Here is a 132,578-nt window from a genome sequence, read left to right on the forward strand (position 1 = left end):
TGGAGAATTGTCGCTCCAGCACCCCATGTCTGCTATCTGCTTGCTTGTCATTGGCCTTAGAGGTCCGTTTGACCTTGGCCTTGGCTTTTGCAGGTGTATCCAGACTGGATGGCTTGTGTTTTATATTTCCACTGGAGGTGGAAGCCTGTGAAACGGTGTTATCCACCATATTGAAATAAACAATAGGAAATAAACAACAGGTGTTCACCAGGAGATCCCTGGATTTGGCCTGTATTGCAGTAGAAGAAAAGACAGGTTGTCACCAGGAGATCCCTGGATCAGTCCTGTTCTGCAGAAGAAAGGGCAGGTTTTCACCAGGAGATCCCTGGATCGGCCCTTGGTCTGGGTGGTACAGGCCTGCATGAGGGTCTGTGAGGTCCGGCCCACCATTAAGCATGGAGTTACTACGCGATATAAGCCGCGCTACGCTCAGGGGCTGTCCTCCCCATTCAATTTTTCAGGCCCACTGTAATAGAGACAATTTGGCCGAAAAGGTATCAAATTAAAGATAAGTCTATATATGAATATAGGTATATATCTTGTTTAATTTAATTCTGTTTTATTTTAATTGATTTTTTTTGACCCTCGTGTCTCACTTAGTGACGGCTAGGACAGTAAGTGCCGACCACTATGCAGACAGCGGAAAACAGGCAAGGCAAGCAGCCATCCAATCTGTTGGCACTGGATATTTAAAAGGTACTGGTAAGTCACAGTCTGGAATATTACCAGATAAAATGGAGTGAGAGACTCAAGGTATTTTCCCTATGTCCACTAGGCAACCTGAGATGGTGCCTATTAAGCAGCTGAATGAAGATCTAAAGGAATGTAATTAGAACTCCTATTCCCCCCCCCACTTAGGGAGAATCACCAAATAAGTAAGTTACTTCGTGACTGAAAAGGCTGTAATTAGGACAAAGCAGTCAATTTAATGTGTGTGATCGGGCGGAGCCCAAAATGGCGGCCGGGACAATCTGATGAGAGATGAAACAAGCTGAGAGAAAAAATCCTCTCCTGCAAGTAATCTGGTAATCAGCTCTTTTAGTCAAACAGTTCACCTGCTGTTTTTTTTTCCTTTTTTTTGGTAATTTACAGCTGACAATCAACAGTAACAAGGAAGTACTTGAGTAGTGTGAGGATCGAGCCTTCTAGAGGCTCAAAATGGTGCCCGCAGGTTGTTTGAATTGGTAACAAACCTAAGAAGGTGATTTCAGTTTTCAGCTGAAAATTAGTAGTTTAGCTTCGCATTCACAGCGAAGATCTTGGGAGGGGGTGGGGGAGGTGGATTGTAATGAGGAGGCAGCAATCTACGATCAGCTGTCTGCCTCTGAAAACTCACGGAGAAGGGAATTGATTAAGAGAGAAGAAATGGTGCAGCACTGAGCTCAGAGCTGAACCAATCCCCCCCGCCCCAGAAGGAAAAAAAGGATAGAGAAACCACGAATGGCAATAACTACCTTTTTGAATCTAAATTAGGAGCCAAATTCTCATGTGTCTTCAGGGCTGAGACCAAAGGAAAACTGGGGCATGGTCAGACCCTGCAGAGGCGTGGCAACTTTGATTGTTTGGTCTGATAGGTCTAGAAGACTAAATCAACCCTTGCGTGGAGTCTACATTCCTCTACATGCTGGAGAAGCTGTCTGTTTTCCATCCAACTGTAGAAGAACTTTTCTACACAATACAAGTGGTTCTTAACTTAGACCACAACTGAGACCCAAACCTCCGTTGTTAAGCAAGAGAGTTGTTAAATGAATCACACTCAATTTTACTTTTTTATTTTTTAAACCAAGCAAATCATTTGCAAATCATTTGCAGTTGTTAAGCAAATCATTTGCAGTTGTTAAATGTAAAAAGTGCTGAATAATTTTCATCCACCTTCCAACCTTCTCTTCTTAGGGAAGGGTGCTAAGATTGCAACTGCAGAGGGTATTGGAGGAAATAGATTATGTGAAACTTTCAGTTAGGTTTCAAGCCAGGACAGTGTGGAAATGGCAATGATTATATAGGTAGAACTCCCTAGGTAGAACTCTATGACCAAAAATATAATAGCACTTAACAAATGATACTTATTTCCAGTCCTCAAAGTTACAGCCATTGCAATGCAGTCATATGATATTTTGCCCAATCACTGCATTGCTTAGTGACAGAATTCCAATCTCAATTAGGGTCACTAAGCAAGAAATACTTATACTTTTTTTTGGGCCTCTGGAAGAACCAGGATGGTGTTGACATGATTGTAGCAATCCTTGATTTTTCAGGTTTTTCAATACCTTAAATCAGGGGTGTCAAACTGCCAGCTCACGGGCCGGATGTGTCATGTCGAAACTGCGCCCACCCCATTGCCAACAATGGGAAAAAAGTCACAATACGTCGCAACACGTCATGTGACGTTGCAAGTTTGATACCTCTGCCCTAAGTCATATTCAAACACAATTAAGAGTCTCATCATGTTATGTATGTTCATAAGGGAACTGATAACATTCTATGTAAATGATTCATTATACTGTGTGTGTGTGTGTGTGTGTGTGTGTGTGTGTGTGTGTATGTATGTATTTGTATATTATGCTGTGCCTGAGTAAGTGCTGAGATTTTTTTTTGTCTGAGGCATTAAAAAGGTGGCTCTAAGGATCCATGATGATGCCATTCCCAGTTGTCTGACATTTATTTTTTGAAAGAAAAATGTTGCAGAAGTCATGCTTGGAGACATAGAAGTGAAAAGGAGGAACTTGAAGACCAGGACAAGGAATTATTATTGGATCAAATATTTCATGTGGGTTTCAAAATAGAGGAATCTGAATGAGAAGATATTTCGCTAGAATTCAGGAGATTCATTTCTGGTGTTCATTTCATAATTAGAAACAATATTGTATGCTGAACATTGAGTTTAAATTATTTTCTATCCAAACAAAATTTAAATTCTTTTGATCTTTGCTTTATTATCTGTAAACTATTTGCAATATAAAACTTTTTTAATGGAAATGTTTATTTTGAAGTACAAACCTTTATCTTAAATGAACGTTTCATTTACATCTGTTAACTGCCCAATTTATAACTCAGAAAATTATCACCTCACAGCTTGCAACATGCTCATATTTGCAAAACTGTATATTAGCTCAAAATCCACAGGGCCAAGGGAGACCTGATATATCTATTCAAACTATTTTCCAATGCACCAAAGGCTAGACAAGAAACAATGAATGAAAACTAACCAAGGAGAGAGGCAACCTAGAACTAAGGAGAAATTTCCTAATGGTGAGAGTAATTTGATCAATGGAATAATTTGCCTTCAGAAGTTGTGGGTGCTCCATCACTGAAAGTTTTCAGAAAGAGACTGGACAACCAGTTGTCTGAAATGATACAGTGTCTCCTGCACGAGCAGGGGGTTGATCTAGATTCTAGAAGATTTCCAAGGTCCCTTTCAACTATGTTATTATTCTGTCTTCTTTGAAATAATTCCCAGGAATGGTAACTTTATCCAAAATTCCTAAAATATTTTACTTTTTATTTTTGTAAGGTAAAATGAAGGAGCTTATTTTGGTAATGAAACAAACTAAACTCCCATCAAGCTTACACAAGATTTTAGTATGCCCAAGAACAGTGTTTGAAAAATTAAAGTGTGTTATCAAATAAGTAATCCCTACAAAATTATTTATCCCATTGATTAATAAAATTTGCAAGCAAGTTCTAATCAATGAATTCACCCCCTTTTAAATAGCAAATCCCTATGCTATAACTGCTTTCAATTATCCCTTTTTATTTTATGCTTTACATAGTCATGAATATTATGAAGATACAAATTTGACATGTTTATTGTCTCTGTTAAAAGAAAAACAGTCCATACAAGAACAATCAAAACCAATTTATTTCCAGTGTTTTAAGTGGATATACACAGAAGAATGTACAGATCTGGATTTATTAAATCTTCATGCAGAATTATATTCTTGGTAAACCAGTTCTATCCACATATCCAGGATCTACTATCTACACTTCTATGTTACAACATTTATATCAAAGCTGGTGTTTGAGGAAAAGATACACACATAGTGTATTTATACTTAAGTTATTTATTTTACAGAAAGAGTAAAAATTCAAGTCACATAATACTCAAAAACTGTATTAAAATAAGAATATAAAACTCAAAAATCCAACTGGAATGCCTAAATGGAAGCTCTGTATCCATATATGTTAAATTTTGAAAAATGTAATGAAATGTCTTAACAGTAAAATGCAGCAATTTGTTCTTTATGTTTAACATAAATGTCTAAATGTAACAACTATTATGGCACCTTAACAAACCAAAAGACCTTTTTAATTTTTTAAAATTTTTGATGAGGCACTTGTTAACAACTAAACTCAAATAATATTTTTTCTTCCAACTAACAATGTTGTATTTGCATTAATGCATAGTGCATACTAACACTTTGTGTGGGGGCAACAAAGAACAAGAGAGGGGAGGGGAAGGGAGGGGAGAGGAGAGCTACTGAATTGTGGTGGTGACCATTTAATTGTCTCAAAGATACTGGTAGAATCAAGATATATCCTCCTGGCCCAGATAACTTATGAGGGTGAACATCCACAGCCAGGCTGATGTTGCCTTTGTTCATATATTGGTAGCTTTCCCCACTGAAGTGATTTAGAAATCTGAGTACTCTATGGATATTATGAACCAGAGTTCAGAAGAACTATCAGAAGAACTGGTATTATTAGCTCCAGATGATAATAACTCTGCAGGAAATGAGGACTCTGTTTTTGAGGAATCATCTAATTGGCTTACATTCTCCCTTTCAGTCTCTACAATAAAATGCATCAATTTGTTCTTTACATTTAACATAAATGTCTAAATATAACAACTATTATGGCACCTTAACAAATGAACCTTTAAAATTTTTTTTGATGAGGCACTTGTTAATGACTAAAATAAAAAGAATTATTTTTTCTTCCAACTAATAATATTTTAGCTGCATTATGCATAGTGCATACTAACACTGTGGAGGGTGGGGAAAAGCTTACAGAACAACTGAGGAAAAGAGGAAAGAAAATACGCTACTGAATTGTGGCTATTTAACTGTGTCAAAGAGACTAGCAGAATTGAAACATAATCTCCAGGGTCCCAGATAACTTATGAGGGTGAGCATCAACAACCAGGATGATGGACTTTGTTCATATTTTGGTAGCTTTCGCCACTGAAATAGTCTAGAGTACTGAGTACTCCATAGGTTTTATGTACCAGGCCTCAGATGAAGAACTACCAGAAGAACTGGTACTATCGCCTCCTGATGATAACACTGCAGAAAATGAGGATTCTGCTTTTGAGGAATCATCTAATTGGCTTACATTCATTCTTTCAGTTTTATTTATTTTGAGGTTCACTGTGTTACTCCGCAGACCCTCTTGTGCAACCCACTCTGGGTACTGGGATGGGGATTTTGCCTTCAACCGGTTTACTGCTGAAGTGTCTTTCTCCATGCTTGGGCATTTCTCTTGAGTTTTCCATGCATTCAGAACACTCAATTCCATAAAATCTCTCTGTCCTCCTAATGTGTGCCTTCGCCTGATGTTTTTTCTTTTGGAGCTCTCTGCAGAGTTCGGCTTCTGATTGCCAGTTCCAAGCATATCATCAGCAGATGATTTGAGACGTAGTTTTAATCTGTCTGGAATCTTAAGTCTCCATGTAGGTTCCTGTTTGACAGGTTCACTTCTTGATGATGTGGTTAAGCTGCTGTCTGTCTTTCCTTTCTTTATGTCCTCCTCATGTTTTGCATCCCTTGAGCCTTCATTCTCTGTTTTGTACCGGGCTGACTTTTTCCGAGATAGAGTATCACATTCAATAAGTTTGTATGAATTGAAAAGTCTGCGACTATCTAACTTTGGTGTTGAAGTTCCTCCTGAACAACTTACTTCACTTTCTTCAGAGTTCCTCCTAATGTTCTTTGCCATGTCTTGAGTCTTCTCCCTGAACAGCCTATCCACAGAAGAACTTGCTGCAAAATCAGGAAAATCATTTTCGCTGTCTGTTTCCACGGGTCGACCTTCACTGATCAGTTCACTACTTTCATCATCAGCCTCTTCTCCTTTACTCTCTGTCACCGAGTAAAGCACTTCAGGACATAGCCCTGTGGAATCTACACCAGTTAGATATGCCGTGGAGGATGTTGTGGAGTAACCTGAAGTGATGGAGCCAACATCAGCTGTTAAAAATTCACTGTGTTTATTTACAGGGCCTCCTAATCTTTTACAGGAGATTTTTTGCAGAGAAGCTTGTGAAGTGCAGCTGAGGGTAGTGCCTGAGTCCAAAATAGTTTCTTCCAACACAGAAGCAATCTGGAAATTGGACAGTTTATGGTAATCTTTTTGTGTATTTTGCCAAGAGATGAGATTTGGGGATCTTTTATATTTCCGAATATAAGATGTTGAAGGTTCTTCAGAGGACACATTCTCTTTCCTCAGCAACATTTCACCCTCGCTTGTTGCAGAAAGACTGTTAACACAGTCTTCCTTTTCTTTCGGAAATCCTGTTCTCTGCATGTCCCCTGTAGTCTCCTTCTCCAGCTCTGTTTTAGATGTGTCCTCTTTTGCTGAATCATTGCAATGGTGCTCTGCAGGCTCCTTCATAAAAAAAACATTATCCCACTCATCTTCAGAGCTGCTGGGTTGCAGTTTATCTTTTGCTTTTTTCCGCTTGCGACTGGCTGTGGCAAATATAGAGGATTTAAGCAGCTCTCTGCTATATTGATTATTTCCAGATCCCCAAGAACCCTGTATGGAAAGAAACCCATTACAAGTATTAAAAAAAAAAGAAAAAGAAATCATAGTTGTGGTTCATAATATTTTCTTCACAAATCTTCCAAAGCAAATTCATATATATATGAAACTGAGTTATATGTTATTACCTGTCATTGCTGAGTTGTTCTGCACAAATCTGCTCTAGCACCATAGCATATCAATTACATAGGTCATGGTTTCTCAGTTTGTGGCTTAGGACACTGCAGGAAGTCACAGCCATTATAAACACAAGGTTTTATGAACCTGATCAGCCTTGCATAGCCAGAACTAGATTGCTATCAAAATCTTTTCTCTTTACTTTAGTTTACCTGTACTAGTTCAGTTACAGTGATATACAGGCTTTTTTCTTTAAATGCAAACATTCATAATTTGTAAAAGCGCAGTGGCCTAAGGTGAAATGAAATGAATGTAGCACCTTTTTTTTGAAACAGTGCCAAATTAAAAATAATCTTACCAGTATATTCTTAAAATGCAGTTGATTATTTATCAAATACCAATTAACATTAATCAGAATTGCAATTTTGACTGAATGACTTTATTTTAATCAAGATTTGCAATTGTGAATGTCTCAGACCAATTAACATTAATTTTGTTCTATCATTCCTTTTTTTAAAAAAACAAAACTCATTCTGTACTGCTTAAATATTTTATAATATATTCTATATTTTCAATACAGGTTTGGTGCAGACTTGATTTTTAAAAAACTCATAAAATAAGATGCCAAGAACACAAGTATCTGTCTAATGTCTCTTACATTATATGCCACCAATTGTATCCTTTTAAGTGTAAATTCACATAATCTTCCATTCAGAGCATTTTTGGACAACAGGGGATTTGAACTTAACTTCTTTCCCACAATCTATCTTTAAAATTAATTGTTGCATCATGAATCATGCTAATGAAATAAGATTAAGCATATTACGTTTACACATAGCAAGATTAAAGTGAGTGACATAATTCTTATCCTTAATAATCAGGCCAAGAAGTACAGTGGGTTAGTCATTTTAATTCATGTATAAAAATCAGAGCCCAGTTCAAAGCTCGAAGTGGTTTAATACAAGAAAGAGAAGCTCTTTACTGTCTGAATACATTTTTATCAACAGTACATGAGAGATCTAGTATAAATAAGCCAGTGAGCCCTCTTTCAACATTGTAATGTATAGACTCATTTCTGTAAAAATACAGATGAATGATTTACCTTAGATTTTGCAAAGTCACCAGTAGCTGAATCTATTGGGGAGAAAAAAAAAAATCAACACAGCACTTCAGTCAATGTGGCACAAAGTTTTGTTTTTACTCTATACAATGCTGAAGTATGAAAGAAGACAAGCACAACAAAAGGTGAGAGCAAACAGATAACAGAAAAATTAAATAATCAGAACAGTGGATAGTAATTGCTCACAAAGATGCAAGCTGCACCACAAAAAGCCACCGCCATGAAAGGATGCTGTGAGTTGGAGGCAGAATCAGCTCAATGACAGAAATGGCAAAAAAGCCCTTTCTTCTAAATAAAACAGAAATACTAATATTTATTTAATGCTCTAAGCGCACAGCCCTGCAAAACCGCAGCTGGGGGACCTTTTCAGGACTGTACTCTGTACATTTCAGCAAATGAAATGTACATTTAAAACATCTTTAGTGCCTTAGACTACTTTCTGAAACAATTATTAAAATTCTTTTTTGCAGTTGTTTGTATGCTGTCAAATTATATTGGGCTTTATGTATTTAAAAGCCCCAGTTAACATTTCAGCGCTCCTCCGAGCTATACATTTAAGAATTTATCATTATCAAGATTTTTTTCCACAGCCATCAGTTTTGTACTCATCTCAAAAACAGAAGCGTTATTATGAAATGAAAAATGGACACCATAATTTTACTGTTTGGCAAAATAAAACAACAGAGGTTATACAATTAAAAGGGGGGTACGGAGGGGCTAGCAGAGTAACTAAAATACATTCTCCAACTTGCTAGGAGAGTGACCCCGCTGGAGAATTAATGAGCTGAACCCCATGCCATGCCCCTTTTGACACATGGCTAATGACTAAAAAAACCAGTGGACCATACCATGCTATTTCTCCTCAGGGTCTGCTTCAAAAGTAACAAGAAACAGCAGAAATACTTTTAAAAAGTAGCATTGATCTGTTCAAATACTCTTGAAAGGATAAATTTACAGTACAGATCAACTAGTCCTTTTGCATTTACAAGAAACGGGGGTTTCTGCAGACAAGGCAGCTACAATGTGGGCAACAGTCCTCCTTCTTCCTACAGTTCCAGTTGTCCATCAGTGACACCACAGAGTCCACTAGTGACATCACCGTGTGATAGACTCCTCCCACTTCTCCTATTTCAGCATCAGGACAAAGGGACTGTTTCAATAAAATGCTGAAAAAAGTTTTCTATAAACTAAAACACAAACTAGAGACAAGGTAATAACATTTGGGATAAAAACATACTTAGTGAAACAGTATGGTGGCAGTTTGTAGTAGTAGTACTTAGCTGAATAATAAGGTGGCAGTCATAAAAAAGAAAAAACATTTAATAATAAACAAATAATTAGTTGCAATATAGTTTGGAAAAATATACTTTTTAGTTGAGCAAAATGAATTTCAAAATCTTGATTTGCCTTTCTAAGTTGAAAAAAATACTATCATTAGAACAGAAATACTAAATTAGAATTTAAAACTTTCTGCCTTCTCCTCAACTACTTACAAACTAGTAGATACCTTATCCATCTCATGTGAAAAAGTACATGGGTAACCATAATCAATGATACACTTGTGACAATGCCGTTTTCTTGGTCTCAGAATTATATTGGTTGCTGAGAAAGCATTCCAACCTACGTCATGCAACATGCTCAGCTCACTGCTGACCTTTAAATAATACACCCAAGATCATGTAGATAAAGAGAGAAATTGAGTTTATTAGCAAAGAAAGAAAAAGGAGACAATTATAATAAATCATCAGAAGAGAGAATTTTCTAACCTACAAGCTGTTCAGGCAAAAGTTACCTGATACATCTCCAGGATATACTCCAATTCTTCCAATGTTGCTGAGTAAATGATCTATGCTTGGCACTGGCTGAGACTCTACTGTGTTTGCTTCCTGAACTGCTGTCTATAGTTAATAAACAAAGATTTCTTCATCATCCAATCACAGTCAGTAAACATTATTTAGAAAAATTAGTCATCTGAGAACTGAAAAGAATACCAATCTTCCTATATAACATTTTAGAAGAAAGAAAATACACAAGCTGGCATATTAAATGGAGAAAAAACTACCCTGGAAGAGAAATGTGTAACTTCATTTTATATGTTATTTTCATTACTTCATGGATAGTATGTTTTGGTGTGGTGAACAAAGAACACTGTTAGAACACATTGGAGAGAGGTGAAAATCATGTATTCATTTGTATGCTCTAAATTAAAACAGGAGGAGAATCCATTTAGTTAAGGTTAGTACTTACAAAGGGTTGTTCAGCATCTTCTTCTGCGAAAAACCAGTCATGCTACAATTCAAAATAAAAGAAGTGAAAAACTCCCCAGAAATGAAAGAATTAAAATGTGGACATTGAGATCAGAAGTACTTTATGAAAAAAAATCAAAATGGAGGCTGGACTGAACAAGCTCTCTAGCAACATGAAATGAATTCACTTACTTTTTGGATAAGTGTTTCTACAATTCTGTATTGATCTGGCATATGAGTAACCATATTAGTCATGTTATCTTCAGATGTCCTCACAAGTGTTGGACCAAATACTATTGCCAGGTTTCTTGGTTCCATCTAAAGAATAAAGTCAATAACTGTACTTACAGCAAGCACATCATTGTACTTACATAAATGTATATCTCTCTTAAAAAGCAGAAGCATCTAATAGTAGTAGCCAATGTTGCTAAATTAATCCGAGCATCCTCATTAGAAGGAAAATTCAAAGCAAAAGCTGATCAATGTATGAAACAGATTTATGTAGCAGATCAGGATCTTGCTCTTTTTAATCTGCTCCTGAATCTAATAATTCTTCAGTGTTCATAAGTAAGAGTCTAGAAAGAGAAGTCTGGTTGTATCCATTCCTCTCCTCAAACTAAAGTAGTACATGAATCTCTCAACATGTTATGAGGCTTTAATTAAATGCTGAGCAGGTGACTTTCCTATGGACTATAGTACACATTTTTTTCTCCAATAAATCTTAAAACTGTAACTACAGGACAATTTCCTAGCCATATAATGCAGCAGCTATGGGTTCTGTGTACCTAAATACATTATCTGTCCATCCAATATGTGAGAAAAGAAAAGGAACCCCCAAAACCTAATAATGTTTTTCCACAAAAATTGCAGATCAAGGTATACAACTTTAAAAAAAGAAAACAAAAATATTTTTCACCTGTAGGATAAGATGTATTTTTTGTTTGCTTTGTCTCTATGTGAAAACAACCCAGTAAGAAAGAATTCCTTTTTTTCCCAAGGAAAATTGCAGTCCTTTCCTTCTTCATTTGTTTTTTTCGTACATGCTTATATTATTGGTTTTCCTAAATGTTCACTATGCTAAAACAGCCACAGAGCCAATAAGCTGAGAAAGCAAATGCAGACTAAAATATTGACATTCCAAATAATCTGGAGTATACCTTATAGCAAGAAAAAGAATTCTATTACCACAGCTCCTAGAAGCAAGCACTGAATTTAGTTATCAGAAATATAAATTCTTGGTATACTGTAGATAAGCCAGTTACCTTGTTTTCTTCTGAATGTTCTGCTACAATTTTCAGATGTGCACAGAGAAATTTAAGTGTTTCATAATGGTGTTCAGGTAAATCATGGATCTGAAAAGGATGATATCAACATAAAATTTTAAAATAATCCCAAAATATAATTGCATCTGAGTCAATCCCTATCAAAAGCAACATACCAGGCTTTTCAATGTTTTTAGTCGCTCGACAGGATCTTCTTTTCTGTTGGCATCTATGAAAGTTGCATATCTCTCTAAAAATAAAGAAAATAATTTTATTTTAAGACCTGCATTACAACCCCCCTGCAGGAGAAAGAGGACCAACTAAGCATTAAAAATGGACTTGCATCACCAGAGTAACATAATGTTTTGCTTACTCTAACTTTGTTTCAACCAGTGTGGATAGCCTGGATCCTCTGTATAAGAACTTAGTTCGAAAATATGCCTTTACAAAACTACTGATACTGCGGGATTAGAAAAACATGGTATGATTTGCATTTATAAAGAAATGCCATTTCAAATATATACAAAGTGGCTTTTATTTGAAGTTTATATATTCTACTATGTATTTCATCTAGTTGTTGCCAATTTATTTTAATAATCCATGCAAGTGCCTCTGATCTTGTCATAGAGAAGTTATCCCTGGTATGTTTTTTTTTTTTTTGTGCTGAAATAAGTAACTAGAAAAATCCAGTAGCCCAACGACTATACCACATTGGCAGCAAATTCACAGAAATGGGGCCACTAAAAAAAGGCAAAAAAGTAGAATACTAATATATTTTTAATATTTATTTCCCAACTATTATCTTCTGACATAAATTATGACTCACCCAGTTCCCTAGCCACATATCGCAGTCCACCAGGGCTTCAAGACATGTTTGTCTTGTTCATAGAGAAAGAAAATGGATTCACCCTACAGGTTAATATGTGACTGGGAGGACTGTACAGTATTTGAATTGCTGGCTACAACCTGTATATGTGACTACCTGAAGAAATATAATGAAAAATCCAACAACTGATAATTACAATTTGGAACTGTTTATTCTATTTAGCAATAGTTGTTCATAGTCTTAGGCAGAGATAGGTCATTATGTATCAGCTTCAATTTTATAGGCTAAGTAGAATAAAACCTGGGTTTTCTACATATAAGCCAGTAATATATATCTCTGAGCAACTAACCCATCTGCCAAAGAATCCTGATCTATCTAAGCAATACTAAAATTAAGGAGAACATGTTTAACTGAATTCTAACAAAACAGTCTTCTAATTTAACTTATCATAGATAATCACTGATGTGTTTTATTCAATGGTTTTCTTTTTCCTTTCTACTTTGAATCAAAACTTACCATTAGTAAAGAGTGGTTCTGGAAGCTTTCGGAGAAAGGACTTCAATAAACTACTTATGACATTCAGGTCTCGCCATTTCTAAAAATTGAGCAAACAAAACATTATCATTAAAAAGAAATACTATGAGAATTTAGAACAGAGAGGGCAGAACTCACATCATCTTGAAGATCAATGTCGGTCATTCCTTTGTTTAGTTCTTCTTGCATATTTGAGATGGCAACATTATTTCCTGGAACCCTATAAATACCAGTATATTGAAGACCTCTCTCTTCAACTAAATTGCAGCATATTTCAACAATTCTTGGAATACACTGAAAAATCCAAAGAGGAACGAAAGTTTGTGTTTACTATTTATGTCTCTCAAAGAATATTTTTCAAAGAAATTATTAATAAGCATGACTTTATTTTAAAAAAATGAATATACCTTATTGCTCTCTGCTGGGGGACAATCAACTAGTTTGACACCAAATGTGCAAGCAGCAGATGACTTCCTCTCAAATGTTTTTTTCATGATGCTTGGAATGTTTTTTCGCCATATACCTTTATCTTTGGGTGGGCTTGTCTCATCTTTTTCTTCAAGGAAGAACAAAAAAGAAAACAAGTCATTTAAAGCCTTCAGAAAGCTAATGGAATATAACTGGATATAATGACCAAATAAACCAACAAAATAATAGATGAATATAAGATACTTAGTACACTTAAATCTTGAAACAGACTAGAGACTACGGCTTCTCCACAATCAGGCCACAGGTTTACCACAACCTTAGCAACCGATGTCTAGCAATTATATTAACTTTGAACAGAATCAAATTTAGTGGCATCTGCAATCTATATGAACAATACATGAATCAAACAATTTACAGTTTGCATATTGACACAATCAGCAAAATGATATTTGTATGTATAGTTGTGTGTGTGCATGTTTATATGCATGCGCTCATACCTATGTACATATTTGTGTGTGTATACACTCATATACCATAAGAGAAAATATATAAACAAAGAAGAAAAGGGTAAAAGACTAGAGTACAAATGAGTAAACAAGGGATTTACAAATCTCATGTAATTTTCCAGTGTATCATTACTTGATTTTGAATGCCTGAATACATTATTCAGTCACTTGGTTGCGATGGGTGGCTGTAGAAATTGAATAAATAAATGTCATTTTAAAAGCTTGAAAAGTCACTATTAAGCTCTAAGCAAAGTGCAAATATTAAGAACCATGGTTAGCACATTATAAACCATAAAATAAAATTATGAATTGTACAAAATTCTGTCCATGCTACTAAATATATTCTAATTTAGAAGTCTTGTGAAATACAAACTTTACACAGACAGAAACCCACATTTTGAATGTGGTACAAATCCATGTATTGAACTGTAATTCAAGAATGGATTCTTATCTGAATTAAACTGTGTTAAGATTTACTTTTGAGATATAAATTTATTTTGTGGGGAATATATTCCTTATTAACCTCGTATCCATACTTAAATATCTCTTCTGACTTTCAAATAACTATTAAGCTAGTAATTTTTAAAGAAATAATGCAATATTCTTGTGAGACCTAACTCAAATATTTAGCAAAAGAACATGCTATATTTATTACATTTATATAAATAAGAAAACAATTAGATGGAAATAAGCAACCTTGTTTTAAAACAGGCTGCATCAAAAACTGCTACAATGAAAAACAAAATTGTAGTTCTGAGTATAGTAATCAGAGAATGATGGTTTTATTCCTACCGATCCCACTGCCATTTCCACTTTCCTTGACAGAAGATTGCAAATATCTCCAAAGCTTCGTGACTTCATAACAAAACAGAAGATACTCTGTATTTATCAACTTTCTTTCCCAAAATTATATGGAATTATCACAACTACAGAATGAAATGGTTCTATCCTTTTTATATAGGTAACCCTAACCCCTCTGCTTCAGTCTATTTCATCCCACACTCTTTCCCACTCCCTTTTCAATTCTACCCCACATGCATGCATATTCTGAGGGGGGGGGCACATTTCAAATCACTGTTTTCCAGATTGTTTCTGATCTGGAGTTTTCTTATAAACAAGGAATAATCAAAAGTTCCCAGCACAAAAGGAGTTTCATCATCACTTATCATAGCTTAGAATGTTTATTCAATGGACTTCTAAGAATCAATGAAACTCCAAACCCCATGACACATAGTGTCCTCACCATCAGGCCTCCTTCAGTATAATAGGAAAACCTAGAGTAAGTAATAGTATTCTTATATTCAGTATACAATACCTTTAGTAAGGAATTTCTTTTCTGATTCCTCCTTAGGAGAATGTGGACTCTGAGTTCTTTGCTCAGTTTTAGTGCCAAGGAATGTCTGTCTTTTAATTAGGCTCGGTCGGGATGGTTTTGAAAGTGGCTCAGTTTTGCCACTAGAAGCACTGAAAAAAAAATATTTAAAAGCAGGAAATCCATGTAGCTGACTAACTGAGCTCTCAAATGGTACTGTGGTAGCTTACCCCATAATTGTGCTGTATTCTTTAATCTTCCGGCTAATTAGATCCCTGCTTGTGACACCTGTGTCCTGCAAATAAATAGATAACTATTTTGAAATTTCTGCTTTACACAGCTCCACAAATTAAAATTTAACTAGTCATATTCAGGACTGGACAAACTATATAGCATATAATAATGGAGAGTTATCTTATTCTACTGCACCAAAGGGAATCGGAAGTCAATGACTTTTCTTTCTTTTCCCCTTCTTTTCTACACTTTTCCCTTCTCCCCTATTTTTCCTACTATTTCCTTTTGTATTTTTGTATTTTACACTATAAACTAATAAAAAGAAAATTGAAAGATAATTATAATTTAAATAAAGAAAACACATCAAAACGGGGAGGGGAAAAATCAAATATAAAGATGAGATGCGAAAATCTCACCAGTTTTAAAACACACAATACCATACACTGGACTGCATACATATTAGTGAAACATTTCAAGAAAAGATGCAGCATTTTATACATTACACATTGGACAGTATACATGGAAAATCAAGGATGGCCTTTCAGATGTTGCTGGATATAATTGAGGCTATTGGGATTGATAGTTTTGTATCTTTTGAAGACAATAAATGTCTTTCCTGTGTTAGGAGTTGCACATATTAACTACCCAGTGTTGAATTTACTTTAACAATGGAACATCTGCAAATTGCAGGATCCAGTCTGGGTCAGTCACCGGGACCAGAAGAAGTTTTGTCTTCTGAGCCTCTGGATTCAAGCTGGAGCCCCTATCCTTGAGAAAATTCTCTCTAGCTTCCCTTTCGGATTCCAGGAGGAATCTGAAAGCTGGGAAGACAAAACTTCTTCTGGTGCCGGTGAATGACCCAGATTGGATCCTGCAACATTACTCTGGGCCCCATATATTCGCCTTCATTCATCAGCAAACTACTTATATCTGGTCACTAAATTACCTAATTCAATGGCATTATGTAAAACTGTAGCACCTTCTTGATGTTCATATAAATTGAATTGAATTGAATTCTAAACATGCAATTTTTAAAACATTTGTATTTGACTTGAACAATGATGCTCTCCATGCAGTTCAGAATCCAGAATTGCATACAGAGCTCCACAGGCAGAGAAACATCTTATCATCATTAACAAAAATGAAATTAAGAGAACACAAATCTAGCATACTCAACCCTCCTTCCCCTCCTCATAAAAAGAGATTATTGTATGCATAGTGATAACAAAGATCTCTTAGGCACAGCTGAATTTAGTGTAATTTTGCAAATATCCAAGTGCATGTTACGAAAGTAGCTTGATTATGATCGCTATCTAAAATTGTTTCAAGCATGGAACATTCCATATATAGTTCAGGCTATAAGAGATATCTGCACAAAGTGAAGTGTATGTGCTTTATCTGTGCATGGAGGCAGAAGAAACATGTGATTCATGAATTGTAGCACATGTACTATGAGGTAGAAAACAATGAAGTGAGGGACAGAGAGGAAAAAGAAGGCTGTCAGTATGCTGTGGTACAGGAGCAGGGCATCCCTCAGGTGTGTGCAAGGCCCAAGGGAATGGCTACACAAGAAAGATAGGGAGACGCCTCGCAGGTATGCATAATTGAATTCAAATTCAGTGTAAATAAGGGATATCAAGGGGAAGGTGCTGGAGTAAACTAGGTCATAGAACGGTGAGCGGAGTATGGCACAGACGAGAAGGGGAAGGAGGGTTGTGCAAACTACTTTTGGCTCTTCCAGATTTGCTTTGTCTAAATTCTGTCAATCTAAATGAGCTATATTTCATGTTAGCTGAACCTTAATTTACTTGGGATAGTGTGGCCAAAAGTCAAAGGTGTAATGATTCTTTTTTGCTTCATAGACACTCTTACCAATATCACTTTCTCACATTTTACTGGATGTATTATTTCCCTGGTAGGAACATTGAAATCTCATGTAACTTTATAAAAAGCCTGTGAGATTATGGATTTTTAATACCGTTAACTTGTATTTATTGCATGTCAGGGTTACCATGTGAAATTGCGTAATGGGTCTGGAAAAACACAATCTCTGCAAAATACAACAAGAAGGAAGAATAAATTTTTAACAAGAACACAACCTCATCATTTAAGCTGCTATTTTCTCGTATAGCCTTAATCCATGCCAGCATGTCATCTCTATTTTCAGCTTGAAACAGGTATTCGCAGTCTGATGTAGTAAGCCGAAACACATGTTTCTTCTTGGTATCGCTATATGAAATGTCTGTTAAACAAGCATTGATGTTGATGGGCTGTTCCTCCTCAGAAAGCATAGGTGGTTCTTTTTTATCCTTGTATAAGTATAATGAACATCCTCTGAGAATGACATACATCTGTTTCCATGGCCGGATGCTCCCACCAACTCTCTAGAAAATAGGATCCAGAATAATATTTAAGAAAACAAGGAGAGTGTGCATAGTGTTTTATATGTTAAAATTTGTAAACTGCCTAATTTGGTGAGATGGGTGGTGTAGAAAATTGATAAATGGGTAATAATTAAAAATACTGTTACCAAGTAAGGAGCCGTGGTGGCACAGTGGTTAGAATTCAGCATTGCAGGCAAACTCTGCCCACTGCCAGGAGTTCAATTCTGACCAGCTCAAGATTGACTCAGCATTCCATCCTTCTGAGATTGGTAAAAGGAGGTCCCAGATTGTTGAGGGCAATTTACTGACATTTGTAAACTGCTTAGAGAGTACTTTAAAGCAGGGATCCCCAACCCCTAATCTGTGGGCCAGCACCGGGCTGTGGCATGCTAGTAACCGGGCTGCGCAAACAAGCGAAGCCCCATCTGTGGGCACAAGGCCATGTCCCCTCTGGTCTGCAGAAAAACCTTTCTCCATGGAACTGTCCCTGGTGCCCAAAAGGTTGGGGACTGCTGCTTTAAAGCACTCTGAGCAGATATAATCTTTTTAATAGGTTAATTGACATAATGCCAACTGAATATCTTCCTAATCAAATATGACAAATTATCAAGGAATACAAATAAGACAGAACTTGTTTTTGTATCACTGAGAATTTTTACATCCAAACAGAAAAAAAAATCCTAATAATTTATCTGTGTTAGTAGTCCAAAAAATCTCTTACGGTGAAAATATCAGTAAGATAAGCAATGGAACTGCAGAGCATTTGACATGTAAAGAATCATTTAATTGTTTTTAATGTTTATTTTAACTGTTCAAGAACAGGAAGATTGCAACAATTGTACCAGGTCTATGCAAATTAAATGGAAATTTTGAAAAGTTGAGTTTCTGCCAAAAGAAAAACAAACATAATTCTAGTATTTTCATAGGAAATTAAAAACCTGTTCGCATCTAAAAACATTTGAATATATATATAAGAAGACAGGTTTTACAGTTAGCTGTGGTTTGAAAAAACTGTACCTTCCCCTTGTCTGTAACTAGCTGCCGAAAATGAAGATATCCTTCTTTGGAGGTGTTGCCAAAGACATCTGAAGCAGATACTTTTCTGAATCCTGCATTTTCTGAAGATGCTTGGCTTTTTGGAATCTAAAGAAAACAAACAAGCCTCAGCATGCTGTAATAATTCAAAGTCTCCCTCTTCTTTTCCTTCCATCTGTCAGGTGGGAATATAGACAGCTAGCATGGAAAGGGACCTAACATTAGTGGAACAGTACATTCCAGTCAGCCAGCAGCTCAAAGAAGCCCCAATGAACTACAGAAAAGGCTTGTCATACATCTCAGTCAGTAGGCTTCCTTTTAATACACAAGAAAGTGGTAACAATTTTGAAGTTAACTACAGAGAGTGCCATCCTGTCTGCAGCCAGAAAAATACTTTTTCATCAAATGATATCTAATCTTTTTAATTGGCAAAAGTCAGCAACATCTATTCATCAAGTGGATGCTTGGACATTAATAAAAAAAACCCCACCATTATACTTTAAGCGATCTATATTCTCACATGCCTAGGTGCAACTTAATGCTTAGTCGTGCAATACTAATGTTATTTACACATCAGATAAATATTGAAAATAAAGTAACTGACCTTAATTTCCTTTAAGCTCGGTGCATGCTTTATGGCCCTACAGATGTAAGGTAGATATTTTAGTGGACATTCTAAAAGAATTTCCTAAATAAGACATCCAATGATGCACATCTATATTTTTATGAGTATTCTTACCTTTTTCCTTCTTTATAGTCATCAAGTCCTTCATCATAAGATTTGGACCTTTCATTTTTTGCAGGGAATTGATCATCTAGAACACTAGTCCTAATTGATTCTGTAACCAAAGCAAAAGCAAACCCCCCATCTTTTTAAAATAAGCAAGTTTTGTTGAATTTAGCTAAAATAGCTTGAAACACTACACTAACCATGGCCATAAGACAGTTGACGTCGAATAAAAGGAACAAGAGCAGTACAACTCAAAGGAACAGCACTGGTGGTGGCCGTTGCTCGTGAAGGAGGTGGTGAAATAACAGCAGAAGCTGGAATGTGGGTGATGTCCAGGTCAATAGTAGGACTGGTCAGCTCATCTACAAAAAGTATACAACAAATTAATATATTTTAGTAAAAAGGACAAGAATTGGTCCAATATGGGAAAACTAGGAGGGCCTCCAGGAGTATCCAGAATACATGTTGAGATGCTCTGAAGGTACTTTTGGACACACTGTATACGAGAACTGCTTGCAATTATTTGTTATGCGTGGTAAAAGTATTATTTCTTCTTCCTTTAAAGTTTAAGAATCTGTTCATTAACAACTATGTTATTTTAGGCAAAATATAATACAGTTGCATTTACACAATGTTTGGGCAAATATTGAATTGAACACAGACTGAACTGAACCAATACAGTATCATTAGAAAAGCTTTTAATAACAGGGTTATCCATATTTTAAATAAGTTTGTCAAAATAATCAAGCGTTTGAGTAGATCAACACTATCAATTAGAACAATTAGAACAATTAACCAGTGGAATAACCTGCCTCCAGAAGTGGTGAATGCTCCAACACTGGAAGTTTTTAAGAAGAGATTGGACAGCCATTTGTCTGAAATGGTACAGAGTTTCCTGCCTGAGTGGGGGGTTGGACTAGAAGACCTCCAAGGTCCCTTCCAATTTTATTATTATTATTATTATTGGGTGGTATAAATAAGTTTTCAAAATGAATGCAGAAGTAAAATAAAACTATTTGAAAGTTCGCCAAAAACAACCCCTTCAACAAAAGAAGGGAAAGGCTATTATTCTTCCAGAAAATCTAAGAAGCAAAAATTACCCAGTGAACCTTTTAAAATAATCAAATCCACAACATAATCTCTGAAATATCAACATCTGCTATGCTACAGTATATACCAATTATAGCTTCTAGTAACTGCTGATATAATTTATCACAGGCTGTACATATTTAGCGTCTTGTAGTTTTTATTGCCACCAAAGCATCCTTCACATTCTAAAGCCTAAATGTTTTGAAAGCTTGTCAGAGTTGTAGAAATTGCCAAAATCTAAAAAAGTTCCAGAAAAATAATACAAAGCCTATCTTTGAAATAAAGATAGGGTTTCTCACTGTGTTTCCATATATAAGACAGAATTATAAAGAAACCAAAATCGTAAATGTGAGGATTTTGTCTTGTGGTAATTAATATATATAATTCTAGGTGCTGTGAATTTTAATATGGTGTACTTCTGAAAGGCCCATTGAGATATGCAAGCCGTTACAGTGATTTATTTTTTTCTTGTATAAACAAATCAGCTTATATTGCACTGTGGTTTCAAAGCACTTGCTAGCTCTGATTTAAGGAGACAGAGTTTATAACTCCAAGGTTTTCTAGCTCACACATGCATACACCAACATACAGACAAAAATGTCTCACCTTTTCTACCCTAGGTAGATTTAATAATTCTATGATTCCTTGTAAATATGATGTCACAATGTAAATTAAAATATTATTTTCTCATACGGAGCTAAAATTTATTAATGCTGATTTTATTTCTCAAACTTTTTAAAAAGCAGATTCCCAAAATGTATACTTGTAAAAAAGAAAGATTTCTTATAATCTATAAAATAGATTTTTCTTGTTACATCTTCTCAACGTAAGCTTCTAGAAATAATGATAATGAAATGAGGCATATTGTTTTTATGCTTCAAGCTTTATTCATATTCAATATCTTGTCCAAGAAATGCTTTATTTGGAGCAAATCAAGCTGTACTGTATATTGTACTCTTATATTGCACAATTTCTCAGAATAATGGCATTTCTTTTAAAAGAGGTATATAAAATCCTCAAAACCAAAGCTAGTTATATACAACTGAAAGAAAAAAGTTTGATAAAAATTAGTTTTACTGTACTGTCAGGCAAAAAAACATGTCTATAATCCCATCAGCTAATGTGCAAGATCTTGATACAAAACACTGTCCATTTGTTCAAAATATACAAAGCAATCTTCCCGCAATGAGCTTCACATTAGCCAATCTGTAATGCAGCAGAATGTGAAGATATACCTGAGGAAGCCATAATATCCTAACTGAAATAAAAAAACTAGGTATATGTTCCACTGGAAAGTTGTGTTATTTTATGGCCTCTTTTTGACTAACCAATAACTAAGATATCACTCTTTCAGAAGTCTTCATATTTTTACTTATAAAGCTAATCAAATTATGTTGAACAGAACAAATCATCAGCTATCTAATTAAGAAAATATAGATGGCTATGATGTCCACATATTGGGAAAAAAGACATTATTATTGTTTCAAATCTTTATGATTTATAATGAATTTAAAAATCTTAAAAAATTAAAGGTACTGGGAAAAAAAGCCATGCCACATATTAGCCATATTAGACCTCAAAAAGAAAATATTGGGACCATTCTGCACTGGTCTTCCTCTACTGCAGTTTTAGTCTTATTTTTTATGTCTTGGACTAAAATGATTGAAAATCTGAGAATAATAAGCTGGTAGAATGTTTAAAGATACTAGTAGGCACCATGGAGGTTTGAATGCCTTTTTAAAATTACTGCTTAGAAAACTAACTACAGTGAATAAAATAGTATTCATGCAAAAGGATTAAATGGAAAATCCAAATATGAATCAAATTCAGAGAAATAAAAATGGTTTTGCTCACCTATGAACGGAATTGACGCCAAGGAATCATCAGATGGACAGGAACAAGAGGCTTTCCTTTCTTCTATTTTTCTTATATGAACTTCTCGGCGTGCATCATTGGGTAACCAACAAGTGGTCTCAGAGGCAGGTTCTTGACCATTTACAGCTAAAATATAAGACTGATGTCGCAAAAGCTGTGGGGTTTGATGGCCAGAAGACGACTTTTCCCGCAAGATAACTTCTTCTTCATTTGCCAAATCTGTTGCTTGAACTTCAGGCTGTTTTATAGCTTCGATTTCAAAATTTTGAATCTTTTGTCTGACAGAGACATCTAAATTAACCGAGGTAGTTAAGTGCTCATTCATTTGTGGGACAAATTTGGCAGAAGCTATATAGGAATTGGGGGAAAGATTAGACTTGCCCATGTTTAGTTTGTGATCTGATGGACTTTCTGCATGTATCCTGGATTGTTGAATTGGCAAACCATGATAGTGCACATAATTAATTTCTCTTTGGCCTGTGGTAATAGCATTATCCAGACTCTGATTAGAAGGAAATGATGGCTTTGCTGCATAACCTACACAGGTCTTCAAAGAACTATTTCTTGTGCTTCTAGTTATTGAGCGAGGTGATCTCTCCTGAAAAGTGGTTGTAGACTTTGAACCTCCAGTGCTTGGCATATCCTTGGAAGGCTGCATCACTTTTACATCTGTTGAAATTTTGTGGAACTGAGCAAAGGGTCCCAAGACTTGGCTTTTTATTTGTCTGCCACCTGAAGGACAGACACCAGGAGCCACAGAAAAATTTGAATCACGAAGGGACACCTGAAACGCATGTCGCCATGAAGTTTCATAAGTGCCTTGAGGATCATTTTGATCAGTAAGTCCAGTACATTCATATGTAATTTTTTTGGCCTTGCTTGAATCTGCAACAATTTTCTCACTGTGAACACTTTCCACTCCTTCACCCTGTTTACCTAAATAGTTGAAGGAGCGTGCCCTACGACTTCGAGGGCTGATAACTGGTGAAGTTAAAGTATCTTGTGAAGCACTCCTTGGCCACTTTTTGATTAATACAGTATCCTTAACTCTTTCCTGGGATGTACTCCTTCGACGAATAGATACAGACTGTGAGGTCCTATCATGAGAGGTGCTTCTGCAGCGTACCTGTGAGCCAATGTAGTAATCTATTGAATGTGGAGATGCTGCTCTTAAACTATCTAACCTTTCTTGTATGGTTCTGAAACCATATTTGGGAAAGCGTTTGTTTTCAATATATTCTTTATAGGTTTTGTAAGTTTTCCAGTCTATGTTACGATGGGCGCTTGGAGAACTGGTATGATTAACAGAAGGAGAATCTTGACTCTGAGCAGAACTACAACCTGAAGCTCCTTCTGGATGTCCTTCATAGTTTCCAGAATCATTAGCTATTTCTGGGGAATCTGTTGGTCTTGTAAGTGGAGTCTGAGGAAGTACAACGGCAGTGGACATTGAAGAGGAAGGTGAAGTGGTTTGTACTTTTGCTTTCACAGAACTTTGTTCCTTGATATTGTATTTTATATCCCCTGTCTGCTGTGATGGACTAGTATGATTTGTTCTAAGTGATGAAAAGTCTACATCATTCTCAGAAGGCACAACAACAGTTCTTATGGTCTCATTACAAACACAGACAGCTGTGTTAGATTTTGCAATATCTTTTGGAGATGGAGGCACTTGTATTTCCTTTCTGCAGGCCTTTTCAAGTTGTGCTGATATCTGTACAGCTCTACTATTTGATTGCTTTCCCAGTGTTAAATCAGGAGGTGCTTTCTCCATAGGTAATGCCAGGACAGGAGCTGGATATGTTAATCGAGGATAACTTATTGGTGGAGGCTCAGGTATGTAAAGAGCATCACCAGTGTAGGCTTCGTTGCCTTTCTGGTAGGCATCCTGGGAATATGCCTGTGCACAGAAAATTAAATCACTGTTAAGTATTTAGTGGAAAACCATAATCTTATTTCAGGGGCATGAGTACGGTAAAGTTAAATTCCTTGACAGAAATGGACTTCCTATTTAAAAAGAGTGCAATAGGTGCTCTCTACTAAGGGGTCTATTTAGGGAACATGAAATGTCAATATTTTTCTATTATTGTTTTCCATGGATAAAAATACGCATGAAAAGTCTCCAAAAAGAAGCATGTTCTCTCTCTGTCCCCCCCTCTCTCTCAATCCTTCCCTCTCTCTCCCCCCTCCCTCCCTCCCTCCCTCTTTCTCTCTCTGCATGTATTTATGTGTGTATCTGATGTGTATATATATCAAATTGTAGCAAGTGCTACAAGTGATTAAGAAAAAGAGAGATTGTAAATATAAAGTATTTTTCCACCATGACATTTTTAAATTTTGTTTTCCCCCTTGATATTTTTTATATCTACAGGCTAGGCTTCTATAAATATCGACAAGTTAAATTTGTTAGTTTGTTGCCACATAGAAACAGCAAGAAGCCTCTGCATTTGATCTACTGGCTTTTCTAAAAGGCACAATTCCTATATCTAACATGACTAGACAGTGGCAATGTCTTTGTTGCCAGCCAACGCCCATCCTCCCTCTAAATAAACTTACATGTTATTTATATAAATTCCATATTCTTCACAGTAATGCCATTTTTTTAACTCAAAGATGTCATGAATGTACATTATTGGTAAGTATTTTCAAGCACTTCTTAGTGTGAAACACAATCTGTCTTAAGGCAAGATTTCCTTATATACTACATAATTTTCATCTTGCGTTTTAAAAATGTGATTCTTAAAGAAATATTCATTTTAAATTTTGCATTATTTCTTTTATATTACATTATTTGTAAAACTATCAACAATAGCATATTCTCTGCCCAGAAATTGCAAACAGTATTATTTTATACTCTGCAATGACTCTCTGAAATAGTAATAAAAAAATTAAGAATTGACAATGCAGAAATCCTTTCCTGATACTTTTAAAATGAACAAACATAGCTTATGTGTGGTACTGTATTACAGCATTTCCTGCTCAAACCATAACATGCTTCATTCAGAGAAATCAACATGCCCTGCCTTAGCATTAGACAGGCTGTACAAGCCTAAATGCAATCATAAACATTAGATCAAGAGCAAGTGCTAAGGATGAAAAGGTGAGCCGTTTAAAACACATAGCTTGATAAATTTTACTGCGAGCAATAATTAAATGCAAACAAAGTATTATAAGCTTTTTCTAAAAAAAAATAAAATCAAAATTTTAACACAGGCACACATTAAAGTGATAACAGGATGGCTATTACAATTGAGATTCAGCTAACCAGCAGATCTAGCTTGCTTTTAGCAACTTGCAGGCTTTAAAGATCCAGCTTCTTGCAAATTTACGAAGAAACACATGCCTTACAAAAATCAGAGAAATGGCTACAGTACACTCTTACCAGTGCTCTGATATCCTTTGAAAACTGCAGCTGGCACAAAACAGGAAAAGATAGTAAAAGCTGCCTATATATGTAAAGATAGAATTATGTTGTCATATTGATGCCGAATACACTGCAAGCTAAAAATACAGCTATACCGATTTCTCTCGAAGATACCAAGACGGCTAAGGTTACTGGAGCACACACAATAACTTCAGCCTTCTTGTGAGCATGCCAGTCTCAGTTTTTTTATACCTGCTTCCTGCATTTATTCCCTAGCTTTCCAGAAAGAAAAAAAAAAAAACACGTTTGTGCTGCGTTGCTTCAGTGCATCTTTCATGCTGCAAACGGAGCCCTCTGCTTGCGCCACAAGGCATCCCTTTTGCTACAGCAACATAACAGTCTTTCATCTCGTCTGAGCTGCTACCATCCCTGCTTCCAGATGACGAAACAAGGGCTTTATTATGCATTTTATATCTGTGCACCCCTTCCTCTCATAAATCTGAACAGAGCCAGAAGCCGTCAGCTGACTCTACATCTGACATTAGAAAGATGATTTCAGAATAATTTTCTCATTAAAAAAACACTCTCACCATGTGATCATTTTCATTTTGTATATCTTTGCTGTTCCTACCAAATTAGGAACTAGCTGTGTTTCAATCGTAAGGTATATTTGCATGTATTAGTTATACCAGAAAATATACACTCTGCATTTGTATGTTTCTCAGATTAGGAGAAGAAAACAGGAAAGCAGATACACTAGAAAAATGCATCTGGAAAATTAAGCAATGGTGCATTCTAAGGAAACATATATTATTGAGTGACACTCTGAAATATGCTTTCAGTGCCTCACTAGTCTAATGTAGGTGCAAACATTTACTCTTAAACCTGCACCTTGGCAAAATTCTGAAAAGCAGGCAATGAAAAAAAGCTTTTAAAAAGCTGTAAGGCTGATTATAATCATCACTTGCAAGCCATTTCCTGGTTCATTTCCTATTAGCAAAAAAGGGGAAATATTAAACAGCACAAAATGTTTAAAATATATAAGAAGATGACACATTCATCTGGAACTAAATCTTTTGGAAATCAGGACCTTTTGGAGCAGGCAGCCATAAGAAATTTAGATTATTATTATTATTATTGATCATTCATTATAATTTCAAAAGAAAATATTATATACAGAAAAATATATAAATCAAAGTAAATGTTGATATCAAATATGTAAGAACTCCTTGTATAGATACAGCCTTTATATTTATGTTTAGATGATAGAATTTGCAGAAATGACAAAATTGATAGAGGTAAGACAACAAAACTGGAAACCTTTTGCGGATTTTTCACTAAAATTGAAAAATAACTGGTATTTATAGATTTGCTGATTAAAAAGGGTTGAATATGGAAAATATTTGTTAGTAACTGTTGCAGAGAAGTCACTTATGTATATATCTTTCCTTTTTCTTGCACATTCAAACCTGTTTTGTATCTTTTCTCCTTTTTACTTTTACTTCACATAATTTCATGTTTAGCTTTTATTTTTATGTAAATCTCCAATGGTTAAGGCACCAAGAGAGAAGAAGCCAGACGACTGTGAGTTCTAATCCTGCCTTAGAAATGAAAGTGAGCTGGATGACTTGAAATCTGAGTCACAGAGTTGTGGGGAAAAATAGGAGGAGGAATGAGTATGAGATATGTTTGCTGCCTTTAGCTATTTATAACAATAATAAAGGTGTGATAAAAAATTCTAAATACGGTAACAATAATGCTCAAACTGTCTGAATATACAGCCAAGGAGCCAATGGAGCTTGGATTGGACAAATGTGCTATCCTTACCATCAACAGGGAAAAATTAGTGAAAAGTAACAGAATTAAGATGCCCTGTGAAAATAACATCAAAAGTGATGGAGGAGAAAGAGGAGAGGAGGAGAATGGTGAGGAAGAAGAGGGAGGAAGAGGGAAGTAAGGGAGGAAATCAGAGGGAGGATGCGGTTTGGGGGGAAATGAGTGAGCAATACCGAAAGTTGTTTGTATAAATTTATTTTACTCTTTATCTGAAGTATTTTGTATGACTGTAATGAAAAATGGAAAATAAAAACTTAAAAAAAAAAGTACTGATGAAGAAGATCACCACATATATCCTTCAGGCTGTCAACACCAAACACACTGAAGACAAGAAGAAGGTTAATACAGGTAATCCTCCACTTGCCACAGATGTTAAGTGAAACACTACAGTTGTTAAATGTGTAACATGAATTTGGCTTCCCCATTAACTTTGCTTGTCTGACGGTCGCAAAAGGTGATCACATGATCCCAGGACAGTACAAGTGTCAGTTACTGACAGTACCAGTGTCAGTTACCGACAGTACCAGTGTCAGTTACCAAGCATCTGAATTTTGATCACTTGACCAAGGGGATGCTGCAATGGTTGTAAGTGTGAAAAATGGTCATAATCTACTTTTTTCAGCGCTATTATAATGTCAAACAGTCCTTAAATAAACTGTTGTAAGTTGAGGACTACCTGTAATGAATATATCAGAAAAATGAAAAAGCTCTTAAAGTTCAAAATAGGTGGTTAACACCTGGGCATTCAAGTCATTAGATATTCAACTGAAATAGTGGACTAGATTCAAGCTACCAACTGGAAGCCTTGAATAGGAAGACCAGAAATAACAAATCATTCCCTTCATCCACATTGCAACGTTGATATTCCACAGAACATAGGTTAGGGTGAAATGTTGCAAGTATACCAAACAGTTAAAGGAAAAAGGCCATTGGAAGATTATCTGAAGGATAGTGAAAAAGATTCACTGAAGCTAGGACACCATGAAGGCTTACTGAATATCAAAAACCAAATAAAGCCAGAAAAGAGACATGATAGTTCAAAGTATTACATGGCCTGTTCTTAAAAAACCAACAAGCAAAATAAATAACAATCAGATCTGCCAATAGCTAAAAGCAGGGAAGTTAAAAAAAGAGACAGCTAATTCTCACAGAATAAGACCAAGCCTTAAGAAAAAGTGCTTATAAAGCCAGAATTAAGATGGCAGCAACTGACAGAAAAGTCCCTCTCTGCAAAGAAACTGAAGAAACAGTGGATCACATCATTAGCTGCTGCAAGATTACATAGGCTGATTACAAAGTATCAACATAACAAAGTAACAACAATGGTGCATTGGAATAGCTCAGAGGTCCCCAACCTTTTGGACACCAGGGACCAGTTCCGTGGTGGTTTTTCTGTGGACTGGAGGGGGCATGGTTTTGTGTGCTGCCTGCATCCCGCAGATAGGACTTTGCTTGTTTGTGCGGACCAATTGCTGGCATGCCACAGACCGGTACTGGTCCATGGACCGGGGGTTGGGGACCCCTGGAATAGCTACTAAAAATATTGTTTGTTGCAAGCAAGATTTGGTGAGACGATATAGCACATAAAGTAATAGAAAATAAAGAAGCTTGAATTACTGTCACCAGTCTTAGATTGTTAATCTAACTGTAGATTATGCACACACAGAAACATTTGTTGATTAGAAAGACAAAAAAGTCTGGATAGTGGATGTGGCAGTACCTGGAGACAGCAAAACGGAAGAGAAAGAACTGGAGAAAATCACAAAATACAAAGACCTGCAAATAGAAACAGAATGGCTTGGCAAAAAAAAAAAAAACCAACAACAACAGAAAACAAAATAACAATAACAACAACAACAAAGCTATTACCAGTAGTAAAAGATATCTTGGGTGCAATTCCAAAACATCTGGAGCACCACTTGAACACAATCTGCATTGACAAAATAGTCATCAGTCAATTACAAAAATCAGTTTTACTTGGAACAGTTTATATCTTGCAATAATATATTTAATATTATTAAATGAAAATATTTGTCTATTCCAGATCCATGGAGAAGACTCAATAAGTGGGCAAAAATGCCGAATCCAGTCTAAACAACTGACTGTGCAACCAATCATAAAAGAAAGATGTCATGAAACCACAAACTCTATTGGATATGTTATCAAATTTCATCAAGTCAGACTGCTTACCAATCCTAAAGATACAGGTAGTTCTCGACTTACAACAGTTCATTTAGTGACCTTTTGAAGTTATAACAGCACTGAAAAAAGTGACCTATGATGGTTTTTCACATTTATGACTATTGCAGCATCCCCATGGTCACGTGATCAAAATTCAAACGCTTAGCAACTGACTTATATTTTGATGATTGCAGTGTCCTGGGATCAAGTGATCACCTTTTGTGATCTTCTGACAAGCAAAGTCAATGGGAAAGCCAGATTCCCTTAACAACTATGGCAAGAACGGATGTAAACTAGTTCAAAATTCACTTAACAACTGTCTCCCTTAGCAACCAAAATTTTGGGCTCAATTGTCATACCTCAAGAACTACTTGTAATGATTGTTGATGTCTGTTAATCCTAAGACTTTAATATATTGAAAATATAGTGGGTGTAGGATTAAGTTGTGGATTGTTAATGTTATATGCCACCTGGAGTCACTATGTATGAGTTGGGTGAATACATACATTTGTTAAATCAATCAATCATCAATCACTATATTTTGAAGCCCATATTTTGAAGCAAAATATTTTAAATACTTTTTGCAACTTTAATAAGATTTTGTTTTGAGCGAATTTAAAATCGGCACTTTAAATGATAGAAGTAATCATTTTAAACCACATCCTGGGTTTCTGAATGTAACGAAATATATTTTTTGAAAAATTTAACTGGGAATGTTCATGCCTGGACAAACATACATAGATTACCTTAATGCATAAAAAAGGACCATTTTTGCCTTTTTTGAAAGTTAAAGCACATAGGCTTGCAAAGTTTAGATAGATGACAGGTCAAATTGGTTGAGTAAAATCGAACTGTAGAAAATCATAAACTGTAGGCCTGTTTTGCACGGGAAAAATTACTATTCTTGAAATATATTTATCAGTATTCGAATAGACTATGTATAAGTTGAGCTTTTTCTTTTTCTATGCATGTATCTACAGCTATATCTCTATATCTATCTATGTCTATGTCTATATCTTGTTTAGCTCTGTTCTTTTTCTCCCCCTTCTTCGGGCTTGTATTTTAACATTGTGAATAAAATAAAAATTTATTGAAAAAAAAGTTAAAAATACATAGTTCTGCAAAGTTTTCTGATTAGAAGTAATCCATCAGAAAGCAAAAAAAATGAATATTATAACATACCCTATTTTGAGCCTGAGGGAGAAGAAAAGATAGTAAAAGCTTTGGGCTTCTATGTACAAAATTACTTAAGGATAATTCCACCACCCTAATTTTATTTTACTTTGAATTATTTTTGTAAACACTAACGACTCAGGATGTTAGCATGACCCTGACTCTGAAAGCCTACATTATAAAAAGACTTCATCACTGTCTGATGAATTGTTGACATGAGCAAGAAGAACAAATTAAGGGGTACACCGAAAGTACTCATTAAAAACCTTTCTGTAGACTTACCAGACCTGAAGCTCTCTGGCTCATCCTAAGTATTCTAACAAGCAAGATGGTTTTGTTGAATTGGCAACTTTCATATATTGTATTGAGGAAGACAAAAAATCATTTTCAATTTGGCTCCAATGTTTGATAATGAGGAAGGATTTTTATAATTCAGGCTTTCAGTGTCTGGGTCATGATAACACCTTAATCTTTATACTTGTTGCAAAACTTAGAATAACAGATGGCATAACAGTTTCCTATGTACTCTCCTCAAACAGGATGTTTGGTTCATGAGAGCAGAGTCTCCTCTTCTAGGCCAGGGGTGTCAAACTAATGGCCCGGAGGCCAGATGTGTCACGCGTAAGCCACACCTACCACGGTTCCGCAAAGGCAAAACACATTGCAATACGTCACGATACATCATGTGACGTGATTGAGTTTGACACCCAAGTTCTAGGCCTTTCTTATGGAGGCCCATGGATCAATTTTACCTCAAATAAATCAGCCTGCATGCTGCTTGAACAAAGACCCCTGCTTCAGCCCCAAAGCTAGTTAAAACCATGTTATGCCAGAGGACTTCTAGGTGTTAACTATAACAATAGTTAAAATCTGATATTATATTATGTTTTATACACTGCTGTAGATAACTAGATTGGTAGGTTGTTTGTTTACTGGCAAAAGCAAACATAGAGCTAATAGACCAACATCTAAAGACTACCATCACCTTTCTTTTTCCATTGCTGGGTCATGGGACAAAACCAAAAGCAGAGGAAGCAAAGGAAATTCCTAAAATCATTCTGATGAATGGAAGCCAAGCAAATAGAAGTGGTTTTACTATTAGAAGTATATTCATAATTCCAGTTTACATTAAGTTTAGGTAAAATTTTATGTTCAAATTCTGTCAGTAGTTATCTGTCCAAAAAGTGAAAGAATCTATCTGAAACTTTTTGCATATTAAAGAGAATGGCAAACATGTTTTACTTAGATCAAGAGGAAAATAATTTCTTCAATAAGTTTCTATATTTTTCTGAAGATTATCAGATTATTTTCACCTTATAGACGTATTCCTCGATTTACAGCCATTTGTTTAGTGACCGTTTGAAGTTACAACAGCACTGAAAAAGTGACTTACGACTGTTGCAGCATCCCCATGGTCACCTGATCAAAATTTGGATGCTTAGCAACTGACATGTATTTATGATGCTTGCAGTGTCCTGGGGTCATGTGATCCCCTTCTGCAACTTTCTGCCAAGCAAAGTCAATGGGAAAGCCAGATTCATTTAACAACCATTATTAGTAACTTAAAAAATGCAGTGGTTCACTTAACAACTATGGCAAAAAAGGGTGTAAAATGAGACAAAACTCACTTAACAACTATCTTGCTCAGTAATAGAAATTTTGGGCTCAGTTGTGGTCATAAGTCGAGGACTACCTATATACATTTTTCAGTATCCTTTTCAAGCTAATAACATTTATAAAATAGTATAGAAACTTTATTGATTTAGTCATTTGACCATAACGAAGTAGAATACTAATATTAATAAACAAATAGACAGACAGGAAACAATAGGACTTGTTCACAATTAGTCAGAGTCCCAGTAGTTAATCCCAAAATGATTTAAACATTCTGTCCTCTTTGAAATGGCTCTTGATATAAAGAATATGTTTTTTTGCTAGTGATATGCAGGTTCGTGTGCTGCAAAAGGTAAGGCAGTTTCTCCTGAATACTCCTGTATTTTTTAGTTTTTAAATGAAATCTAAATAAGCAGCTCTTTCTGCAAAGTATAATTTACTTAAAAAAAAAAAAGTCAAACTGTCTTCAATGCCTGGTGCTCCACAAATACACAGTTTTTCTTCAAATGGAACTCCCATACCTTATCAGGGAGTCTCATGGTTTGAAACAAGCTCTAGAAAGAGTTCTTTTAAGACACTGAGGCAGTGGTGGGATTCAAATATGTGAATAACTATACAAATATGTATAGATGCTGCTTCTGGAAGTCCATTCTGGGCCTGGGCAACAAAAAATTAACTACCGGTTCTGCTGAACTGGTGTGAACTGGCTGAATCCCACCTCTGCATTGAGGCAAATAAATTTTAAATGTTTTTCCAATTGGGAGACTGATTTGTGTTGAGCCAATCACTACAAAGACTTAAAATATTTAAGTACTGCAATATAATCTTGGGAAGTCACAGTAGCGACTTTGTTTGAAAAATTTCCTGGCCTCTAGATCTAAATGGACTGGGAATTGGATGGAGAATCCATATAGTGAGATGATACATCTGAAAGCAGAATCACTCAATCTCAAGTAGCATGCCATGCAACTGATCCTTGAAATACGGTTTGGGTATTCTATCTGGATCCATAGAAAAGATCTTCAGTCGCTAGTTGAATTATTATTAGATGGATTTGTATAGGGATTTTACCCAAATCTGTGTTTACTACTGGAGTTGGTATAGACTTATCCACCTCCAAGATACATTTCAGAAGAGTAGACTGCATCTGTTCCATAAGAAGACAACATAATTTATATTCATTTCACTAAAATGAACTATAACAAACACAAAAAATATTTTTTTCTGCAGTTCATTTTTACCTATTTTTATAGCATTAAAACTGAGAAAATAAATAAGTGGGTGATAATTTATAAATACAGAAATAGTATTATTCAAAGTTTCATTACTTTTAATATGCTAATTAACTTGAATCCCTTTTGCAGGAATATTATGGAGACTTTGATTTTTAGATTTCAGATCAGAAGTATAACTTACAAGTTGAAGAATGTCCTCATCTTTTGGCATAACACTAAGTTCCAAATCATCATCACTGTGAGGAAAAATAAATACACAACTTTATTATCAGGGAAATAAATTAATATACTTACAATGTGAGAATGAATTTTATTTCTAACTATAAAAATAAGAATATTAATAACTTTAATAGTTACTCTTTTTCAAAAATCCAGCAGAGAATATAACAAAAATCCAGCACAGAATATAAATATTTATTTCTCTTAACACTATTTGCTCTGAGTCACTGGTACTTTTTAAAGTACTAACACTTGCATTCATCTTCAAAGTTACCTACATGCAGATAATTTATTATACAAAAATAAATGATGAAATCAATGTATTTCTGCCACTTAGAAAAATAAATTAAATAAATTAAAATAAAATAAAACAAATCATTTAGGACAGTGATGGCGAACCTTTTAGAGACCAAGTGCCCAAACTGCAACCCAAAACCCACTTATGTATTGTCGGTGCTGGGTGGGTGTGGCCCATTGGGTGGGTGTGACTGCAGTGGTAACGGCAGAGTGGGTGGGACTAAAAAGTTCAATCAATCAATTCCAACTTTGCGAGATCTTTTTTTTCCCACGAGCAGTTGAAATTGATTGATCGATTGAACCTTTTTTTTTGCACACGGCGGTGGAGGCCTAAAGCGAAAAGGTTTTTTTTTTTATTGAAAATTTTTTAAAAGTTTTACAAATCAACCCTCACCCAATCCCTCCCAAACCTACCCCCCTCCCCCCTCCCCAAACTTCCCAGAACTGAATATAGGCTTATTTAAAATTTTAAAAAACCTTTTACAACTTATAAAATAATTAATAATAAGATATACATAACATAAACATTAAAAAAAGAAGTACTTAAAAAAGAAATAAAAAAGAGAGGAAAGAGAGAGAGAAAGAAAAAGAAAAAGAAAGAAAGATAAAGAAATAAAAGAAAAAAAAAGAAAGAAAACAAAAGACGGGAAAAGAAAAGAGAAAACAATCTATACAAACTATAAAAAAGCTAAATGATATTTTTCCATATCCAAATTATATTGTATAAAATTTATCCATTTTTCCCATATAACAAAAAATTTCTCTTGAGATTGCTCCTTTAAGAAAGCCGAAATCTTTGCCATTTCCGCCAAGTAAGAAACTTTATAAAACCACTCTTGTAAAGTAGGCAAAGATTCCTTCTTCCAATATTGTCCTACTAACAGCCTTGCGGCTGTAATCAAATTTAACATCAATATAACTTCCTTAGCATCACAATCAGTAACAATACCTAATAAAAATAATTGTGGGATAAATTTAACCCTCCTTCTAAAGATTCTTTGAATATTCCACCATATCTTAATCCAAAAAGCTTTTATATTTTTACACGACCACCAAATATGGTAATAAGTAGCGTCCAAACAACCACATCTCCAACATTTAGGCTGTAGATCAGGGTACATAATAGATAATTTTTTGTGGATCAAGGTGCCATCTATAAAACATTTTGTAAAAATTCTCTCTTAAATTCTGCGCTTGTGTAAATTTAACATTCCTCACCCAGATAAGTTCCCAGGTATCCAATGGGATTGGTTCACCAATATTTTGTGCCCATTTAATCATACAATCTTTGATTAATTCAGATTCTGAATCCATTTCAACTAAAACCCCATAAACCCGCTTAATATGAGTTGGTCTTTGATCCCTTACTTGTTTAAAAAGATTTTCATCTTCTCTAAGCCAAGCCATATTACGATCCGTCTTCCATCTATCCACTATTTGTCTATATTGAAACCATGAGTAAGTAATGTTTGCATGTACTAAGTCTTCCAAAGATTTTAACTGCCAATTTTGACCATCCCATCTAAGTAGTTGTGTATAGGAAACCGTATCCATCTTAACTCCTCTCTTTATCCCCTCTATCGCATGCCAAGGTATAGCCCATAATGGTATTTTAAAATCGCTTTTATAATATTTCCTCCACACCCTAAGCAAAGAAATCCTTATAATATGAGATTTAAAAACCCGATCCACTTTTTTATTAAAAATTAAATAGGCATGCCATCCAAAAAGTAAATCCCAACCCCCCAAATGGAGTATTTCTACATTTGTTAAATTCGTCCAATCGCTAATCAATGTTAGGACCACAGCATCATAATATAGTTTCAAATTCGGTACCTTGAGTCCACCTCTCTCACGAAAATCTTGCATAATTTTAAGTTTTACCCTTGGTTTTTTCCTTTCTGCCATTCATTTAAATTAAGTTCATTCTTTAAGATAGGTAACATTTGAAACAAAAAAAAGAAATTTTGGTAGGACATTCATTTTAATAACTGCAATTCTACCCATAAAAGATAACTGTAAGTTATCCCAATTCTTTAAATCCTTCTGCACCCCAATCCACAACTTTTCATAATTGTTTTTATACAATTTTACATTAGAAGCAGATAATATGACCCCCAAATATTTTACCTTATCAACAACTTCAAAGTCTGTTAAGTTAACCAAGGTCTGTTTATCACAATTAGTCATATTTTTGGGTAATATTTTAGTCTTATTATTATTAATTTTAAAACCCGAAACACGCCCATATTGATGAATCAATTGTAGTAATTTTACTACCGAATAAGTAGGTTGAGACAAAGTAACAACCAAGTCGTCTGCAAAAGCTCTTAACTTATATTCTTTTTTATTAATCTCTATTCCTTTTATTTCTTGAGACTCCCGAATTTTAATCAACAAAATTTCCAATGTTAAAACAAACAATAACGGAAAAAATGGACATCCCTGTCTTGTACCTTTTTCTATTGTGAAAACCTCTGACAAACCCCCATTAACAATAAGTTGAGCAGTCTGTTTTTGATATATGTTAGATAAAGCTTGTAATATATTTTGTCCAAAATTCATCTCCTTGATTAAAGATAACATAAACTGCCAGTTCAATTGGTCAAAGGCTTTTTCAGCATCCAAAAATATCAGCCCTGCAGAGACTTGGTTGTTTTTATCTAAATATTCTAATAAATTAATAATTTGTCTAACATTATTTTTCGCGAAAAGGTTTTATAAACCTAGCTGAAGGCCTAGGACTGGGGTGATAGCGCACGTACCCACAGAAAGGGCTCTGCGTAACACCTGTGGCACGCGTGCCATAGGTTCACCACCATGAATTTAAGATATCCCCTGTTCATACTGTGCAGTTTCCACACAAGTAGTGCTTGACTTACAACAATTGAACCCAACATTTCTGTTGCTAAGTGAGTTCTGCCCCATTTTATGATCTTTTTTTCTCATCACAGTTGTTAAGTGAATCACCACAGTTGTTAAATTAGTCAAACTGTTGTTAAATGAATCTGGCTATCTCATTAATTTCATTTGTTAGAAAGTCACAAAAAATGATCAAATGACCCTGGGATACTGCAACCGTCATAAATATGAACCAGTTGCCAAGCATCCAAATTTAGGTCACATGATCATGAGGATGCTGCAACAGTTGTGTGAAAACAGTCATAAGTCACTTTTTTCAGTGCTGTTGCCATTTTGAATGGTCACTAAATGGCTGTAAGTCAAGGACTACCTGTATGAAGGCATTAGGTAAAGGCAAAACGTGCGTTTGTTTCTTCTACTAACTCCATGTGGAGTAATACAATTTCCAAGGAAATGTGAATCAGTATTCCTTTTTTTAATCCCTTTTAACAGAAGCTAAGTAGCTGCACCTATATATAAATGTAGAAAAAGGTGCATACAAAATAGCCTTGTGATCCTGGAAGAAAATACAACTCTTTTAATGATTCAAAGAGAGTTTCTTTGCTTGTATTGTCCCATTGCAAAGCCCCTCTTTCAAAGGATTTGATCAACTCCAGAAGCAGTATTATTCCACACATATATAGATCAAACATAAGGAACATAAGAATATAATGTAAAAAAGAACTAGGATTTCAGCTAAAATTGGCAGTTTTGCAGATTAGGCTATCATGATGAACTGCCCAACATAAATTACAAAACAGGATATATACATTGGTTACTGATTTGATTGATGCCACTTTCTTAGTATCAATACAGCCTAAAATTTAACTTTCCAATATCATTTTTAAAGAAAGCCATTAAAATAAAATTTCCTAAATGTTCTTTTTGCAGAAAATTTTCTAGCGATAAACTTGTGCAAATAAATTTCACTGCATTAGCATTTTTAATAGTTTTATGTTGCCAAATCTTTATAGAAATGTTATAATTTGTTGTCTTAATGCTACTAATAATTTATGAATGCTTTAAAAATGTTCACATTAAAATGTGAACTACCAAATGGAAGACAGATCAAGCATAAAGAAATTTAGTTTATTTTTTTAAAGAATCCTATGCAAAATAGTGATTAAACATATAATTTTAGTTTCACACCTGCTGCATTAAATTGATTGATGTAAAAAGAGGTTGAAGAAAAATACAATGACATCTTAGAGGAACAGAATCATACTTGCTTTAATAAAAAATAAAACACACCTCAAGGAGTTACAAATAAACATCTAAATCCTGATAACTGTATTTTCTTTTAATTCATGTTTGATTATTTTATGAAATTCTCAAAATTACATAAGAAATTCAAGATGTACTTACATATTTTTTAAAAATCTTTATATTATTCCAAAAGTAAACAGTATATGTATTTTTGCACTATAAAACTACAAAATGTATTTGGGAGCTTATAAAAGAATACTTAATTGAAGTATTCAATTAATTGAAATATTAACGATTTGAAATACTTGTATATAGACTTTTAATATTAAAAAAAATGGTTTTCACTGAATGTTGATTTTTCCATTACCATAAGATTTGAATTTTGGAATACAAGATGTGCTAAAAAAGAAGTAGGAGCTTGTGGCTTTCTGAGTACTGTCAGACTGCTTTACCTAGATTTTTGGCAATTCTAATAGAGCTGATTGGAATGAGGATCAACAACATCTGGAAGTTAATGGCTCCGGCCCTGTTACCACATCGTGGTTAATTAGGCCAACAGGAAAGGAAATCATGTCATTGGGCTAAAAAAAAAAAAAAAGAATCAACTTACCTAATAAATAAATCCCAGGGGCTAATATTTAGCACAAAATAGTACCACGCTTACAAAGGATTAAATTAATTCCAGCTATCTAACCATGTTTGGGGGACACCAAATCCCATCAACTGCTCTTTTTTGTTTACACAGACCTGCAAGAAATAGAGGTGGAAAGAACAGGCCGAATTCAATCTCCCAAACAGTTTGCCTGGCCGTTCAGAAAGGAATTAATAATGAAGCCTGCCAGTATTTCCAGGGAGAAGAGTCCACTGATGGGTTACCAGGCATTTTCTGAATGAACATGTTCAGCAGCTATTCAAAGTTATGATGGCACTTAATGAGGAGGACTTACACATCCTTATACAGTAACTGCAGCCATCATAGTGTTCCTGTAGCCACATGGCTGCAATTTGAGCACTTGATAATTGGTTCATAATTATGACAGACACAGCATTTCAGAGTAACATGATCATCATCTTCACTGCTGGTCTCCATCAAGCAAAGTCAATGGGGAAGTTAGCAGGGGGTCACAAATCATGTGACTGCAGGATACTGTGCCTGTACAGGATTCATCTAGGGATGGCAATTAGAACTGCCACAATTGCTATTGTAAGTTGGCATGATCAGGTGACATTGCACTTTACAATTATGTTGCTTAGTGACAGAATTCCTGGTCCCAATTGTGGTTGATAAGCAAGGACTACCTATATTCCTGAAGAATGACTTTTGACCCAACTAGTGTGATTGTCCACTAACAAACCAAACATAAGAAAATTGGACTTGGCTAGTGAATGTCTGGATTAAATGATATTATGGAAAAATAACACCTATAAAGTCTGGTGTAAGATGCAGTAAAATTCACTTCAGAATTATTTTCATTCCTGTAAATGTTATCAACAAGAAAAGCCAGACTGAAATGCTTAAACTGCAAGAGGAAAAACTAGATGTTTTTAACCATTCACCTTCATTTGTTAACCATTTGACTCTGAGGTTTAATTATAGTTCATCATATCTTATCATCACAGAATAAAACATATTTCATAAATCAATCAATACTTTTTGAAGATATATTTTATATGAAAATAACAAATATTTTATATGAAAATTCAAATTATATTTAAAAATAAATGATTTACCTGTTCTGAATTAAAGATATTACTTGAGAAAATGTCTTTCCTATGACACTTTCTCTGTTCACTTTTATAATTCTGTCACCTACAGATAAAAAAGGAAACAAAGTCATTCTCTTCTTGATTTAAAGTTGACATAAATGTTTTAATAAAAAAGGGGGAATTAAAAACAATTCTAATTTTCTTCTTTACATCTACTATAACACTTTAAATTAGGAGATGAGTCACATGACTCACTTTCCAGAAAATTGCACATGGATGACTGAGAAACTTTGATAGCATAACTAGGATTATTCTAAAAATACCAGGGATGTTATCATGGATGAAATCTACAAGTGTGGAACTCATTTATTATTCCAGATCTCATGGCATATACACAACATGGATCTCACAATATGGAAATACTGTCTTGCCTTTTTCTAGCAATATATGAAGTGGTTATGGCTTTCAAAACTCATTAACTCTTTTAAAAATCCATAAAAAAATCCAACTAGCCATAAATTATTAAAACTGCCTAAGAAGAATTAGCTAGATATCACTCTTATCCAAGTGTTCTTTTATTATTCAAACATTGATAAAATAATTCTATTCATGACATTCCAGTAAATGTCAATTTAATGAGCTAATGGAAGTGAAGAAATTTCCATCATAGTCAAATAAGCATTAAATTGTTAGTGATGTTACATGCACATGTAAAACATATAAAATGTATTCATGTATATAAAATGTCAGAGTTATCCGTACTCATTTGCCAAACAATGAACTTTGGCATAAAGTTTAAATTTGCCTATTGTTATCTATAAAATTATACACCAGCCAAATTCAGAGATATGATTTACTATATACAGAGATGTGAAAGACACCTGTGGATAGTCCAGCTTCAAAAGCAGGTCCTCCTTCTCTAACTTGTTTAACAAATATGGTATCCACTGGCTCAGGCTTCTTTCTTGATTTCCCTAAAAGATAAGTTGAACATAAATATTGAGACCATGAAATATTTTACAGATAGAAAAACTTGTAAAAAGTCAGCATTTCATTATGGAAAAATTAATAGTTTTATTTGCATTTTGTAGAGATTATTCAAGTTTTGAATTATTAGTTTTATTGTAGTATCTAGTAATAAACTTTTAATCCACTTTTCACAAACTGTGTAATATGTGATAGACACCTAAATAGTGAGTCAGATGATAATTATGAAGATTTTCTGAAACAGCTTAAATAACAGCTTTGTGGATTGGTTTCTTGATGTTCGCTTTTCATTAATATAGACACAAATAAGAATCTTGAACAGCAGGATATTTGCAGCCGATAGACAATTATTACTGTTACTAATAGTAATAATAATGGCAGCAATCTTTTCAACAAGGCACAAAACAATGGAAATACACCTAGCTGAATGGGAAAGCTAGAAGACAGAAATTAACACCTTCCCATTATAATTGGAAGATACAAATTGTATCTTATAGTGTGATGGATGAATTTAGATCCTTCTGGAAAAGACTCTATTTTTCTTTTGAAAAATTATATTTAAGTTTTATTACAACAAATAAATTATTTACTAATTAAGAAAAATTGTTGCTTGTGAACATCAATAAAGCACAAATAAAACAAAGTAAAAATGCAATGTATCTCTGCTGTGAATACCTAGTGAAGCAAAAACAGAATAACTTCTGATAAATGTTTAATGAAATAATAAACTTGTAAACTCATTCATATTTCCACCTATATTTGCTGTCTTCCAATGTAAAAAAAAGCAAAGTTCAGTCTTTCATTGTCCACCACAACATAAAGTGCATTCAATTTTGAGACATGGCTGCAAGTAAATTTCTTTGCTAATTTTACTGCTTTACTGTTTTATGATCACCAAATTAGATAAATAAATGGGCAGGTTTACTCAAAGCTTAATTTTGAAATGTAAATTGAAAAATGCAAGCAAAGATACTACACATGATAAGGTTACTTGTATTAGTTACCATAAATATATGTATGAAGCAGTTAAAATAAAACAACCTAAAGAAAATAGACTTAATAAATGGTGGCTATATATGATTCAATGAGGGCATTTAAGTGAGACTACATTCCCAACATCATTTGTAGTTCTGAATTATTTAGCAATAAAAACTTAATGAATTTCTTTCTTTATATGTCATTAATTATATTAATATATCAACTCATTTAACATTTGTCCTCTACATTTGCATAGAATTTCAATGTTCTTCAGTCTTAACTGAAGATTGTTACAAATTATCCCAACATTCTTTCTGCATCCTTTAGAATATCCTCCAACATCTATAAAGTTGTAAGAACTTTTTGCAAATACTTGGGGATTTATATTGGTTTCCCTAACATTTACCAAAATTAAAGCTTCCTTTTCATACCCTTAAATTCATGAATCTCTCCCAAAGAAGTCCTTTTAGAATACAAACCTTGAGCTAGTTCAATGAAGTCTACTTCAGCCATTGAGCAAGAGAAACTGATGCATGTGCTATGACCAGAAAATTCTGAACCCAATTCTTTAGGAGTTTTTACTTGACCACCATTCCACCCTGTTGCAGTCCAAACCTTCTCGCACCTTACAAGTAGTAGAAGCTTACTTTAAAGGTTCAGAAGAAACAAATAGGCTCTGGCTGACACAGCTGTGGCTAATGATGAAATGTAAGGTCACACGATCCCACCAGCCTGTGAATTATTCTATTAACTCATTTTTGCTTACAGTCTTATTATATTAACACTTTATGCTACAGAAGTTTTGAAAATAAGCAGCATGTAGATTATGGTAATAAACAAACAAGCCTAAAACATGGTTAGTGCTTTTTCCTTCCATATTCTACAACTGATTGAGCTTTTTGATACATTTATTCTTTTTTATCCAAAAGAAAATTCATCAAATACTATTTATACTGCTAAACATGTTCTCCAAATTAAATCAGAAATGGATTTCATATCTAAAGAAGAATGAAACTCATTGTGCATTTTGGTAAAATTATTTGCAAAAATTTTAACTCAAGCTAATTGAAATTATTAATTTTTCAACCTATTTTCACTGTAACAGAGTAAAGGAAGAATAGATCTTTTTCATTTCAATAAACTTTATTTACACTATCTCCATGGTATGAGATGGCAAAAAATGGTGCTCATGAAAATGTAAAAAGACAAATACTTATCTATTTTAAGCAAAATTCGGTTTATAAAATGATTAGCAATGGAGATATATTGCCTGTACATATGTATTACTTTTCTACCTGCTGATTCTAGTATAGGCAAACAGGCAAATCTCAAAAGACTTCTGAAAAAAAATAGGGTTCTCAGAATATTGAATGTTGGGGTGCTCCACACTGAACTGAAAAATGTTTAATAATTTACTGTAATGATTTAAAGGAATAGCTACACTGCATTTTCTAAATAAGTATGAAGTGACTACAGCTGCAGCAAAAATGAGATTTAGTTGCTCACATAGCCTGAAAAGGATTCATTGATGGGCAAAAATAAGGAAATTGAAATTGCAGTTGCCATGGATACCATTACACAAAATCAAAAAGCAAATGGGTAGAAGAAGTAACAGAAAACACAATGATAAATGCACAAAAATATCTTAGAAGGATTATATTCTCTACTTCATTTAACATGCTTTTCAAAAAGGAAAAAAAAGAGTATATTATTTGACTGAAATGAAATTGAATGAATGTATGTGTACAGGTATCCTCAACATATGACCACAATTGAGCCCAGAATTTCTGTTGCTAAGATAGTTGTTAAGTGAGTTTTGCCCCATTTAATGACATTTCTTGCCACAGTTGTTAAGTGAATCATTGCAGTTGTTCAGTTAGCAAATGGTTGTAAAGTTAATCGGGCTTCCCATTGACTTTGCTTGTCAGAAGGTTGCAAAAGGTGATCACATGACCTTGGGACATAGCAAAGGTCATAACTATGAACCAGTTGCCAAACATCTGAATTTTGACCATGTGACTGTGGTGTTGTTGCAACTGTCTAAATCAGTGGTTCTCAACCTGTGGGTCGGGACCCCATTTGGGGTCAAACGACCATTTCGCGGGTCACCAAACAAGGCTGTCCGCCATTTTTCCTCCCTTTTCTTTGGCCACGCCCCTGGTACCCGGTGATGTATAAGTGGTTGGGGGGTCACCACAACATGGGGAACTGTATTATGGGGTCGCGGCATTAGAAAGGTTGAGAACCACTGGTCTAAATAAATGGTTGTATGTCAAGGACTACCTATATATACATATTTTCCACTTAAATAAGGTAAGACTTATCATATATCCATACCTTTATATCATCCTGTTGATTTTAATTATCTAGTAATGTTCTCAATAGTTTCATTTATTTTATATCCTGTCTTTATAATTTTTATAAACAACTCAAGACACTGAGCATATCTAATATTTCCTACTCCAAATTTCTCCAAAAAGACAATCCTATGAGCTTGTTAGGCTGAAAGAATGATTGGCCCTAGGTTACCCAGTTGGCTTCCATGCCTAAGATGGAACTAGAACTCATGATCTCTGAGTTAGTCCATAATAAAGACTGAAAGTACTCTATTTTGATTTTTATAGTTATAATTGATATAAAAAGAGAAAATATATCCATTCTAGAACTAATAAGCATTTCATCATAAAACACATTGAAGTATTCTAATAGCTGAACGTTATCTTTTGTATGCAAAAAGATACAGAAAAGCTTTGACCCATGTTCTCATTACACTAAAATTTCACATCATCTAATACATGAGTTTCAAATTATAGAAAAGGAAACCCCATTTCACACAACTTCTAGTTCAGTTATGGAACATACTACCTCAGGATAAATTACAACCTAGTTAGTTGTAAAAGTTATAAAAAATTGACAAATACTAATTACTTTTCATGATAGTGATACATTACACCCTAGATTCAAAAGAAAAATTAGACACACAATCCAGGAGAAAAGCACTCACATAGGGTAAATGATGTATATCAACAACTTCCTAATTTTAACAGCCTTAAATGTAGGAAGGTAATTTTTCAGAAAAAGAACCACCACACCTGATTCCATTTCAGAAAACTGCACCTTTGGAGTTAACAATCAGATTTTATCAGCAAAAGGGTGGGGCAATTTGGCTTCCACCAAATTGGCTGCTGTTATTAAAGTAAAACAGCTGCAGTGAGTCAGGATTACATATTTTAGCTTTACAACTGAACAAAATGCTAACTTTTCAGAATGGACTTGACAGAATTATATATTATTTTCCTCATTTATTGCTAGCATCTATGTTCAGTCTAAATGGCCCATAAGAAAACAATTACATAAAATTGCTTGTTTTTATGCATGAAACTATTTCTGGATCTAGAACATGTTCATTACACTTAGATAAGCCAATGTCAGAAATGAATCATAACCATTTATGTCTCACTGATTGGTAATCAAGCAATTAATCAACAATGATTGATGGCTGTGAAGCATAATTTGCTAAGTTAGCTCCATCTATTACTTTCAAAGCAATTGCTTCTCAAGTTTTATTCAAGAATTTCATACTTTTACCCAACTATGCCACTAGGTGGCTCCTATGCATATAATTAAAGCACCATCATAGCAGCAATTTCACTTATAAAGAATAATATAAGCCTATCATATCCACTATGACAAGTGGACTTAAATAACATCAGCTACCTTATATCTTAGCTACTATATAAGGATGTAAAAACAGAAGCTTTCTTAATGCTACTTTTATATGGCCATACTGAGCATGAATTCTGAGCTATTTATTCCCTCATAATACAGAATTTTATGGTGCCTTTTCTATGTTTTATAAATTAACTCATTCTTAAAAATATTTTTAATAAAACAATTATTGAGACATACTGTGCATGCATCTATAATTGAGAAATCAGTAAGTTTTATTTTACATTTTTTCTTTATTTTTAATTTATCTGAAAGTGTATGGTTTTAACATATAATTATGTATTTTATAAAGATAATGGGCTAGTCACAAAGAGACAGATTTAAAAACTCAGATGGCATCCACAACCAGAAAATCAAACCCCAGTATTATATTTATTCATTCATTTTATTATTAAAGGAAGTCCTGGAGGGATGTCACTTTTATGAGATGATAATCAACTGGATACAAATCAAATCAAATAAATATATGGTCCAATAAAGTGAACTCCATGCATAGGAGAAGTTGTTCTAAATAAGCAACTTATTCTCTTTCTGAACTACTAGAATAAAGGAGGAATAAAAACATAATAATGAAGGAACCTAAATAATTAAGGTAGTCCTCAACTGATGAGTGGAATGGAGACTGCCAAATATGGTTGTAAGTTTTCACAGTTGTAAAGCAGATCATCACACGACCAACCAGATTTTAAGAATGCTTTTGTTAAGCAACCTTGATGATTGTTAAGTGAACCCATTGTTTGCTATGGGCATTTTTGCCAAAAACCAGAAATAGTCAGTTTTCAGCAAAAATATTGTAATTGCGGTCATATATGTGTGTGGAGGGGGGGGGGGAAGCCATAAAAACTTCAGAACTGGGTCATAAGTACTTTGGGAGTTCTGTCATAACTTTATAAGTTGACTAGAAAGTCAAAGTGACTTTCATGAACCTATACTCGCTGCTAAATGACTAGATTTTTTTTAATGTATCCAATGGCCAATAAAAATTGACTTGATCAATATTCATGTTATCTTAAAACTACCATCCATTTACCTTCATTTTAATTCTATAGTTACTTAAATGGTAACTCCCTCTTCTTTAATTTACTCCATTTTGTCTCTTTCAATCTCTTGAACACATAGGCTTCTATCTTTGTCAGTTGCCAATATTTACTTCATAATTCATAACTGTAAACCTAGTATTTAAATTTCATTTTTTCCACCCGTGCACATGTAAACCTAAGCTGCTATTTATTGCCCTCAAAATGCATAATAACAGGACTCCTTTAAGATAGCACATGCTAATATAGTTTACTATTAATACATCCACCTGGGAAAGACCCAAATACTGAAAATCACAAAAAAGCAATATCCTCCCTATCTTAGTTTCTACTTTCATCTGCTTCACATTTTTCATAGAGATATTGTCAAGGATACAATTTCCTGGCTTCAAATATAATCCACACTAGCTCTAGTAATTAGTTGGGGGGGGGGTAATAAAGAAAGCAGAGTTGAGTTCTTCTCAGCTAAGGCTGTGAGCAAAAGAGAAACTTTTCCTTTTCTCCCAGAAATCTGTTGCAATGTTTTCATGATATCAGGTAACTTGGAAATTGTATTTTTTCCAGCTACCTAAGATCCATGCACAGGGCCTAGCTATTCACCAAGAGAGACAGACAGATGTGAAAAAGATAATGGTCCTTTAAATCACCCTTAAGAGATGTTTGCCCTACATCAGATCTGTTAGTTTGATACACAAATTGGTTTGAATTTTATCTATGTTACTGTGTTCTCTTTAAATGCTTTATTGCGTTTTTGTATGTGCTAAGGAATCCTGTGACTGGGCAGCATACAAATTTAATTAATATTAAGTTAAAAAGTTATTATTTGTCCGTGTGTATCAGTATGTCATCGTTTTTAATTTATGTCATCAGTTAAAACTGGCTTCCTTGTGCTTTTGTTGATTTCTACCGATACGGATTTATTATTACATTTATGATTCTAAGGAGTCAAATAGAAGATCCTGGTAAGACAAAGGGAGATATTTTCTCTAGATATCTTTGATTATTTTGTATCATTTCCTATCCAAGGCATTGCTTTATATGCCTTAAAAAAGAACAAAAATATGAACACATTTCTTTATAAAGTCTATTGATGAGCCTATTGTCACCAAGCCTATTGTCAAATCAACATTGAATAAACTTTTGTATTCTCATTATCGGACATGATATGATATGATAACCGGATCTAGTATAAGTTTGGATGACTTATTTAGAGAAATCCTAATCTGTAATTTTCACATCTGTGCTTAATAAAAATATGTAGTATCCTACTACATCCTATTAAGGTTCAGGCAGTCCATCTGACTTATGGATAACTTATATCTATGAACAGGCTGCCTATTAGTAAAAATGGTGAACAGCATTCTTCCTTAAGCTAATGAACTGCTAAAGCTGTGCAATGTTTTCATGAATTACAGTATATTTATAATATATTAAACACACACACACAGATATATTAATATATGTTGTTGTTGTTGTTGTTAATTGCGAAGTCGTGTCCGACCCATCGCGACCCCATGGACAACGTTCCTCCAGGTCTTCCTGTCCTCTACCATCTTCTGGAATCCATTTAAGTTCATATATTAATATTTATTTATTTATTTATGAGACTTATATACCGCTTTTAAGTGCAAGCACTCTCTAAGCGGTGTACACCAGTAAGCAATGTATGTATATATTTACATTGCCCCCAACAATCTGGGTCCTCATTTTACCTACCTCAGAAGGATGGAAGGCTGAGTCAACCTTGAGCCGGTGAGATTTGAACCGCTGACCTGCTAAACACAGTCAGCTAAAGTGGCCTGCAGTACTGCACTCTAACTGCTGCGCCACCTCGGCTCATATTATGTACGTATAATATTATAAATATATTAAATATATTTTTAATATATAGCCTGTTTTCAGCAGGTCATGAAAACATAGTGTGGCTTCAACAATTCATTGGGTTGAGGAAGGAGAACTTACATAAAAATCTGAGTTAAAGACAGACTTGGGAACAGATCTCATTCTTAACCCAGGGACTGCCTGTATAAATGTTTAACTCTACTTGCATACAATTCCAGCACTCTGATAATAATTTCCAATTTTATAATGATTATAAAATATATTTAATATCTACAACTGAACACGACTAAAACTTGTCAGAGTTAGAGTTAAGGGCCAAAGTTGAAGATCCCTTAAGAAAAACTTACAGAACTGTGGGTATTTTCCAGCCTGCTAAGGGGCGTTGACTTACCTGAATGCCTTTTCTCAGCACGGAGATGGATAATCCACCAATGGGTTGAGACTGTATTCCTGCCCAATCAGATCAGTCAGCCAAAGTTGCCACGCCCGTCCTGGACCATGAGATTCCCAGTCTTGACACGAGCGAAGCCATTGACTGACAGTAAGACGTTTTGGCTCGAAACTAAATATCCCCTCTTATCCCTGTCTAGAAGGGTGGGTGTGGATTATCCATCTCCGTGCTGAGAAAAGGCGTTCAGGTAAGTCAACGCCCCTTCTCCAGCACTGGAGATGTATAATCCACCAATGGGACATACCAAAGCCTATTGTCCCTCGGGTTGGGGAGTAGACTGGTCCTGTGTGTAACTTTGGTCTAGCACCTGCTGGAGAACCCTCCTACCGAAGGAGGCCTCTGCAGAAGAGTATTTGTCGATTTTGTAGTGGCGAATAAATGGAGAGGGCGAAGCCCAAGTGGCCGCCCTGCAAACTTCCTCAATAGAAGCTTGCATGGCCCATGCTGCCGAGGTGGCAGCACTCCTTGTGGAGTGAGCCATGACATTCCTGGGGACTGGCAGGGCCTCCGCCTGGTATGCCCCAGTGATGCATGCCCTAATCCACCTACCGATGGTAGAGGATGAGACCTTCCGGCCCTTAGAGGAGGGGTGGAAGGATATGAAAAGCGCTTCTGAGTGACGGAATTCCGCTGTACGTGAAATGTAATACCTTAGCGCCCTGCGTAGGTCCAATGTATGCCATTGTCGCTCTAGGGCATAAGTTGGGTTTGGGCAAAAGTCTGGTAGGACTATCTCCTGCATTCTGTGAAAAAGGGAGTTGATCTTCGGAATGAAGGAAGGATCTATTCGCAAGACTACCCTGTCCCTGTGAAAATGACACAGGTCCTTCCTCGTTGAGAGAGAAGCTAACTCGGATATACGTCAAGCTGACGTGATAACTACCAAGAATGCTACCTTGTGGGTCAGGTAGCGAATGTCACATGTCTTGAGTGGTTCGAATGGTGCTCTGGTAAGGGCTTGCAGTACTCGTGGTAATTCCCACGATGGATATCTGTGCACGGCTAGTAGTCTAATGTTCGCAGCTCCTTTGAGGAAGGATTGTATTAAGGGATGCTTACCCAAGGATTCACCAGGGCTGGCTGAAAGTATTGTTGAAAGGGCGGCGATATGCCTGCGCAGCGTGTTTGGTGAAAGGCCCCTCTCTAAACCGCTTAGTAGGAATTCTAGGATCTTTGGGATTATGATCTTTTTGAGTGGCAATTCCTGTTTAGAGCACCATGATTGGAAACTTCTCCACGTGGCCTCGTAGATACGGTTCGTGGAAGGGCACCTTGAAGCCTGTATAACTCTAATTACGCCCTGTGAGCAAGATTCCTTGATTAAAATTGACCGCTCAAGTGCCAGACGGCTAGTTGTAGCCATTGTGGCTCTGGGTGGAAGATCGTCCCGTTTGAGGGAGATCTTCTTCGGAGGGATCCGCCATGGACTTGTGCGGGAGAGACTCCTCAGGTCTGCGAACCAAGGCCTCCTTGGCCAATAAGGGGCCACAAGAATTACCTCGACTCGTTCCCACAGAAACTTGCGCACTATCGCCAGAAGGAGAGGTAAGGGTAGAAAAGCATACAGGAGCTCCCTTGGCCATGGGCTCCGTAATGCATCCCTTGGCCATGGGCTCCGTAATGCATCCGGGAGAAGAAGCGAACCAGTTGGGCATTGAAGGGAGATGCAAATAGGTCTACCTATGGAAGACCGAAGCGGTGACAGATCTCCCTGAAGATCCTTGGGTGTAGTTGCCACTCCGAGTGATCTATTGTTGTTCTGCTCAACAGATCTGCCTGGATGTTTGTTTCCCCCGATATGTGGTCGGCCTTTATTGAGGCCAGATTTTGTTCCACCCAGGCTCCCAGTAGGAGAGCCTCGGCCGAAAGAGCACGGGAGTGCGTGCCCCCGACGGTTTATGTGGGCCTTGGCTGTCACGTTGTCCGTTAGGACTAATACGTGACTGCGTGTTAGGCTGCTCTGGAAATGTCTTAACGCTAGTGAATGGCTCAGAGTTCGAGCCAGTTTATGTTGTGCCGGGGGTCCGCTACTGACCAGCGGCCCTGTGTCCACTCGGTCCCCAGGTGAGCTCCCCAGCCGAACAGGCTTGCATCGGTTGTGACTACTATTCTGTCCGGTTCCTGAAAAGTAAGCCTCTGAGAAGGGCCGGAAATAGCCACCACTTGAGGGAGTGCTGTACTCCCAGTGGTAGACTTACCCTTCTTCGGGATGCACTGAGTTTCTGCCTCTGAAACGGGAGCATGAACCACTGTAGTTCCCTTGAGTGCAGTCTTGCCCATGGGACGATTGCTATGGTCGAAATCATCTTCCCTAACAGGTGGGAAAGGCAGACTAGCGTCACTGACTGACCGCAGTTTACCTGCTTTACTGTCTCCCTTATGTTGCTGAGCCGTTCCTGGGATAGGTACACCTTGCACTCCATTGTGTCTATGACAGCTCCCAGATGTAGTATCCTCGTTGTTGGAGTTAAATGGCTCTTGGGAAAATTCACCAAGAAGCCGTGATCCTGCAGCAGCTTTACTACTAATTTTAGATCCGCCTGAGCATGGTGGGCGGACGTTGATTGGATTAGAATATCGTCCATGTAACACTGGACTTTGACAGGAATGGTCCTTAGGTGTGCTGCCAGAACCGCCAGTATCTTGGTGAACACCCTGGGCGCTGATGATAGGCCGAATGGTAGCACTCTGTATTGGAAGTAATGTCCCCTGTAAGCGAACCGTAGAAACCGGCGGTGAGCCAGAGAGATGGGAATGTGTAAGTATGCCTCCGTGAGGTCGATAGATGTCAGAAAATCCCCTTTTCTTATGCTTCCTAGGATGGAGCGCAGTGTTTGCATTTTGAATTTTTGGTACGTTAGATAGAAATTTAGCCTTTTTAGATCCAGAATGGCTCTCCATCCCTCTGATGGTTTCGGAACCACGAAGAGGATAGAATAGAATCCCTGGCCTCTCTGGTCCATAGGCACCAGTTCTACGGCCCATATGCTTAAAAGGTGTTGAACGGCTTCGTTCATGAGTTTTCTCTTTGTTGGGTTCGCGGAACAGGGGCAGGGGCGGAAACGTTTCGGGGGATTGGAGAGGAATTCTAGGGAGAGACTGTGGCGTATGGTGTCTCTGACCCATACGTCCGTGGTGGTTTCTTCCCACTGGGGGGCAAACTGTGCTAGCCTGCCCCCTATGGGAAGGTCTGAGAGGGAGTCATCTGGTGCGGCGAAAGGGGCGGTTGTTCCCCCGAAAGGGCTGTCTTCCTTGCGCCTGCCTATGTCTTGTGTTTTGTCTATCTGTCTGTCTTTCCTGCCTATCCTGCCTAGGTTGGAAAGGTTGGGAAGCCTGGAAATAACTGAACCTGGTTTCAGCACGAAAGGATTGTTTCCTTCCGAAGAAGCCGGGTCTCCTGTCCTGCTTCTTAAGAATGTGTTTGAGGACCTTGCGCTTGTCCTTGTTCTCTGTTAGGTAGGGCGTTAGCGCCTCCCCAAACAACTTTGTCCCTTGGTATGGAGCCGAAGCCAGTTTCCACTTGGATTTGGCATCGGCCTGCCAATTTTTTAGCCAAAGAAAGCGTCTGCTCGTGATGTTTGACGCTATTGCCTTAGCTGAAAATTTGGCCGCTAAGAGTGTCACATCCGATGCATATTCCGTGGCTGCTACCATCTTGCTGAGTTCCTGGTGGGTACGGATGTCCTCCACCGGAACTCGTAATTCCCGGAGCCAACAAAGTGTGGCTCTGGTGAAAAAGGAGGTGGAGGTAGCTGCCCTGGTAGCCCATGCTATCGCTTGGTGTGTTCTTCTATAGGCGGACTCACCCTTTCGGTCCTCGGCCTTAAGAGCCTCTGCAAAATCTCCTGATATGGCTGTGTCCGATATCAGGGGTCCTATGGGTTCGTCCACCGCTGGTACTTTCAGGGCTCCCTCCAGCTCCCTGGCTACATTAAATAGCCTCTTCTCCGTGTTGCTGGGAAAAGGGAGGGAGGCTGGTGCTGACCACTGTTTCCTTATTATGTTTAGGAACAGGGTCGGACATGGTATGCGGTGTTGAGTGGTTACCTTTTTGGCGAACCTTGGATCAGCCACCGTGTCAACTGTGATGGGTTCCACTGCTGTCCCCTGACCAAGATGGGCTGTGGCCTCAGCCTTGCGTAAAATAGTGACAAAAAGAGAAGGGTTAAAAAGGCCATTAAATGAAGGCACCTGAGGTGAGTTGTCCTCCTCTTCGGACATTTGGCTCTCCTGAGACGTACCTGGTTGGTCAAGGTAAGAATCCTCGGAGATCGACAAGTCTGAGAGGGAAGAGGGGTCCTGATGGTCCTCTGTCTCCTCCCAAAGTCTCGATCTATGCCTTTGTGGCTTGGGCTTGGAGGCCTGAGCCCTGGACTCAAATGCGCGGTCTACTGCCTGCGCTATTAAGGTCGCTAGTAGGTCCCCCGTCAGAGCAGTAGGGGTAGTCATTACCTGCGTCCCTGCTGGAGCCGGAGTTAACTTGGTCACCGGAGACTCTTGTGCCCCACCTGGTAAGGAGGATCGGGAAAGCGATGAGAATTCACCTATCCCGCCTCGTGCTGGGGACTGAGATGAATCCCCAGTAGACCAAATGCCCAGTGGGGATGAAGAGATCCCCAGTGGTAGTTCGGGAACCATTCCCCCACTCTGACTCTTTTCAATTCTTGCCCTTTTTTGGGCCCTGCTAAATTCTTTTTCCACGGCTTTCTGATTGCATGTTTGTCTGCCTTCTTGGATGATTTCTTTACAGCCTTGATTTTGGAGGCTGTTGAGGCTTCAGAACCCTCTGACACGGGTACTCCTGAAGCTGAAGGCAAGGCTCCAGTGGAGGTCATGATCGTCTCCTCCATTCACTACTAGCATAGGGTCACGACTGGGGAACCCCAGTAGTAGGAAAATAACTACTCTGAGTATGCACAGGTGCACTACCGGGGACGCCTGATAAAACAACCCAGGTACAGATACTTCAATCTGTCTGACTTAATTTTAGTGCACGGATAATTCAGGCACACTAATGGGGATGCCCGGAATCCGGCTTGATTGTAGTGGGCAGGGACAGGTACATGACTGGGGATGCCCGTAAATCACCACCGATAATCCAGAAACGTACGGGCCACTAATGGGGAGCCCGAAGTCCGGATGGAGCCAGCAAGGAATTAGGTTGGAACAGAAGGAGTTGATTTAAGTCAAAAAACCCCTCTAGTTTTTCAGGCGTGGGGCACCAAGTCTTGGAAAGGGAAGTTATGAGCCTTAGGGTTTCCTCTAGAGTATATGTTATATGAAGGTGTTGAATATTACTTGCTCTAGTATTTATTACGATTTCACTTTAAAGCCGGGCTGAATAGTTTCCTTGCGAGGATTGAGCTTCCTTTGTTCTACTTGCAAAAAAATGGCCACCGCAACCTGGAAACTACTGCGCAGGTGTCAGTAGTCCACCGCGCATGTGCAGAAGCTTCCCTCGCATGCGCAGAAGCCTCTGCTGTTGCCTGCGCCATGTGCAAATAAAACAAAGAATCACGCGTGCGCTGAGCTGCTCCGGTAATGGCGGCTCTTTTAAAACTCCCCGAGGAATGCCCGGCAGTTAAAAATGCGGCGTTTTGCCTTCCAGCTGCCTCGCACCGTATGGGAAGGCTTCCGCAGCTACCTCCTTCCTCGCAAACGCTCCCCCCCCACTAATCCTTTATCTCCGTGAGGCTAAATAGCTTCTGCTATTAAATGGCTGGGCTTAACCTGCCGCTCCACCGATTGGCTTGATCTTTTTTTTTTTTTTTTTAAAGTAAGTGGAGGGTTGAGGGCTGGGTTAGGGAAGGAGTCTAAGGGATTCCCCCTCCCCCCTCTATAGAGAGGAAGACTGTCCCTCTGGTACGTCTGATTCTTAATCTGTAATCTTGAAGAATTTTAAACAAATAATTTAGTCTATTCAATTCCAATTTAATTTAAATTAGCCTAAACCTGCAGCTACTGTAAGATAATCCACCAATGGAAAGGAACTATACCTGCCTAGGAGCCAAAGTTGTATGTCTGAATCCTGGGCGAGATCAGTCAAGACTGGGAATCTCGTGGTCCAGAACGGGCGTGGCAACTTTGGCTGACTGATCTGATTGGGCAGGAATACAGTCTCAACCCATTGGTGGATTATCCATCTCCAGTGCTGGAGAACTACTATTAATTCAGAAAACATAATTTTTAAGGGTATATCTCTTCCATGAGCTGCATAACTTTCCAATTAGCATTTTTACATACAAATTAATATAAAATGTTATGTAAATTATTTTTGAATAAAAAATAGAGGAAAACATAAAGTTTGCCAGTTCTTCAATTCATGATGGTTATGTAGATGTCCTGATTGTTTTTCTTGTCTTTGACTACTGAATTTTACAAGAGGGAAGAGAGAAATACTTGGAAGTCTATTTGGTAGACGGAAATATGTACATTTACAAATTTCACATATAACTTAAGTAACACACTACCAATATTTCATCCATATATTCTAAATATTCACAAAAAAGTAGAAAGTTAAATACAAGTATCAAAGAGAAAACATACCACATCTATTTCCATTCTCTTCATCCTGTAAAAGATGCAGAAAAATCCAAAGTCACTATTTTTTTATTACAGCCTTTTTATAATACAAAAGGCTTTATTCATAATTCATTTCACTCACTTTTAAAGAAATCTGAATAGCAGATTCTGGGGGGTAAACAATAAAGTGTCTTAAGGTAAAACCAAAACCTATTGGTGATCGTCGTAAAACTATCAATTTGAGTCCAGGCCAAGATAAAGTTTCTTCATCTTCTGACAATGACACTGTTTCACACTGCCCTTTTTCATCTTCATGTTTGGATACCTAGGAAGAGACAAGAAAAAACAAACAATTTAATGTCTTTAATTTCATGTAGTACATTATGTTTTTGGAAGCAATTTTACTCAGGGAAGTGGACCTGTGCAAAAGACTCTTATGTTATTCTGTTGTTTTGTTATATATCAAACTTCAATGTTGATTCTATCAGTTCTTCTAATATAATAATTTTATAACATAAATGAAACAGATAAAAGAAAATTATATATCCTTCTCTCTTGTTGTTGTTAATTGCGAAGTCGTGTCCGACCCATCGCGACCCCATGGACAATGTTCCTCCAGGTCTTCCTGTCCTCTACCATCTTCTGGAGTCCATTTAAGTTCACACCTACTGCTTCAGTGACTCCATCCAGCCATCTCATTCTCTGTCGTCCCCTTCTTCTATTGCCCTCAATCTTTCCCAGCATTAGGCCCTTCTCCAGTGAGTCCTTCCTTCTCATTAGGTGGCCAAAGTATTTGAGTTTCAACTTCAGGATCTGGCCTTCTAAAGAGCAGTCGGGGTTGATCTCTTCTAGGACTGACCGGTTTGAACGCCTTGCAGTCCAAGGGACTCGCAGGAGTCTTCTCCAGCACCATAGTTCAAAGGCCTCAATTCTTTGGCGCTCAGCCTTTCTTATGGTCCAACTTTCACAGCCATACATTGCAACTGGGAAAACCATGGCCTGGACTATACGCACTTTTGTTGGCAGGGTGATGTCTCTGCTTTTTAGAATGCTGTCTAGATTTGCCATAGCTTTCCTCCCCAGGAGCAAGCGTCTTTTAATTTCTTGGCTGCAGTCCCCATCTGAGGTGATCTTTGAGCCCAGAAAAATAAAATCTGTCACTACCTCCATTTCTTCCCCATCTATTTGCCAGGAATTGAGAGGGCCGGATGCCATGATTTTGGTTTTCTTAATGTTGAGTTTCAAGCAACTTTTGCACTCTCCTTCTTCACCCGCATCAAGAGGCTCTTTAGTTCCTCTTCACTTTCTGCCATTAGAGTGGTATCATCTGCATATCTTAGGTTGTTGATATTTCTCCCGGCAATCTTAATTCCAACTTTTGTTTCATCTAGCCCTGCCTTTCTCATGATGTGCTCTGCATATAAGTTAAATAGGCAGGGCGACAATATACAGCCTTGCCGGACTCCTTTTCCAATTTTGAATCAATCAGTGGTTCCGTGTCCAGTTCTCAGTGTTGCTTCTTGACCTACATATAGGTTTCTCAAGAGACAAATAAGATGGTCTGGTATTCCCATCTCTTCTCTCTACCTTATCCTAAACCACGTTATACCATAAAACTAAATTCTTACATTAGCTTTTTGTTCATAATAAAGATTTCTCAAGTGTCCTGGTCCAACTCTTAATTTTAAGGTGTTTCACATTCTAGCATGACTTATATTGTCAAGATCTCGCTGTAGTCAATCAAGCAAAGAAAAAACTCCTCAAGTTCTTTTGTTCTCCCCCTACCCACCTTACACTAAGTATCCAATCTCATATTCCTTTGTGTTTTCCAAAACCCATTTGTTCATTTTGCATGTTCCTCTCTTGTATGCCTTTATTCTTAATTGTAAAATCTTAAGCAAAAGTGATGCACTTAGTAACACTCTATGCTTTTTAGATGTAGTCTTGTAATTTGTATAAAATTCCCCACTGTCTTCTACAATTATATCCGTATTAATTGTAGACACTTGTATAACGTATCATTAATGTTTACTAGTATCCACTATTTTAATAGATATTTTCCTGTCATTTGTAAGGTTATAGCCAAGCCTTCTAAGTATCTTTGCTACTCTATTCCTTCATAGCCTCATGTCTTGAATAGTAAGCAAGTTGTCTGATTTGGATCCAACTCATATCTTTTTTCAATTTTTCTGAAGTACAGAAAGTAGTTCCAATGAAGATACCCAAGAGTAACATGGGAACATTTTAGTTTAATTCAACTTGATTATATATTGAACCAATTTATTTAACTTAGAAAGTTATACCCTAGTATTCTGATAATTTAACCAAAGGTTCTCTATAGAAGTATATGCAGTCTTGATTCATTTTTCTAGTTAGTAATAGAGTCAAAGGATTTCCCTCATGGCATACTTCCAAGATTCCCAGGCATTTGGAAGGAAACACCTTGAACTGCAATGGAAACTATGGCAAGGTGTACTGTACTATAATACAAAACTACTGTTCATATCTCACCCTCCCACACAAAGAAGCAAGGATTTTAGTTTGCCTTGTAGAAGGAGAGGTAAAATTTAATTCCAAGTTTAAGGACAAGTTTAATAATCAACAACTTCTTCTTCTTCTTGTGCCATATCCGTTATCAGATGGTGGCGATCATGTTGGCGATCCTGTTTTTATCAGCAGCTGCACGAAAAAGTGCTGCTGAGCTTTGTCCAAACCAGTCCCTTACTCAAGAATCAGTATTATTTCAAGGCTGACTGAGTATCCATTTAAATATATATATAGTCTATTTTAATGTTATCTATGAATCCTTTCTACCCAAGAGAACATATTTCACATTTCATCACATTTCAAAACAGGGCTAATATGGGACAGGCTATCTGCAAATGCAATACGGGAGAAAAAATGTAGTTTTACTGCCCTTATCACCACTAGATAATCTTAACAGTAGCTCTAATCCAGGCTCAACTATATTTGTCCCTTGTTAAATGTCAGGAGCATTCTATACATCTCTTCTCCTAGTTCATCTTCTTCATCTCTTCTGTGAACCACAGAGAGTGACGGAATCCACAAGAAGACAGGTGTGAGTCAATCCAAAGTCTTGTGGTAACCAAGGCTTCAGCCAGGCAGTGCAGCAGACCAGCAGGACACTTTCCAAGCTCTCTCTAAAACCTATCCAGGTCCATCAGTTGTGAATGTACACTGATCTTCAATAGTAGTGCCAGAGAACTTAATGGTAATCAGTGCATGATCTGATCATGACAAACGGGTCACCAAAAGCTCTCCCGCTTTCAGATCCAATGAGAAAGCCAGATCAACTTACAACCTCTGTCCTGTTTTGGGTCCTTAATGACATGGGATACACCCATGGTTGTCATGGTGACTATGAATTCCTGAGCTGCTTCTGATCCCAGTCTTAAAGAGGCTGCCACTTGAAGACCCTTAAGACCTGAAAATGGAGTTCAAGCAACTTAGGCAGGAAGGCTGCTATGCAGTAGGGAACCTGTACATAGCAACAATCCCAATTGATCCTTAGAACCCAACAAAATGAACAGGGTATCAAATCTGGCAACCTGTGAAACAGCATTCTTGGAATGGAATCCTTTTAAAAGATGTTCCAGAGTTGGAGCAATGCAATAGATTACTTTGCAATACTTTGTCATTATGGTGACAAAGTAACATTATCTAGTAATTATGGGCCCCAATCCAAAAAACATTTTTGATTTGAGGTTAATGCATTTACATGGTTACCGTATTCATAGTGGAGGGATAAAAAGAAAGTGGTGTTAGACACTGAGAAACCACTAAGACTTTCCAAGCTAGTTCTCATGAAGAATATTTGGCTTGCATAGAAGAGACTGATCTATAATTGAAGTATGAAATACATATTTACAGTTTTTAAAATCCAGAGGAAATGTCATCTCTAGTAGTTACATGTGACAAATTATATAAAAATAAAATTAAGAGATAAAATACTTCTTTTAAGTATACTTCTTCTTTTAATATATGATACATGTATAAGTATTGTCATGGGTCATCTTATAGATAGATTTGTATAGATTGATCTACAATATCCCTCTAACGGAAATATTAGAACTGGTTGTCAAAATGTGGAATAAATCATTTATTCTTCTAAGTAAGTAATTTCATATTCCAGATACCATGTTTGTCTTCTATTACAGGAAGTGTATTGCCATTTTTCTTTTTCCCTGTATAGGTAGCAATTGGTTCAAAATACTAAAGATTTAATCTAGCATATCTATTTTAGACTGAGGGCAGGGAGATTGTTCTATAGTACAATAGTAAGCACAACTCATTGAAACTGCAAGATAAAACTGCTTCTCTAAAACATGCATAAAAATATTGAAAAATGAACAGTATCAACTAAGTTCCACTATCTAATTTTAACGGCCCCTCATATTCATTTTCATTAAAATGGTTACTCCAAAGTCTGTGATTTTGTGAGTATGGAATTTAAAATGGCCATCAATGGTTCCCTAATGATGTTGATCTTTATACTCCCCAGTTTTACTTGCACAGTCAGTTCAAGATCTTCATCAAACCATAAGAACCATACAACTAAGTTTTGACAATATAATATAAGGGAATCTGTATATAAAGAACTATTTATGAAAATAAAAGAGGTAATAACAACAGTGGCAGGCATTTTGTTGGGTCCAGCAGAGGACTTCTGTCTATGAGTATTTTGGTCAGTTGTCTCGGGTAGAATACAGCCCATTTTTGCACAAATGAGCAAAGCTTGCCCATTACTTGCTATTGGAGCTTGCCTCTCTTCATAGGCTACAGTTGAGGTGAATAAACTGTAAGGTCACCTTGAGTAGCTTTCCCCTCCCTCCCAAGGGAATTTACATCACAACACAAAAGATCACCATGCTCAAATAAGGATGGAATGTCTACTTGGACAGTGATCTTTGCCATTATACGAAAAAGAATACCCTCCCGCTCTTTCTACAATGGAAGCAGCAATGTTTTCAAAAAAAAGGACAGAATGATTAAACACACACACACACACACACACACACACACACACACACACACACACGCACACACAAATCCAAGAGATGTCTAAGTAAAACAGGCCTAATACCTTTTTATGGCTTTGCACTGAGACTTCTTAAGTATAACCAATTGTTAATATTAATTAACTCAAGCTTCATGAGGCAACAATTAGCAAATAAATGATGATTAGAAAATAAATACTTATCATACTGTCTGGAGCTGTAAGTTGGTTATAAAACCAAAACCTTGTACAACATTCCTAGCAGAACATGGACAACGTTCTAGCCAGTAACTTAAGCTACACTTTAATGCAGCCCATCAGCTCTGCTGAATTCAGCTTAGATTGCTTGTCTTCCATCTATTCTCATACTTTTCATGTGGGGTAGGCAAAAATGCAGAGAGTACCAGCCTTCAGCCCTTAACATTCGTCTTTTCAGTGCTTATGCATACATCAACACACAATCTGTTCCTTCCTTAAAGTTCAGTTCTCCATTTTAAAATTCAAAATTATTTCTAAAAATGTATCATTTGCTCTGAAGCAAAAACAAAGTTAACTTTAGTAACATCAGACTTCAGAGTTTTAGAATAAGAACAACTGCTGTTACAGAAATCCAAACTATACTAACTCAACTACTGACCTTCCTTGTATCAGCAGCTTATCTTGTTTATTTTAACTTATCTTATGTTTCTTATTTAATTGTATAAATTATAAATAAGTTATATAATATTTATTTCTTTCCAATGCAATGACAAATTCTTATAATATATATTTGTGGTAATCTGGACATTAAGTAAATGAACTGACATTGGTAACTTTCCCTAAAATATAATAACAATTAGAATTTCAAACTTTGCATGCATTGTAAATTTGCCTCTCCGTAATATCTCTTATTCTTGAACTGAGCTACCTTTTCCAAAAACTGCAATCTATCTTTAGGAAAAGAGTTCTGAATAACCAATTTAATAGTTAAAAATAAATCAGCTAAGGCAGAAAGCACACTAAACACCCAGCTCACAATCAATTACTAAAGATTATGGCATACTGTAAAGAATTGGAGATGACGTGCAGAAAAAGAAAGGGGGAAAAGAGTTTAATTTCCTCCTTTTGCAGCATAATGCTATTTTTCCTGCTTTATAAACTACTAAATATAATGAACAAACCTGACCACTCCAAGAGCAATAGAGATTACATATCAAATTCCAGTTGTGGTTGATCATGCAGTCTAAAATCCTGAACTGGGCCATGACTGCCTATAGCGCAGGCTGCATCTCTCCTCTGACTCAGCTTTTGCCTGTGTAGTACTCAGATCTGCAAGCTATGCAGTGAAGAGATTCAGGAAAGAGGTCTTTCCCTCCCCCCCCCCCCGCCCTGCTGCCAAATCAGCAATATAGCAAACTGCAGAGGGCATTTAAAATGCAAAATGGTAGTGTCATATTCTACACTGACAGAAAAGAGAGAAGGGGGAATCCCTGAATATTTTGATATCAAAAACTCCAGTGTAGCTGAGATCTCTCTATCTTCTTTGCAATTAAATGTATTAGAACTACATATAAATTAAGGCTGCAATTCTATACAAAACATCCTGCTACTAATAGAAAAGAATATCTGTAGTGTAGCTCAGGGTTGAACTGAAGAGTCTTCTCTGAGCTTGGTTATTTGCTTGCAGATGTTTCATTATCTGGTTGTACTGAGGGTGGGGCTTGCTTAGTTTATATACAGTAACTTGGTCTACTTGTGTTGATGGGAATGGTTTTCTCCTTGGCAGTTCCTTGCTTATTATTATTTTCTATTTAATAGTCTGGTATTAATCTCTTCTTATCTGGGTGTTGGTACCTTGAGGATGTGTTTCTGGTTTTTGTTTCATTCTTAGCTTATTTATTGTCTGATTAGGTTGGTGTTCTTGGATGTGCTGTGCTAATCTTCTGCTTGGTTGTTTCTGAGATTTTTTTGATGTATGGCAGTGTTATATTTCAGAGCTTATGTTGGCTGTGCTGAAGTGGACTGAATAATTAGGCACTTTTTGATAAAGTTGTGTGAGTATCTATTTTGTCCGAAGATGTTATACAAGTGATCTATTTCCTTTTTATGGTGTTCTGGGTTGCTGCAATTTGTGCTCATCTGAATAATGGTCTTACACAGCTCCCCTTTGGTAATGGAGCAATTGGATAGTGTAAATTGCTTTTTTGATAGACCTCTGTTTTAACTTGCCATCATTGACAGACTGAGCTTCCTTTACTTGCTCCAGTTCCTGCCAATCTAGCAGTTCAAAAGCATATACATGCAAGTAGATAAATAGTTACCATTTTGGTGGGAAGGTAACAACATTCGATCCACCTCTGGTTTATTGTCATGCTGGTCACATGATCAGAGAATTGTCTTTGGAAAAAAAATATCTTTGATTGAAGAATACAGGTAGTCCTCGACTTACAACCACAAATGAGCCCAAAATTTCTGTTGCCAAGCAAAACAATTATTAAGTGAATTTAGTCCCATTTTATGCCCTTTCTTGCCACAATTGTTAAGTGAATCACTGCAATTGTTAAGTTAGTAACATGGATATTAAGTGAATCTGGCTTCCCCATTGACTTTGCTTATCAGAAGGTCGTAAAAGGTGATCACATGACCCCAGGACACAGCAACTGTCATAAATATGAATCAGTTGTTAAGTGGCTGAATTTTGATCATGTGACCATGGGAATGCTGCAATGGAAAAGGATCATAAGTCACTTTTTTTCAATTGTAACTTTCAACAATCGCTAAATGAACTGTTGTAAGTTGAGGACTATCTGTTTAATGTTTGTAAAAAGATCAGAAAAAAAGCTCAGCATAGAGCCACTTTTGTATAGCCTATACTGGCCTCTACATTTTATAGAGACATACTTTTTGTGATCTCCCAGAATACCCCAAAGTGGGCAGGAGTAAACATCTTTTACATGCATTTGTGGAGTTTTAGGGATAAAACAAGTGCCTAAACTTGGCTGGTACTAAAGGAATTCATTTCAATCATAAATCTCCCAAAACACCTCTAAAAATTGTTTCTGGTTGCATTCATTTTTGGAATATGGCCTTTGATATGCCACATAAAAAGGCAATGGAATTTGTACACTCAAAGAAACTACATTGGAAATAAAACAGTAGCTTTCTGGTTTCAGTGTTAGTTTCTACAAATTCTTGCAATAGGACTGCTTTGCTTTGGCAATTATGTTTCCGCAAGTGAACCATAGGTACTTCTACTTTTATGAAGAGCATTTATTTTGACACTGACAGTTGTCAGCATCAAGCAATATTGAGAGATAATTGTTAGAGAATTTTAATTTCTCTGTTGGTGAAAAAATAAATCAGAAGCTCTCACAGTTGACTGCATTTAGCTGATTCAAAATAACTTCTTTGTATTTATATAAAAATATTTACAATACCATACATTCTTCTTTACAGCAACATAGCTCAATTGAAGACTTCTTACAAAGAGATACAGAGACAAACCTGAGACTGGAAATCCAGCTCCTAACTCAATACCTTTTGCACAGACTCAGTAGCACTTTCTTCACATTGGCTGACTGAGTTACCACATGACTCTTCCTGCTCATGAATATTCCAACAATAATGATATCTATAACAGTCTGTTTTTGCCTGTTTAAATTTAACTTCACTTCCAATATGACAAGAGCTTTCAAAGAGAAGCTTTCCTAAATTACATTCCTATTTAAAGTTCTTTATGCAGTAGTAATACCACAGATAGCTGGAAGCAAATGATAAAGCTGGGCTTGATTTTTGAAAATGATGCAGCAGGATGGTATCACTGAAAAAGTTGCTTATGGTTTAATACTGATTAAATCCTTTTAATTTTGAGAGAAAATAAGAGAAGAATAGATGGAGACACAATACAATCTTGCATTTCAGCAAAAGTGAAGACTAGAAAGGGTGGAATTATTCTTCCATTGTTTTGTACACAAAAAATACACCCCTAAACAGGACAATGGAAATATTAAAATTATTGGAAAGTTTCATTTTTCTCCCATTTTTCCTTTTATTTTTCAACTACTATAAGCAATGCAATCAAGTCAAGAATGTACATGTGACAAATACTGCTGCATACTACCTATAAAACACTGATATCTGTACTCTCAAGAGGAACAGTTTAAGGCTCTTTCATTAATAAGTGTAGTTTTTGCAGTCCTTAAGACTCCCAGGAATGATAGCCATCCTCCTTGAGCAAGATCAAAAAGTCACTGCCTCCTTTAAAATGCCTAGGCTATGTTTGCATTCTCTACCTGAATTGTTATCAACAAAGGTTGACAACAATTTTACTATTTTGGTATTTATCTTTTCAACCCAGAGAAAACAATCTTGAACACATCTGAATATCACAGATCTCATCTGCTACAGGAAAAAAAATTACTAGTGTTTCCAACTTCAGTTAAAAAAAAAAAAGAAGTACAGGTACTGGTGAAACAGGTTATCCCCTCTTAATGAAAGTCAAGAGTTCAGCAGAGAAAGCCATGGATTTGGATATAGGTTTAATAATACCAAGAGAAGAACCATTTTTTAAATAATAGCAGGGTACATAAAGGCAAAACCATATCCAAAAGGGTCTCTTAAGCAGTCCTCACTTAATTACCACAATTGGGCTTTGAATTTTGGTCATAGGTTGTTGCTATCATATGACTGGACTGGATTTTATGATTGTTTTTACAACAATCATAAAATGAGTTACATAGTCATTAAGCAAATCATGTAGTTGTTAAGCAAATCCATCCTCTGCTCCCCCCCCATGGGTAAAAAAATGCTGGAAACCAGAAAATAAATTTGTAAATCATGATTATATGATCATGGGACATTAAAAGTGGTTGTAAATGTGAGCTGGTTGCCAAACACCCGAAATGCAATTAAGTCATAACTTCAAGGATGGGTTGTAAGTAACGTTTTTGAGTCTGTTGTAATTTTGTACAATTGTAAAACAACCAATTGTTAAGCAAGGATTTCCTGAGAAATTTTAGAAGACAAGGAGACTGCTAATAAAAAACTAATGAGCATTTTAGTCTAAGACTCTGGAAGAAAACTCAAAATGCAAATTTCTCATTTTCTGTGCAATTAGTTTTTCCCCCAAACAAACTGTTCTCCAGAATAATATGCCACTGTATTTATCTGTGGGACAAATGTTGTGCCAAAATTCCCAAAGCTATTTTTAGAGCTATATTATACTTGTATCTATATAATAATTTAGGATATATTGCCAGACTTGCCCCTCCTCTGACTAAGGACATTTAGAATAGATATAACATCCAGTAATGTTCTATCACATTGATAGCGGTTCAGAGAAGAGTAGAAATATCACTGAGTTATTCTCCAATAAGCAGCATTTTGCACTAAGATTACTTAAAACAGATGCTTGCTTCAGCTATATTTCCCATTTCCTATTTAATATAATTATAACACATGAGATGAATAAGCTGAATATATTATACACATAATTTCAGAGAGTACACTTGAACCACAAGTGGGCACTAAACTAACAAGAACTGCGTACAATTAGAATGGGTGGTGGTGGTTAAGAAAATAAGGTATGCTCAAGAATTGCAGCACTGGTGTAGTCCAGCACATCTACTAATTACCAAGCTACCATCAACAAACTAGAACCATTCAAAGATCAGTTCCAACTTCAATATATTTTGGCAAAGTTAAATCTATACAATGCAGTATATATAGTTGAAGACTAAAAGTATCAAAAGAAAATTCCTTCTAAAAATTTTCTACACATATTTAAGCATCTATAAGTTGGATTACTGACTGGCTGCAATCAAGAGGCAAAAGCAAATAATAATAATAAAAAAACCAAACAATTCAGGGATAGTGGGACCTCTATCTTTTCTGCTGAAAAATCTCTTTTCCAGAATCTTCTTTCTTTTGAAGATCATTTGGCAACAGTCAATATATGAATTATAATTATGGCAATATAACAATATGTTGAGAAGATTATTTTACTATCCCACAAAATTGTTTTGCCCTCACTGCTTTTGAATTTCACAGTTGCTGTTGTGATGAGCAATGTTATTTTCTGGATATTAAGAAGACTTGCATAATAAGTCTAAAGCGTTAGGATACTGAATCTGGATTTTTGTGTGAGCAAAAATGAAGAACTGAAGCAACTGAAGAGGGAAAATAAAATTTTCTGACACAAAAATTAGCCTTCTAGCAATCTCAAAGGTACTTTTTCAAAAGGCAACTGTTTACTCCTTGAGAAAGGAAAAGATGTTTCTTCTCACCCAAGAAGCTTTCTTGGATTCTTCTTTCTTGAATGAGAAGCGAAACATTTTCTTCTTCTACTTCCTCAAAGGAAAAAAGTCCAGTTGCCTTTTGAAAAAGCACTTTTGAGACAACTATGACTGAATGATTGAGAATCTCCACAGACATTCAGCCTTCTAGCAGTTAACCACAGAGAAGAGGAATGGGACAACTTGCTACAGCCAACTCACCATGGCCAACTTGCTGCGGGACAATTCACCACAGCCAACTTGCCATGGGACAACTCACTTCAGAACAATTTAAGAATTCTATTTAATTATTTAAAATAAATAAAAAAATATTTTATTTTTGGCCGTTCACATTTCATTCTGTTCCTCCTTTTGCATCCTTTCTTTAATGATTCTATTCCACCATTTCTTTGTTATTCGTGTAACTTTTGTCCCGCAACAAGTTGTCCTGTGGCAAGTTGGCTATGGCAAGTTGTCCCACAGCAAGTTAGCCATGGTGAATTGCCATAGACCTTTCAAGATGCCCATGGTAACTTTTCCCATTTTATAATATTATGAACAGCCTTTTGTGACCCAAGAGCCACACTTGACTGCTGACAATAGAGCCACAATTCCAAAATTTCATGGACTCAAGATAAACACCTTTGATTTAATTTAAATACAGTGAATATGATCATTTCATTGTATTTAATAATTTGCCCCTTCTGCCTCATAGTAAAATTACAGTTTGGCAATAACTTTTGTAAGATTTCTATAGTTAAACCTAAAGCTTACTGATTGTAATGCAGCTCTTGGTCTTAGGTTGCACACCCATTTTATAATCACATTATCTTTTCTCATATGATTTAATAATACTGTTTATTAAAACAAACAAATAAGGTACTTCTATGCCACAGCTAGCTTTCCTAAGAAATTAAAGAGTCAAAGACTAAATCATACCTATTGAAAATATTATTTCATTACCACTTATGTTTAAAACAGGAACTCATTAAAACAGCAGGCAACACCCCTCAAAATCCATTTTCATTACTTATTAGAAAAAGATTATCATTTTTACATTTGGCTTCAAAATGTGCACAGAATTATATTATCTTTACAAGATCTTTATCAAACTACTGCAAAAACGACCAAGGAGTAAACATTATCAGATTGTAACTATACACTCAGTCAAAAAACCTAGAATGCTTTTGTTGATTAATCACATTTCCAAATGTTAATATAAATATGTCCTCCCAAAATAAATGTGTATGTTCTAAAAATGTTGCACTGATGTACATTTACTTAGGAATAAGTCCCACTGAACTCAGGAGGACTTGATTCTGAGTAAACATTGTAGAGACTTGGGTTGAAAGTTTTAAATTTGCCAAGATCCACTTAAAATATGCAGTCCAGGAAATATAATCAGCTCCACAGGGGCACATCACTCTTTCAGCAAATCCAAGTGAGGAATGTACAGTGCAAAGTTAGTTTAGAAGTAGAGCCAGGACTCGTTTGATTGCAGGAGAACTCAGTGCAGAAAGAAACTATTTGAGTTATTGCACAATCATACCTTTAAACTAGAAGTATATTCTAACTAGTAATGGAAATACTTGTTTACCAAAAGCATCTTTCCTGTATGGTAATGATTCTAGTCTATATCCTATTTGCTGTATTCAATACAGCACATAGAGAACCTACCATATAACTTGCAAATGAAGTAGACATAAATGCAATAACTATTTCAAGAATCACCCAGCCAGCACAGGCGATTTGTAATTGAACTAGATTCCAAAGTGACATCTAATTTATTGCTCAGCAACCAGGCAAAAGAAATTAAAAACAAGACCTCTATTTTTAAGAAGTTAAAATAATGAAAGTGTGCAAGTTTCAAATCTTACACAGAACTGCAAGAATTCAGTAATAAGTATGCAAGATTTTACTATGGGCAAATTATTACCTAGCCTTCCTCCAGAAATGAATTAGAATTCACATAATATCAACCTTACTTGAACTGTGAAAAGTTCCTATTTTTTATACTGACTGCATTGGAGAAATACAACGGAAAAGGCTAAGTACAGAATATATCCAGGAGTTCTCAAATTAGGAAGTGGGGGAAGGAATCATGGTATATACCCCAAAGCTACAATTATCATCAGAATTCTCTTCTATTTGCCTGGACAAGAAAGAACTAAGTAAGGATGTTTTATAGTTGTTGAGACCAATTAGCAACTATTGATCCAAAATATAACAGAGGCTTGTCAAAAATAGATAAATCTAAGTTTTATAAGTTATACAAAAGCAAGCATACTTTTTCTTCTCCTTAAAAATGGCTTTAATTTATTTGCTATGAAAAGGAAATAAATATAAAATTTTATTTTATGAAATTATGAACGTTTATTGCATCTTTATTCTGACATATAAATTAAAATGTATCAAAAGTGGCATATTAATTTTTTGCTCAACTCTAAACCTAACACAATCATGATGAGTACTATCATTACAATTTATTTCTCATTTTAGGGGATCATGGCAGAACTCACAATACATATGTCAATAGATACTGGAAATCTGATTCCAAGAAAATCTCATTTGAAAGAAAGGTACAAAATAAAGAGGTCAAAAAGATTGATTTGTAAAAAGAAGAGCAAAAACTTGTACAAATATTTGTATAGTCTTTCACGTATGACCATTTATTCAGTGATTGTTCAAAGTTATAACTGGTGATTATAATCAGGTTTTTTTTTTTATAGAACGCCCAGAATGGAGTTCTGGCATCTTTTTTGGATGGAATCTTGTAGGGTAGGCAAGGCGGGTTGTATGACGTGTGTGAGTTCCGGCACCTTTTTTTTTTTTTAAACAAAAAAAGCACTGATTATAACCAATCCTTCTGTCCAATTCCAGCTGTCCCAGCACCCTGACAGTCAAGATCTGGGTATGGGCAATCAATTAACATGATTGGTTGTAGCACCCTGTGATCTGTCATTGCCATTTACAGCTTTCCAGAAAGTTAATAGGGAAGCTTGCAGAAAGGTCACAGGTCACTGGGGTGTCTCCCTCGCCTTCACACATTCCCCTGCCTTCTCTGCATTTGTGCTGGCCAATCACCCACATTCATGCATCCTCCTTGACTTTCACCACACCTCCCTCACACCCTTACTACTCTCTCAGACAAATACCTCTTGTGCACATCCTCACAACCTCCCTGATCCTCACACACTCTCCCACCTGGTAGCAGCCACTTACATGACTGCTGGTCTGGGATTTGCAGTTTCCTGCTGGCTTCCCCACTTACTTTGGTTGTCACCTAACAACCATGGCATTCAATTAAAGACTGCAATTGGGACTACAGAATTGCTGTCACTAAGCAATGTGGTTGTGCATTATGATTACATCTCTTAGTGATAGAAATTCCACCCCCAACTGCTGTCTTAAGTCAAGGACTACTTTTAAGGTTATGCTTTCATCAGAAAGCAAAACCAAATGGAAAGATTTCAGTAACGTGTAATATAGTATCTCTGCATAACTAAAGAAACTGGAGGTCTATAATGAGGCTCCTCAAAGACTACAAATCTGGGATTGTGGGGTTTCTAACCACATTTTGAAGTATAAACCATTATCCACAAGCTGTGACTCTCAATTCCCTGCCCCCTTCACTTTCTGGTAAAACATCCAACTATTTGACCACACGTTCTCATTAGCAGCTGCTGCTATGGGTGGCTTATAGTATATTTATAAAATGAACACAGTAAAAAGTGTTTGACTGCATACAACAATAGGGTTGAAAGGAATCTCAGTGATGTCTCATAGATGAGAAGCTAGTTTCTGTTTAAAGTGAAGGATCAGTGAAGCAGACTGGTCCTCCTGGCATCTATGCTGAACTTATTCCCTTATTGTTTTAATCCATTCTCTTCTCCTCTCTTCTGGGGGAAAAAAAGGCTGGACCCTCTTCTCTGTGTTCTCTGTCCTTCACATATTTGAAGACTGAGCTCAATATAACTGAAAACATTAACTATGAGCTCAATATAACTGAAAACTTTAACTATACCTTCTAGCCGCAGGCTTCCAAATCTCTTGACCTCATGGCAGCCATTTTCTTCCTGATCAATTTTAGAATATTATATTATTTCTTGTCAAATTTCATCTTTTTACTGTAAATATTTTCCTCTCTTCTCTGAAGTATTAGCCCACTACCTACCCATCTCCAGTGTTGTGTCATATACTAAATAATAATAATAATAATAATAATAATAATAATAATAATAATAAAAGCAATGGATAGGCAGACTAGAAAAATAATGACAATGAATCATACCCTTCATCCACGCAGTGACATTGATAGACTTTATCTACCAAGGCAAATAGGTGGGCGTGGAATGCTACAAGTACATCAGATGGTTGAAGAAGAAAAAATGGCTTTGGAAGAATATCTGAAGAACAATGATGAAGATGCACTGAAATTAGTATATCAGGAAGGCTTACTAACTACTGGAGAGACCAAACTGGCCTACAAGAAAGACCAAATGAAGAACAGAATAGAGGCATGGGAAGACAAAGCACTACATGGCCAATACATGAAAAAAATAGCTGGGAAAGCAGATAATAATAAAACCTGGCAATGGCTAAGAGCAGGAAAATTGAAGAAAGAGACCGAGGGACTAATTCTGGCTGCACAAGACCAAGCCTTAAGGACAAATGCATACAAAGTCAAAATTGAGAAGACAGCAACAGACAGTAAGTGCCGCCTATGCAAAGAAGCTGAAGAAACAGTGGACCACTTGGTAAGCTGTTGCAAGAAGATTGCACAAACTGATTACAAGCAGCGGCATGACAAAGTAGCAACAATGGTGCATTGGAAGATCTGCAAAAAATATCATTTGCCTGTAAGCAAAAACTGGTGGGATCATAAAATAGAGAAAGTCATAGAAAATGATAAAATTAAACTGCTCTGGAACTTCAGAATTCAAACAGACAAGCACCTGCAACATAACACCCCAGACTTAACAATTGTAGATAAGAAAGCCAAAAAATCTGGATAATGGACGTGGCAGTGCCTGGAGATAGCAGAATAGAAGAGAAAGAACTGGAGAAGATAACAAAATACAAAGACCTACAAATAGAAATAGAAAGACTGTGGCAAAAGCAAGCAAGGGTAGTACCAATAGTGATAGGCTCCTTGGGTGCAATCCCAAAACAACTGGAGCAACACTTGAACACCATTGGCATTGACAAATTTGCTATTAGTCAATTGCAAAAGGCGGCCTTACTAGGAACTGCTTCCATCCTGCGACGATATCTGTAATACCATCAAACATCCACATCTGCTATCCCAGGTCCTGGGTAAGGACTCGATAGGTAGACAAAATGCCAAATCCAGTCTGAACATCTGGCTGACTGTGCGATGATCCGTAATAATAATAATAATATCCCTCATCCGAGTAAATGGATGGCCACTTGGTCATGACCAAGATGATAACAAGTAAAAGAAGAGCCAGTTTGGTATAATGGTTAAATTAGCAATCCAGAAACTGGGACACCATGAGTATAAAAGCCAGTCGGGTGACTTTGGGCCCATCAGTCTCTCTCAGCCGAATCTATCTCACAGGGTTGTTGTGGTTGGGGGATAGAGGAGAAAGGAGTATTAAATGTGTTTACCACCTTGAATTATTTATAAAAATAATAGACAGGATAAAAATCTAATAAATAAATAAATAAAAAATTGAGAGCACCAAAACAGAGTCTTGCGGCACCCCATACAAAACTTTCCCCTAAACTGAAGCCATTAACAATCACTCTTTATGCACCATCACTCAGCCAGTTTTGAGTCTGTTAAATATCGTACAGACTAGCTGATATCCTTATTATTTTTATTAAGGAGACTAACCTGAGAGACTTTGCCGACATCCAGATCTATTATGTCTAATGTACTCTTCTGATCTATTTAAGTTACTAACATTATCAAAGGAGATTGACATTAGTCTGAGTAGACCAATCCATATAACTGAATTCTAGAAGCAATTTTGCTGTAAATTAACAAATATTACTAAAGGAATGAAGAATGAGATAAAAGTAACACGAAGGTGAGATATGCAGCTACGATGAAATGATAACCAGTGGTAAACCATAGACCATCTGCTGAAGAACAATTTAAAACATACTAAATTATCTAGGCCTTCCAAAGAATATATTCCATTCTGATTTTAAAAACTATAGAACTGAGGGAAAGATTCATTAAACTGAGAAATCCATCCTTCTTCCCAATACTTCTAAACATTCCAACAGGTCATTACATAGCAAATAAGTATCCAAAGTAATGTTTGGTGAATCTGATAGAGTTTAAAATAGTGAGCTGCTAGTTTTATGATCTAACAGATTAAAGTTCACTTCTTAAATAATTTAGCTTAATCAACCTGGAGCTGATGACAGTGATTCATCTCATTACTCTTATGTTAGAGGTGAAAGGGCCCCTTGCTGCTTGACACAGTCTGGGTGAGGTCCTGATAAACTGGGTGTGCCAACATTAACAAAAGAACCAGCATAGTCATTCATCCATAGAAATATGTAAGAATCTGAATAGATTATGGCATAGAATTTACAGGTATAACATCACCGACTTTTCCCAAAATGCTGACATACTTTGCAATATTGAAGATATGGTATTACTGAGGGTAAAGGTAAATTGTGTTTTGCTTGGATATGCAAAATCGTTGCGTTCTTCAAGAGAAATTATGGTCTCTGGGCAATATAGAGGGTAAAAATGTAAGCATTTATTTTTATACTCTAGTTTTGTTTGATCTAATTTAACTAGTATTGAGATGGCTTCCAAATGCAATATTTGATATTTTAAAAGCAACCCCATTTAGAGCTAGTACTTTACTTATTACAAGTAAAAATGGGCGTTGTTGCCATTTAACTAGACTATATGTATATATGTATTAGGCATAAAAGACAGCAGCACTTTTAACTGTTAATTTCATACATTGCTTATTTGTTTTTTATCCCGCTTTCATTATTTTTACAAATAATTCAAGGTGGTGGACATATCCAACATACCTTCCTCCTTCTATTTCTCCCACAACAACCCTGTGAGGTGGATCAGGCTGAGAGAGGCAGATTGACCCAAAGTTAACAGTTGCCAAAGTTCTTGTTCTGTACATCAACTAGTTGTACCATTATTTTATAATTAGACTAGGTTAAATTTTCAGTAGGTTTAAGTCCAGTATGTTCACTGAAACTCCATTAGCATAAAAACTAAAATATACTACTTAACGTTTAACCTACTTGATTTCTGAAATAATATGCTGTGTTCTGAACAAAATAAGCTTTGAATTAATAACCTAAATTATATACTTTTAAATGTCAATAATTCTTGAATTCAATATTCTTGAATAATACCTATAAAAGGGAAGACTGCCCATGTTTTATTCAAGGAGCTTCAGGACAATTAATTTATTTTTTATTATTTTACAACTGCTTTTATGTTGCTTTAACTGGCAAATCTAAGAAGCTTACAGAGTTAAAATTAAATAAATAAATAATTTAGCAAAATATAAATAATACCATAAATATCAATAAACCATATTTCAACAAATTATACAATCATATACAATAATGGGCATGAAACTTGCATACAGTCAACTGTATTTTTAATAGTGCTCTTTAAATTCTATCATTTTCGTAATCTTTTTATTACATTATAGAATATAAATAAGAGGCTTATATAGTAAGAGTAATAATTACAATGATATAGGTAGTTCTTGACTTTTTTGCAGCTATCCATTTCACCCCTAAGAGCTATGCCATTTGTAGCAGAGTAGTATTTGTTTAGGCACAGCTTTAGGAAAATTGCTAAGAGACAAACATTTTTTTGCCAAACAGATATTGAAAAATCTAATGTGGAAGCACAATTTTATTTCCAATGCCTCCATCACAGTAATTTGATGCATACAATAGTTATTTGATAATTGACTATAAGTCAATTAAAAGTCCAGTTGGAAAAAGTTAAAGGCTATATCTCACAGATATTTCAGGGAAGCATTGGTCAATATTATCCTAGTATTCAAGAATAAATTCTTTGGTTTAGACCAGGAGTTCCAGTCTAGTACCCTTAATATGTGTTGGCTTTATTTTTCATAGTGTGTGTGTGTGTGTGTGTGTGTGTGTGTGTGTGTGTGCGCGCGCGCGCGCGCAATGGCTCACTGGTTAAAGAAACTGAGCTTGTCAGCTGGAAAACTGACAGTCTGCCATTTAAGATCTGAGCACTGCACAACAGGATAAGCTCCCGTTACTTGCCTTAGCTGCTGCCCACCTAGCAATTTGAAAGCATGCATATGAAAGTAGATAAATAAATACCATTTTGGTTGGAAGATAATACCGTTCCATGCGCCTTTGGCATATAGCCATGCTGGCCACATTACCACTTAAAATGTCTTCGGACAATGCTGGCTCTTTGGCTGTAAATCGGAGATGAGCATCGTCCCCTAGAGTTGGACACAACTGGACAGAGGAAACCTTTACCTTTTCCATATTATCTACTTAACAGAACAATTATATTTGTACCTTTGGATTAAAAATACCTATTTATAATGCAATGCCTCTCCTATTTCTATAATAAAAAAATTATTAACACTTTAACCAAATATGCAGATAACTATTGCCTTCATTCACTAGCATTTTAAGATGCTAATAGACATAAATCATGATGCTCCATAATAAACTTCCACATTTACCTCCAACTGACGACAACATCATTATGAAAAGAGTAAATACAAAAAGGATCAGACTTTGGAAGAACAAAATATAGCCATATTTGTGAAAACATTAGTTAGCAATCATTAGTCATTAATTAGCAAACTTCAATGTATACATATAAAGAGCACTAACAGTTTGGTATAATGCTTAAGTTGGTGGCCTAAAAATCAGAAAGCTATAAATCAACAGAATGATTTTGAGTCAGTCAACCTACCACGCAGGGTTGCTATTGTGAAGAAAACAAAAGGAAGGAGTATTAGTTATACTGCTGCCTTGAGTTATACATAAAAAGTTGGGACAAAAGTATTTTACATATAAACAATTCATTAATATTGCAATAAAATTTAGATGCAAGTATATTCTATAAATAGCAAGTCTGATTTATCCTTAGCGAGGAGATTGTCAGTATTCATAATATAGTTGCTAGAGGTTGATCTAAACTGAATACCAATTCCATTTACTGTTTAGTATTCAAATTGAAGGGGCATGGTGGCCTAAGTGGTTAAGATGCTGGACATTGATTAGAAGGTCAGCAGTTCGAGACCCAAGCACCACATGATGCGGTGAGCTCCTGTTCTTGTCCCAGTTCCTGCCAACCTAGCAATTCAAAAGCATGTAAAAGCAAGTAGATAAATATGTACCACTTTGGTGGGAAATTAACAGCATTTTGTGCACTTCAGCATATAGTAATGCCGGCCACAGGACCATGAAAGTGCCTTGGCAATGCTGGCACCTTTGGCTAGAAAAGGGAGATGAGCATTCCTCCCCCCCCCCAAGTCACATATGACTGGACAGGAAACCTTTACCTTTTTATTATTATTATTCAACCTGAAAGCCAATTGTTAAGATTGGTGAAAGCCCTAAATCCTTGCCTCTTTGCAGAGGTGCTGTTTCAGTATCAATTAAGCATCATTAAGCCCCTTTAGGACAAGCTTCTTGACTTTCTTCACATTTAAAATTATATCTGCACCTTGAGTGAAACTCTCTAGAAAAAGAAATACCGTACTTCTAAAATATATCAAAGTGACGAGACACTGAAGGAAACTGAGAATAAAGCTTTTCAAAACACATGAAAGAACCTTTTGTTGAAATTGAGTAGCATTTTAATTTGTACACAATTACTAAATCATGTGCTCACAGTGGCCTATGCAAGAAACCACAAGTAATGTCAACATTGGGAGAGGGGCATCACTGTACAGATGGCACTATCACATATTTGTATCCCTATATCTGATGAAAGCACAAAAATTACAAAGTTTGTGTGATTATTTCATGTGTTTTTTTCATCTGCCTCCTAGGGCTCTCACTGTGAATACGCATGCATACTCAGAACAGAAAGTCTAAGCATCAGGAGCAGTTCAAAATGACAGATGGTTTGGCAACCTTTTTGAGTAAGTGCAAAAGTAAAAAAAAAACTATGCTACTGAGAAACTAAAAATAAAGGCTAATTAACCCAATATTGGCCCTTTAAAAACAAAATATTAAATTGTGATTTAACATAAGTTCTGCCTTTCTGTTTTGTGCATTCTCAAAGAGGAATATGAAACCTTTGTTTCAACTTCCAAGCTATGCAGAATTTTTTTGTCTAAACCTAGTTCTTTTTAGTTTACAAGTCAATGCCTAATATATATTCTCCCTGGAATCCCACCAGAAAGAATAAGTAAAAGAAGCTTCGATAGCCAAGATGCTGCCATTCAAACCAGATCACAATGCCTGAAATACCACTCAACATACGCTCAAGTTGCAGTAAATAGATCATTTCATTATAGATAACAGAATAAGAGTTGGATCTTGGAGGTCTTCTAGTCCAACCCCTGCTCAAGTAGGAAACCCTATACCCTTGGTGGCGAATCTATGGCACGTGTGTCGCTGGTGGCATGGCACGCAGAGCCCTCTTTGTTGGCACTTGCACCGTCGCCCCAGTTCTAGGTCTTTAGCTAGGTTTTATAAACCCTTTTTGCTTTAGGCCTCCGCCATGTGCAAAAAAAAAAAAAAAAGTTCAATCAATCAATTTCAACTTCTCGTGGGAAAAAAAGATCTCGCAAAGTTGGAATTGATTGATTGAACTTTTTAGTCCCACCCAGTCTGCCATTATCACCACAGCCACGCCCACCCAATGGGCCATGCCCACTCGGCACCTGATGATACATAACTGGGTTTTGGGTTGCAGTTTGGGCACTCCATCTCTAAAAGGCTCGCCATCACTGTCCTATACCAAACTGAAAACTTTTCCTACTATATTTTATTTATACTAGGGATAGCAGAACATTTCCAGATTGTGAATAGTCTTTCATAGCAGAGTATTTCCAGATTGTGAATATTCTTTCATAGCAGAACACTCCCGGATTGTGAATATTCTTTCAATATTCCTAATCTGGGAATACTCCACTATCCCTAGTATAAATAAAATATAGTAGGAAAAGTTTTCAATTTGGTATAGAGTTTCCTGCTTGAGCAGGGGTTGGACTAGAAGATCTCACCCAATATAGGTGAACCCTACTAGAATACAGTTTCCATTTGTCAAGAACATCTCTATATTTTCTGGATGTAATTTCAACTTGTCCACTCACATTTAGTCCATTACTATATTTAGTGAATATTCAAGAGTATCTGTGACTTCTTTGAGTTAAATAGTAAGGAGCAATAGGCTGAATGCCATCAATATATTGTTTATGCAAGTAGTTCTCAATTTGTGATCGGTCGTTTAACAGTTGTTCAAAATTACAGCAGATAACCCCCCCCCCCAGATATGGTCCCAAAGTTCTGGCCATTGTAGTACCCCCAGATTCATTCACTTTTATAACCAAATGCAGGAGCACTGCAGCACTACACTCCACTTCTCTTCCCTTATGTGATCCCTGAAAACATTTCCCTCCCCCATCAGCTCCCCACTGACATTAGGTCTGATTCACTCCCCATTAAGTCCCACATAATCCTCCTCACTTACCTGTTGAAGAAATGCTAAGTTTTCCATAATGCTGGAATGGGCTGCTTTGGCACAATTCCAAAATCATGCTGCATTGGCTAAGGACAGACCACTCCATTCTGCTGCCTTAACATGACTTGCATAGTGCTGTAGAAGCTTTTCACAGCTTTCAGAAGCTGGCCACATTATTGTACAACCTTGTTAAGGCAGCAAAACAGGGCAGTTTGTGTAGCAGCCACTATTTTGTTCCTGCCCACAAGCAAGTAAGGGCAAAATGGCAGTTGCTTCCAAGTTGCTACTGGACAACCAGGGACAAACTGCTCCATTTTGCTGCCTTAACTCAGTTGTACAAGCCTGCAGAACCTCTCTACAGTGCAGTGCAACCTTATTAAGGTAGCAAAATGGATTAGTTTGTTCCTGGCTGCATGAAGTAATTCTGGAAGTAGGGGTGCAATTCAGCCAGTGGAAGAATAGCAACTGCTTCTGAATTTGCCCCAAGCTGCTGAGGGACAAAGTGAGCTGTTACTTTGCTAATGCAGCTGGCACAGCCTTTTAAGGCCCAGAGGTTTCCGAAAGACTATGCAGATTGCATTAGCTAAGTAGAATGGGTTGCTTTTTCTCTTGGCAGCACACAATATTCTGGAAGCAGCCACCATTTTTCCAATAGTCGAATTGCATTCTGGTAGCTGTAAATATCGCTGCCGCTTCTGGAATTGTGTCACATGGCCACATGTTAAAGTGAGCCACTCCAGCACTCTGGAAGGCCTCAGGAGACCTGATCCAGGCAACGAAAGGTAAACCAGGAGGGGAGTATTTGGCCTAGTGGAAATCAGGCCTAAAGCTTGGGGGGGGGGGATCCAGTGGGGATGGGAAAATGTTTGTGGGGACCCAGGGGGGGAAGGAAGCAAACATGGAGTATCTATGGGGCTGGGTGAGGAGGCCTAGGGAGGACTGTTGCCTGGATCAGGTCTCCAAGGGCCTTCCAAGTCCCTGAGACACTCCATGCTCCAGTGAATGACTTTCACCTTCTTTTAACAATTCACTGGAAAAAACAGGGATGGGGGAGAATCATTAAGTGAGACATTTCACTTAACAACAATCACTACATGTGCCCCTAATGGGCAAGCTACATTACAATCATAGCTTGTATGCAATTCCAAAACACCAGATAACCTCATGTAGGTATTGAAGAACCCTGGAAATAAGATGAATCCCTGTGGGACATTACAATTCAACCTGGATGCTATATAATAGTTCCACAACACTGACTTCTGGACATCATACTAGCATCTTCTGAATACAGCCCAATAGGAAGAATCAATTCCATTATAAAATTGCACCATTAGTTCAGAAAAATACTATTATTGATGGCACTGAGCTTTACTAAAGAAAAATTGCAAGTTACTCTTTCGTGACACCCCCCAAAGTCCATTTTTTTTCCATATATGATAGTCACCAAATCCCTGATTTAAATAATTTCAGGTATCTTTCAGTTATATCCGAAGCTATGAAACTATCATTTTCTTGATTATCTTTTCCAAAAATAGGTGACACTGGCCCATAATTGTTAGCTGTCCTGAATCAAAGAATTTTTAAGCAGAAATCTTGTTGTCTCTGTGGAGGTCAAAGAAAAAGTTAGCCCCCAATTTTTCCACATAACTTGTCCACATCCTTGAGGCCAACAGGCTGAGAAGAAATCAAAGCTGTTTGGACAAGTGGTGGTTGAAGTTATGTTTCTATATTCTGCCCTAACACTTTAGTCAACGTTAAGGGAAATATAATTAATTTTGCCCAAAGAGATTGTTCTGGCTTCTACTCTCAAATATTTTGATGGATGGGATGTCTCAAACATAGTACATTAAAACTATACTGCATTATTCTATATTGATGGAACTGAAGCAGTGAAATATAGGTAATCATTGTTTAGCAAGTGCATCCTAGAGTGACTGTGAAAGTGATGAAAAAAATAATTTGCAAACAATCCACACATTAACAAACTCAGCAGGCCTGTAAAGGCAAGCTGAAGTAAGATGATAAGTACAACCACAGTTTAACTTAGTAAACACTTCACTTAATGAATGAGTTGCCAGTCTCAATTATGGTCACTAAATGAAGTTTGTTAGATGTGCCATTCTAAGAATCCAAAATAAATATAAAGTAAGGTTCCCTGCAATGATGGTTCTTTGGATGTCACTGCAAGAAGCCTTTTTTAGAAAAGAAATGTTGACAAAACCAGACTAGTGAACTGATGATCAAATAATACCTTTTACTTATGATGAACCTACCCTCAAAGCCAAAGAGGAGCTGAAAGTAAAAGGACTTGTCTGCCACTACATATTTACAATTGAAAGAAATGTTTAAATTAGATTTAAACATAAAAAGTTATGGAATTGATTTTGTACAAAATGAATAGGAAACTCTTGTATCATAACGATGAACATATTGCTAAGGTTTATAAATTGTTATTGAAATTGAATTTGGAGAATGAGCATATGAACATTGTATAATTCAATGGGAAAAGAATTTTGGACATAATATAATGTTTGAACGATGGGAAAATATGGAGAAAGGGTTTAAATTTCACATTAAATTATAATTATTATTTTTTACCGCTGGTATGTAACACTAGATAAATTGTCAAAAATGTATAAAACCACTTCAAATGTATGTTGGAAATATAAATGTAAAGAAGGAATGTTTTCATTTATGGTGTAGGTATGATAAAGCCAAGAAATATTGGAAAAGGATTCACATCTTAATACAGAAGATTCTTAAAGTGAATATAACAGTAAAATCAGAGCATTTTCTTTTAGTCTTAATGGACAAAGATCTTTAAAAAAAGATTGGAACTTTGATGTTATATATGCTGACAACAGCAAGAATACTCTATGCACAAAAGTGGAATGACATCTTAATTTCCACAATGGATGATTGGCTGCAAAAGAGTTAACGGAGATGGTTAAATAGACTCCTTTAATTAAAGTTTCTACTTGGAAATTGCTTCTGGATTTTGTGATTGAAGTAGAAAAAAATGAAACTTTGATTTTGGGTTTGCTGGTTAAAAGGTTTGTTGTTGTAGAAATAGTAGTGTATATTATTACGTAAAAGGAAAAAGTTGAGGCTGTATGTTCTTACCTTATTCTACTGTGCTAAAAAGAATTGGAACTCCATGCATTTTCTTCTGCCTTGTACACTATATTTTTTCCTCTTCTCTATTTCTTCCTTTATTTTTCTATTATTTTTATTTTCATTTGTATTTTATACTTTGATAAACTAATAAAAAATTGTGAATCAGTTTGCACAAGGATGCGTCTTCTCCCGAAGCTCCAGTGTGCTGCAGCTGCCAAAAAGGCCAACACAGTTCTAGGCTGCATTAACAGAGGGAAAGAATCAAGATCACGTGAAGTATTAATACCACTTTACAATGCCTTGGTAAGGCCACACTTGGAATATTGCATCCAGTTTTGGTCATCACGATATAAAAAAGATGCTGAGACTCTAGAAAGAGTACAGAGAAGAGCAACAAAGATGATTAGGGGACTGGAGGCTAAAACATATAAGAAAAGGCTGCTGGAATTGGGTATGTCTAGTTTAATGAAGAGAAGGACAAGAGGGGACATGATAGCAATGTTCCAATATCTCAGGGGCTGCCACAAAGAAGAGGGAGTCAAGCTATTTTCCAAGGCGCCTGAAGGCAGGACAAGAAGCAACAGATGGAAACTAATCAAGGAGAGAAGCAACCTAGAACTAAGGAGAAACTTCCTGACAGTTAGAACAATTAACCAGTGGAACAACCTGCCTCCAGAAGCGGTGAATGCTCCAACACTGGAAGTTTTTAAGAAGAGACTGGACAGCCATCTGTCTGAAATGGTATAGGGATTCCTGCCTGAGCAGGGGGTTGGACCAGATGACCTCCAAGGTCCCTTCCAACTTTTTATTATTGTTGTTTGTTGTTGTTTGTTGTTGTTCTTGTTATTATTATTATTATACAGAGCAGCCAAAGATTCCGTAAGAACATTAATAAGATTATCTGGTTCCATTAAAAATCATTTAAACCAGTGCCTACCATTACAATGTTCTTGTACCAACAATCTACAATTGACCTAGGAAACTGCATAACTAGGACAAGTCATACAGGGATCCACCATCTGTAGATTTATATATATATGTATATATATATACATACATACATATACACATACATACACACACATGTGTTTGTGTGTGTGTATCGTTGTACTAGTACCGTGGTTCTCAGAGAGAGCTCTCATCTTTATAGTGAACTTGTCCAGTCAGGAGCAGCTGAGGACAAGAAATCCTGACTGCTCCTGATCACCATAAAGATCATGTTATATTGTTCAAAAAGAGACATTATACAACATCTCTACACCCAGATGGTATCCTTTCTGGCCACCTGAAGATAGCATCAACCATCCAAAATTAGCAAACTGTCAGATGTCACATCTGATCAGTAATATGAATTCTGTACAGATCAGAGTAAGTCAACCTCTCAGATTTTCAACCCTAATTTACCTCTACCACGGAGTTAACTTGGAAAGAAAACAAAAGATTAACTCCATCCCATCCTCATCATCTCACTCAGACAGGTCTTCACGGTACATGCCACATGCATATTTCATTTGGAAATAAATCCAGGATATAGGTTTCTTTAGCAATAGTTGACCTGAGAACAAAAAACATGGATTTTAAGGGAGAGGGCCAACCTATATCATTTTGACTTTTTTTAAGTTGCAGCCTAAACAAATAAATGAAACCAGCCTTGATGAGGCTTTAGAAATATAAACTCACTTGAATGATCATTTAGTACTCCCAAATTAGAAACAACCATGGTCAAGCTTTCTTCCTCTGTGTTGCGTCTGTTTCGCTGTTAATAAGATTGCAATCTATTTATGAGCATGCACCTTATTAAATCCAGAGAGAGAAAATTCAGAGTAAATACACATATGATCAAGTTAAAAAATATTTTGTGTATGTGTGTACATGTGTGTACATGTGTGTGCATGTGTATGTATACAGATATAGACCTATGCACACACACACACACACAAATCCATATTCAATACAATACTGAAATGAAAAAGAATTAACACATAATTTCCCATATTGTATGATGCATTCAACGCTTAAATAAAAGACCCCATAGCAATCTGTAAAGATGCTCATAAATCCTACTATTAAAGCAACAATTCCTATAACAAAGACAAAACTCTAGAATACTATTTGATTTTATATCATTAATGTCCTAACAAATTCAGTACTGATAATAGATTTTATTTCAATAGTGCTATTATAGTGTTCAGGAGAACCACAATTCCTTTCTTAAAACTTATTCTCATCGTATGCATCTTATTGCCTGCAATGATTACTTTGGGATTGCGTTTGAAGGCAAGAATCACATGTATAATAGTAAGTCATGAAGTTTAAAGTTGCATTCATAAATAAAACATTGTTGAGTCATAATGTATTAAGAAGCTGCCAAACTCTGAGTAGACTACATTATATGACCATAATATTTGCATATTTGTATAATGTTATTCAGAAGTACTTTTGTTCTATGTATTTGATGCATATAGATGTATATGTATGCACATTACTTCTTTAAAATTGTGAATGCATCCCAGATTTTTTTTCAAAATGAAAATTATTCATACCATATAAGGGACAAAGACAATATTTGGAAATGGTAGAGTCCTATTAATATTTTGCAATATAAATTGTTCAGCTAAATGTTAATAAGACAAGGTAAAGGCATGAGCAAATTCTCATTTAATTTTAAGTTGATCAAGGCCACTACAATTATTTCTGTTAGAACATAGGTTATAATCAGCTCTTAAATATTTATATAGCAACTGTTATCCTTTCAATATCAGTGGAAAAAAATGATAATTTTCTTTTGTATCTTTCAAATCTGATTTTTTCTGCACAAACAAAACTCTGAACTAAAATATGTCTTTGCGCAGAGAAAAGAAAACATATTTGCTACTTGCTACTTCAACAAGTGACTCCACCGTATAAAAGCAGCAAAACCATAGTATTATTTGTTAAAATGTATCATTATAATCAAAATAAAACCAATTCAGATATCATGCTGCCTAATTATTAACTCGTTGTTCATCAATAGAACAATTGCTTGGACTGAGAGGACCCTCGTTTTCCTTTCTCTAGCTGGAACTACATATGATTCAGTATTCACTTCTAAAGGAGAAAACAAAACCAGAACCACAGTTAGCATTAACAAAACAATGAAAGAAAACAAAATTAAAACATAATACTTCAAATTATGCATTGGGCCTCTCCTTCATAATTACTCTATCATCAGTATAGAGTTGCTAAAGCTCATTCATTCAAATTGCATTCCAAAAGCTCTATTTGTCATTTATGTCAATATATACCACCAAAAGCATAAATTTAAACATCACTTCAGTTATTGTGGATGTCAATTATACATTTTCTTAAGCTACGCCACAATTCAAATTTATACTATTCTAGTAAAAAGGCTACATGTCATTTCAAAGAGATTTCATTTTTAACTGTAGGTACAGCACTGCTAAAAGTGATTTTCTGAACCAAAGATGGATTTTTTTTAAAAAAAAGGACTGTTATTTTGATCAAATACATGGTCAGAAATATTATGGATTTTTTAAAAAATATTTTGCTTATGCTGAACAAATATTCAAAACAAAGTCTACATTACAAGCTACAGATCTAATAGAGTTCAGTGGAAAGGTGTACTCTGTCAGTGCTGGAGAACAGCACAACTCAGCAGAGGCTATTATTGTTAATAAAACAAACAATATTTCAGGATAGAATATATTCATCCCTGTCCCCTAAATAGAATATAAGGACTGACATTCAGTACCAGAAAGGAAAAAAAAGCATTCCATTAATTTCTATTAAATTTAAAGTTGCCTTTTAAAAACAGAAGCTAGTTCAATGAGATGGTATCGCTTTACTTATTTTGTATGCCTCGACTGCAAGGGATTAATTATGGTTTACCATACTAATGATGGGTGGATTATATAAGTAGTGCCTGGTCCACAACTTCTACTTAGTGAAAAAGTTATTGAGAAATAAAATCTCAGTCAAGCAGCCCCCCCCCCTTTTTTTCATTTTCTAATAATGTTTTCAGACATAAAAAGTATGGGGCTGGAGGACTAAGAATCTAATCCATTATTCTTTTGCAGAAAAAGAAAAAGGAAAAGGAAAAGCATTTGAAATGCTAAGCCTTAAATATAAACAATGACAATTCTCCATCATAATTTTCTACACAGAACTTACCCAGCCCAGGTATTATAGCAAAAGCAACTCTTTTAATAATGAGTTTACAATACCATAATACCATTTGGCACTTTTACATTAAAGCACAAGGTAAGCCAAGGACAAAACAGTAGAATCTGTTTTAAAGCTACCTTCCTAAACTAACTCTATATTTAAAAGTGTAAATTCCATTACTCAAAAAGACATTCACAATAAATCAGATTCACAGGCTTTCATAATACACTAAAACAAATATACACAATTTATAATCAAAGCTCAAAGCTTTACATGCAGAAGATAAAACATTTATACACCATATGCTTTCACACTCTACATCCACAGAGACACTACACAATATTCTCACACAGCCAACAATCTGAAAGATATTCTCATAGTATTTCTAAGTAAAAGGAGTCACTTTTTGATACTTATGGCACAGTGCTGACAAAGATCTAATGTTTTTATGTACCACTAATATGGATCCATGAGAAGGAAGGACTCACTGGAGAAGAGCCTAATGCTGGGAAAGATTGAGGGCAATAGAAGAAGGGGACGACAGAGAATGAGGTGACTGGCTGGAGTCACTGAAGCAGTAGGCGTGAGCTTAAATGGACTCCAGAAGATGGTAGAAGACAGGAAGGCCTAGAGGAACATTGTCCATGGGGTCTCGATGGGTCGGACAAGACTTCGCAACTAACAACAACGATATGGATCCTGGGATGCAGGGTTACAACCGCTGGCTTTCTAAGGACAAGCTGCTAATTGGAAAGTGGCAATTCCACACTGTTAAGGCCAAGAAAAATACACACCTTTTCGAATTTGAGATCCATGGACTAACATCCCAGCAGCAGAGCCGGGATAGCGGGAGAGCCCCGGGAAGCTGTTGGAGTAAGCTCGTAAAAAGAGGGGAAGGAAATATGCGTGTACTGTACACACACAGAGGCACCAGAGGGAGGGAAAAATAGAACAGTGTCATTCAAGGGCTTCACGAAAAAAAAAATAACCCGGGGAAGACTGCACCGCCCCCTCTCTCCCTCCTATCAGATCAATGGGACAAAGAGAAAGGGGGGAGAGAGGCAGAGAAAGGAAAGTCTGGGGGGGGGGGGCTGCCTTTTCTAAAGGGTTTCCCAGAGAGGGCGGGCGAAAGGCTGGAAGCAGTCAGGGCTCCCTCCCTTTATCAACAAGAGGAGGTCCCGCTGTGGCATCTCCCCCCACCCTCAGGAGCAAACGGGGAGAGACGAGTGAGGACAAAGTAGCCGATCTCTCTCGCCCGGGGCCTCCGCGTCCTGTCAGGATCAGGAACCCATCCAGCCTCCGAAAACGGGGAGGAAAGGAGAGCGGAGCCGCGTCGGCTAGAAACTTTTTCTTTTTCCCGCCCCTTTTCCCGTCTTTCTTCCTCCCCGCCTCATTCAAGGGTCGGGCGGCGAGAGCAACACACGCCGCTTCAGCAACTCCGGGACGGGAAGGCAGGAAGCAGGCAGGCCACAGGGATGGGGCGGCCATTAAAGCCGCTCCAATCCGAGCCTTTCCCCGCGCAGGGCGGCTGCCACCGAACCGCCCCCGCCGCGGCTTCCCGGTAGCGCTCGCCTCAGCCTTTGCCTGTCGCCCCATAGCTGGGATCGCGTTCAGCCCCCCCCCCCGCCTGTCCCCAGGTCTTACCTGGCTGCATTTCTCGGGGACTTTGGCTGCCGAGGAGTCTCTTTTTCCTCGGAGTGGCCGCACTGTCCAACGGCTCGCCATTATTTCAGACTCCAGTTACAATGGAAGAAAAAAAAATCTGCTGGAGTTAATATGGGGGGGGGTGGATTTGTCGCGCGGCAAAAAATAGGCTCCCGAGGGAGGAAATGGGGCGGGAGGCAAAAGCAAAAGAAAAACACGGCTGTCCACATGCACCAAGGAAGACGGGGGGCAGCCACTCCCACCTGGAAAAGATAGCGCTCGGGCTAGAAAAAGACCCGTCTTTGCCTTTTTGGGAAAGAGCAAAAATGTTTTTAAAAGAGCGCTGTCCAGCACACAAATTCTAAGCAAGCCTCGCTTTCACAATAGGGTCCAGGAAGAAAAGGATTCTCTCTCTCCCCCTCCACTTGTTCAAAAAGCCCGGTGAGGAAAAGAAGAGCGGATGGAAAGATCCTGCTGGACTTTCTCCACCGGACTCGGTCGTCCCGGCGAGAAAAAAAAAGGGATGTGTCAGTGGCCAGGGCAAAAGCCGCCGCCGCCTGCTCCTGCTGCCGCCTGTCCCTTGTTAGGCTAATTGCATTGGCTCGTCATCTTCCTTTTCCTCCTCCTTTGCAAAGCCGTAGCGCAGCGAGGAGAGGGCGGAGGAGAGCAGAGGCGCTTGCCGCTGCCTCCTTCGGGCGCGCACGCATACACCCGTGTCTGAAGCATTGAGAAAAGGGGGGAGGAGGACACCCATATATACAAGTTGTCCAAGGACAGGGAAATAAATCAAGATTCCCGCCCCTTCCCCGTGACCGACATTTCCTTCTCAGGCGACGGAGGAGCGCAAGGTCCGGGCCAGGTTGGCGTGGGGACCGGATGCTCCTTTGGAGAAGCTCAGGAATTCGAAAACTTTTCTGCCCGATCCTGCCAGGCATGTGACACGGAAGTCTTGCCTGCTGCATACGCTTTTGGCACACAGTTTGAACCGGCCCAGGCCGATTGCAACCTGAAGCGGGGAGGTGGGGGGAGCAATCGATCAGGGAAGGCTTCACTCGGCTCCTAAGTCCAATTAAAGGGGTTCAAATTGCCCTTTTCAGGTATGCTACCCAGTGCGCAGCGCTGAGTCTTGCTACCTTTCTACGAATGAGGATTGCTTTTGGTGGGTGGTTCACGCCCGATTGGCTTCGAAGTTAGAGTCCCTTCCCGGGGAAAAATACTGTAAATACTTCCTCTCTTTCCAGCTGTGCAGCACCTTGGCAAAGTTGCCCAGTACCTCGTCTTCCTACATTTTCCAAACGGAAGTCACCTCTCCCTGCCCGAGGGAGTCCTAACTCTGTTTTTAAATTCTTTAAACGTGCTTGCCTTACAGCGAGCAAGCCTAAGGCTGCCAGGAAAGGGCACTGTTTTTAACACGGGGGGGGGGGGAAGGGATCAAAACTTCTTAATAAAGAAGAAAAAAGCTACCGGTTTTATTTTACTTTTTTAAAAAAGTAAACAAGAAGCATTTACATTGTTCCGCTGCCCTAGGCAATTTGCAGGAGTGCCAGCTGCACCCAGGTCTGTTCTACCTGTCAGTCCCATGGTAGGTGTTTTATGTGCTGCTGAAAGGGGGAGATGGGAGACAATATTAAAATATTGTTTAATATATAAACCTGTTTCCAGCATAAAGCAATAATTTCTCTTGGGGGTAGGCGAATAGAAAACTGCAAAGCAAATTATATACACATCTATTGTTTAGTGGACACGACAAGCATCTTCAGCCAATCTGTTTGACAGAGGGAGACAAACCAGGTGTATTTACATAACTCCCCCCCAATTAAAAACCTAGCCAAGAGCACTCAGCTGGAGCTTAACAATTCAGAAAGCAACACCACATCTTGGAGTTGTGGGCTCTTCCCTATTATTTTTCAGAGTTCATATATCGCTAAGCTAAAAAAAAAAAGCAAAACTGGATGCCTTCTCCAACCAACATTGACCAAAAATATAGAAACAAGCTTCCCTGAAAACAATGCCTAATTCAATATTTTATTTTCTACCTTACTCTAACTCTTGCATATATTCAAAAGGACTCTGGTTATTAATAGGTAATAAATGCCTGTATTTAAATCTGTGTTCAGTTCAGTGTCACTTTTCAAATATTTTAACACTGTGAAAAGAATGGAGGATAGAGAGATGCTTCACAATATCAAATTCACCTCATAACTTAATGATTGTGGCACATTTGCTTCAGCAAACTTTTGCTGAAACCCCAGATTAGAAATACTATGAGAATGGTTTTCAGGTATGCTACATTTCATAGCAAACTGATGTGTATGTGTCTGAATTTCAAGAAATTTACCGCTGTCTTTTCAAAGATGGAAAAAGTTTGCATTTATATACAGACAAAGTGACAAATATTAGCATAATATTTTATTGACTAGAATCCACAAATGCCCCAAGCACATGAGATAGAAGGTCACATAGTACAGTAATTAAATGTGAATGTAGTTCAGTAATTATTTTAATAAAGGCAGAGAATATAAGTTCTAGGTTGATATTGTTCTAAGTTAATATTCCATCTTTTGTTATGGAACTCAAGGTGGCAACCGTTGTTGCCTAGCTGCCATAAATAGCTGCCAGTCTAGTCTAGCGGTTACAGCATCAAGGTAAAAAATGAACAGACTTATGGGAAATTAAGAGGAAAAGGAGAATTATGTATGTTCTCCACCTTGAGTTACTTATAAAGTAATAAAGACAGGTTAAAAATCTAATGAATAAAGAAAATCAATAAATAAACCATAGCATTCCTATTTTTTCCCCAGAATAGGTCTGGCTGGGCTGTGTGAGAGAGTAACTTGTTCAGTGAGAGGCTGAAGATAGATTTGAATCTAGGCCTTCCTTGTGCCAGTCCAATATCTTATTTGCCAACATCACCTTCTGCATGTATTCAAAAGCACGCTGAGTATTAATTGGTGATAATTAGTCATCTAAACGTAGCCAAATAAATTATACCTATAATAGTGGGACCATCAATCTTTGCTATTATTTCCTGTTCAAGCTATGTTAAGACTGGAGTTTCATTTTTCAAGGCCTTTTGTTGAAGAATTGCAGCTTTCAGTTCAGCAGATAAATGTCCAAAGGTATGTAATTTGTGTATTATTTTCCAAACAGCCCAACATCTTTGCCAAAAGTAGAAGAGCATTGGTGGTCACAACAGCATATATTTTACTGGAAGACGTACAGTGCATAGATCTGGTAACAGTTGTCAGGATACATTAGGAAGAAGATTTTTTATCTGGACTTGGTACTACATTTCTGTAGCTTGGTTTCCTTTTGGTTGTTGTGATTATCTGGCTTAATTTAAGAGCTAGAATCAGTAATATTGTCAACATTCAAAAGCTAGTAGAAGAATATTCAAGTTCTTGCACTCTGTAATTGGCTCTTCTCAAATAGTGCATTTTTGGACAAAAACTCAATTTACTGATTTTTTTGTCCCAGGGAAAAAAATTACTCAGTGATGGAATTTCCATACTATCGATGTTTGTACTATGTAGTTTCTCACAAATCAGTTTGAAATGCACCCACAATCCTCTTCATTTCTCCTTATCTTGAACTATGGGGAGAAGATCTGGACTTAATTCTGAAGTTGTGGAAAACATTGAAAATGATGTACTATAATCAGTTACTACTACCAATATGCTTGTTTTGCAAGATTTAAAATTTAATTGAATTGTCATAGACTATCTGTTGTATTTTAGGTTCATTATTTCTTGTTTTCTATACTTCTATGTAGACAGAAAAACTTCTAAAATATGAGAGTGTGGACTCTAGTTCTAAAAAGGTATATCATAATGAATTAGTATTTTATTGCAACAAGATTCCTTGTATTTCCTGAACAAACTAACAGTAATCTGGATATTGCAACTATATGAAAGAGTATACAAGAAGCTCCACCACGTAGTATATAATGTATTTGCTTACAGAGTCACTGCTCCACCTAAAATATACTGGATTCACATTTTATGCAAATCTGTGCACAATCACTTAAAATATATAATTTTCATGTGCATTTAGCCTGTTATATGTATTTTGTAGCTACTTTTCTTTCTTTGCACACTACATATCCTACAGCAACATTTATTTTTCTACTTTTCTTAATATATACATTTTTGAACCCAGATTTGATGTGCCTGTGTGCTTCATTCATCTCTGCATTCAGTAGTATAAAGTTGCTAAATTCATATAAATTTCATTTATAATTCTAAGTGATGACTGATAGATTAAAAAAAGTGGAACAGAAGCTTATTATGTTGGATCGGGACACAATAACCCAGTGTTTTCCTGTTTTGGCAACTTCCAGGCATATGGACTTCAACTCCCAGAATTTTTAACAATTGAATATTATATGAAGGGTCAAACAATACCTAGACGTAATCTTTCTCTTTTACACCCACCTCCTAAAAAGGGAGATAGCTGTTTTGGAGATATTCCTATCTGCCTTTTGCATATGATTCAGCCAAGATTTAAAGGGAGGAATGGTGGCATAACAATTGTCATCCAGTAATCTTTTACAGCTTCTCCATAGGCTGTCAGATGTGAAACCCTGTTCATTAAGTTGGGTTCTAGGGATCAGTTGAAATTATTATGTTGTATCTAATGGGTCCAACCTCCCTGTCTGAGTTCATTGATTTCATGTCTGAATTGGTGATGGAGTTCCATGTACTCTTGGGATACTTCAATTTACCTTCTCTAGGACTAGGGTCTGAGATGGCTTAGTAGTTCATCATCACTATGATGGCCATAGATCTATTCCAGATCTTCCAGAATCCAAGAAGGGACAGTGGCTCCATACCTATTGATTCCTGTTGAATCAGTTGCTATATGATCTGAAATTGTGGGACCTTGTCATGTCATGTCCTAATTACCATGGGATTCTCTGTCCACTGGAGTGAGGCTGTACCCATTAGACTGGTTCCACTTCTCAATGACTAATAGTCCCAGATGGATTTCAGAAGGAGTTGAAGGTTGTTGGTCTGCTGACCTTCCATCTGAAACATTGGTCATTGCATTGGAATAGCAATAGACAGCAAACACCTCTGCAAAGAAGCTAAAGAAACAATGGACTACCTGGTTAACTGCTACAAGATGTTCGCACAGACCGACTACAAACAATAGCATGACAAAGTAACAACAATGATGCATTGGAAGATCCGCAAGAAATACCATTTACTTGTGAACAAGTACAAGTAGGACGATAAAATAGATAATAGAAAATGAAGAAGCTAAGATACTTTGGAATTTTAGAATTCAAACAGACAGGCACTTGCCATATAACACCCCCGACTTAACAATTGTCAATAAAAAAAAACAGAGAAATCTGGATAGTGACGTGGCAATACCTGGAGAAAACAGAATAGAAGAAAAAAACTGGAAAGAATCACAAAATACAAAGATCTGCAAATAAAAATAGAATGACTGTGGCAAAAGAAACCAAAGATAGTACCAATAGTAATAGGCGCCTTGGATACTGTCCTAAATCAACTGGGGCATTACTTGACAAAATGACCGTTGGTAAAAGGTAGCTTTACTTGGAACAGCTTACATCCTATGAAAACACCTTTACCGCCATCAAACATAAACATCTGCTTAACCCAGATTCTTGAGAAGGTCTCAATATGTTGATAAAAATGCCAAATCCAGTATAAACATCTGGCTGACTGTGCAATGAACCATCTGCATGATTGGAATGGAGTGACCTCCCCAGATTTTAATAGAACATCTTCCAAAGGGATTAAACCTTCCCAGGGTTAAATACTGAGATAATGGACAATTTAACACTAGTAGTGTTTTGGTGGCAAAAAAAAGTAGAGCTCAGGAGAGATGGAGACCATTGGATACATACCCCTTCGATGTTCCTTCTATAGAGATATTCGGAAAAACCATATCCTCCCCATAATTGATAGGTATCCTGGTCGTTTGGAAAGTATTTATCTCCAGTGGCTGCTTAAGGACGAGCAGGCAGTGATCACGGTGCAGGTGGCTAGATTCTGCGCAGCAGCACTGGGGATTCGCCAGAAACATAAACATTTTAGATTTTTTAAATAATCTCTTATAATTAATTTTATTACGTGTTTTTATCATGTATTAGACTATTTTCAATGTATTTTTATTGTCAGGTCAGTATGATTCAGTTTTTCTGAAGGTAGCTAGTTTTTGTTATATTGTCTGTAAAACTAGGCAGATCTTGATCACCCATGGATTACATCATTAATGCTAACATATTGCTATGTCTTCTTCTGTTGGTTCTGTTTAGTTTTATTTTATTTGAATGTTTAATTTATGTGTTGGCCTTTGGCTGTAATAATAAATTGATTGATTGACTGTGGGAATGCTGCAAAGGTTGCAAGTATAAGACTGGTTGTCACTTTTTTCAGTGCCACTGTAACTTTGAATGGCTGCTAAGCAAATAGTTGCAAGTCGAAGACTATCTACACTCAGGAAAAAAACCATCCTTTGTCTTATTCTAATTAGTGTTAGACAATGATAGTGTATTACCAGTTTTGGGGATCAGTCATTTCTTCTCTCCAGGAGATGAGCTGGCATCTTTTAACTGCAGATACATTGCTTGGGACCATTCATTTAATACCTGAAGGTTAAGGAGAATTTTTTTTTTTAATAAAGCAGGATGAAGATGATCATGAGGCTTAAAATGGAACAGAATGAAATCAAAGCCAACCAGATCTGATATCTTTAATGGCTAACAGTATGCTAAATTAAACTTATTAAACTTATTTTTGTTGAGGTTTGGTTTTTTTCCAACTCAGATGTTGGATGGAAAGAAATTAACATAATGGAACTTGAAGTTGTATCTGTCTTTCAGTGTGTTAATTCCAGAAAAATTGAACAGAACAAATTTGATGTGAAGCAAAGGATAAGCCAGTGAAAGAATCATTATATTTGAAAATGGGTCAGATCCAATTAGGGAAAATATTCCAGGAAAATATCTCTACTGCATCTCCATGGGAGAAAGTTAGGTAGTTTCCTGGAATGTTGCTGACTCTTCTATCCCAAGTTCTGTTTTTCCTGCTTGTGTATCCCAGAGCAGTGGATATGTAGTTTCCCAGTGCATGCACACATATGTGTACGCACAAATATACAACACAAGGGAAACACAAGGGATGCAAGACATTATTTCATTACAAAAAAGCAAATATACTGTCCTCCGGTCATAACTATTGACCACTATTGAAAGGATTGGAAAGAATTCCAAAGATTTGTGCCTGTTGGCTTTCCCAACCTTGTTATAAGTGACAACTGAATCTATGATGATTCTCTTTAAAATTGTATTGATTTGCTTAGCAATAGTGGCAAAAAAGGTTGTAAAATGGGGTGTGACTCACTTAACCATCTTGCTTAGCAACAAAAATTCTGGTCCCAATTATAAGTCAAGTCCACCTGTATCTTGTATCCCTTAGTTACTCACCAACACTAAAATCAGGTTTATATCATATGCTAATTCTTAATGTGGTCATTTGTTTTTAGATTGGAACATGGTGTAAGCCCATTCTAGTTATGTGAACCATAGCCTTAGAATAATCCTAGTCATTTATTTAAACCTGCCCATTTCAACGGGAATTATTTCCTGATATCCATGTTGGGATTTTTATTCCTCATAAAGTACATGAAAATTACAGACCAGAATACTGGTCTTGGAAAAAGACAATATTTAACTTCTGCAATCTTTTTTTGTTCTTCTATGAACTTCAAGGTAGACCGATTAAATCAACTGCAAAATGTTGCTAAGGTCATATATACCAACATACACACCAACCCACACATTGTTGATATAATCCCACTGTTCGCCTTGGCATAACATACTAAACATGCTAAATTGTAATTAAGTCCATTGTCTGGGTTCACAAAATACACTATAACTAGCCAACTTAGTGTATTATATAAAACTAACCAGTGTTGTACAAATCAAAAAAATTAGTCTGGCTGAGCAAACCATAGTTTCATTAACCATGGATAATTATACCACCATAGCCAATGTTTAGGGGAATAGAATAACTTACTGTAAAATTAGGAAACAAATAGTATAAATTATTTACCCTTAGAATTTGCTTTCAAAATCTGATCAGTACTTAGAGTCATTTTCAGTTACTATTTACCCCTGCTGGACTTTTGGCAAATATTAGTAAGAGATCTTGCTTACAACTCAGCAACCGAAACAAGAATTAAAAGGAAAAAGCACTCTACCTTTCTTAGCCCTTAGCCTTGTTGCCTTTGTGCAATTAAAATCTTTCTTTAAAAAAATGATCTCATAATGTTAGCATCCATCTTCATTGAGATATGAGTTATCTGTGGATTGTAGCTTACAATGACTAGGGTTGACTGGAGGTGACATGATAACAGTCTTCCAATATTTGAGAGACTGTCACAGAGAAGAGGAGCTGACCTATTTTTCAAAATACCTGAGGATAGAAGTAACAGGTAGAAGATCATTAAAGAGAGAAGCAACCTAGAACTAAGGAGAAATTTCCTGTCAGTGACAACAATTAATCAGTGGAATAACTTGCCTTCAGAAATTGTGGGTGCTCCATTATGACAGGTTTTAAAGAAGAACTGGACAGACATTTTCCCAAAATAGTTTAGGGTCTCCTGCTCAAACAGAGGGTTGGACTAGAACAGGGGTAGGCAACCTCGGCTCTTTTATGACTCATGGACTCATAACTCAGTCAGCAGCTGACTCAGGAATTCTGGGAGTTGAAGTCCATGAGTCATAAAAGAGCCGAGGTTGCCTACCCCTGGACTAGAACATCTCAAAGGTCTCTTCTAACTCTGTTAGATTGTATTCTGTGTGAAAAACAAGTACTCTTATTGGCATAAACAATACCTGCCTTGTAAAGTCTCTTGAACTCAGCTTAGTTTCTTGGAATTAAAAGATATCTCCTTATTGTTTTCTTTGTAACAATGACATTGTGTTTTTCCATCTTTTGTTTATAATTCTATGGTTCCTTGGTCTTTCATCCAAGTAATAACCAAATCCAATTCTGTTTAGCTTCTTAAAAACAGTTCTAGCTGTTAAAGGCTACCCATGTGCTGTGACATTACTTGGAGACAGCAATACAAATTCTTTAAAGATCTTCAACTCAGAGTCAGAATTGTCTAAAGAAAGACAGCCTTGGAATTTTGAAGGATGGCTGTATCTTTTTGAAATGCTAATTTCAAACATTTGTGGAATGTCAGCCATTTAAAACCCCATCTCCAAAAGAAATAAAAAAAAAACATTAGCACATTACAAGAACACCCTGTCATCGCAACTTCTCATCTTCACTTTCAGTGTTTAGGACAACTGAATAAAATGTCCTTGCTAGCACAATCCTTCATTGATTTTATGATTCTTAATATATCAACATGCATAAATAAAAAAGCTAAAAGAGCCATGGGCTTGGATTAATAGCAAGGTACATATGTCACATATTGAAAACTACAATGAAATATCCCAACACCCTAACTGGCCTATTTCATGTAGAAACATTTAACTGGGTCAGGAGAAGGAGTTCATTATATGCAAGCAGCTAAATCTAGCACAGAGACAAACTTACAGAGGTGACCAGAAAAAAAAAAAAACATTCTAGGAACTCCTATTTATGTTCTTTTCTTGTATTATCTATTCTATCACACTTCCAGACAAACAGCTGCCCAGAGATGGTATCTAAATTAGGCAACAATTGGTACCCTAAACCTAACTCTTTCTTCTGCTTCTTAAAATCAATTTGGAGAGTGGACTGATGATCCAGAACTTTGAGAGATCATTGCCGGTATATAATTGTTGTTATGGTGCAATTTTTCTTTGGCTGGAGGATGTTAGGATACAGAAGGAGAAACCATTCCTGCAGTTGCAAGATTGAGTAGAGATGGAACCTCTACAACACAAGTTGTGGCAAGGTGATGGGGCTGGCAGGTGAGAGAATATGGTTAGTGGAGAAGCCCCCTCTTCTTTCTTAGCCATTGTAAAGAGACAGATTACAAGAGAATGGGGAGAGAGCCACTAGCATTAGCTTCTCTCTAAATCAAAGTCTGAGGGGGGAGGGGGAACAACACTCAAGACAATGTAGGGATTTTTTTTTTTGCAGCACCCTGATTTCTAAGACAGCTAGCCTGAATTCATACCCCAATGTTCACTGCATGCTATCTCTGTACTTCCTCATCCAATTTTAGGTGATTGGGCTGGCCTGCTGGCCTCCTCTTTCTTCTCTAGTTAGCCCATTGGATTCTTTTGTCCTGGATCTTGCCAGATGGAGAACTGGGCTAATTTTATTCCCATGGCACAGTTGTAAAGAAAGCGGCCAACAAGGACTCATCACTGATGATATCTAGTTGGGTAATGAGATGTCTGCAAGTAAATAACGAAGCTCAGACAGCACCTAGGGTGCCATAGATAACAGAGGTGCAAAATCTAGAGATGAGCAAACCAGGCCTATTATGGAGGGATGAGAATTCCATTTGATCTCAACTTGCTATGTCTCTGACTCTTCCTTGGAAAATGAAGAAGACAAATTTCTTCTTTTGCAAGAAGTGACACAACTGAACCTCTTAGAGGAGAGGAAAAGCTGGGAGCAAGGGATATTGAAACCTTTGTCCTTGGGAGCCAGGATTCCAGTGTCTACTTTTTTTTTTTTTTTTAATGTTTATATGGAAAACCCCAAAATATATTGAGCCTCCCTTTGGCCTGAACATCACAAACCTAACTTTTCTATTTCAGTGAAGCAACTGATTGGTTGGCCAGGTTGTGTGAACATGTTTATATTGAGAAAGAATAGGACACAATTAATGCAGACATAAAAATTGTCCTGTTGGACCCAGTTATTGTGTTTGATCCCATGAAATGACATTTTTTTATCTGAAAAGAAGAAGAAGAAAGAAGAATTGATAAAAGTGGTCCTGCTGTTTGCTATCTCTTTCTTTCTTCTATCTTTCCTTATTTGTAACTTTGCTTCTTTCAGTTTTTGATGCAGAAAAGATTTTATTGCATCTCGACTTTCACCACCAAATCCAAAAGTCATTTGTTTGTTTTTCACATTTTTGGACCACCGCAGTACCAAGGACATCTCAGTGGTTCTCAAAGATAAAATACAGGAAGAAGGAGGATGTTTGGACTATTTAATATAAGAATCTGTGAACAAAAGACAAGCCCTCCCAGATGTCTTCCTGGATTCTTGGCAAGGTCCTTGAACGCTTGAAAAACTAGGAATCTGCCATATTATAAAACAAAATGTGACTACCCCACCCCACTCCTTAGCATTCAAAAAGTTCAAAGAAAAAAATGGCAAAACTGAGCTGGGAACAAGGACATATTGGCAGGTGGGAGCAGACTGTGTGGTGGGGAGCAACTGCCTTGATGTCTTTTGATAAATTGTTGTTTTATAGCTGGCCAGACCCAGGACATACCAACCTTTTAACAGCTGCATAGTTGATAAAAATTCAGAATGGTTTCCTGTACAGCAGAAGACACCTGGAGTTTTGGACCATTATTTAGGGCTAAGCAGAACATTTATCTGAGAATGGGAGAGCAGCAAAATTTCTTTGGCAAGTTAGTGGCTTATCTGTCAGTAATAATGAATGCTTGAAAGGAGGCCCAGCTGTATGGGTTAAGGGTACTTAATGAACAGATCTGGGCTTTCATAAACACTGGTTACCTCTTCAGACTTACACCAGTATTGTTTGGCTATGCAGATTGCACTGTGGCAGATTAAAGCACCAGGCATAATGTGTGGCATTTGTAAAAAGGAATATATTAATGATTAATTGTTATTCTGCAGCAGTCCTGTATTGATATGCTCCAGACTTTGAATTAAAAAACTACAAGCTGCATGCAGAGAAGTGCAATCAGTAGTCACCAAACAATTGAGGCACTCAGATGAAATAAGTGAACTAAACACAAGTTAATAAAACACTTTCTAACACAATTGGCTGAGTCCAGAAATCAGCAGCACTTGAAGTTTTGCCACAGTTGAATTTATGATATGATCTCTGTTCTCTAAAATAGATAAAGATGCAGCCCTAAATACACCTATAGTGAAATAAGCCCTAGGTTGATCCATAGCACCTTAATGGAAATGATCAGAATTAGGATACTAGTTAAAATTACTCTTGCTGCATAAAGATTAGTTGGTGACTATTGTTGGCAGCCAATGTAGGGAAGGGATTGGCCATCCTTTTCAACTAAGAAAACATTTGAAATTTTGACAGCACACATATAAAATGCTGCCCTGGGATATTGCCCTGCTAGGCATGGCCAGGCAAATTATTCTGCAAGGGGTCAGAAATATATAAATTATAAATATATATATTTTATGGAATATTTTTAAAAAGAGATTCCTATGACTTTCTATTGGTTTTTAAAGTCATATAGAATGAAAAAAAAGAGAAGAAGAAAAAATAAATCAAAGGGAGAGGTAAACATGCAAGGAAGAAAAGAAAGGAAAAATAGAAATGAAAGGTTTCAATCTTCTTTACAGCACTTGTATCATTATAAATATATCTCTTGCTCTATGGTTGCAACATAATTCTATTTTGTTGGCCATGGAATGGAACCAGGCTATCTATGGGATAACTTCACCCCATCACATCAGCCCATCCCACTTGATCAGATGACGGGGTTCATCTCTGCCACTGCCCCCACAGTATAGAACATCCTTCCCCCAAATTTTCATAAAAGGATCAAAACTACTCTTTGCGGCCTTGTATGTGGGGCACAAAGAACCATGCAACTGAGAGGCTGCCTAATGCCATGAGACCTCTACCTCCACCTTTATTAACCAAGGTTAAATGGCCAGCTTGGAATTTTTTATTTCTTTGAAATTTTATAATGTTATAACATCATAATTTAAAAATTTTAATCTTAAAATAATTTTGATATTCCAATATTAATTGTATATGCTGCTTTATATGTTGATTATATTATACACAGCCCAGAGCCCCTCCTTGAGGGAGATGTGTGGTCTAGAAATATAAAAGATAAACAAACAAACAAATACCTCTTGCTCTATATTGTTGCAACAGAATTCTATTTTTTGGGTAATCTATTCTGTCTAATCATCAGATCCATAAGTTTATGAGGGATATAGGATCAGAAAAGTGAAGGTAACAGCTGCACCCAGGTGATTTAAATCTTACTTGAGTAGGGGGCCACCATTCTGATTATTCTGACCTTCTGGAAACCCCTGGATTCCTAGATTTCTAGTTGGAAATATTTGAAGGATGATTGTGAATCCCAGTGATTTTGCATTGTTTGATTTTGGAGTATATATCACTGGTCATGCTTGGTGTAGAGGATGGGGACAATGGTGTTGGAAGTCTTCCTTTTATTGCTTGAAAATTCAAACATTAGGCTAACAAAGATTGTATTCGTGTTTCTGCCTATCAAACTGATGCTTTACTAATAATCAGAGTCTTTTAGTCCCTTCTTTGCCTTAATTTGGAATGGCACCAGGAAGGCTTTTTTTTTTTAATTTCCAGGTAAAGGGATCTGTTATGATAAGATCAGGTTACAAATGGAAGCTAACAAGACCACTTCACAACCCTTACATGAACATAACAGGAGTGCTTCATAATAATATAAAATGGAGCCCTTGTTAAAAGACCTCCCCTTTGTTAACATGTGTTGCTCTTTTAACATCCCCTTCCCTCTGTAGGGATATATAATGTTTGGAACATACAATTTAGGTCATAAGAACAATAATTTTTTTCAATGTCCTTGTATTGTATGTAGCAGCTTCTTGATTATGATAGCTCACTCTAATTATCTAAATAATTTCACTAATCAGTGAAAGCTTAAATTAATTGGGACAGAGGCATGCTGGTTATTCCCGAGAGCCTACTCAATCCGTTGATATCCATGGTGTCATTTACATGATGATGATGTCACACAAATGGTGGGATTTCCTCCATTGTACACCCAACACCCTTCAGAATCTTTAAAAAAAAAATATGGAAATTTCACTGTAGTCACAGTGCAAAAATAAATAAATAAATAAATAAATCCTGTGATCTTGGCTCCAAGGTATCATAGGGCTAAAAATTGTAATTGTAATGTATGTGCACTTTTGGGAACCTTGCCATTTATTCCATTTGTTCAGAAAACATTTTAACTTTGTGTATGATGTCACAAAATTTAACAACAAAAATGCATGGGCTTTAAAAGTATCCATGTGGTTTTGTAACACAGGCCTGCAAATATAAGATCCTGAGGAGAGAAACAAAAAGCTATACTTGCCCACTTATTTCCTATTGTATCCCTGCTGCATTATCCAAGTTTACCTCTCTCATCATGAGGTCTAGAAACTTACTCTTCCTTCAGAATAAACTCAAGAGACTCTCATAATGCTAAAGGTTGTATGAACATTCTGAATCCTCTTCAATACACGCTACTCCTGCTTTGTTTATCCCAGCCAGTTTCATTCTGTGCTCTGCCATCTGCAGAAGCAGAAGAGATTGATTCAGCTTTCCTTTGGATTCTTTGGCAGCCCCATTGGTTTCCTCTCTGCAGCCAAGAAGTCATAAGAATAGTGTTAAGTCCTTCGCGAAATGGCAATGACACGAGAAGCAGTTGTAGTTCTCAGGAACCTCTTTATTTCTGTTCAGCATACTGGTTACAAGACGCCGACAACGCCCAAATCTCCCTGCCCTTTTTATAGGCGATTCCCGGGCCAAACTGCAACATTTGGCGCGCTTGCACTCGCGCATGCGCGCGAGTGCTGGCAACAGCCAGTCTGGTCCCGGGCAGCTTGCCCCTGCCCGGGACCGTTGCAATGCCCCGAGCCTGCCTTCACAGGCTCAGGACATAACACCCCTTTCCCCCCGGCTAAGACTATGATCATACAAATAATAATATACAACCCAATACGAGTGTGGTACCCATATTAGCTTTGTACCAGTTATCCCTTTTGCTTCTATTGTCTCCCAGTATTCTATTTCCTATGTGTACAGGAATACTCTCTATTAACTCTGTTTTGCCAGTAGGGTTACAAAATCTTCTAAATACTTAAGAGATCTTTTAGCTCTCTGTGACCTCCTGACTTCTGGGTACCTTCCAAGTACCCCTTGACTGAGGGGTGATGTATGCTTGTCCCCCTTGCTAGGCCCTGGTGATCCCCAAGGACTGTGCTCCAATGCCTGGCCTGCTTGCTTGCCCACTGGGCTCGTCAGGCCAGGGCTTCTTTCTCTGTTTGACCTGGTTGTCCTGCCTGGCTGCAGGCTCTCTGGCCCTCTTAAATGACTGTCACTGTTGGGCACCTCTGTAGAACCTCCCAGGTCTGTCCTAGACCTGTCAAGAGGTTGTCTTTCCCCGTGTTCCCGTTCTGTACCCGGGCTTGCTGGGGTTTCAGTACTGTCCCAAAACTCAGTTGTCCCTGAGTAATGCCAGAGGTGTTGTAGTCGGGATTCGGTTGTTCGACCACCTCCCTGTGTGCTTGCCCCCTTCTAGGGACAGGGGCAGTGTTGGGCCAACTAGACGGAATGTGTGCCAGCTCTCTTGCAGGGTGTGGGTTGTTTGGACGCTTCCGGATATCCTCCCTGACTGGAGTACTGAGTGATGCGGGTGAGTAGTGATTATGCCCCCGGGGTGACTCCCTGGCTGGAGTAGGCACTGGTGCCTGAGTTCTAGTTGGGCTCCATGAATTCCTGTTTGGAGCACTCGCAGAATCTTGGAATGAGCTGTTTGTAGTTCCCTCGTTAATGATAGGCGGCAGCCCGTACTCTCCCCTTTGCCCAAAGGGGTCCCCCTCCCCCCCTGGAAAAGAACCAGGAGTCTCAGTGGGAAGGTCCCGTCTAATGCGGAGCTGGTCGATGTGTCGTCGCAGGACACGACCGTCGTCCAGGAAAACCTTGTAGGACAAAGGACCTGTGACCCTGGACACAGTGGCAGGGACCCATGAATGACCAGGCCCGTAGTTACGAGTCCAAACCGGGGCACCCACAAGCAGTTGTCTAGGTGCCCTGGGGTGTGTGATTGTGGAAGGTAGTCTGTCCGGGTGCAACCGGTCAAGCTTGGTGGTCAGTTTGCGCCCCCAACGAAGTTCAGCTGGGCTCCTCCCAGTAGAAGTGGAAGGTGTAGTGCGATAAGAAAGGAGGAAGTCAGCCAACCTGTGATGCCAGTCTCCATAGGTAATTTTCTTCAAAGCGTCCTTGGTGATGCGAACCATGCGTTCAGCCATACCGTTGGTGGACGGGTGGAAAGGCGCAGAGGTGGCATGACGAATCATGTTGGCCTGTAAGAAAGCTTGGAATTCGGAAGAAGTGAATTGAGGGCCATTGTCAGATACGAGGACATCAGGAAGCCCGTGTGCAGCAAAAATCCCCCTCAGTACTTGAATAGTCTTTGCAGTGGTGGTGGAAGAGACAGGTACAACCTCAAGCCATTTTGAATGGCTGTCAACCAGGACCAAGAAGAATTGACCCTGAAAGGGCCCAGCGTAGTCAATGTGCACCCTAGACCATGGAGACTGTGTTTCCTCCCATCTATGTACAGGAGCTTGGGGCATTTCAGGGCGTGAGCGCTGACAAAGGTGGCATGCATGCACCTTAGCCTCAATGTCTCTGTCTAACCCAGGCCACCACAAATGGCTGCGCGCAAGCGCCTTCATAAGTACAATGCAAGGATGACCCTCATGGAGGGAACCTAAGACCCTAGTCCTCATTGAGGCAAGAATGACAACTCTGCTCCCCCAAAGCAGACAACCCTGGAAAGTGGATAACTCGTTCCTTTTGGACCAGAAACTCTGAAACTCAGTGCCTGGACAGCTCTCTGGCCATCCAGATAAAACTCAAGATAGGACACGAGAAAGTGTGAGATCTGTGGCTGATTCAGCAGCCACATCCCTGGCATCTAAAGGGGACTCAGGCAAGGCCTGAATGGAGAGGATATTGATTGTTGGTGCAGGGTCAGCCTCTATTACTGGCAGGGGTAATCTACTGAGGCCGTCAGCATGGCCCATTTCTTTCCCAGGTTTGTGAAATAAGGAAAAATCGTAGGCAGACAGAAAGATAGACCATCTCAGCATTCTGGGGGAGATGATTTGGGGAGTTTGTTTATGTGTGGTGAACAGCCCCAACAAAGGCTTATGGTCAGTGAAGACCGTGAAATGCCTGCCATATAGGAAATCATGGAACTTTTTGATTCCAGCAACAACAGCTAAAGCCTCCCTGTCAATTTGAGCATAATTTCGCTCTGCTGAAGACAAGGTTCTGGAGTAATATGCAACAGGAACATGAGTTCCATCCGGTCTGAGTGGCTTAGTACAGCTCCCACCCCATAAGGAGAAGCATCACAAGCGATGCACACAGGAAGGGATTCATTGAAATGTGCAAGCACACTGTTAGAAGTGAGTAAGGCCTTAACCTCATTGAAACTTGCTTCGTGTTTTTGTGACCACTGCCACACTGCCTGTTTGTCCAGGAGCCTATGAAGAGGCTCGGCTACACTAGCCTTGTTTGGAAGGAAGGAGTTGTAAAAGTTCAGAAGGCTCAGGAAGGCCTGTAGTTCGGCCTTGGACTTTGGCCTAGGAGCATGCATAATAGCTTTCAATTTGGATTCAGCAGAGTGAATCCCGGTAGCATCAATTTTGAAACCCAGAAAATCTGTAGAAGGCACCCCAATTTTACATTTGTCCTTCTTAAGTTTGAGGCCCGTTTTCCTGAACCTCAGCAGGACAGCCCTTAATCTCTCAGCTAAGTTGTGTGTAGAGTCTCCAGCAATTAAGACATCATCAAAATAGGGGCAAACCCCTGGTATACCCTGTAGTGTGTTTTCCATTATGCTTTGGAAAATTCCAGGAGCAACATTTACTCCAAATTGTAACCTCTTTACCTTGAATGCCCCCCTATGGGTCACAATGGTTTGAGCTACAGCAGCAGCAGCAGCAACAGGCAACTGTTGATACGCCTGAGCTAGGTCAAGCTTTGCAAAAATATGCCCCCCCTTGAGGGAGGCCAGAATATGACTGACTACGGGAACAGGATAGGCATGTTGCTGCAATGCCTTATTCAGAGTGCATTTGTAATCTGCACAGATGCGAATGTCCCCATTTGCCTTAAGAGGCGTGACAATGGGGGTCTCCCAAGGGCTGGTGTCAATTTTAGCTTTCAAGGCAAAAGGAACCCTTCTTGCTTTAATTCTAATAGGGGTGACAGTGGGGTCTAATTTCAGTGACACAGGAGGTCCTTTGTACGTGCCCAGCTGTGGGCTGAAAACATCTGCAAATTCTTTGCAGACTTCTTGTAGGTCTACTGTTTGCAAGCTATTGAGCCCTGTGACGTGTGTTCCCAAGGCCTCAAACCAATCGAGTCCTATGAGACTCGTTCGCTCACCCCCTACTACTATTACATCTAGTAGACCTTCAAAATCCTTATACTGTACGTTAAGGGTGGCCTCCCCCTTAACACACACTCTGGAGTTTTGAAAGTCTGTTAACACAATGTCGGAAGGCCTCAGCTTGGCCTGAAATCCGCTGCCAGAACAAATCTTCCTAAATGTGTGCATGGAAATGATTGAAAGTGCAGACCCCGTATCCAGTTCCATAGCCAATGGAACCCCTTGTAGCTTCACTTTAAGTGACAGCTTTTTCTTAATGGGCTTGTGTGTGCCTGTCCTATAAATGCTTCTTTGCAAAGCACAGAAACCCACCCTGTTTTGGCTGGGGATCCTGGTACCTTTCAGGCGCAATTCTTCCCGAGGTTGTACCTTCAGACGGCCCAGACACACAGCTGCAATGTGTCCCTGTTTTCCGCATGCCCTACAGATAGCGGAGCGGAATCTACAGTCGGTCCTCTTGTGGCGACCTCCACCGAGGCACTTGGGGAGAGCTGAAGAGCTTTCCTTCTGTTTCCCTTCTTTCGTGGGGTAGAGACGGTCTACTTCATCGTCAGGATCCTCCTCTGGGTTCCTTTGGACTCCTTCCTGGTGCACAGACACAGCTTCTGGAGTGCTTCTGATCGGCCTCATGTTCTTGATGGCGCCGCCCGCTGCCTCTTCTGCAGTAACCTCTCTCAAGGCATCTTGGAATGATAAGTCTTCTTTAGCGAAAAGCCTCTGCTGCAATTCTCTATGCCTCAGTCCACATACAAATCTGTCTCTCAGCCGTTCTTCTAGATCCTTGAACTCACAGTGTTTAGCGGCTTTTCTCAGCGCAGCAATGTATTCTTTGGCTGATTCTCCGGGTCGCTGATCCCTCTGTTCGAAGGTGTGGCGCCAAGCGATGACGGACAACTTGGGCTGGAAGTGTTCCTTTAGTAGTTTTTTTAGATCTGTGTAGTTAACAGATTCTAGAGGTACAGGTGCTGCTATGTTTTCAGTGATTTCGAATGCGTCTTGACCGCAAACGCACAGTGGGGTGGTGGCTTTTAAACTATCTTCTCTTACTTGATTGACTTTAAGATAGTTTTCCACCCTGGCTACGTAGGACTCCCATCTTTCCGGATGCGAGATGTCGAATTCTGAAAGTCTTCCAACTTTTGCCATTTTTGTAGAAAAGGAAGGGTCTATCAGCCAGCTTACCCCCAATGTTCGCTGGATTGGCGGGCAACTGCTAAGTTGACGCCGTTCCTATTGCTCAGGACTCTAGGGTAAGCTTACACCTGTCTTCAGTCGATGTAAGGCAATCCCATCCTCGTCGCCAGTGTTAAGTCCTTCGCGAAATGGCAATGACACGAGAAGCAGTTGTAGTTCTCAGGAACCTCTTTATTTCTGTTCAGCATACTGGTTACAAGACGCCGACAACGCCCAAATCTCCCTGCCCTTTTTATAGGCAATTCCCGGGCGAAACTGCACCAGCCAGTCTGGTCCCGGGCAGCTTGCACCTCCCCGGGACCGTTGCAATGCCCCGAGCCTGCCTTCACAGGCTCAGGACATAACAAATAGTATTTAGCATGTAATTCCTAATAAAAGTCAGATAACAAAATATTTGTCAATCAGCTTTGGATTTTTGTTGACAGACATATTAATTTAGAACTTTAGTTTAATTATCTGTTTACAAAAAAAAAAAAACCTGCAGGAAGATACTGCATTTGTAAGATTCTGCAAATAATTTTCTCTAGGGAATAGAGAAATTTTTGGTTTTTCCATTTTCAGAGGCTTACAGGTCTTTCTGCAACTTCAAACATCAGTCCTGGGTCTCCCCACAGAAACTGCCTGGAGTTGCATCTCACATCAACACGATACAGATGGAATAACATCCTCCATAGGGCATGAGGGAAGCAGGGTGGAGGAGGACTAGTGTCACAGGGGAAGCAACATAGCACACACAACTCTTATCATCCAACAACCGCTGTGGCAATAACTGTCTCATTCTGCCTAGTACACAGCTGATATGGCTTCTACCTTAATTCAAAGCCCAGGAGGCCTAAAAGGTGTGCTGGAGTTTGTTTTAAGCCAATTATCTCTGACATCAAATATGTACGGATGTTGTTGGTTTGTGCAAATAGCAGTCATGAGGCAACATGATGGAGAGTTTATCCTTTCCTTGCAGCATCTCTAATCCCAGCCTTGTGAAATAGAGTGCTCCTCTTTTGTTTTAAGAGAGGTTAAGTTACCACTATTAGTAATACGGTACTTTACAAGGAGTCCCTGCATTGAATAGGGAACTGGATTCAGATGGGATTCTGATAGACTGAAGAGTCCAGTTCTTCAGATAACTTTCAATAACTTTGTCCCAAGCCATGCAAGGCTTTAACAATGATAATCACATCTTACGTTAGTCTGGAAGCGATTGACAATTACCAGGTTTCCCCCCCAAATAAGATCTACCCCCAAAATAAGCCCTAGCCTGATTTTTTCGGGCTGGGCCTAATATAAGCCCAGGGGGTTGGCCAGCACAAGTGGGCGGGGGCTGACGGTGTTCAGCAACAGCCACACCCATCGGCCCCTTGGTTCAGCGCAAGTAAGTCTAAGCGCAGAGGCAGAGGCAGGGGGGAGGCAGGCGATCTGGCAGGCGATCTGATTAGCCCCCCCCCCTTCCCAAGCACTCCATTTGCAAGCAGACAAAGCTTCCAATCTCCCTCTGGGCAAAAAGTGTTTGGGTGCCTATGGGGTGCTTGGGACAGCTCCCCCCTTCCCCACCTGCTTCGCCGTGGCAGCAGTATGCCGTGGCAGGCCATGTGGCCTACTGCAACAAGAGGCGGCAGAAGTGGGTTGGCAGCCATGTGGGCTCCTGCTGAATGGTGCTGTTGGTGCTGCCGTGACGAAGTAAGGCAGGTGTCGGGGAAAAAATAAGACTTCCCCCACAAAATAAGACCCACTGCCTATGTTGGAGGCAAAAAAAATATAAGATCAGGTCTTATTTTCGGGAAAACATGCATCTTTGCGTTGTGCAAAATTGTGTAACCACTGTTTTTTTAATTGTATTGAATCTTCTAAATACTTCAAGACTACCCCAAAGCATCCCAAAGCACCTTACAATAGTCCAAACGGGAGATGCTTCGAGTATGTGAGGATAGCATATGTGAGGATAGCATGTTGGTCCAGGAAAAGGTATAATTGGTGCCCAACTCGTAATTGTGCTGATGTCCTCTGGGCCATGACTGTCACCAGCTCCTCAAGTCTTGGGTTCAGGAGAACCCCAAAATTACTCTGGCTGCTCAGTCTGCAAATGGGAGGAAATTCTTTTTAATGTCCTCCCTTTGGGTTCAGTTGAAATGGGCAAAGCTAGAAGGTTGAAGCTCTCCAAGAGAGCAGGATGGGGCAATTAATTTTCCCAAGGAGTCACACAAGAAACTTGTGTGGACTATTGTGGAGGATTGATGCCCCTGCCCCCATGTCTCTGCCAAAGCCAACCTACCCCCAACTTATGCTGACATAGCCCTGATGCTGACATCCTGCCCCTATTGGCAATGTCCCAGGTCAAACAGCAACAGTCAAATGACTGGATGTGGCCCACAGGCCAGAAAATGTCCAAATTTGGATTAGTGCAATTTGAGACACTAACTGATTCTTGTTAGCCACTTCATAAGCAAGAAAAGCATACTTGGTACAGGAAAATCCCATTGAAATTCTCTTTTCCTTTGAGATAAATGTGAAAAACGGATTTTTCATACTGAAGGGAGGAAAATGGATAGAAAACATGGTACTAATTCTACAAGCATTTACCCAGCTGCCATCAGCTAATAAACATGGAGATAATCCTGATGTTCACAGTGTCCACAAGTGCAATATTCTCCAACCTGGGCAATAGTCTCCACTCTGTATCTCCCATCCTAGAGCTCATGATGCAAACTGTAGACAGGGTAATTGCTATGATCCAGTTGAAGGTTTTCAGAGTAAAGACAAGTAACAAATTGAGCTTTCCAGGACTTAAAAGGGCAGAGAAGCAGGCTTGAAGCAGTCCTTAGATTGATCAGATTTGAAAAACCTGCATAGTCTTTGATTGTTTTGAGAAAAACTTGTCAGTTTGGTAATTCACAGAAAGACATTAAAAGGGACAAAGAGCAAGACTTCACCCATATGTATCTTTGGTTCAAGTTCAAGTGCTAGGATTTTTATAACCTCATCCCATTCTTAGTAAATTCTCACTAAAGAGCCTATGAGAATTGTGCTTGGAAATGGATTTACTTTCTTTTCTAGGCAGAGGCCAAGAGCCTAACACATATCTTCTAACTCAGTGTTTCTCAATCTCAGGCCCATTACAATATTGTCCTCACATCTTAAAAGTTGCTGAGATTGAAAAAAACTGCTCATATCCTTTCCCTTAATTCTATTCTCTATAGTTTTGCTAGACTGGTGGGATATGATTTGGAGGGGATAAAGAAAGAGAGGTGATGCATACACAAAGAATAATAATGAATTCTCCTTTGAATTTAGCTTGATGCTAGAGAATTAAGGGATATATTCATGCAGCTTTCTCAGCTATAGAAAATAATAGTGGGGGGGGGGTTTCAGGTTATTTTTCAGCTTCCCTATTTTGCATGGGATTTGCTAGAGTCTCTCAGGGAAGTGCTATCATGTTCTACCCTGGACAAGATTGGGCAGGTGCTTACTTTCAAAAAGGTTCTGTATCTGCGAGATCCTTCATGCTCTTTGAGCTTGACAACCAAGCTCAAGAGCACCAAGGACTCCACAATTCAACGCTGAGCTACAAATATGCTCTTTAATTGGTTCTATACCTGTTTAATAGAATTATACTCCAGAGTTTTGAAAAGGGCAAGCTAGGTGCAAGAAAAAATAGAAATCCCTATGACAGGAATATGGGGGTGGGGTGGGGGGGGAGAAGAACATTATGTTCTTCATCGTTTAAATATGATTCTGTGTTCCAGGAAGCCAAAAGGCCTCCTACTCACGTTTGTATGCCAAAGCCTACAACTGCCTACTCTTTTCCTATTAAAGATGCTTGTTTCCTCTGACAATGACTCTAATTACATTTTGAGAATATAAACCATGCTACAATAGTGCATTCTGGCCTTTAGGAAGCTTCTTGTAGAAAGGATGCTATAGTGACTCCTTCTTCCTACCTAACTGATCCATTCTCAACAGTGCTTAGTCATGCTGTCAAAAGATGATGAGATCTGCAATCCAGCACATCAGAAAGCCCCAGGATGGAGAAGGCTGTGCTAACCCATTTGTGGTTTTTACTTTGGGGAAGAGAGTGCTAATTCAGTTATCCCAAAACTGGTGCCTTTAAAATATATGTGATTGTGATTCTCAGAACTTCCAGGTAGCAACTCTTTTTAACATGTTGGCTGGGCATTATAAGAGCTGAAGTCCAACTACCTTACATTCAGGAATCTTTATGTAACTTCCATGGTTTTTATAGAAAAGTTCTGCATTTCAATCCAGAGTGCAAAAGAAAAAGATCTGTAATCAGTTTTCAGTAACTGCAACTTCATAATGATAAGGATCTTATATATTAACTCATAGTTTGTTTAAGCATGGCTTATTGATTAAACTATACCTGATCCGATATGCTAAGCCACAAACCATAGATTTCAAACCACAATGGCAAAGCATACTAACAATCCATGTTATGCTTGGTATATTTCATTCATACTCATAGGGAATATTCTGGAAACTTGATTTAAAAGCCAATTTATGCTCTGGTCACAATACAGGATATACAGACTTGGCAAGTGAATGTTAATATTCTGACTCAGACACCTTGTTTCTTTCATGATGAAATCAGTTGAGTTAATTGGATATCTTTAATTTTTTTCCATTCTAGTTTAAAATATTTTTACGCGCTTTCCTCATCAATTGACATAATCATCAAAATATAGAACAATGTAGAGGGAACTGAAGTTGTAGGAAATTTGGGGGAGAATGACCATGTCATGCTGGAATTCAACATAATGCAGACACAGTAATCAAACAAAGTCAAACTACTATCTTACACTTTAAGTGAGCTGACTTCAAAAACTAGTTTAGGAAAGATTCCATGGATTGAAATCCTAAAGAGGGAACAACTTAAGATGCTTGAGAAACTCTGAAACATGAGATTATAAAAACCTAATCTAACACAGAGAAAGAAAAACAAAGCTAGCGTGGTTGCATAAATAACTCTCTGAAAAACTGAGAAGGAAAAAAAAAACAAGTTTAAAAAAAATGGGAAGAGGGACATATTACTAAAACAAAATATCAGCAAATCTTCCAGGATGAAATTAGAAAAACTAAGGCTCAGAATGGATTATGACTTGCAACAAATTCCAAAATTAACAACAACAAAATTTTCTTTCAATATGTAAGAAATAAAAAAGTCAAGAAAATGAGTAGTCCACTAATGGTAAAAGATGGCAAGGAGGTGATGGGCAGCAGGGAGAAAGTGGAATTGCTCAATTCATTCTTTGCATCTATCTTCACACAAAAGGAAAAAAATAATCCAACCCCATCAAAAATCGCAGCGTAGGAGACAAAATATGAATGCAAGTCAGAATAGGCAAGAAAATGATAGGAGAATACCTATCTACTTTAGATGAGTTCAAATTAACAGAATAACAGAGTTGGAAGGGACTTTGGAGGTCTTCTACTCCAAACCTCTGCTCAAGAATGCAATTTGAGACAAGTGGCTGTCCAATATCTTCTTAAAAACTTTCATGTTGGAGCATTCACAAAATTGCATCCCAGGGTTCTGAAGGAGCTGACAGATATGATCTCAGAACCACTGAACAAAATTTTCCAAAGCTTCTGGAGCACTAGGAAAATAACAGAGGACTGAAAAAGAGCTGATGTGGTTCTAATCTACAAAAGAGAAAAAAGTTGATCCAGGAAACTATAGATCAGGCGATGTCACATGACATCAATGTATCGGGCCGGTTTTGCCATTGCCAGCAATGGGGTGGGCGTAGCTTCCATATGATGCATCCGGCCCGCGGGCCAGCAGTTTGATACCCCTGCTATAGATCAATTAGCCTGACATCAATCAGACTTCTCCAATAACTGGAGTGATCTTGGAGAATATAATCAAGCAGCACATTTGTGAGTACCTAGAAACAAACAAGGCAATTATCTCAGTACCCGGAGACTATTGGGGACTGGATAGGGCAAAACAAGCTCTGACTCGAGTCTAGCAAAATGGAATGGCTGACTGTGAGTATTTGAAGCCCCCACCTAGGAAGATCTTTGCAAACCTTTGAGTGGTGCACCAGTTATGCCCATTCTTGGACTAGGAGGCCCTGTGCACAGTAACTCATGCCCTTGTAACCTCCATGTTAGACTACTGTAACATGCTCTGCATGTGGCTGTCCCTGAAGATCATTGGAAACTCCAAATGGTGCAGAATGTCTGCATAGGTCAGGGGTAGGCAACCCAAAACACTCAAAGAGCCACTTGGACCAATTTCCCACCAAAAACAAAACACCGGGAGCCGCAAAATCCTTTTGATATCTAAAATGAAGATAACACTGCATATATCCTTTTTTACCTTTATTATAGGTGTGTGTGTGTGTGTTTGTTTGTGTATGTATGTGTGTATATGTGTGTGTGTGTATGTGTATATGTATGTATACACACACACACAGACACACACATATATATACACATACATACAAATACACATGCAGAGACGCAGCAAAGGGAGGAGAGAGAGAGAGAGAGAGAGAGAGAGAGAGAGAGAGAGAGAGAGAAGGAAGCAGGGAAGCGCAATTGCCTCTCTCTGTCTCTGTCTCTCTCTGCAAAGGCAGAGGAGGCTGGGAGCCACCGGGGAAGGCTCAAAGAGCCGCATGCGGCTTCAGAGCCGCAGGTTGCCAACCTGTGGCATAGGTAGTAAATGGTGCCGGAGACATGGCACAGGTAACACCACTCCTGCATGAGTTGCACAGGTTACAGGTGCAGTTCAAGGTACTGGTGATTACCTTTAAGCCTTACATGGCTTGGGACCATTGTATCTAAGGAATCATTTTTTTAAAAGAGTCTCTACCCATCCAACTAGGTTAAGCAGAATGGGCATGCTGCAGATCCTGTCAGCCAAAGAATGTTGGCTGGAAGAGACTAGAGGACAAGCTTTTTCTGCAGTGGCTCCTGGTCTGTGGTACATTTTCCCTTCAGAGATCAGAATAGCCCCAAACTCTCTTAGCATTTTGTAATGCTCTAAAACTAGCTATGCTTCCAAGCTGAGGTGCAGAATGTGTCAAGGGCCCCATTTCCTGGCTATATTGCTAACTGGCCAAGTATCTTGTTTCTATGCATATTTAATGAGGATGTTTTTAGTGTTTTTATTGATTCTACTGTTTTTATTGTTTTCAAATACTTTTAATATTTTAACTATATTTTTTTAATTGTAAGCCACCCAGAGTCATTGACTGAGATGAGTAGCTGTAAATGTTAGATAGATAGACAGACAGACAAATATATATGCCTACTTCTTGGTAAGATAGAACCATGTGGGATAGTCAACTGGTTGACCAATCACACTCAGCAGGTAGTCTTCAATGGAATACATCTATTTTATTGCCAATATTTATGGTGTACACATACACATCTCACTTTAGTAACATCTGGCTCTGGTCTAACAAAATCTGCAGAATCTTGCAATGTTTTTAGGGCTATTATATTTTGTTTTAATTTTTGTATCAATTTTCATAATAGGTATTATTAATTCTTTGTTATGCCACAAGATTCTTTACTGTCTCAGCTGCTACAGACTAACATGGCTAACTCTTTGGAAATTACAGCATGTAGTTTTATGATTCAAAACAATTGTACCATCAATTGTCTTAAAGGTATCACTTGTTTCCTTTTTTGAAGTTGTCTGTTCCCTGGTTATTTGTTGTGCAAACTGGAGTTTGCACAGTATATGTGAGATGACACAAACTGTCACTGGTGTCTCTTCCATGTCAGATTGTTCATACATGCAAGCCATTCCTTGAAAATGTTGTGTCCTTTTATGAATCAATAAAAATGCATATAAGCTCCATCCCTAAGGAAAACTCAGAATAACCTTTCATCAGTTAGAAAATCACATATACTTTTTTTTCTTCAGAACCAAAACAAAACATTTTTTAGATTTCACTTGCTGTTGAACAACACTACATGTTGCCTTTAAAAAGCTGTTGGGATGTCATTTGGAAACAGGTTGAAGAGAGAAAGATTTGTTCTCTCAACCAGCTCCATCTCTTTTAGTTGCTGGTTGATTAGATGCAGCTGTAGGGTGGAGGCCTTGTGGAAGCTCCAGTTTTGATTGCCAAATACAATGAAAGAAGGATGACTTCCAGCTGATTGTTGATTTTAAAGTGACTGAGGTTTTGCAATGTGAATAATTTAGAGACCTTAGTGCTGGGTAAGGGAAGATAAAATAAAAAATGGGGGAAAAAAACCAATTGGAGACAATCAGAAGACTGCCAAAGATAACAACAAAATATGGGTCACAAATTATTCCTAAATACTGCAAAAGTATGGACAAGGAACATAATAAAGAAGATAGATATGTTAGATGTACATATAAATGAAGTTTACACACTTGTAGTGAGCAAGTGTAGCTTTTCCATTATCAGACAAAAATTAAAGTACAATTAATTATTTTAAACTATGCAGACTATGGAAACTACCAGTGTTACCAGGCTGCAAAAATAAAAATGATTAATAGATGCAACAAAATTTAGAATTCTCTTTGCCCTCATCTAATGGTGGTCAGAATTTTTGAAGTCCAGATCTGGTAGATCTAGCCAAATGTTGATAATATGTCTAAATATATTCATTGTATCATATAGCAATGTGGGAGGGCTGCTTCCAAAAATCTGGCAGATCTGGCAGTAAAACGCTTTGATATAGATTGGGGATGAGACCATTCATATGCTGATAGTGTATCTCCCAGCATCTCTTAGCATTTGTCTTGTTTACTGCAGCTGTAGAGTTGAAGGTCACCAACATCTGGAGTGCAAGGGATATATGGAGGATCCATTTGGGCTGCCCAGATAATTGTATTTCCCAGTCCCCATGCTAGAATTGCCTTTTCTAGGGGCTAAAGCTCCATTGAATGGAGAAACATTGTTCAAATTATCCACTAACATTAGGATATCTTCCGTATTTAATAGTTTCTATACTCCATATTAGTAAAAGATAAATGCTAGTTTATTATGATCTTAGAGTTGCACAGTTGCTTTTTATAAAAACTAGTCAACATATGAATATAAATTAACATCAACAACAAAAGATATCTGACATAAAAATAACTTCATCATTGGACACATATTAAAATCATAATAAAAAATTATACTGATCAAATACAAGAATTTTCACCTAGTTCCTAAATTTCTACAAACCACTGGTTTCACAAGATGATATAGTATTCTGGGATTATGGCTATCATAGCATATTTTTAACCACCTTATTTTGATATTTTTATCTAGATTTTTATACTGAAGGAGAGGGAGGGAACTAGAAAATCTAAAATCTGTAATAAGGAAAATTAAAATCTGCAATTGGTGCACATTATGTTGTCTATGCAGTTTCCATAATTTAGCACAACACATGATTATTATTGTACTAACAACAATAAAAAACATACTTTTAGATTCTGTTAATTAATGAGAACTCACTTTAAGCTCCACCCTAAGACCTCTGCAAATTTTATATTTCAGTGTTTGAGGTTTCTGAGATCTAAAGCTTTTTTCTATTCATTTTTAAGAATTAGAAATGTGCTATTTTCCAAGTGAATGCTGGGATTCTTACGAAACTTGAATTCTACGTTCTGTAGTTCTGCTGCAGTTCTACAAATAGCCAGCAGATTGGCCACTTATCAAAATGTGTATATTCAGCTTTGTACAAAAATGTAGATGCACAAAGTAATTCAAATCCTTATTTTGCTTTAGGGTAACTACTTTGTGCAAAACAACAGCTTTAAAAAGAAAGGAATGCAGAGTGAGGATGGGGGTGGGGAAAATCTTTTTTTTTCCTCCAAGGAGCACAAAATTCATTCCAGGATGGCAAATGAATAAATACTGCACAAGAAACAGCAGGCAGTCACCACTCACTGCCAGCTTGAGTTTTGGGCAGAAAAGGCATAAAGAGCCTCTATTATTCTTTGCTATTCCTTCTTATAGGAAATTATGTTCTAAGCACCTGACATAGTGTTTTTGTGTGCTTACTTTTTTGTACATGTTTAGTCCAGGGTAATCAAACCCAAAAAATTAATCAAGCAAAGAAAGGAATCTGCATTTAAGAAGACCATTTACAAATCAGTTCAAAGACAGATTAGTTTCCAGAATCATGATTAGAACACTTAAATTCATAGTTTTCATAGTAGTATACATACATACTGATGTGTAGCTCATTGTAAGCCATATTTTCCTTTTTAGACATTACAGCACAACCTCGTTGGACTTGGCAGAGTAGCAACAGGAAAAGGGAAGCAATTTTCAGTGGACACTTATAAAATGGGACAATAAATAAATGCATATGAGTCACATGACGCTTGTGTTACATGCTATTTGCTTATATGAAAAAGTAAGGTGACCAACTTTTTTACAATGAAAAGGAGGACACAAATAAATTGAAGAAAAAAATATTGTAAATAAAAGAAACATTTTATTCATTGCAACAATAATACAGAATACACTATAATATGATAAATGCATAATAAAAAACATTTGTAACAATAACATTTTATATTCTAATTATGCTTACATGCCATGCCCTTGCCTGCAGCCGCCCCACCAGCACTGCTGCCCTGTGTAGAGTAGGCCCTGAGGCTCCCAAAGCACCTGCTGCGCCGGCTCCGGCCCTGGCGGGGCAGCCCGCCATCAACAAACCCGCCTGCAGCCACCCCGCCAGCACCACCGCCCACCCTGCGCAGCCCCGTGTAGAGCAAGCCCCGCGGCTCCCACAGCACAGGTGGGCAGCCGGCCACCACTGCCCCTCATACTCCCACAGCAGCCCCACCGCCCCTGCCTCTTGCGCCTGCAGCCATTATTGCCCTAGCAGGGCCGAAGATCAAGAGAAAGTTACTGTGGTGTCACCGCTCCAGTCTCCTCTGGGTATCTTCGGGACTAACTAGGAGATGGTGTAGTTGGGTAGCAAGGAGGGGTGCAAAGTTCCTGCCAATTCGCCTTCGCTGCAGACAACTTGCCAACCGGGTGTTTTGGCATGCTCAGCAGCAATTCCTATTGGCTTTCGAAAGCAATAGGGGGAATAGCACAGCTCATGCAAAAATTGAAAAAAAAAACATCAAAAAAGATGCCGGAACGCCATTCTGAGAGTTCTGTGAGGAAAAAAAGCCCTGCAGATTAGTCTTCAAATATTGAAAATGAGGACATGTAGGAGGACATTTTTTGAGGGAGGACAGAACTCACAAAAGGAGGACTGTTCTCCCTAAAGGAGGACGGGTGGTCACCTTAGAAAAAGTCATCACAGAAGTAGTAATAAGCCAGACTTAGTTCTCTGATCTGATATTGGGTTACTGCCAACGCAAATGCAATTTACTCCTTAGATTTTAGATTTACATTTTGTTTTATTTTGCTCAAGGTGCCTTTAAAAAATTCTGCTTTTAATTATTCATGTTGATTCATACTGATAAGGTTATGTTGGAAGAAAAGTCTTCTTCCTGGTTCATCCAAGCCGGGGATAAACAACATGGCGACTGCTTTAGAAAGAAGGTTGCAGTTTATTGAAGAGCCAGACATAAAGATGGTTCTGGCAGGAAAGACCAGAGAAAAAAAGGGCTGAGCACATGTGGGGAGTGGGTTTTTATACCCTCTGAAGCCTTTTGTTTGGAGTTTTTCCTGTTCCTGTGGCATGAACTTTGACCTGAGTCTGAGTGTGCTTTTCTGGTATTCTGATGGTGATAGGTTAATCCTATTATGACCCAAAGGTCATATCCTGCTTCCCTGGTGCTGGGGCTAATGACTCCTACAGTTTGGGTGAGGTATGCAGATTTTAGGTGTCTTTGTCTTCTTTTTTTTTTAATTTTTATTTTTAACCAACAAGACAAAACAGAACAAAGCAAAACATAACACACATACACACACAATATATATACTCCTCCTTTTTTTTTTAACAGCAATTACGTAACGGTAATCTAATATTTACATTTCCCCCTTATTCTTCTTTAAATATTTGTCCTTATAGCCCCATTATTTCTTATTTACATTTTTCTTCCTTCATGTTCTACTTCTTACTAAGAATAATTCATATTATTATTATTATTATACATTATTATACACATATTTTCACTTTTGACCTTTCCATATTTATTCTCCTCTATTATTTCTATCCTCCAACCAGACATACACCTTGTTCCATACTATATAATACTCTGTGTCTTCCTTTTCTTTTATCTCTTTTGTTAATTTATCCATCTCAGCACAGTCCAGGATTTTTCTTATTACTTCTTCCTCTGATGGTATATTCTCATTTTTCCAGCACTGTGTATATGCTATTCTTGCTGCCGTTATTATATGTAAAATTAAATACCATATTTCTTTACTATATTTTCTATTTAAAATACCCAACAAAAAGATCTCTGGTTTCCAGTCTACAGGTGGTCTGTTATTTCTTGGATCCATTTTCTTATTTTAGACCAGTATTTTTTTGCAACTGGGCATGTCCACCATAGATGATAATATGTTCCATGTACTTTTTTACATTTCCAACATGTTGGCGAATTATTCTGGAACATCTTGGCAAGCTTTGCAGGTGGAAGATGCCATCTGTAAAATATTTTCAACTGGTTTTCCTTGAATGCCGCCGACATAGTCAATTTTATATTTATTTCCCATATTTTTTCCCATTTCTCCAATTCTATATTATATCCGAAATTTTTTGCCCATCTAATCATTGTGTCTTTGACAACCTTGTCTTCCATTTTATATCTCAATAGGTATTTGTATAAATTGCTAATTAATTTTATTTCTGTTCCATGTATAATTTTATCCAATTCTTGCAGCTCTTTTTGGATTTCATATAATTTTTTGTCCTCTGTATATTTAGATTGAATTTGTGTAAATGTCCACCAATCAATCTCTCTGCCAATGTCTTGTTCCAATTCTTGTTTTGTTTTCAAATTTCCCTGTTCATTTACTAATTCCTTGTATCTAATTATCTTATTTAAATCTAATAGGTTTGGGTATTTCAGAGCTTTTGTTGGGGATAACCACATTGGAATTCTTGTATAATGTTTTTGTTTTATTTTTTCCCAAGTCTGTAGCAATGCATTCCTAACTATGTGTCTTTGAAAATATCTGTGTATTTTATGTTTTTCGTCCCATAGGAATGCATGCCACCCTGCTTGCAAATCATGTCCTTCTATTGTTAAAACTCTAGTATTTTTCAAATCCATCCAATCTTTTAGTCAAGTTAAGCTTGATGCTTGGTAGTATATTTCCCATTCTGGTAACGCCAATCCCCCTTTATCTTTCGTATCTTGCAAGAGTTTTAATTTAATCCTTGGTTTTTTTCTTTGCCATATAAATTTAGTGATCAATTTATTTAATTCTTAAAAGAATGTTTTCCCTAATTTTATTGGAATAATCTGGAACAGAAATAATATTTTTGGCAATACATTCATTTTGACCGTAGCGGTCCTCCCTAAAAATGAAATTTGCAAATTTTCCCAATTTTCTAAATCTTTTTTTATCTGGTGTAGTATTTTATCATAATTGTCTTCCTTAATCGAGGACCATTTCGCTGTAAGCCAGATCCCTAAATATTTTATTTTCTTGGTTATACTTATCTTTGTTTTATCTTCCAATTTCCTTTCTTGTGCCTTTGTAAGATTTTTTTGTTATTAATTTGGATTTATTCCTATTAATCTTAAGTCCGGCTACCTCACCAAATTCTTCTATTTTTTGAATCAATTTAAAGCCGGTTTCTAATGGATCTTCCAAAATAAATACCAAGTCATCAGCAAAGGCCTGGACCTTATATTCTTCCTTTTTAATTTTTAAACCCTTTATTTCTTGGTCCTCTCTGATTTTTGTAAGAAGTATTTCTAATGATAAAATAAATAGAAGAGGAGAAAGTGGGCATCCTTGTCTTACTCCTTTGGTTATATCAATTTTTTTCTGTCATTTCCTCATTTATAATTACCCTAGCTGTTTGTTTAGTATATATTTTCTCAACCATCTTTCCAAATTTTGTCCCAAAATCCATATAGTACAATTGTGTTATAATAAAATTCCAATTCAAATTATCAAATGCCTTCTGGGCATCAAGAAAAACCAGCATAGCTTGTCTTTCAGAATGAACTTCGTAAAATTCTAAAGTATTCAGTATTATCCTCATGTTATTTTTTATTTGTCGTCCTGGTAAAAATCCATTTTGATCTGGGTGAATATAATTATTCAAAATTTTCTTTATCCTTTCTGCTATTATTGTTGTAAATGTCTTATAATCTGTATTCAGTAAAGAAATCGGTCTATAATTTTGAATTTGTTGTAGGTCTGAGTCTTCCTTAGGAATGAGGGTGATGATTGCTTCAGTCCAAGTTGTCGGTATCTTCGCCTCTTCCAACACCTCATTGTAAATCTCCAACATTATCCATTGTAGTGATTCTTGTGTATTTTTATAAAACTCGACCGGAATTCCATCTGGGCCTGGTGATTTGTTGTTTTTTTGTTTTTTCAATGCTATTTCTAATTCTATTGCAGTTATTGGTCTATTCAACATTTCCTTTTGTTTTTCAGTAATTTTACCCATTTTTGCTGCCTCAATATATTGTTTGACTTTATCATCTGGTATATCTTTCTGATGGTATAGCTTTGAAAAGAAATTTTGTATTATTTTCTTTTTTTCTTCCCATCTATATTGTACTGTTCCATTTTCATCTTGTAATTGGTGTATTGTTCTTTTGCCTTTTTCTTTTTTTAATTTATAAGCCAACCATCGACCAGTTTTATTCGCATTTTCAAAGTAATTTTGTTTTGCTATCCTGATTTTCTGTGCCATTTCTTTTTGTGTTGTCAGGTTAATCTTGTGTTTTATAATATTCCATTTTTCTTTTATCTTTTTATTTTGTGGGTCCTTCTGTAGATCACCTTCTATTTTTTAAAATTCTTCTTGTAATTTCCCTTGTTGAAGTCTCCTATCTTTATTTTTCTTTGAGTTGTATGCAATTGTCAATCCCCGAATGTAAGCTTTTGTAGTATCCCACAAATTTTGTGTTGATGTCTCTTCCTTTTTATTTACCTGAAAAAATAATGTCAACTCCTTTTCTAGCATCTGTATATATTGTTTATCTTTACACAGTCTTTGATTCATTAACCATCTTTTTCTCTGTTTCTGGTCTTTCCATTTTATTATTATTGGGTTGTGATCCGCCCAATCATTAAGCCCTATTTCAATTTCCTCTATCCCTTTTTGTACGTCTGTTGTTGCCTAGGCCATATCGATCCTAGACCAAGGCTGATGTGGATACGAATAGAACGTATAGTTTGTCTGATCTGTGTGTCTCTCTCCATATATCCTGAAGATTGAGTTCTGTTACCATGTCAAAGAATGATTTTGGTAATATATTTTTCTTCTTTTTGTTCTTTTTACTACTCTTATAATCTTTCTTAACATCAACTATTGCATTTATATCCCCAATCATATAAATATTTTCGTAATCCAGATCCACTAGTTTCTTATGTACCTTTTTAAAAAAATCTTGTTGATTATTATTTGGTGCATATACAGCCGTTAATAGAATTTGTTTTTGCTCTAATTCTTTGTCTTTGTCTTCTTAATCTCCTAGCTTCAACCTTCCTGATGGTTTACATCTGCATTTGTACAGAGCTGGCTTCTGCTTGGGGAAGGCAGACTTGTGGCTATTAAGAAAAATTTGGCATGTTTTTCTATCTCTTTAAGATCCTTGGAGGAAATATATTTTTCTGCCCTTTTTAATATTTCTTTCTCTGGGGGGGCTAACTTCCCACAATTATAAATTTTCATAACCTAAAGAAAGTTTTGCAACATTTTGAGAGTTCCACACCTCCAGCCATTAGATAGTAGTATATTGCTCAATTTGGCTTCACATTAGTTTGTTGCCTACTGCATCATCTCCGATTAAACTATAGCTCAGCCAATATAAAGATGGTTCATGCCTTATCCCTGCTGCTCTCTGCTAAGCCTGGAATATATGTGCTTCATTTGATGCAGATGCATCTTAGATACAAGCAGCCTTTGTGTTTTCAGAAGTTTGGAGTGAGGAATTACTTCTTTGTTCTATAAAGCTAGGTGTAATCTGATAGTTCTCACCACTTCATTCAAAGTTATCAATTGCTGCAGACGAAAGTCTATAGTGAGGAATTTGGTAGCACCTTTTAAGATTTATTTATTATAAGGAATAACATTTTGTTGCCTCGTGACTGTTTGAAATGATATTCCCCCCTTCTTTCCCTATTTTACAGTACTTAAAATTGAAATGTTGGCACCCAATGGCTGTCAAAAAATATATTGTTCAATTGCAAATGCTGTTTTTTTCCCTTCTCAAAATCCAGTTAGTTTTCCCTTTTTTAAAAATCCATATTCTAAAAAAGCAGTGAGATGGGGACAAGGAGAAAACCATATTGGTTGTTTTGAACTCCTGAAAAAAGTAGATATGCCTGTAACAAATAAATTAGAAATAACCTTCATGAGGCTTACAGCTGATGAACATGTTATCTTGAGACTTTCAAAAAGATAAATACAGGAGTCTTTAAAAAAAGAATGTCCTTTTTGTCCAAAAAACCAAGCCTTTTTTAAATGAAAAAGCTGTTTAACTGCTTTACCATTGGAAAAAAGAGTCAGATAAGGCTGCATAATATTACCATATCTGTTGAGATTATACATTAAACACACCATAAAGGCTACAAATCTGGAAGAATCAGAGAGTGGTGTCAGAATTAGTGGAATGAATATTAATAATATGCAGGTACTATCTTGGTTAAAGAAATTGAAGGACCTTAAGAATGATAATTTTAAGATTTTTAAAGCAAAACAAGAGATTGGAAAAGGAGGGGATTCTTTGAACATCAAAAAAACTAAGATTATATCAATTGGAAAACTAGAAGAATTTAAAATAAACAGTGAGACAATATAAATAGTTGATAATTACAGTTTTCTAGACTTGAGATCTTATAAAGTTGTTGACTGTTCAAAGGATATTTAGGGAAGAATAACAGAAAAGGCGTTTAGGGGACCTAGACAAAGATTGAGATATTTCAACCAAGACACAAAAGTTGGAATAATCAATGGTGAAAAAAGCAAGGTTCTACATTTAGGCAAGAAAAACCAAATGCACAAGTACAGCATAGGTGGCACCATGCTCAAGAGTAGTAACTGTGAGAGGGACCTCGGAGTCCTAGTAGACAATCAGTTAAATATGAGCCAGCAGTGTGCGGCAGCTGCCAAAAAGGCCAACACAGTACCAGGCTGCATTAACAGAGGGATAGAATCAAGATCACGCGAAGTATTAATACCACTCTTCAATGCCTTGGTAAGGCCACACTTGGAATACTGCATCCAGTTTTGGTCACCACGATGTAAAAAAGATGTTGAGACTCTAGAAAGAGTACAGAGAAGAGCAACTTCTTATTAGGGGACTGGAGGCTAAAACATATAAGGAACGGTTGCGAGAATTGGGTATGTCTAGTTTAACGAAGAGAAGGACAAGGGGGGACATGATAGCAGTATTCCAATATCTCAGGGGCTGCCATAAAGAAGAGGGAATTAAGCTATTTTCCAAAGCACCTGAAGGCAGGACAAGAAGCAACGGGTGGAAACTCATCAAGGAGAGAAGCAACCTAGAACTAAGGAGAACCTTCCTGACAGTGAGAACAATGAATCAGTGGAACAGCTTGCCTCCAGAAGCAGTAAATGCTCCAACACTGGAAGTTTTTAAGAAGAGACTGGACAGCCATTTGTCCGAAATGGTGTAGGGTTTCCTGCCCGAGCAGGGGGTTGGACTAGATGACCTCCAAGGTCCCTTCCAACTTTACTATTATTATTATTATTATTATTATTATTATTATTATTATTATTATTATTATTATTACTCAGTGGTATTCACTCTGTGATGTACAGATGTGAGGGATGGACAAGTGCAACAGCGATAGAAAAAGAATAGATTCCTTTGAATTACAGTGCTGGGAAAACTTCATGTTCCTTAGAGAGAAAGAGAAAGCCAATTGTTCAATATTAGAGGAAATCAAGCCAGAATACTCAATGGAAGCAAGGATCGTGAAATAATATTTTGGACACATCAGAAAATTAATATATCTGTAGAAAATGTGATAATGCCGAGCAAAGTGTAAGGAAGATCAGGAAGAGTAGATAGAAGAAATACTGGAGGCCACAGAAATGCCCCTGCAAGATTTAAGCAGTGCAGTGAGATTCAGGATATTTTGGAGAACTTTCATCCATAGGGACACCAGGAGTTGGTTACAACTCAATGGAGCATAGCAACAACAAATATTAACTGAATTCCTTAATAGTGACTGTTCAGTGAATCTCTCCATAACAATCCTAGGCTGTCAGAAAAAAAAAGATTTTTTCCCCTTTGATTTTTCAAGCTATACTAAGTGTACTGGTTTTATGCTTGAAACATATACACACACACACAAAATGGCTGGAGATACCCCTGATTTTCAGCAACTTTGAGGCTGAAGATGATTATTTTTTTTACCAAAGTTGTCATTGTGATTTTGAAGCAGAGAGCTCACAAGGTAAAAATTTGCACATCATTTGCTAGAAATAACTAATAGAGAAGATATATTGCAAAGAAGAAAAAATAATCACACCTGGCAGGTTTAGAATAGAATAGAATAGAATAGAATAGAAGGGACCTTGGAGGTCTTCTAGTCCAACCCCCTGTAATCAATCACCTTTTGCAAGCGTCTGACAAGCAAAGTCAATGGGGAAGCCAGATTCACTTAACAACCATGTTACTAACTTAACAACTGCAGTGTTTCGCTTAACAACTGTTGAAAGAAAGGTCGTAAAATGGGGTAAAACTCACTTAACAACAGAAATTTTGGGCTCAATTGTGGTTGTAAGTTGAGGACTACCTGTATTTAGGAAATGTCTGGAAAGATTCAGTTCCTTTTTGCCTCTCAATGCCCCGGTGCAGGTGGAACACTTCCATAAGATGAGATTTCTCTGCTGATTTCTTTAGCAGTTTGGGTTTATTTTACACCAAGTTGCCATGAATCTGTGTGAAGAAGCAGTTCCTCTTCCGGAACCAAGAATGCTGGAGCTTGATCTGTAAGCATCGTATTAGCATTTCAGCCTATCTCAGGAGGAATGAAATTTCGCAGCTGCAGGTTTGGGAGCTCTTCTGAACTGACCCTGAATAAGGCATGTTATTGAACTTTAGAAGAAAAGAAGTGTTGATTGAGGGAGCTTTTAATCTCATATAACTTGCAGGTTTTGTAGCCTTGCCCTTGCCCCCCTCCCCATCACCACCACCACAAGGAGCCAGCATAATGCTATCAGTTCTTTGTCTTGTCTGGTTCAAATGAACCAGGCCATGGATTCCCTATTGCTTCCTCTGGGAAATTAGTTCACAAGCTAGTAGTTCTTTCTCTCGGAAATTTTCTTTCCCTTTATTTCTCGTCCAAATCCCTTTCCTTTGTTTATATTCAGCTCATTATTTCAGCTGAATATTCCAGCTACTGTATCCCTAATACTTCCTGTGGCTCTACCATTTTACCTTAATGCAGGACAATTAATGCTATCAGCTCATTTGTGGGTTCATTATTTGTGCTTTATGTGACTGAACGACACAGAGGATCCTTCCTTTGACAAGATTTTTTAGCTAAACCAATGAAGAAAAGTAGAATTCTTACTTACATGCTGCACTAAGCCATTGTTGGTTTTTTCAACATCATTTGTCTCAATTTACACAATATACTATATTATAAGCTATGTTCTGAAACCAAGATTTCAAAACACAGTAATAAGCTATCATATGATGCAGTCTGTTGAGTGAACTCAGCCCCAAACAAAGTTTATTAACTAACCTGCAAATAAACATGATCAGATGCTGGTGTACTGTAAGTATGGGATTTCATACTTTATTGCTGAGTCCCATTGGGAAGGAAGGAAGGAAAGAAGGAAGGAAGGAGGGAGGGAGGGAGGGAAGGAAGGAAGGAAGGAAGGAAGGAAGGAAGGAAGACTGGTGACTGTACTGTAACATGGAAATTGAATCCATGTGGTTGTGTGGATTGGGAGAAGAGAAGAAAGAAAACAAAACCAATGATTGACTATATGCTGTATCTCAGTCTTTTATTACATTGCCACAATTTATCTGTGCAGCAAATATGTAAACCTCTATAAATGGCTACTAGATGCGTTCTTAATCATTCAGTTTAAAGATAATTGTCTAATAGTTTCATTTCTTCAAACTTCTTCTCTCCTGTAGGGTTACCAATGATTTCCCTTCTAGTGAGAAGAAATAGTATGCATCCAAATGTTCAGGTAGCTCCATTTCCTTAACCTTCAACCACAACTGAGCCCAAAACTTACGCTGCTAAGTGAGAAATTTGATTAATCTGGAAATTAATTAATTAATTAATACCACTTTACAATACCTTACATCGTGGTCACCACGATGTAAAAAAGATGTTGAGACTCTAGAAAGAGTACAGAGAAGAGCAACAAAGATGATTAGGGGACTGGAGGCCAAAGCATATAAGGAAAGGCTGCTGGAATTGGGTATGTCTAGTTTAACGAAGAGAAGGACAAGGGGGGACATGATAGCAGTATTCCATTATGTCTGGAGCTGCCACAAAGAAGAGGGAATCAAGCTATTTTCCAAGGCGCCTGAAGGCAGGACAAGAGGCAACGGATGGAAACTAATCAAGGAGAGAAGCAACCTAGAACTAAGGAGAAACTTCCTGACAGTTAGAACAATTAACCAGTGGAACAACCTGCCTCCCGAAGCGGTGAATGCTCCAACACTGGAAGTTTTTAAGAAGAGACTGGACAGCCATTTATCTGAAATGGTATAGGGTTTCTTGCCTGAGCAGGAGGTTGGACTAGATGACTTTCAAGATCCCTTCCAACTTTATTATTATTATTATTATTATTATTATTATTATTATTCAGAAATCTTCCTTTAATAAAGATAATCTAATTGTTTGCATTATCTCCTCTTTCAGTATGTTCAGCTAGGAAAAAAGCTGGGTAGGTTTTCTAGTTGAACAGCATAAAACAATACCATTTGGAAAGATCCACTTTACTTCTCTCCAGTTATAAGGAAGGCATCAACACATCACTCGGTATAATCCCCTTATCTTGAACCTTTTTTCTCCTTCAAAGTACAAGGGAAATTATGTTGTTTTAAAGCTCACATTAATCCTGGATTAAACTAAAATATACATATTCACCCAGGTTCACTGGGACATTGCTTCCAAGCAAAAACCCTTGATTATGCCAAGAAATTTTATTCAGGCAGCTGGAAACAGAATTAAAAAAAAAGATTTATGGACAACACAATACCAAATGTCAAAATCCTTCTATATTGTTTATTTAGATGGAAATATTGTAACACTGATTGCTTCCAGTGTTAATTAAAAACTTAATTTTTGCAGGTTTTTCCTTTTCCTATTAAGACAGGACAACTGATTATTTGTTCTTGAATAACCTTTCTTCATTTTTTTCATTGTTGGCTTTTTTAAGGGTTTATAATTACTACTGTTCCATTATTATTTTGTCCTCTTATATAAGGGGATAGCTTTATTTTTCAGTATTTTTTTAAAAAAGGAAAGTTGGAATGAGGACTCTTCCTTCCAGCTTCCCTCCCTCTCCTTTGCACAAACAGAAAATGACATCCAGGGCCAATTATGAAAATACATTCAAGGGAGAATTAATGGCTTCTTCAGGAGTGATTCTTCTGCCATGCTGCACTGGAAGCAATGAAAGGCACATCCTGACAGCAGAAATTTTAATTAAAGGCTCAGATCAGGCAAGAACCCTAAAAAAAGAAAACCCTTCAGTGCCATTTTTCTCTCTACAGCTACATTTAATGTTTTCCAGGGTTTAGAAGACAAACACTGGCAACTGTAAATAGAAAATCTCCAAAATGTACCCTTATGGCAGTATAATTCAGGTTAGTTAATTCAGATTAGTTACTTCATTTGGGATACCTATTGTCTAGGATTATCAGACCATAGTGTGCATGTATGTGTAATTTCCCAAGCTAGTTGGCTTCTAAGAAAAATTTGAGAAGTTAGTTATCACCTGTAAAGCCTTTAGGAACTGTATATTTGCAGGACCACTTTCTCCAAGTAGTATCTATAATCCCAATAAAATCTCTTTGTGTGGATTTACTTCATGTGCCGTTTCTTAAGGACTACATTCCCCTGGGAATTTTTATAGACTTTTTAAAAATCCTTCCTTTATTATTTTTATAAATAATCCAAGGTAGCAAATATACCTGGTACTCCTTTTCCTCACAGTTACAAACTTGTGAGATGAATAGGTTTGAGATAGAGTTGACTAGCCCAACTAACTTTCATGGAAAGGCAGGACTAGAATTCACAGTATCATGGTTTTTACCCGGTGTCTTAACCACTAGAACAAGCTAGTTATCAGAGGTATCTGGATGGACCCTTCCTGATACTGCACTGAGAATATTCTTTAAATACAGTTGTTTTGTAAATGTTGTGGGTCTCAATATAAGTTGTCTTTCCTTAGTGACTATTGAATGGATCAACTTCCAATACTACAGTATATATTTCTATGTATTGTTATTTTTAGATGTAACACTGTTGACACTGACTAGTAATGGCAGTTCAAGATTTCGGAGTAGTTTTTCCTTGCTATATGGGGAGAAGCTGAGGTTGAATCTGGACCCTGTGCATTATGAGATGCCCAAGTGCTTACTGTATATCATCATCAACATCACTGCAGTCACAGTTCAAAGGGTGCTGTTTTGCTTTGAAGACATTTCTAAGATAGCCATGGCCTTTACTTTTGCTTAGCTGAAAATGCCATTACATCTGGATACAACAACTGAGTAGGAAGAATTCCTTATTCCTACTTTTCCTCCTTGATAATAATCCATCATATGCCACTGTATGCTTCATCTACTATACAACTATCTATCATTTTTACAACAGAAAAGAACCTCCTCTTTGTTCATGTCAAACAAAGATCTGTATGATATGATGCAAACCTGAGAGCCTTTGATGAGGATTGCAGTAAACAAGGAATTGTTAACTGTATATTATGTATAGGAATTTATTATGTTCAGGTTCCTACTAGAAATGAGCTGCATCAGTAATAGTCAGTACAGGTGCAACTCCAGCGTTAGCACTAGCTGCATGAAAGGAAAGCAACAAAGCTTAACTGTTGTTATCTGTGTTAGACTAAAGTGTATAAGTGTCAACTTCATGTATATCATATTTGTGTCTTGCAAATTTTTTAATTGTTTAGTGGAAAGTGTGTCACCCCAAATATCTGCACATGATTAATATAGACAAGGAAATAATATATCTACTCCCAGAAAAAGGAGACAAATCTGTATGCATTTTTTTTAAAGGAGTAGACAATGGCAATCATTTTCAATTTACTCATAGGCCTTAAGGTAGGCAGAGCATTGGACTGCCTGAGCTTCCCCTCATTTTCAGGTGTGGCAATCTATTAAGTACAGCAGACTATCCTCCAAAATAATGAAAATTCGTATGGGGTTGTGAAATTATTAATTTATTATTAAAGTTTTATGCTACTCCTACAAAGTGACTTTGGGTGGCTTACAAGTTATAAAATTTGATATTGATTAGACATATTAATTGAAAAAAATACTTATGCTCAAATCACATTCTCTTGTGTGTGTTTTGCGCTTACAGTGGCATTTGTTTCCCAGGCACAAATCTTTTTGTTTTTTATTCATGATTATGGTAAAGAGATTATTTATATATTGAGAATATGTTTTGCATGACTTCTGATACTGAATGTGCCGAAAATATGTTTTGCATGCCTTCTGAGATTGAATGCGTTCTTTTTAACCGCACTCCAGATAGAACAGGCTACGATGGCTAAAGTTTCAAGGCTAAATTGGAGGAGCCATAACTTTCCATAACTTCAAAAGAACCTTCTTCTTTTTAAAAATCCCACCTGTTTATAGCCTAAAAACAACCAACAAAAGATAGTGATGGCATTTAGCGAAAATACTAAACGTTGAAAAATTGAAAAACATCTGAAGTCCCACAATTATTCTCATTTGCTTTATTCTCTTTTTATAAGAAGCAGAAATACAAGCTAATATTTAGGTATAGGAAAATTTGAATTAGACAGGAGCAAAGATTTACATCGTTTTTGCCAAAAAGCATTTATTTATTTGAAGTGAAAGCTTCAAGCAGGAGTGCAAATCTATGCTAAAAGAAAACAGAGAAATCATAAGAAATTTGCAATATAGCAAAACATCCTAACTGTTTATTAGTTTAGTGGAAACTCCAGTCTAACCACAATAGATCCCATGCTATTCTTGCTTGTAATTTTTTTTTTTTTTAACCAGGAAGCTTTTGGAAACATTTGTATATAACCCATAATGACCTTTCTTCAAATGTCTAAAGGTAAAAATGCAAAATTCCCCTGGAGATGGTTGTGTAAAAATCAGGAAGCCCATTAAGGCAACTGCACTACAAATGTTTTTCACATTAGTAGTTTTTGTTTTAAAATGATTCCCCTTTTTTCCGAACAAAGTACATTTAATCAATAAAAATCCTAGCCATTCGAGCATTTACACCCAATGATGTAGATTGGCTATGAAAAACAAGCATAAGAAAAGAAAATCCTATAGTCTCTAGGGATTGTCTTCCTCATAATTAAATCTTTGTGAATAGTTTACAACTTCCATCGTGCCCAGTAAGAATTATGGGCTGTGCAGTCCATTTGAAGTGCTCTGGTATTATCTTAACTAAAAGTTAAGATTGGGACCCTGTTGATTTTGGATGATATTACCCATGAAGAGAAACCTGTAACTAAGTATGTCCAACCTTTTGTTTTGCCTGGCCTGCATGAGTGAAGAGGAATTGTCTCAGGCCTCTTACAAAATATATAATATAGTTAATGTATATCAATCACAAACTTTATTTGTTTTTTTATATTTTACAGTCTTGGTAGGATCAGATGATTAGCTGTCCAGGGCCACACATGCAGCCTATAGTTTGGACATGCCTGCTTTTACCCTATTACTCTGTCTTTTCTATGCTAAAACAAATTAAGTAAGAAATTATAATCACCAATGTCTCAAAGGTGCTTTTTTTCAGGAGACAATTGGATTTTCTTGTTTTTCTTTGAAGATGTTTCGCTTCTCATCAGCTCTGACTGAATGGTGGGGAAAGGAAAGATTTATATTCCCCATCATCCAGTGAGAGTTGAAGAAGCTTCTTGGATGAGAAGTGAAACATATTCAAATAAGAACAAGAAAGTCCAGTTGCCTCCTGAAAAAAAGCACCTTTGGAACAACCATGAATGAGAGTCTGGATGAATGAGAATCTCCACAGATATAATCACCAATATAAAAAGAGTGGTGGGATTCAGTTCAGGAACTGGGATATGGCAGCACCTGGTGATTCTGAGCATCAGTCTACAAAGTTGTTTTTAGTACTAGAGATTCACTAACAA

The 132,578-nt window shown here is 37.3% G+C and overlaps 1 protein-coding gene across 5 annotated transcripts; it reads right to left on the reverse strand.

Annotated features, from left to right (window-relative positions):
• Nucleotides 1-4,470: 4,470 nt before the first annotated feature.
• On the reverse strand, nucleotides 4,471-88,466 carry ARHGAP21 (Rho GTPase activating protein 21). 5 transcript variants are annotated; one of them, XR_005558463.1, is made up of 27 exons: nucleotides 61,915-62,045; nucleotides 55,880-56,062; nucleotides 55,762-55,786; nucleotides 41,073-41,165; nucleotides 40,216-40,294; nucleotides 34,043-34,097; nucleotides 29,379-29,434; nucleotides 25,841-25,904; nucleotides 22,438-24,358; nucleotides 19,695-19,856; nucleotides 19,504-19,603; nucleotides 19,369-19,405; nucleotides 18,747-18,872; nucleotides 17,445-17,729; nucleotides 15,342-15,406; nucleotides 15,115-15,263; nucleotides 13,272-13,420; nucleotides 13,003-13,158; nucleotides 12,847-12,925; nucleotides 11,681-11,754; nucleotides 11,505-11,594; nucleotides 10,435-10,560; nucleotides 10,244-10,285; nucleotides 9,789-9,894; nucleotides 8,845-9,121; nucleotides 7,979-8,010; nucleotides 6,643-6,753 (listed from the first exon to the last, which is right to left on the reverse strand). XR_005558463.1 is itself a non-coding variant. In XM_039357682.1 (26 exons), exons 1-26 carry the CDS (start codon nucleotides 87,674-87,676, stop codon nucleotides 5,191-5,193), a joined length of 5,898 nt encoding a protein of 1,965 aa, XP_039213616.1. In that variant the 5' UTR covers nucleotides 87,677-88,466; the 3' UTR covers nucleotides 4,471-5,190. The 5 variants fall into 5 exon arrangements, 4 of the variants coding, with proteins under 4 accessions (XP_039213616.1, XP_039213617.1, XP_039213615.1 ...); XM_039357682.1 differs by lacking the exons at nucleotides 8,845-9,121; nucleotides 61,915-62,045 and adding an exon at nucleotides 87,596-88,466 and having other exon boundaries at nucleotides 4,471-6,753; XM_039357683.1 differs by lacking the exons at nucleotides 8,845-9,121; nucleotides 61,915-62,045 and adding an exon at nucleotides 86,746-87,403 and having other exon boundaries at nucleotides 4,471-6,753.
• Nucleotides 88,467-132,578: the final 44,112 nt, after the last annotated feature.

Source organism: Crotalus tigris, unplaced genomic scaffold (genome assembly GCF_016545835.1).
Source record: "Crotalus tigris isolate CLP2741 ecotype Arizona unplaced genomic scaffold, ASM1654583v1 scf7180000018940.2059657, whole genome shotgun sequence".
In the NCBI taxonomy this organism is placed as follows: domain Eukaryota; kingdom Metazoa; phylum Chordata; class Lepidosauria; order Squamata; family Viperidae; genus Crotalus; species Crotalus tigris.

Bases quoted from the DNA above. Each gene is read 5' to 3' on its own strand.
- ARHGAP21 (XM_039357681.1), bottom strand. From the start codon at position 61,998: ATGGCCCAGTTCAGGATTTTAGACTGCATGATCAACCACAACTGGAAT. The intron at 19,857-22,437 runs GTGAGCAAAACC...TACTTTTTGTAG, and splicing joins GGCGTCAATTCCGTTCATAG to ATGAGCTGACCAGTCCTACT. The intron at 10,561-11,504 runs GTAACTGGCTTA...TTTATTCTTTAG, and splicing joins AACATTCAGAAGAAAACAAG to ATGGAACCAAGAAACCTGGC.